The 135,600-nt window shown below is 53.6% G+C and overlaps 2 protein-coding genes and 1 pseudogene across 4 annotated transcripts; 1 reads left to right on the top strand and 2 right to left on the bottom strand.

Annotated features, from left to right (window-relative positions):
• Positions 1–32,217: 32,217 nt before the first annotated feature.
• Positions 32,218–34,007, bottom strand: LOC142831427 (voltage-dependent T-type calcium channel subunit alpha-1H pseudogene; annotated as a pseudogene).
• On the top strand, positions 33,914–79,978 carry Tekt4 (tektin 4). Of its 3 annotated transcripts, none has more exons than XM_075941489.1 (6): positions 33,937–34,186; positions 77,035–77,105; positions 77,419–77,562; positions 77,932–78,154; positions 78,848–79,002; positions 79,711–79,978. In XM_075941489.1, the coding sequence occupies exons 1-6, from the start codon at positions 34,076–34,078 to the stop codon at positions 79,925–79,927; spliced, it is 921 nt and encodes a 306-aa protein (XP_075797604.1). In that variant the 5' UTR covers positions 33,937–34,075; the 3' UTR covers positions 79,928–79,978. The 3 variants fall into 3 exon arrangements, with proteins under 3 accessions (XP_075797605.1, XP_075797604.1, XP_075797603.1); XM_075941488.1 differs by lacking the exon at positions 33,937–34,186 and adding an exon at positions 75,112–75,720; XM_075941490.1 differs by lacking the exon at positions 77,035–77,105 and having other exon boundaries at positions 33,914–34,186.
• A 15,300-nt stretch (positions 79,979–95,278) lies between these two features.
• Positions 95,279–102,621, bottom strand: Sstr5 (somatostatin receptor 5). The gene is made up of 3 exons (XM_075989679.1): positions 102,280–102,621; positions 98,970–99,062; positions 95,279–97,451 (listed from the first exon to the last, which is right to left on the bottom strand). The coding sequence occupies exon 3, from the start codon at positions 97,410–97,412 to the stop codon at positions 96,324–96,326; it is 1,089 nt and encodes a 362-aa protein (XP_075845794.1). The 5' UTR covers positions 97,413–97,451; positions 98,970–99,062; positions 102,280–102,621; the 3' UTR covers positions 95,279–96,323.
• Positions 102,622–135,600: the final 32,979 nt, after the last annotated feature.

The following is a 135,600-nucleotide window of genomic DNA, read 5'->3' as shown; positions in this document are numbered from 1 at the left end:
GCCTCCTGCTAGCGCAGCACCGGCCAACCTCCGGCAGGCGATACGGTGCTCTGGGGCCACAATCTGTGGAGTTCTCATCCCCCGTGCTTGTCCACATCTGGCTCCACGTGGCTTCTGCACACCCCTCACCCAGCAATTTCCAGCTCGGCCAAGCTCACTCACAACACCGCTCAATGCTACTCTCCACCCAGACAGACAAGGGGGGTGAGGGGCTGGTCTCCCAGGCTGGCCTCGCTGTGGTCCCAGTGGGCACGCTCACGTGGCTCAGTGGTAGACTAGCTTCCAAGGTGAGAGGGCACTGCTCTGGGTTAAGGAGAACAGGCACCCTGTTACACTGGCCACCAAAGGTCCCCGTTAGCATATATGGTCAGACCAGATTAACACAAATGGCTCCTAGGCCTGACTAGACTCTGAGTCTACCAGGTGCCATGCCTTTCCAGGCCTGCTGGACGCCAGTGGAGGAAGTGACTGCACCTCCCTCAGCAAGACTAAGCCCTGCTTCTCTGACTGCTCCCTGAGCTCTGGCCGCCCCACTCCCAGAAGAGGCTGGGAGATTGGCTGTCAGTGGAGATAGGCTCATCCTAGCTATCCCTACCCACTCAACTCCAGAAGCCAGGACAAAAAGCCTGTCCTGGACTGAAGGCTGTTTCTTGACTTCTTTGCCCATTGTTTGGTTTCTCCTGGGCTCAGCACACATTCACTCTCTCACTCAGGTAGACTATATTCCCTGAAGCTGGCTTGCCTGGACAGTCTATAGTCCACCTACTGTGTAACCCCAGGCCCTCAGCTGTTACCTTCACATACAGCTACTGCCAAGACCAAGGTTGGAGAATGGCCTCCCCGAGTGACTGTTGCCTCTGGACAAGAGGCAGACCTGGGCACATCTATGGAGCAGGGGACACTTGCAGGGGGTCTGCCAAGACCCCTAACCTGGTGGAGAAGTGGATCAGGTCCTGGACCTGGGACCTGCCTAAGCAGAGAATATTCCAGCTTCCTACAACAGCAAGGACACACCTCACGTGTCACACTGCCCCCTGGTCATGTTTTGTGGGCAGCTAAGGACAGGCAGCACCAACTGGTCATATCACGTGGAGCCGGGTGACTTCCAGAGGCTTAATTACAACAGATAGATTTTCTGGGTTTAATTAAAATTTCTGCAGGCTTTGAACTGACGTCTACAAATTAAAATCAATTTCCATGGGGGTTAGAGGAAACCAAACGGATATGTGAACAGGAGATGGTGTCAGTGGAGTCCAGGGCCTGAATCCAGTCAAGTGGATGAATCTGGTTCCTCCTTGCCCCTCCCCCAAGGTCTCACTCAAAAGGCAAGGACCCACCCAAGCTCTGAGATTTAGCAAGCAGCAAACTTCTGAAAAGCAGGCCAAGAGAGAAGCTGAACAAGAGGACCCAGGAGATGCCCCTTCATGGTAGGATCCTGTGGTTGGAGAGCACAAAGAAGTCTCTATGGACCCTGTCGGCCAACACTCCAAACTCCAAGGACACCCACTGATGCCTGGCTACCACTCTGAGTTTGTGCACGTAGGAGGGGCTCAAATGACTTCCCATTCTGCACCACACCATTTTCCAGGATCCCCAGTCAGCAGTCAGGAAAGAGAAGGTCCTTCCATGGGGACTGCAGAACATTAGCTAAAGAAACCGTCTCTAGGGTCCCCAGGCTGTCTGCTATGGACACAGCCTCTCTGAGGGACGTGGGATACAAGGATACCCCTATAGCAAGATCCCCCTCTCATTACCTGTACAGTAAGCCCACACTGGGATCATGATAGAGTCTACAGAAGGGTCCTCAATCCAAAGCTGGGGGGCCTCCAGTGCCCCCCCAAGCAGCCTTATGTGGACCTGAGTGAAGAGGACAGTGGATGCAAGGCACTAATGGCGGTTGCTGTCCGTGGTGCTGAAACTGCTGTCCCACCTGGGGCCCATCCAGGGTGAGCAACAGGCTGGGCTGGCTGGGCTGGGGAAGGGGTGCAAATTCAGTGGCCCTCACTGGAGCAGGTGGCCCTTCCTCATTCAAAGGGAAGCAGGAGGAGAACACACAGCACACACAGCACACAACTGTGCTGAGAAAGGCGGTAGCTTGCCACGCTCCCTCATCCTAGCAGAGGAGAGGAAGCTACAGGGTCCTTGCCTGCATGTGCAAGACAAGGCCACACCTAACCTGCTGACTGGGGTGGAATCACTGAGGCCCGGCAGGTAAACTTCTCTTGTTTGGTTAACTTAACAAGCTGCTGACTCCCCATGGGAGATAGCCCCAGCTGGATCTCCAGATGGAATACAGTCCCTCATCGTGGAATACATCCTCCTATAACACAGGATGGTATGACCCAATGTGATCCTGTACCCCCAGACCCCAATCTTTATTAACACCCAGCCTGGCACAGCTCCCATGTCTGATGGCGTCAGAGTCCCTGGGATTCCCCTTGCCCCGCCCTAGTGACTCACGTTTAGAGTCGGAGGATGGGAAATCTGCCGCGATTCTATTGCAACCGCCCCTTTTCGGGGTTCAGTTTCTCCATCAGTCACATCACTTTGATTCATGCAGACCTTTTCGGTACAGCAACAGCAGGGCCTTAAGTCCTCCTGACATGTGCTTAGCCCCTGGGCTGGGTTTCTGAGCACTGCCCACCACAGTGCCACTCTGCATAAGGGGGACAAAAGGGTATTACCACAGAAGACCAGGGCAGTGGCAGCAGAGTCCCACATCCTCATACCACTGGGTAGTATGGCCATGCTAGCTGGGGCAAGGGTCAGGAATCTCCAGGTGTGGCTGCTGCCTGGCCTCCACCACCTCAGAAGCCCTCAAGCAAGACAAGGACTCAGGATTCCAACCAGGGCTCCCTGCTAGGTGGTGCATGAGATCAGAGGATTAGCTCTGAGCTGCTCCAGCCCCGCCTGCCAGCCCCCAGAGCAATCTGTACAGCCAGCTAAGCTCCATTAGGCCAGATCCAGAACAGCTTGGCTTTTGCGTGTGAGAGGCTGGGCAGGAGGGGTAGGAGGATGGAGGACCCACTATAGGAAAAAAGATGGAGCAGTCGGCACCACGCTCACAGCCCTATGCTTCCTACCTCGGGGCTTTTCCAGAGCCCTCCTTGTCTTAGGGGTCTTGAGCCTTCCCTCTCTTACTCTGCAGCATGAAGCCCCACACTGTGCACTTACTGCTCCCCCTCCTGCCACTGTGTTCTCAGGAGCCCGCAACCTCACTTTTCCAATTTGTTCGAGAAGAAAGGAGTATGTTTGTTCATAGCGAAGGACTGTCTTCCAAAGGGACAGCCCAGCCAGTGATGAGGCCTCATACACTCCATGGGAGCTGTCTCGGCTGGCAGAATAACAGCTTCAGGTCCTGCATCAACTAACCCTCCTGGCAGGTAGCTGCAGTGCCTGGCATTCAGTGGGCAGTAAGTACCTATCAAGACAATCCAACTCCTCCAGCACGGTCTTTCTGAGGACCCTCTATTCCTGGCCCTTCTCTCTATGATAATGGGATCAGGATGGACTAGTCGCCATGAGATCTATACTACTTGATGGTCAGGGAGGCCCAAGGGCTTCTGGCCCAAGTATCAGGGCTCCCTGCGATGAAAAGAAATCAAAATGGCAGAACTTCCAGGCAAGTGCACAGGACTCAGCACACACGTGGCATGGAGCTTGTGGCACTGCTTTCACAGGAATGCTGCTGACGTATGAACTGGGACACAATGACATGAGGGGGGCAGAGGAGGAAGTGATAACAAGTTACGGAAGGCACATGGCCCCGCACACAGCCCCATCTATGGAAAAATGTCACAATGCAAAACTGTCCCTGAAGGGTGAGAATTCCGTACACGCACGTAAAGGAAGGACAAGTGGGGCCATTACCCATCCACAGGCACATGTGTAAGGTACAAGTGGGAGGCAGAGGGACAGGGAAGTAGTCACTCCATTTTAGCCTCCTCCACCCAACCACTGCTACATCTTTTGACTTTGTGTGCTGAGGATCTAGGTGCTTGCTGCCTTTACTTGTGGGAGTTCTGGACTCCTGACATGGGAGGCCACACCACAGCAACCTTCAGTTGGCAGATGGCAAGGAGGTCTCATCTGGGCCTCTCTAGGGGCCAGGTTGTGAAGCATCAGGACAAAGAGATGACCAGGAAGAGGATGTGGGGCACACCTTCACTGGGCTGCCGGCCCAGTCAATCTGACTCTTCCCACACCTTAGGGGGAGTACATGAGGTACTCCAGGCTCCATGCTCAGTGACCCCCATGGCCCTTCACGTGCCTCAGGAACATCTTCTGGTCCTGGAGTTCTGGGAGCCTGGAAAGGTCTGGGACAAGTCTCCTGGGCAGAGACCATGCATCAGGGGAGGGAGGAGATGTGGGAGGCCTGTGAACATGACTATACTTTGTGGAAGTTGGTTTTCCACCTGTACCTGCCAGCATCCTCTTTGGGGTCAGCAGAGCCCAAGACAGGGTACAGCCCAGATGGCTGGCTCTGACTCACATGGGATGGATGTGATCCTATAGGTTCCTTGACCAGCTGATGGAATAGGTTAACTAACCAGTGATCACTCTGTGGCCAGGGGCAAGATGTCTGAAGATCTTAGGAGTCTCAAAAGGGAGACACGAACCACACACTAGAGGGTGTACCTTCGCCCTGGTGAGAGCTCCAATTTTGGGGACCCTAACATCTTCTGTTCTTATCATTCTTGGGCTGCCCCTCAACTCTGGGACTTAGCATCTAGCCTTGCTCACACCTCAAAGTCTTAGGTCCCACACTTAGTCCCAAATAACTGAGCACCCACAGTGCCATCTCTCGCAGTCCACTGTGAGCCAGAAAAATCCCTCTGAGAGGTCCCAGATCTGTTCTTGTTTCTGCTGTGCCACCTCCCCTCAGTCCATCTGAGCTGCCTCTAAAACAAAGCACTGGTGGGGGCATCCGTTCAGAACCTTGCTATGGCTTCCTAGTGCCCTGGCCACATAATCCAAACCAGAGCCCTGTGTGGCCTAGCCCTAGGAATGCGTTGCTGGATTCCACCTTGTCCTGGCTGCTCCAGGACAGATGGGCAGGTGGACTGCTGTGGCTGAGGGTGAGGCAACACTGTCAACCCCAGAGGGAACCGCAAAGCTGGCCCAGATAGTCTAGCTACCTCACAAGTTGGGGGGGGGGCTGTTACTCTTTTCCCTGGGGGAGTTGGATACGCACAGGGTCCTCTAGCCTACACTGCTAGCCATGACCTCTGTGTATAAGGACTGCAAACAAAGCCAGCTCCCAGACCACTGGGTCTGCTGCCTTCCTTCTTCCCGAGGAAAAAGTGGCGGAAATCCCGAACAGGCTGATGCCTGATGCCAGGGGAGTTCCCTGTGGGCGTTCATTCTGGTCTCCAGTGAGGTCTTAGGGGCGGAGCATTCTGCAGGCTGTGCTGATGATTTGAGGGAGGTTTCTCTTTCTTCCCTGAGGCTGTTGCCACGCCAACAGCTGATAACAAGGTGAAGAGGAACCTGGAGACCCAATTAGGGCAAAGATAGTGGGGATTCCCCAGCCCAGCTCCAGCTCCAGCTCCAAAGGCTTCCATCAGCTCAGACACACCTTCCTGCTTCCACACTGCTGGTCTTAAGGCGGGGAGAATGTGTGTTGAGAATCCTATCTGGGTTTGGGAATTGAGAGGAAAGACAGGATGGCAGGAGGGGCCGGGGCCAAGGTGGCCTTGCCAGGGTCATCAGAGTGATCACACAGGCATGGGTGGCAGCTTCCTTTCCCAGCTGCCCCACACCCACACCAGACCCTATACCTGGGCCAGTGGGTTTCACCCAGAGCTTTCCAGAAGTGGACTGTTTAATGTCGCGTGCCCCAGCTACCACAGGAGCTCCACCTAGGCCCCTCTTCCTGTGGAGGGCAGTGTGCAGGAGTTATTCTAAGGTCACCTGGGTCTCCATCAGGCCTCCAGAGCTGGGACAAGCGGGCTCGGATACCAGGGCTGAGCACCATCACCTGCTCAGGGCTCAGTAATGCTGGCCATCACCTGAAGGTGACCCTGGCTCCATGAGGCTCAGAGTTTGCCTTAGAGACAGGTGGGACAGTTGGTCTAGTGCATCACCTCTGTCCAGGGCTCAGGGTCTTGGGGTGTGGCCCCGCTCTCCCCTCAGCAGCCTTTCTAAGCACCCCCACCCCCAGGCCTAGCGAAGCTGCTTCCTGCTCTCATCCCCCACTCTAAGAGACCCCTTTTCCTCTACCCCCCCCCCCCCAGCCTGGCCCAGGGAACATGGCCTGGGAGCCTGGGCCTAGGCCTGCGTGACTCACAGCAGGCTGGGCTGAGCTGGGGCTGGGGGTGGGGGTGGGGAGTGAGGGCAGCGGACCAAACATGGAGCTGTTTGTTCTCCAGCTGCCTGCTCTGCTCGGGGTCACCCAGGGGAAGGGGGGGGCAGGCTGTCTGTGGAAGAATACTTCCTCCTGGAGCTAGGGTGTGGGAGCCACTCCCCACTATATCCCCTTAAACAGTGGGGGTGACGTGGGGGGAAGTATTCTATGAATACTCAGTTTCTAGCTTCCAGAACATTCTAGCTTATCCTCACTCTCCCCTATAAAGCACTCTGCTTTCCCAGTCCTTGGACTATTAACAACCAGGGTGAGCTGACACTCCCCACAGCCTGGGCAATGCACACCAGCCCCACTCCCCAGCTCACTGTTCTGTCCCTAGGTATAGTGTATGCTGGGTTGCCAGCCACAGGGGGGCAGGCTGGGACAGTGGGGCACCCAGAGCCAGACTTGGATACCAGACATTACCCATAAACCCGTTTATACCACTATCTGTTTTAATGTGCTATACACGCCTCAAACACACACAACATGGGCATTTGTACTGCACACGTAAACACACTCTATGAGGTCTTCAAAGGAGGGCAGGACCCCAGGCATTCCCAGGCCAAGTTCCCCATCCTCCGGGACTGACACTGTGCAGCCTGGTTGAGCACATGCCAATGGCTCTAATTGTGCAGTTTTTAAAGCCATGCTAATTAGAAAGTGCGCTAATGTCTCTGCTTAGCTCTTAATAAAGAGCTTGATTCGGGATCTTTTCAAGGGATAATTGAGTGGAAAAGTGCCTGATCCCACCCCTCTAGTCCCTGTGCCTGCAGGAAGGCAGGCTGTGTAGGCGAGAAACCTCACCCAGACTCTGCCAGCCACTTGGCGGCAGCCTCCAACCCCGACAAACACCATGGGGGTGCTGCTGCTTGGAAGGGCAGCCAGGCCCAGCCTGTTTCCCATATTTTCAGACTCTTCTGGTTGATCCTCATGAATACCAGTCAGAGTGACAACCCCCCCCCCCCCAGTCTCCTCAGGACTACCAGTTTTATCCTGGGAGAAAGTGAGAGGGCCTGGTTTGACCTCTGCCCAGCAGGGTCCACAAAAACATTCTTCACACCCCACTCTAATGGTCCTGGAAGGGAAGGAAGGACAGGAAACAAAAGAAGCAGAGCCAGGTGATTCCTGGGAAAGATGACTGCTGGCCCACAGGGGTGGGTTTTCAGGGACCGCTTTGCTGGAATTCTCTGGGCCAGAAATAACTGCCTGGGCCTTGCTGCACAGCTGCCTGCAGCTCAAATTAGTGACCCCAGGGGATTGGACACTCCTTCCATGGGAACATGCCCTGGTCCTCTTCCCCTTCCCCGCCCCCAGGGTCTGCTCCTTCCTGCAGGAGAACTGTGGCGAGCCCATCTAGATGGGGCCCCCCAGGTGGTTTCTCTTCTCCATGGCTGGGCAGTAAGGACAGGGGCTGGCCTGGGGAAGTACAGAACAGGGTCCATCTGTGTCACCCTATGGTGTCTGGGCCTGGAGGCTGAGAAGAGGCTCAAGGGAAGGGTCACAGGGTGTCTCTTCAGTCTGCAGCACTGTCCCTTTCTGCCCAGGGTGCCCTGTCAGGGCAGGACTCTGCCTGAGTCCGGTGTCTCCGCTGCCTTATCCAGTTCCACAGAGTGCCCACCGAGGATAAAGTTATTCTGGGAGGAGCCACTACCAGGCACCACATTCTTGTCGGCAAGGCCGCCAAAGCCACACCTCTCTCAAGTCCCCACCATATGCTCAGCCCACGGGCTGTCGTCTGTCCTGAGGGTCAAAAGACTTTATCTGTCCCTCAGTGGATGGAGGGGCTGGGCGGTCCATGAGGGCAGGTGCTCATTTCCCCCTCTACTGACTAGGGGTAGGAGCCTCTCTGGGTGGACCTTAGTTCCCCAATCCACGTGGCTGAGTCCCTTCTCTTCACTACACAGTGCTAGTGACGCTACCATCTCCACCTTCATGTGAAAACCCAGTTCATACTTGGGACCCAAGGTATGTGTGTAGGCTGCTGCAAACACAAATTTGTGTCTGCTTGAAAGCTGGGGTCCCAGGCACACAGGGAAAGAGAAAAGGTAGGGTACTTTATGGCACAATGGCTGGCATCTATGGGAAACTAGGAGCCCTGCAGGAGGCTATGTTCCCACTGGGTCCTTGCTCCCCCCCCCCCATCCATCCATCCATCCAAAGTCTGGATATCCCCACCAGTGTTGCCTGGCAACCGGGTATTTATTTAAAAGGGAGACCTCACAGTAATGCCTACCACCAGCCTGCTCTCCCAGCCTGGCGCAAACCCCTCTCCAGTTTTTGGCTCCCACACCCTAGAGACATATTGCTCTGCCTGTCCCTGGGCCTCAAGTCTACCCTCCCCTACCATCCACTTCCCTGCATCCCTAAAAGCAGTGGGGGACAGTGGACCACACTTTAATAATTGTACTTTTCCAGAAGGGCTCAAGAGCCTGCTGCGCCTAGGACTTCCTAGCTACTCACACTTCGTGGGCACCTATGTGTAAGACCCCAGATCTTAGGGTGCAGTGAATCAGGGCCTCCTGGGCTGCAAGGCTGCTGGGAGCTCTGTAATAAGGCCAGCCTAGGGCGTGGAGTCCAAGGCCCAGCTGGAGTCCTGCATCCCAGGGGACAACATCTAGAACCTTCAAGTTCCGGGTACTGGTAGTGAGGCTAAGCCTAGCTGGTTGCTGAAAGTCACTAACATAGGCTGCTCAGTGCTGCCCAGGCCCTACCTGCCAGGCCTCCCGCCCATGCAGAGCTCTGGAAGCCCCGTATCCCTTGGAGCCCCTTACCCTCTCCATCTACCAGACTTGGTTCAGACCTGTCTGTGAAAAGTGACTTGTTTTCCTGCCCGATACTGCCCAGATCTGACAGGCTACCAGACAGTCCCACCTCTCAGTGGACACACGGTGCCCGCCATCAAAGGCAGATAAAAACCCCCATTTCTGGGATCTCTCCGTGCCTCCTCTCTGGCCCTTCAGGGAACCTGCCTTGAGCAGGCTTCATCTATGTTGACCCTCACTGCAGACCCCAAGCCCCATGCAGCTTTCTTAGGTCTATACAGGGACTGGCCCTGTCTTCACAGTACCGGCCTATATCTCCCAAAGGCCACTCAGGCTGTGCATGAGCTAACTGGCTTTGGCCTTGTCCCTGTCCTCCCTCCACCAGCAGCCATGTTATTAATAGTGGTGACATTTTAAAAAGATGGCCAAGACCCCTGCAAAGTCTAATTTCAAAGAGACACTTGCTGGACCTTGGTTTCCCAAGGCCATTGCTTCATCCCTGAGGCCAGGCTCTCAGCCCCAGCACAACATCTATACACTATGTTCTCAGCGGCTCTGCCCCGAAGTTCAGAATCATAAGCCCTGTTTTTCCCACTTTGGGAAGCCACTGCCCAGGTGCCGAGTTAGGGGGGCCAGCCTGGCCCAGAGGTAGTTCAGGGCCCCATGCACCCACTTCAGGTGTGAGCCAGTGCTGGGTGGAGAACATGAGTCGCAGCCTCCAGGCATACCCAGTCCCAGTCTGGAGCAAAGGGCGATGGGAGGGGTGGAGTCGTCTCTTAGTCTGGAGGCTGGAAACCAGGAAAAGGGTGTGGCAGGAAAGGTTTCTGGATGCAGGCAGCTGACTTCTGGGTTCATCAATGGTAGAGATCGTGTACACAGGGGACTCTGGGGACCCCCACTCTCATAGCCTTATGCAATCACTTGCAACGGCCTCCACTTCTGGTTCTAACATACTTCTGGGATGTTTCGATTGCTGAACTGGAGGGCAAATAAGAATTCAGTCCAGGACAGGTGGTCACCTCCTGCTAAGCCTCAGGCAGGACAGTCCCTCTCTCAGGTAAATTATTATGGGATAGCTCCAGGACCAAGAAACAGGGTCTTGGAATAAAGTAAAATATGGTTCAAAGTAGGGTCTTTGTTTTATGCCGCAGGTCCTCATGGAAAGAAGTTGGGGCACAGGTCATGTGAGGAAGCAGACACCATCCACAGAACCCAGCATCTCTGGCCTTACAGCTTCAAGGGTCTTGAGACGATAACTTCTGTTGCAGCATTTACAGATGCTCAGGGTCACTGATTATTGGGCCTGGCTCACCCCAAACCCCACTGCCCCCAGAGAACTAGGTCATACACAGCCCTGAGCTCATGGGCCCGCCACACCCTGTTAGGGACAGGTCCTTCTAGGCTCAGTCCAACTTGCCTGATCTAAGGAACAGCCAAACTCATGGGCAGGGTGGGACAACGCAGAAACACCACAGCCGCGCCATGTGCACGCACCCAGGTCAGTGGAGGCTACCCGCCAGGCTCTAATTAGAGCTCCACGTGGCTTGCTTGAAGGAACAGTCAGGGCGGCTCCAGCACAAATATTTCAAACCGCATGGTATTCGTATTTAATGGGATGAAATTCTATAAGCCTAGAGCCCAGCTGAGCCATTATGCCAGCCAATTTGCAGAGAAGTGGGAAGCACAGAGCACAGAGCCTCATATGGTCCATCCGCATAACTGGAGAGGAAGTCGAGTAGGGTAAGCACAGCCCAGCTCCTGGCCCCACAGGCTGATCCCACCTTGGCCTGGAAACGTTTCAGCCTTGGATCACAGGGGGTGGCCATAGTGGAGGGTCTGGGTGGGGGGAACGGGGACTCATGACTGACCTAAGACTGGTGACAGTCACTGCCCCCAGTGACACCCACTCCTCCCTCTACTCGGCCTCAACGGCCCATCCCGGAAGTCTGCCAGGGGAAAGAGTCAGACTCCTCTGCTGCTCTGCCTGACGCTAAGCAGCAAAATCCATCACAAAGTACCTGCTGCAGGACCACAGACCCGAGAGTGGACGGACAGAGGCTGGCCTTCATCAAGCGAGGTGCGGGGACAGTGAAGGACAAACTCATGATAAGCAAGCGGATGTGGGACAAGGCTCCAAGAGTAAGTGGTGAAGGGAGGGAGCCTTGGGGCCGCTCGGTCCTCTGATGAGATCAGTGGGGCGCTCTGTGGGCGCACGTTATCACCCCACATTGGGGCTTCACAGTATAAACCTGCAAGCATAACTACTAGGGTCCCCAGAGACCCCTGCTTCCTCCAGTAGTGGGGTGGGGGAGTCCTTACACAGAGTAGGGTCTTACATCCTGTGGGACCACACACAAAAACGTAGTAAGGCCTCGTCTAAATGGATCACACTTTAGGGCACCACCCACAAGAAGCATATTTGGGAATCTATACACGCATGTGTATATACACACGCTCTTTCCTCTCCCCTCACCCCACCTCCACAGCACAGGCCCCCAGTGCAGGTACTGGCCACCCTGGCAGAACTGTGATTCCCCTGTGGCCACCAGGAGCTAGGTGCTTCTCACTGGCTGGCTGCCTGCCTGCCCACCAGCCTGCTAACCTCAGACCTGGACCCCAGGGAGTCTCCTAGTCAGTGCCACACCAATTTGCTGGGTCTGGCTCCCCTCCAGCTACCCATGTCTCAATCGATCCCCTAATAACTCGATCCATTATGTCGGAGCAGGATTCTTGGAAACCGGCAGAAAAAGGAAGCACTCAGAACCGTCTGAGTCATTTTTTTTAAACTAACAATGGGGCATCTCTCCCCTCCCCAGCGTGGCAAGCTGTACTGCCTCCGCGTGTTCTAGAAGGTGCTGTGCGATGTTCTGGAAGGTGCTAGATACCCTTGCCAGGAGAGGTGGGTCAGGATCGTCTTGTGCAGAGCAGGGTCTTCCTAACGGAGCAAGTGAGCGCTGAGCCCACACCAGCTCTCAACCATCAAGGCTGGCTGGCCCTGTGGCTCTGGCTACCCACAGCTGGGGAATCCTGGTGCTATCCCCCTCCCTGGGAGCCAGGGAGACACCCACACACACACCCGCAAATTGGAGGATGAGCTCAATTTACACTTGGCTGTGGGAGTGTGTTACTCATGGCTCCTCGGCTCCTCACAGTCAGTACGTACACCCCAGGGTCCAGCACCTAACAAAGAGGGAGGGAAGCTGTGTCCAGCCCTCTCTATGGCCTCAGAAACCTAAGGTGACACAGCCAGGCCTAAAAACCCAACATGCAGAAGCAGAGACATGGCCCATGTCCTGAGTGATGGGGGTGCGGCACTCAGTCTACAAAAATATCAGAGAATTCTCTGCGGCACGGCAGCATGAATCCTTCCTCCCATGCCTTGTTCCTCCACCAGACCAGATGGCGGAGACCCCATAGATTGACAAGCAATGCCCTTGCTCCCACTGAATCTGTGTTTAGAAAAAAAACAGTCATTTTTTTGTGAAAGAATGTATTAACACACAAGGTGTTATTTTTAAGTGGGTTTTAAAGTGAACTGGTCAGTCAGGAGTTTTCCATTTCCCAGTTTTAAGATTTATTTTTAAATTGTGCAAGTGTGTATCTGTACCTATGTGTAGGTATGCATCTGTGCCCATGTGTAGGTATGTGTGTATGTGTCTGTGCCATGTGTAGGTATGTGTGTCTGTGCCCATGTGTAGGTATATGTGTATGCATCTGTGCCCATGTGTAGGTATGTGTGTATGTGTCTGTGCCCATGTGTAGGTATGTGTGTCTGTGCCCATGTGTAGGTATATGTGTCTGTGCCCATGTGTAGGTATGTGTGTCTGTGCCCATGTGTAGGTATATGTGTCTGTGCCCATGTGTAGGTATGTGTGTCTGTGCCCATGTGTAGGTATGTGTGTATGTGTCTGTGCCCATGTGTAGGTATGTGTGTATGTGTCTGTGCCCATGTGTAGGTATATGTGTCTGTGCCCATGTGTAGGTATATGTGTATGCATCTGTGCCCATGTGTAGGTATGTGTGTCTGTGCCCATGTGTAGGTATATGTGTATGCATCTGTGCCCATGTGTAGGTATGTGTGTCTGTGCCCATGTGTAGGTATATGTGTATGCATCTGTGCCCATGTGTAGGTATGTGTGTCTGTGCCCATGTGTAGGTATGTGTGTCTGTGCCCATGTGTAGGTATGTGTGTATGTGTCTGTGCCCATGTGTAGGTATGTGTGTATGTGTCTGTGCCCATGTGTAGGTATGTGTGTATGTGTCTGTGCCCATGTGTAGGTATGTGCGTCTGTACCCATGTGTAGGTATATGTGTATGTGTCTGTGCCCATGTGTAGGTATGTGTGTCTGTGCCCATGTGTAGGTATATGCGTCTGTGCCCATGTGTAGGTATATGTGTATGTGTCTGTGCCATGTGTAGGTATATGTGTATGTGTCTGTGCCCATGTGTAGGTATGTGTGTCTGTGCCCATGTGTAGGTATATGCGTCTGTGCCCATGTGTAGGTATGTGTGTCTGTGCCCATGTGTAGGTATATGTGTCTGTGCCCATGTGTAGGTATATGTGTCTGTGCCTATGTTTAGGTATGTGTGTCTGTGCCTATGTGTAGGTATATGTGTCTGTGCCTATGTGTAGGTATATGTGTCTGTGCCCATGTGTAGGTATATGCACAAGTGCATTTGCCCTTGGAGCGCAGAGGGGTCGAATACCATGGAGCTGGAATTACAAGTTGTTGATTGTGAGCACCCGATATGGATGCTGGGAACCAAACTTGGGTCCTCTGCAAGGGTAATCACGCTCAGTAACTAATACTGAGTCATCTCTCTAGCCTCTAAATTTCAAAGTTTTTAAACATCATTAGGATAAACCACCAGGACCTCATGGGCCCTCATTCACCTGCGTTTCCTGACAGGGTCCTGAGACCCCTTGTGTATGACAGCCACTGTCTCGAGGGCTGGAGAGCAGGTGCAACCTTGCCAGAGAACACAGACTCAGACATGAGGGCCCCATTTACTGTAGCCAACTTCCAAACACTGCCCCTCTTGGTACCAGCAGAGACCCCCCCTCCACTTCCCACTATGAGCCACTATACTCATTCATCTACAGCCTTAGAACATAAACTCAGTAATTCTAGCAGCTCAATACAACATCCCCCAGAGGTCTCCATACTGCTCTAGGCAGCTGGATCCCCTCCTTCAGATAGCAGTCACTCAGCAGGATGTCCCTAGGCGATCCCTGAGGTCTGGCCTGTGGTTGGCCAGGCTGACGACCTGGGTTCTGCTTTACCCCAGGAGTTGGTGAGTCTCACATGTAACATCCTTTGGGCTCCAAGATGACCCCAAGGGGACAAGGAGCACCAGTCTGGGATACTGGTGAGCTACACAAGCTAAGAATTCTAAATGGGGTGTCAGGCTGCATGCTGTCCACCAGTGCAGCCCCTATGGGATGGCTGTCTGTCTGTCCCCACGGCAGAAGTAGAAAGCAGGCTACAAGGATGACGGCTGCTTTAATAATAAGTTGCTTAATTAGGGAACCTCCAGGCTCCCATGAGGAGCCAGCGCAGTGTGGAGCACCAGCTTGAGAGATGTTACCTGCTGTTCCCACATCTTGGGGATCCCCCCTCATGCCAAGGAGCTAATGCTGCAAGACTCAGCATTCACTCTAGGTACAACCCTGCCAACATCCCACAGAGAGGCAGGTCAAGCCACAGTGCAAGAGCTACCCTGGTAGGAAGAGAGCTGGGAGGATGGCCTAGAATGGGCATCTCCTAAGATGAGATAGTTACCCTAGGCCTACATGTGGCTCCAGGCTCTACCTGGTAAGATGGATGAGGGAAGACCCAGGGCTCCTCCAAACACCGAGACACCCCTGTCCACTCCAGCATGGTTTCAGCCACACCTGCTGCAACTGAACCCAGAGACAGGGGATCTGCCAAGTGGCAAATGTGAGGGGATGCAGGACCTGGGCCAGCCGGGCCAAGGGGACTGACTAGAAACCACTGTCCTCTCCTCCCCCGCCACCTCGAGGCTTCTCCTGGTATCATTTCCCTGACCACAGCCTGAGAACCATCCCTTACCACCTTTTCTGATGTGAAGTTCACTGTGAATGATAGAAACGAGGTGGAGGAGTTCAGGGACCCCACTTCACACCTTGCTCTGCCTGTCCCTCCGCAAGAATGGCTTGAAATGGATGGTGTGGACCAAGACGTCCAGTAGCTACCGCACTGACATCAGAAGTTTAGGATGGAAGACAGTGAAAAGGAGCACTAAGTGTGGCGGGTCACAGGCTACCTGAGCCTGGATCCCTGCAGGCTGGGAGGCGTCAGCCTTACAGAGAAGGAAACCCCAGCACACCCAATTCCCGGCTTCAAGGTGCAGATTTTACTTCAGAAGCTTCCATTAGTCTCTGCAGGGTAGTTAAAGGGCTGTGACGAGGCCGCTGGTCCTACGGGCAGGAATCTACAACACACAGGCAGGTTGTAAGGCTCATGAGCACCCTGTCCTTGAACCCCAGTCACAGAGGCCTCCAAGGGAAAAGAATCTGGGCTATGCAAAGAAAAGTAGGCATGAAGGATACCCCACGGAGTAGGGGACTCCAGGAGACCACCAAGAGAGGGAATACCAGGTTGGCTTATAGGGGAAGAGCTAGGTTAAATTAAAGACCTAGAGAGGGGTGATGGGACCGGAGAGCCTCTGCTCTGGATGGATCTGTGGGTATTCTAGGGGTGGAACTAAGATGGACACAGGGACTATGCAGCCCTTAACAGCATCTATCATCAGGGCCAGGGACACCTGAGTCTTGGCTCCTGGATCACTGGGCGGTGTCATGATTCCCTGGCAAGGTTCCTCTGGATTCTCCTGTATGGTCTCTGAACAAGTTGTGGCCACAAACACACATGTACACACAGGAGAAGAGGGAGGCAAGCGGCCAAGACCTAGTCCCTGCTGTCTTGGAGGATCAAGTTGTGGGTCCTACTTACAAGGGCCCCTACTCTCTCCCTGTAGCCTCCTATAAGCCCGGGTGGCTGGGCAGGGGTGGAAGTAGCACCCTCCCCCCTTGGCTGACATGGCAACCAGGAAGACAGCCCAGGGCCCCATCAGAGCACTTCTTGCAGAATGTATTTCCTAATTAAAGTCAAGCCGTCAGCATCAATCCTCAAGCGGTCCTTGTAGCTCATAAAGGAGCCAAGTGTGGTGGTCAGTGAGGGGTTCCCTGCTGCCCATTTCCGTTCCTGTCTCCCCAGGAGGGAGCTGAATGCATCCAGTGCTGCTGCCAGATTCTGCTCCCTGCCCTGTGGCTCCACCCAGGCAGCCGGGCTGGCAGGCCAGTCTGGCCACAGCATGACCTCAGATCCCCATCCCAAAGAGGCCTAGACCACGTGGGGAAGGGGCTGCCCCTCACAGAAAGGGCTCTGTGGTCCGACATGGAAGAAAGTGGTGCTCCCTAACCAGGGGAGCCCTGCAGAGCTGGTAAAAATACTTGCAGCTGCCAGGGGTGGGGGCTAAGGGCCAGGCTCTGCCTTGGTAGTTCCCCCCACCCCGACACACACCCCGGGGGACCCTGAAACCCCCAGACAGCTGGAAGCAGAGTGTGGTGAAGAGGGGGGGACTGAGGAGCAGGCAGAGACTCCAGCCCAGCACATAAACAGTCTAAATTAGGAATGAAAACATCCCGAAGCCAATCCCAGCTACCATCACCGGGCAGGGTGTATTTCAAAGGAACAGGAAAAACATCTCTGCCTCAAGTCCTAAACTCCCCAGGATGATTCTAGCATGGTGACCAGGGGCATCTATGCCCACGCACACGTGCATGGACACAGTCCTATGTGCACATGGACAGCTCACCCACCCAAGGGACAAGGACAGGCTTGCCAGGGAGACACAAAAAGTCTCCCCTGGACAGACTGGGCAGGGCTGTCCCAAGTCCCTCATACCCACAGCAGTCAAGACTATTCTGTGGCTTCCTGCCAAGCCCAACCCCCACACCGCGGCTTTAGCCCAACTCCTGGTTTCCAGGGAAAGAAGACCCAGGCTTGGGATGCTCCCACCCTGTCCTGTGACCGGGGCTACCAGACCTGGCTGTGCTTCTCCAGGAGAGAAGCCAGGGTGAACACCAGGCAAGAGGAACCCTAAGCAGATGGAGGGGGAGGGGCAGCACTGGGAACACGACACTCTTCTGACTGGGCTGTGGCTTTTGCAGCCCAAGTTCCAGAGCAGATGGCAGCGGATGGAGCTTCTGCATCCCTCGGCCACATCCTGTCTTGCCTTCCTGAACTGAACACCTGCAACACTGCTCCCATGGGATCAGGGAGAAGCCCCTAGGAGGGAGAGAGCTCTTTGGTAGAGCTCAGACAGAGGGGCAGCCAGTACCTCTGGGATCCAGGCTGAGGACCTGAGCTTCACCAGGGGTTACCTATGGGTCAGGGAGGATAAGCAGGCTTAACCAGGCAAATCTTATGATGTCACAGGGGTTGAGGGTCACCCAGCCTGGTCCCTCTCCCTAGGTTGACTCCAGGTCAGGAGTGAAGGCAAGTTGCTTCCTGGGTTGGGGGCCAAGCAGGGCCCTACTCAAACCCCTGACATCCAAAGGGGCTCCATGCTCTAATCTTCTGGACTATATGTCATGTCTGACACTGCCTTATAGGCCTGTCTCATAGCCATCTGGCTGGCTGCAGTTTTTTTCCTAACACAAAGCCAGAAACCCAAGCCCATGACAACCAGCACGCGTCAGAAGACACGAGTCTTGGGCCACATAGTCTAGCAATGGAGACTCAGCCTCCAAACCAGGCCAACCCTCAGAACCCAGGTGGCCAAGGGACATGAGACTTGGTCCCAACACCATCAGCTGCCACCATGGCCATCAGCTCAGCTCTGAATCTACCAAGATACCGAAATGCTGAAAGATTGCTCGAGTGGGCACCCCAGCCATGGGGGTCATGCTGCTGCAGTGCCTAAAAACGAGGGATTCTGCTGGTGTCTTCAAATTGTAGTAGGTATTGGGCTCCTGCTCACCCACCAGTTCAAGTCTGGTCTAGCCTCCTGCCACATCTATCCACCCAATTCTCCAAGGCACACACACAGGCCCAAAACCCACCAAGGCAGGCACTAGCTATTCAGGCTCTGCACCACGGAGCAGAAGCAACTCCACTGAGAAGAGCCTAGGAGATTATAAGCACACCTCTGAGTGTGTCTGAGCGTGTTTCCAGAGATGACTAAGTCAGGGTATGCTTGGTGTGTGGGCAGCCCCATCCCAGTCAGGGGACCTGAAAGGAAGAGAAGCCGGGCCGAGATGCTGATGCACAAGCTCTTTCTGCTTCCTGGCCTTCTTTTCCACACACTCCCTGGATCTCCCGCTGGAAGTAATGGCGTCAGCTGACCATGGACCGAACTTTTGAAACCATGGACCAAAATCAGTCTTTCTGCTCAATTTGTTTCCTCTCAGCTATTTGCCACAGAGACAAGAAACTAATTCATGAAGGGGCCACAGAGATCCTGGATATAAAGAGGTGACATGCTTGCTTACTCCTGGAGACTGAAGCAGAGCCTAGCATTGCGTGGAGGTGTGGTACGCTCTGGCCCCTCCCCCACACCATCGTCCTCTTCTACCATGTCTTAGACCAACAAGCCGAAGCTGGGAGAGGTCTGCCTGCAGCCGCTCACACCCTCCTATCGGTTTCCTCGTATGTGACCATCCCTTGCCTGGATGCCCCTACAGGATGCCCTGAGAACACAGGCTGGCAGGAAGGAGGGTTAGCCACTGGTACACAGCTAGATCAGTGGCCAGTAGTCAGCTCAAGAAGAGATCACTGGAACAGAAGCTGAGTAGCTCAGGCCCATGCTTGGGGTTATGTTTCTGAGTAGCACAGAACCTTCCTTTGTCCTCTCACGGATGCTACTCAACTATTTACTGAATACCCAAGCCCTTGAACTCAAGGTTCTTCAGCTGCCCCCATGAACTAGCTGCAGGCAGGTTGAACCCTCATGACAGCTCTCCAGACCCTGAGACTCTAGCCCTGGCCTAATCTATGATCACCTGGTGGGCAGAACACTAGGATTCAGGATGGCCTATGGTCTCTCCAAAGCCAGCAGGGCTCCATCAAGCTGCTAACCGGGGGCGAGTAAGGCTGTGCCCTTGGTGGGCAGCATCTATGCCCAAGTGTCATCTCATGAGTCCTGTTTTAGGCCTAGGCACACCCTTACTGCTGGGGTACTTCAGTGTGGGCATGCTAACCTACCCAATCCGCATAGAATCCTTGCTCTAGCAAAGCCTGAGACACCATATCTGTTCTCCGTATCTTGGGTATCCCATGTGTGGCCCTAGAGAAAGAATGATGCTCCAGGGAGCCTGGTGGTGCTGGGAACAGCAAGGATCACACAGTAAGAGATAGCTTTATGTAAGCATAAGCGGGCAGCTGGCTCCTGGGGCCAGGCCGGTAAACCAGGAGCTGGCTGGGGATTAGTGACAGGCGTTGCCACAGCAACCTAAGGAGAAGGAAGCATGCCTGGTCTGAGCATAGCTCAGCCTTGCTCTAGCTCCGCAAAGGTAAGAGGAAACCCCAGAGATTCATTAGCAACAGGTTACCATGGCAACTGCACCAAGCTCATTAATAATTTTTTTTTTTTATTCCAAGTGTGGGTGTTGAAATCCTCCCGAGAATGAAGGGAGGGACGGATGCAGAGCAAACACACGCGCCAGCTACTCCTACCCGTGGCCCAGACACCACCTGACAGTAACACCTGTCCCCACCCCAACTGCAAGCCAGGACCTAACCTTCCTAGCAGGGGGCAGTCAAGCTCAAGGACCACAGCCAAGACCCCTATTTCGGACCCACTAGATAGGCTACTGCACCCAGGAGATGCCACACGTCCTGTCTTGGCACCTGGGGCCCAGACTCATAGGTGGGATAAGTAGGGGTTGTTTTGGAAAAGCCTTGGTAGTTTTTCCTATGACCAAACAAATGTTCCTACGTGACCCACCAGTTCTGCTATTATCTACCCAGGAAGACCAAACCCAGGGATTCACATCCGATCCCAAACCTGTCCATTCTCTGCAGCACTTTCAGCCACAGGTAGAATCACCTGGACACCTGGTGGCCCGTGAGCACAAAAAGCTCCACCTGAACCTTGGACTAGTGCCCGTAAGAGAAAACCTTTAGGCACTGGGGCCTGCTACAGTGAAACTAAACCTGAAAACCAGATGGTTCACGGTACTCCATCACCAACACATGCAAACATGTGATCCCACTACATGGCACCTCCAGAAAGGGGACAGTGGATGCAGAAGGTGGTCAGCAGAGACGGCATGGGCATGGTAAGAACCGCTCTGAAGCACACCGCGGCCGTGGCTGCTCAAGCCGAAGACCAGGGTGACAAACACACGCTGTACACTCACAATAGTGCAAGCAGCGTTGGGGTCAGCCTACTGGTTCCAGGCCCTGCGTGGTAGCTGCTGCTGTCTTCGCTGAGCCTCTGGACCCCTGGGTAGAACACACAGGGGCTTGGTGAGGTGAACAGGATGCAGACCCTTGGACATCACATGTGCCACGCAGGCTCCTGCCTTCTGCTCTGGACCGCTGACTAAAGACCACTGATTTCTGGGACAAACTGGGCCAGCAAAAACTTGGCAACATTGAGGGGCACACAGCAAACTCCACAAGTTTATTGCATCCACACTGGTTCCCAGACCACCTCATGGGCTAAAATGTGCTTTCTTGTCCCCAGTGCCACTCAGATCACTAAAAGCTTGATGTCCCCTTTCTCAGTCCTTTCCAGGCCATGAGAAAGCAGCAAATAACAAGAGATCCCCGCCGATACTCCTAAGAGCCTCTTGGTAGATACTCACAATCAGGAACATGTCCTTTCCATCACTACGAAGACAGGGGAGCGGCCACAGAGATATGGCGATGCATGAATTAAAAGGCAAAGATCAGGAGCCGTTTGCAGCCTGTGCCACAGCCACTCACACCCCACGCTGTAACAACAGCCCAGTGGGCCAGGCCCAGACAGCCAATTTCCTAATTAGAAGCCACAAGCCCGCCCATGCACAGGGCACAGTGCAGCCCATTCTTTCCCAGCAAATGAGAAGAAATCCGCCTTCATCCTAATGCTTGAAGGAAAAGGGTTTGGGGGGGGGGGGGGCGGGCACTGGCCTGGTGTCAGGGTGAAACAGTCAGGGCTGTAGTCAGTGTGCACCTTGAGAAGGGTGGTACATACTGCCACCTGGGGATGGAGTTGGGGGACACAGAGAGAATGACAAGGACTTGGGCATGAGAAGGGATGGGGTGAGCTAAAGGCTTATCCCCCTGGCTCTGTCAATTCCCAAGACCGATGCTCCAGTGCCGGGGTACCAAGCACTCCCCCCAAGATACCCTACTAAACCAGGCTTCGGAAGGTAAGACACTCTACCCCTTCCCGGGGCACACCCAGGCTCCTCTTGTGGTTTCAGGCTGGGTGGACCTTGCTCCATTTGCTTGGTGACCCAGAGGCCAGTGCTGAGAAACAGGCAAGGTTCTGGGATCTCATGGAAGAATAAGGCAGCAGACCCAGCTTTGGAGACAAACACCACGGCCTGGTATCTGCTACCAGTTTGGTGAGCCTTTGTTCCCAGGTCCCTCTGACACACTTGTTTCCATGGCACTGTCTGACTTAGGGAACATTCCTCTCGATGATGGCACTGGGGATGCAGTGGCATGAGGGAGTCATTCTTGAGCAGTGGCCTCCCCGCATAGAGAGCTGCCTTCGCTACAGCAAACAATCTGCCCCACGGAAAGTCTTCAGGGGTCCCCTCCTCACCAACCCATCAGTACAACCCACCCTGGTATCACTGGAGAGCGTTTCACATCTTAGACCCCCATGGAACAAACCTCCTGGGGTTCGCTGCCTTGGAGGGCACTTCTGGTAGACACATAGGGACAGGGCCGTGACCCTGCAAGGAGAGGAAGCCATCAACTTCCACAAGATGGGCAAACACCAGGGAACTGGAGTGACTCATACTTAGAAACTCAACTGGGGCCATGAGCCCCCAAGCCTCCAGGCCTTCTAGCCCTGGGCTACAAGTGGCCCACACCAGTTACAGACAACACAAACAAACCCCAAACCAACCAACCATGCTGCATAAGGTCCTGTCTACAGGGCTCAGGACTATCTCACAGAAGGGGGGCTGGGAGGTCTCTTACACAGGAACAAGGAAGAATCAGTACCAACATGGGTGTGTCACCCACCACCTGGTCCCACCATGGCTCCCTCAGAGGATAAGGTGGGGAGGCAGCAGCCAGTCCACACCTCTAGCCAGGACTCGTGCCAGGGTGGGTGAGGGGAACGAGTTACCAGCAGTCCCAGGACTGGGAGAGGGGCAGAGCTTGGCAGGGACTATCCACATGAGCCATACTGCAGACAAGTAAACTCATGAGGCTCCATGGGTTGGGGAGGCCACATCACACTCAGGTAGATCACGATGACCAATACAGTCTGCTGTTCACCTCACAGGATAGGAACCATCTTACCAGGCTAGGCACCAGAGGCTACCCTGGACCAGGCAGGGTCTGAAGAGCTAACCGGAGATCAGAGGATCCCATACCCTGGAGGATGAAGGCCAGCAATGTCCACACTACGTAACTAAAGTCCCCTAAACTAAAGTACTTGGGGTGAGGTCTCCGATTCCAAAGACTCCAGATAGAGCTCAGCTGTTGGAGGCACGCCAAGCATGCCCACAGCCCACAGTCTGAGCCCCACTAACTCATAAACTAGGCACGGTGAGCCCAGACCTATGATCCCAGCACTAGCAGATGGAGGCAGAAAATCAAAAGTTCAAGGTCATCTTCAGTTGTGTGTAGTCAAGGCCAGCCTGGGCCACAAGAGATTCTGTCTCAAAACAAAAACCCTGAGTGGTCCTGCAGGTAACAGTATGCCCCTAAGCCTGACGATGGAGTTTGACCTCCGAGACCTACATGACCCAAGAAGAGAACTGGCTCCTAAAAGTTGTCCTCTGACCTCATACACAAAATATAAAAATCCCGAAACCTGGATTTCAAATAAAAACCACCTTTATTTTATGTTTCAGTTACTTTCTGGATGGTTTCATTTTCATCTTTTGGTGGAATACTAGTTTCACAGGGCACCCCAGAGTTTCCTCCAGCAGCAAGACCCAGCCCCAGGGCTGACCTGTATCACCCACAAACAGCACCGGAGAAGCTAGGCACTTCTTCCACTATCATCCACTCCAGCACCCCTCCTATGAAACTGGCCTGGAAAATGGCCACACGGCCTCTGCGCCATGGGACAAGGAACCGACTTGGCCCCTCACGTCCACATTAATACGGAAGCTGCTGAGTGACAGAGACGGCGTAGGAGGATCTGAAGACCTGGCACGGCTGGTGACAGTTTCAGGATACCTGCAGGTCCATCTAGTCACTACAGTGATACAGCAGAGACCGAGGCTGCCACCACTCCAGAAGGACTGGAGGAAAATGTCTTATGGGAAGTGTCCTATGGGCGGGCACCCTGCACCTTGCTGAGTCCATGGTGTGGGATGTGGGTGGGATGCAGCACACGCTAACAGTCACAGCAGAGGCTCAGCCAGCCTTAGGCACATCCAGGGCAAGGGCAGGAGACACTGGGCTTCCCTCAGCAGCCCGGGAAGAGCCTGTCCATTTTAATGAGGCACTAATGCAGGCTGACTCACCGGCCGTCGGCCAGAGGTTGGACTGGTGTCTGCTACCAAAGACAAAGAGACATGATAGGGACACTGCCGTGTGGTCCCCACGGCCCTCATGCCTCTGTGCCTTCCTGAGATCAGTGGTAGGGCATCTGGGCAGGGTCACTGTTTCTACATCAGATCAGACTGCTCTGCACAGGACACTCATCAGGCATCCCAGGACTAAAATTCTTAGCCTGGGAAGACAGCAGGAAGGTCCTGCTGAAAAGCAGACACCCTTATACTACTCCAATCCCAGGCGCTCCATCCCCTTCAGATGAACACCTGGGCCGTTCCACATTGAAGATGGGGCCTTGATTTTTCTAAACGGGGGTGTAGGCCCTTAACTTACAGACTACCTCTCCTGCTTGAAACACAGAACAGAGAGGTTGGACATGAACCCCAAGGACACAGAAGTCTTGAGGGTCAGTTATCTTCAAGGATATGGCCACTAGCCAGGAGGTGCCCAGAGGACCACACTCCCACAGAATAATCACAAGTATCCAAGGGTCTCACTTGCAGGCCACAGCTGCTCCCTGCAGTCATCCCTGCTCATACCCACCCCATGCCGCCCTAGCTTGATCAATGACCTATCCAGGGGTCATCCTTAACAGAGCAGGGCCTGAGTGTCTCCTGGAGGCACCGAGAGAAACATAATGGTCCATAATGTACTTCCCAGTACTCTTGGAGCAGGGTGAAGCTTCAGATGAGAGTGGTCTCCTCCCTGGCCATCTGTGGGCACTACTCCTCTCCATAGACACCAAGAGGGAAACGGCCCTGTTTCTCTGGGGACAGATGCAAAAGCTAGAGGCGGCTAACATCCAAGACCTTAGGGGCCACATTTCTGGGAACCTGAACACCAGCTTTCACAGACAAATGGGTTCATCTGTTTCCACGGCTCTGCTCAGAAGCAGCAGAAAGGCTCCTGACAGAGACCACCAAGATGGAGAGAGGGTTGAGGAATCCAGGGGGGCCTCAGCAGGCTCCCGTTGTGGGCAGAGTGGTTGCTCTGTTTCTACACTCAAGACTCCCATTGTGGGCTGACCTGCAAGGGCAGCTTCAACAAAGCCCTTGGGCTGGATGGGAGTGGCTCAGAGCTGCCTGGGGATCTCCCCACAAACACACCAGACACCTGCTGTAGCCTCTGGGAGGGGCCTCTGACCAGAACAGAGAGCCTCATGCATGGTCCACCTGGCAGACCAGGCAGTCAGAATGACCGATTTCATGGCTGATTTTCTCCTCTCCCTAGGTGGCCCACCCCTTGTCTTGAGAGCCTGACCCCGAGCATTTGATTTATCCCAAGCGGCCACCTCCAGTTAGCACATCATAGCCTGCTGCCCTAGCCAGGCAGAACTGCTCATCTCCCTCCAGGGGCGGGCCATGCTATGTGGGAAAGGTTCATTCAGGCGTGCATGCATAGAAGGGCACACTCACAGCCACGTGGGCAAGCGTGCCACCAGCTGGGCTAGAGTTCTATGGCCCTGTAAAAAGCACCACAGGCCAGTGGCCTCAAACAACAGAAACTTACTCCTGCTCAATATGGGCCAAAAGTCCCCAGTCCAGGCCTCAACAGGGACTGCCTGTCTCCAAGGCTCTGGGGAGGCTGTGCTTGGCCTTCTAGACCTCCTGGCGTCAGTGACGGTCCTTGTATTGTATGCCTATGGCCACACTGCTCCAGTCCCTCTCACAGTTGTCACACAGCCTGTCCACAGACTCCCAACCTACCTTCAGCTCAGCTAATTACATCTGGAAATACCCTAGCGCCAGAGAGGGGTGGCTGCACATTCCACTGGCCACAGACTATGAAGGGGACAATGCTCAGCCCAGCACAGCAACTGAAACATTATGTATATAGCCTCCCTTGCTACTCAGCTGGGCGCCATAGGACCACAGGGAATAAAACCAGGGCCCGAGCAGTTATCTGTCCACAGAAACAATGCAATTTTGGTGCCCCCTCAAAGGTTTCACTACTTTCCTGAAAACCCACTGACCCATCCATCCCTTCTCTCACCAAGTCTGATGCTGCACACCCCAGTACTGGCCAACACATCAGGGCCCAGGGAGCCCGGGTGCTGCTTAGCACTGGGGCTGGGAGTGGTCCCAGAGGATGGAGCCTGTGCCCACCAGCCAGAGCTACTACTAAATACCTGCTGCACTAGCCCTGTGTCCAACAAACCTGGCGATCAGCCTCCCGCCCTGCACCACATCCAGCCACTGCACCTTCCCAGCTACTCTGTCCACATAGGCATCAGAGGCAACTGGGTTGCTAACCTTCCTGCAGCTACAGGGACCCAAGAAATTCCAGCTCCCCCAACTGTAAAGGCTACTGTCCCCTCAGAGTCAGGGAACCTCCTTTAGTTGCGTGCCTGTGAAAGGCCCAGAGGTAACCCCCACCCAATACTAGGGGCTCTACCAGGAGAGAATGGTAAAGAGAAGGATCAGAACAAAGTGGGGTGGCTAGGGCAATCAGCTCTTATGCCCTTACAGCCCCTTCCTCAGGTCCCTGCTGCACCAACTTGGAACCTGGCCTGGGGAGGGGACGGCACTAACACAGTCCAGAGGGAAGAGGACAGGGCAACCGAGCCAATCACTGTGCCTGCCAGGAACATCCTGTGTGCTGCCAGGGTCAGGCCATAGCAGGCTGCAGCATTCATCCATTTAAACACAGCCGAGCAGAGACTGTGGTCCCAGGATTGGCCTGTTACTCCTCTCTAAGCCGGTCCTCTCCCTACTGTCTGCTGCAGGTCTGGCCAGCTAAGAGGCTGAGGCTTCATGCTGGATTCATGCTAATAAAACATTGACTCTTCACCTAATGCTCACATACAAGGAACCTATTTTTGTGCCATGGTTACTTCCCTCATGGAAAAAACACAGAAGAACTAAGGGACGCAAACAGCAAAGGGTGAAGGAATCTGGCTGGGCCAGGCAGGGCTGCGGCATTGCACACGGGTCTCTTATCAGGAGGCGGTGGGTATGGGTGCAGGCATCAAGTCTGATGGATCCCTTCAGAGCCTGGGCAGTAGGAGGCCCTCCCCTTATAATTGCAGTCGGAGGAACTGCTCTAATCTTAAGTCAGCCCCTAACTTTTGGAGCATTAAGGGAGGCTTCCAAGTCTACTTTCCAACTTTGCCAAAGGCTTGGGTAGCCTATGTGTGAAAAACAAGTCCTCTGGGACCCCTAAAGTCCCCCTGTAGCCAAGACCAGCCTGTGCTGGGCCAGGAGGGGCTGACTGTCCAGGGCTTCTCTATCCAAGGCTCACACGTCCTAGTGCCAGAATCAGTTAAGAGTATTTATAGAGACTGCATTCCCCAGTCCAGCACCTAATTCGGCGTATTCCTAGGTAACAGTGATATCTGCCCCTGCCACCAGGACCCCAATCTCCCTATCAACCTGTGGCTCATGTCTTCCTCCTGCCAGCCACAGTGCCTAGAGGGATTTGAGAAGCCAGAGATGCCAGCCCTGGCAACCATGTGGCAGCAGAGGCTCAAGTCTCTTCCTGAGAAAACGGTGAGTGGCTTGAGCAGCAAGTCTAGATCATTCCAGGCAGGCGCAGCGCTCTGGGTATGATGCCCAGACCTTGTGCCAACTCTCCTGAGCAGGGGATGGGGCTTTATTCCTCGTTCCTGGCCCCCTGGACTTCATCCTATCTGGGTCTTTGTTTCCCTAACTCTGATCAAGGATCCTGCCCTACACCACAACACAAGGTATATGACCCATATCACACCTTGTTTCTGCCCAGAGCTGGGGCCACCCTTTAATCTCAGGTTTGGAAATGTAACCTGGGCCCGCATTTGTTAAGGGAGCTCCGAGTTAGGCCAGGACTGACTCCTCTATAAGAAGAGAGAAGGTTAACAGCCTAGCAAGTGGGGAAGGAACATTCTGAGTCAGGTTCTGAGCGCTGCTGCCCCTTCCCCAGCAGGCTCAGCTCAGCACCAGGGCCGACATCTGCATAAACAAAGGTAACAGATTTGCGCGCCTGACCTTGACTGCTCAAGACCGAGGATTGGACTTGGCCACAGGCCACTGCTCTGGATTCATCTGTTTGACAGGCCACCCCATCCCCCGCATTCTTCCACATCCTGACCCTGAATGGGGCGTCTGCCAGCAGTTCTGGGAGCCAGGCCCACTGCATATGAGGAAGCAAAGAGAGCTCCTGGACCACCCTGCATGCTCCTGCAGGCCACAGAGACACCCACAGCCTGCCTTAGTGGCTTACTCTACCAGCCTAGAGCTGGGGTGGCTAAGCATGCTATCCAGGCCAAGTCTCCAAAGTATGAGGGCACCAGCGCCCACATCTCACCCTCTGTCCTACATTCTCTGCCCTGCAGTGCCCTTATATTCCAGGCTTACCTCTATTTCCCACCAAGCTGGGTTCCAACACTGCCCTCTTACCGAGGAACACACTAGATTCCCAAGTCAAAGCTGGCCTAGCCACCCCTTTGATATCCCAAGTCTCCACCTCACCTCACACCTCACCCTTCTGACATCAGGCTCTGGGGATCCAGAACCCTTTCCACCATATTCCCCTTCACTTACTCCAGGAGAAGAACCATGGCACTTGTTGGCCAGTCTGGTCCTGCTATTGGCCTCCTCTCACAAAGACTCAGTGGTCACCAAGTAGCTACCATATTCCTAGTCCTCCAGCAGCCTTTAGTCTGGACTCCGTACCCTCCAAAGGGCCCCACCTGCCACAGGCATGAGGAAAGCTGGATTCTGGATTGGTTCTGGGGAGACCTTTGCCACAGGTATTAGGAGGCCCTCCCCTTATAATTGCTTACGACACAGAGGTTCCAAGGATTCATCAGGGAAAGTGCTCACGGACAAGGGTGGCAGAGCCTGCCATGGTCCCCATGTGACCAGTGGCCCAGCTCTTGTGTCCACTTGAGGTGCTGGGACTATCAGAAAGAAGTGCTAGGTTTGGTCAAGCCCAGAGGTGGTCAGGATTAGGAACATGCAGGGTAAGGCCTGGTAAAAGGAGCCACCAACCAGTCTGCGGACGGAAAATGCATTGGTTATGAAGGTAATGCCTCCATTAGTAGAGCAGGAATGTCAGTCCACTGGGACACTGTATGGTGGCCTTGACAGCGCCAACTAAGGTAACACAGCCATTCCTGAGCCACACAAGCAGGTCTGGGAGGCACAGTCCCTGCCAGAGCGGAGCCTATCTAGAGTAAGACACCTACCTCTACTCCTTCCTTGTGGGCACTGAAGCCTTATGTGTACTCTACAGGCCTTCAGCAGGACATGCTCGGCCTCACTGGCATCATGCCCATTTCGTGGTGGGATGAGACGAGAAAGGTGACATCACACGGGTGTGTGAACCTGCCACCTCCTTGATGAGGCTATGAATGACTCCGCAACAGAAGTTTGGGAGACATCCATTTGATGGCACTTTCCAAGATCTCCCTTCCATCTACAGCTCTCAGTAATGATGCCTCCCGGGTCCCAAATGAGCCCCAGAGCCATGGGATGCCTTCACCCAGACCCGGCCATGAATCAGCACACGCTCCAGATTCCCACCTGGTGGATGCTAGCTAGCAGCTTCAAAGGTGTGGAGTGTATGGCCTGCAACTCTTCTCCCAACAACGACCTGCACACACCGCATGTTCCTCTCTAGGGCCTTAGGGAAGGCTGACTCCTGGAAGGCTGGGCCAGCTTCTCTAGGTAGACATAGGAAATCAATTTTCCTCTGGTCCACATCCCACAATCCTAACTGGGTGAGAGTGGTGGACATTAAAGGAAATAGCAGGCCAGTTCAACCAGGCCAGTCAGAGTCTCCAGAGTCCATAGAGGCAGACACGGACAGTTAACAGTAGGAGAAAGACCCAGCAAGGTACCAGGTTATGGACAGACTGGCTAGGGAGGGAGCAATGACTCCTACCTAAGATTCAAGAACCCTAAAAGGACCCCCACGAAACCACAATGTTCCTCAGGCAGGTCAGGCCAGCCAAGGTCACAGAAGCCTATGCTACTTAATTTAATATCCGGGCTCAGAATTCAGGCCCAGGAGTCCCTAGAGGCCCACTGACCACCATGCACCTTCCCCCCAGCAATCAAGACAGTTCAGTTTTCCTGAGAGCAAGCTCGTGGATGGCCTGAAACAGCAGAGATGGGCCGATCATTCTCAAACACAGGATCCAGGGCAAGGACAAAGGACTGGCCCTTCAAAACCAGTACCCTGTGAGTTCCCACTGGGGACATGCATGCTAGGGTGAGCCAGGTACTGGCAGCCACCCTGAAGCACTGTGCCCTTGGATACATCTCAAAGTATCCCTTTAAAAAAAATGTCATAAGGACTTAGGCTTGTCTAGCCAGGGACACAACAAATGTATGAGCTTCCAGGCTGGGCCCAAGCAGCCCCTCTTCACCTGCATGACCTTGCTATGTCCTTCATCCTTCGTTGGTGACTTGAGGGTTTGGTGCCTGTTGTGAGGAAGGAGAGGTTAAGGGGGGTGGGGCTCCTAGTGACTCTCACTTCTGAACACCCAGGTTCCTCTTAGATTCTAAACATCCATAGCTCACTTCCCTTGATGACACAGACAGCCGGGTGCCCACTCCAGAGCTTCCTACCCCCTGGGAGGCCCCACCCTCCCTTGCTGGGACAGGCAGCTGCATTGCAGGCAGTTCTGGGTCAGGAGCCTGGGGTGGGGTGGGGGAGCCAGGGCAGAACATAACCCAGCGGAGCAGGCTACAACACACGGGTCCCACCCACCTTCCTCTATAAATAAGCCTGTGTAGGAGAAACAGCACTCTCCCCAAAAGTTCCAGCCCGATTGTATTTTTAAAGAGCAAACTAAATCAATAAAGACAAAGGCTGTCCTTGGAGGCTCCTTTGCCACAGGGATGGGAGATACCATCCACACAGAACCAGGACCATATGTACATCGGTACCACGGCTAGCCGTGTGAGAGTTCCAGAAAGGTCCGGGACTGGGAGAAAGTACTTCCCTATGTTCCAGGAGCCAATAGAAGTCCAGCTATGGTAGGCAGGCATCAGCAGGGAGGCAGCGCTGCTTCTCACCTGAGCAGAGCTGATCCTCCCCCCCCCTTTGGAGTTTACCCTCTGAGAAAGACACACTATGTCTACCTGCAGGGGAGAACTAAGGCCCAGAAAACACCCTCAAGCCACAGGGCACCACACAGTCGCTTGTAAAACCCTGGCCATGCCAATCACCCATGGTTCCCCTGTCTCATACAAAGCCACCCCCTCCCAATTCCCAGGAATGTAAAGAGCCTCAAAGAGCTTAGAAAGCCTCGGCCCACATGGGCTTCCCCAGTAAGCTGATCCCCCGCCTGTCCAGGCGGGCAGCTTATTTTAGGATCTCCTTGAGGCCCAGGTTCACTCCCCTACTCCAGAGCCTGGCATCTGCTGGGGGGTCAGACCCATCCCCATGAGGCCAGAGCACTAATGAACCCACTCCAGTGACAGATGCAGAGTGCTGACCGGGCTCAAGAAGCTCAGAAACCAGCTCTTTGTAGGGTGTTTCCCTAGCTTGGGGATACTCAGAATTCACCCCTAGTTTTCTGGAGCAGGAGAACCGAGCTGTGTCTGGAGATAAACATAGCAAGAAGACGGTGGGTGTGTCGGGGTTGCTGGAAACAGCCAGCAGCTCCACAACAGGGATGAACTTGAGGGTAGGAGGAATAAGACCCACCTCTCTCCCCTTGGTGGCATCACCTGCAGGGACAGCCTGGCATTCTCTTCCCCAGCTGAGAGCTCTCCTCATCTTCCTGCCCTCTCCTCCAGGGCTGGTAACACCTGAGTCTCTCCTAAGACAACAAGGGCATCTTCCACTTCAGGTTCACAAAGTCGGCTTGGGCCAGGTGGCATTGCCAGCTCCACAGTCCTTGAGAGCTCACTCTACCTCCATGAGCCATCCCATCCCCACCTTCCGTGCACACAGCAACACAAACAACCTTGTTAGAAGTCCTCGGGGATATACAGCAGCCCGGAGAACCAGGGTCTGCCTCACACTACTATGTAGCCAGGTCCTGGTGGATAGAATAAGTTTAAGTCCACGCCAGTCTCCCCCTAGTTTGTACAGCCTTGCAAAGAAAACTGAGGCATAAACACAGAGCTGCCCTTTATCCCCTTTCCCCAGGGTCCACAATAGCACTCTCCAATGGCCTACCACCTCCCCCAGCCACACCACCTCCCCACCTAAGTCAAGTTTAGATCCTGCCGAGGGGACAAACGGACAGCTGATACACAAGGTCACCCTTTTTCTGCAGAGAGGGCCAGTCAACCCAGAGAATGCCCACCACCGGCACCACAGTCAACTGCACTGGACAAAGGCAGCAGGCACTGGAGCCCAAGATGGCTCAGAGGAGGCCACAGCCATAGCCCCGGGACCACCATCCTCTTTTATAAGCAGAGAAAAATCTGACTCACCCAGTGTTTGGATTGGAGTTAAAAGAAACACGGGCTTTATTACTTTTTTTGGTACAGATTTCTCTTTTGTATTTAATATTTATACAGTTAAACACACAAGGTAGAGAAACATATACACACATTGCTCATTTTGCCTCTGTCTCCGACTCTGCTGAAGAGTGTTTATGGGCCTGTGTCAACTCCCCTTGGCCCTCCACCCGACCAGCCCAGGAAGGAAGCAGGAGCACCTACCGCCCAGCCAGCCTACCCTAGTGACCAGCTCCGAGGAGTTGCTGGGGGTGGGGGTGGGGGTGGGGTAGGCAATATGAGTTATGATTTCAGCTCCTCTTCAGAGACCTCCAGGGCAGTCTCCAAAGGCCACCTTCTGGGGGCCAGAAGCCTCTTTTTGCACCCCAGAAATGCCTCCAGTACCGACCCAACCCTGTTCTGGAAGCTTCTCTGAAAGTCCGTGTGTGCCCTTGGGGCCAAGAGGGGGAAAAAGGCACAATCCTGTCCTCTCTAGCCAGGCAACTGTGAAAAGGGGGGTCGGGTTCAAAGCTAGCTGCCTCCCTGTGCCCCCACCCCCAGCCGCGCAAGACTTAAATCAGCCCCTGAACGGACTTCAGCCTGGAAGAGTGAGTTCTCAACCAACATCACTGTCTCTTCGTAGAAAAGAACTAGGGACCAACCCTGCCCGGTATGCAGCGCCCACAGAGCAGGTGGAAAACTTTCTCCCCTCCCAGCCTCCAGCGAGGGTCTTCACACAGGCTCAAGTGTTCGTTTGGAAAGCTGAACAGGCGGGTATCCCCTCCTCCCCGCACCACGTAAGACGCCAGGAGTTAATAACTACCTTTCTTTCCCTCCCGAGCAGACGGCATCCCCGCTGCTTCAGCCCATACTCTCCCGTTCCAAGATGCCTCTGAACCCAGATCCCTCTGGCGAGTTCCCAGGCGTACCCCAACCACCTCTGAGAAGAACACTGCCCTCGCAACCCTACCCAGCCCGCGCCGGATACCAGAAGCCGGGATTCACAGAGCGTACGCAGGGGAAGTCCCACACCCCAGTCCCCAGCGCCCCGCCAACCCTGTAAGGATATGGGTTACAAACCAGTCGGAGGCACCAGCTGCGCGGCCGCGTGGTTTGCCCAAGGCAGAAGAAGACCGTGGCCGCCAGTGCCGGGTATGGGACGGGCTGTTCCTCGTCGGCGCCCAGGTCCGCACCACACTCGGTCGCTGGGCTCTCAGGAGCCAACACGCCGGACCCGGATCCTCGCTGCTCCTCGCGCCCCGGCGCCCCAGGGCTCGCTGGGGAAGCCCTCGCCGGCGCTGCAGGGGCCGGAGGCGAAGCGCCCAGGGGAACCCGGACCTCGTCCGCGGCCAGCGTGCCCTCGGTCATGGTGGCAGAGAGCAGCACCTGCGGAGAGAGGGCAGGCGGTGACCCTGGCCCAGGAACGACGCCCCCGCCCCGCCTCGGGCGGAGCGGAGCTGCGGGAACAGCCGCGGCCGCCGGGATGTCTTTGTCTCTCCTTATTAGAGACAAATGCGCCCCCCGCCCCCTCCCGCCCCCTCCCGCCGGCAAAGGCTGGCAGCCCCACCCCCAAGGCCCAGGCGAAGGGCTGCGGGAACCTGAGGGGCTCTGCACCTACAGAGCTCAAGTTCAAAGGGTCCCAGGCGCGCAGTAAGCGCGCGTACCCGCCGCGTCTCACCTCGCTCCGGTGGCCAGCGGCGTCCCCGCGGGCATCGCCCGGGTGGCGCTGTCACTGGGGACCCAGCCCAGAGCCCGGAGCTGGGCCAGTACCGCCGCCTTGGCCCGCGCCCCCGGCCCACCAGGCACCAGCTCTCGCGGAGACTCTGGCTCCGGCTCGCCCAGCAGCAGCAACGGTGTCCCGATGCGGAAAACCGCTAAATGCACGGCGGGGCGGGCGCGGACCACGGCACGGGCCGGGGGCGCGGCCGAGCCGGAGAGGGAGCGAGCGAGCCCTGGAGCCTGTCCGCGCACAGCGCAGGAAACTTCGGAGTAAGCACTGGCGGGGGGGCGGGGCGGCGGGGGCGGCCCATGGGGCGGGGCCAGCGCGGCCGGGGCGGGCCGGGGGCGACCCGCAGGGACCAGGATAGGGACCGAGGGTGGGCGGGGGGTCATCAGCTCGGCCCGCCCCCACCCAAGACGCATGCTATCCCACGATACCCCCTGTTCCGTTCTTCTCCGATGCCCGTATCCCGCCTGCCCCAAGTCCAGGACTGGGCGAACCTGGTCCGCGCCCCTCTTCCCGACCTCTCCTCCCGCCCCATACCGTCTCGCGGGAGAGCACGGCAGCAGGGGGCGCTCGTAGAGATGCTCGGGCGAGGGGCGGGGGAAGCGGCGCCAACGTCCTTCCCCGCCCCCACTGCGGGGGCGCGGAGCCGGCGGGGACCCCCTCCTTTCCTCGCGCGCCGCCCCTTCCCTTTGCTGCTAGGGTCGGCTAGGGGGCGGGGCTCAGCAGGCGTGGGAGGCACGCCGTGACCATGTCAGCCAGGCGCGTGCCCTTCCCCCACCGCGTGTGTCTTGGGTGTGCCGGGGCGCCAGTGTCCTGGAGCGCGTGGGCGACTTGGGGCGCGATGCACGACGTAACACCGATAGTCCTGGGGCAGTCCAGGTGCTCCGGTATGCAGCTCCCCGACACTCCATCCAGTTTCCTCAAACTTGCGGTTGCCCATCCCCCTCCCCCTCTCTCGTGGGGACTGGGGCGCACGGAAGGATCTGGTGAAGGAGTGCAAACCGAATGGCGCCTCCCAGCACCCGAGGGCGCCCAGAGGGTATACCCTGGTCATATCGCTGAATCCCTCCATACTCTGGGATTGTAAGACCCTTATCCCAAGAAGGCATGAGCAGGGGGGCCGCACCCCCTCTTCCACTGAAGGTATGCAGGGATTTTTGCTTTCTCACAATTACTACTCCAGGGTCATAAAATTCCAGCTCCTAGGTGTATAACCACTCAAATTTCAACCGACAAGGGGCTCTTTCACCTCTACTTCAGGCTGTTATTGGGTATGATCACTCCTGTCCAAGACAAAGAGCAAGCCTCCTTCTCTCTGCCCTGGGGCAGCTAGCCTCTTTGGAGGGCCAGAGCTACATAGCAACCCCAGAACTGGATGGGCCCCTGGCAGGGTGGGCTGCAGAGAAGTTGAGTTTTCCTTGTGTGGTTCTGGAACTTTGGGAGGGTCTCACACCTGGGCCTGGGAAGGGCACAAGCTGGAGGAAGGTGATGGCAGGCAAGAGCTGTGTCCTCTGTATGCAGGTCCAGGCGGGCAGTCCCCTGGGCCCAGCAGCACCTCATCTTGTATATGTGAACTTTTCAAGAAAAGGAAAACATTTATTCTATTTTAATGCCTCTACTTACCAGTGGGTGACTGTGGCTCATAATTAAGGTCCTCAAAGAGCAATTAAGGACCTAGCCACCCAGGAGAGGGACCAGGAGAGCCTAGAGCCTTGAATGCAGCCTAGAAAATTGCAGACGAGAGGGGGCAGACCGTGCCAAAGCAGGGTACTGAACAAGGTTCCCGGGAAGCCTGCCACTTTCCTTAAGCCCCTTGTTAAAGGTTAAGATGAAGTGCAAGATTCAGTGGTGGTTTGCTTGAAAAGTGGCTGGAGGCCGATTGGGTGTCAGGCCCTGACCGGAGGTGAAAGAAAGCACAATTGAGGAGATCACTATAAATCTTACCCTTGTCTCCGGGAACTTCCTTCCAGTGGGAGACCGGCTCTGAACAAGTGGATGGATGGAAGAGACAAGTATCTGCTGGCCAGAGCAAGTGCCTCGGAGGTCGAGATGGATTTCTGGAGGATAAGGAACAGAGAATCTGAGATCTCTCCAGTATCACGGCCCCTATGCAAGGGCTCTCTGGAAACAGGATGGCTGGGGAGTGGTGGCAAATGACCCAAGCGGGAAGCATGCTTGCGGAGGAAGGGCAGCTGTCAGATGGAAGGAAAGGCCCAGAGCTGATTTTCTCCATGGCCCCGTAGAGCGTGGAGGTAGCTTCGTATACCCTAGATTTGAAGGCTGTCACACCCATCTCTGTTAGACTCCGCTGTCCAAATTCCTATAGAAGGGAAAGGGCCCCAGACTTCTTATGTTCCTATATGTATGACTGAGCTATTTCCCTCACCCTGGCTGTGGACTTTTGAACCATTAAAAGTGAGCCAGGTGGTGGTGGCGCACGCCTTTAATCCCATCACTGGGGAGGCGGAGGCAGGTGGATCTCTGTGAGTTCGAGGTCAGCCTGGTCTACAAAGCGAGTTCCAGGACAGCTAGGACTGTTATACAGAGAAACCCTGAGTCGGAAAACCAAACAAACAAAAAATGCCCACAGCCAGCAGGACCCAGAGCCCATTTTCGGACCAGATGCAGGGGCACCTACAGTGTGACTTAACACCTTGGGGAACTTCTCCCCATGTCTCCTCCCCCCTCCGCTCTGTCACACCTTCTGAAGACCTACTGTTCCTGGGATGGTACTCCACCTGCTCAGTATCATTTACTGTGGCCTTCCACACCTGAGCAACCATTAGCCCAAGATAATGTCCGCTTTGCTGCAGGGGGTGAGCACGTCCACGTGACACAGACTTGCCTCCAGGAGAGGAAATGAAAAGCAGACACTGCTCAGATATGAGATGAGAAAATCGGGTTCAGAACAATGAACACATAATACTTTCACGTGGCGAGCAAGGAATGAGAGAGACAAGCATAGGACAACTTGGAAGTTGGCGTTAAAATTGTTTAATTAAACCGTTCAGAGTGTTCGAATGCATTTTAAAAATCCTCCAGGCCTCTGGAAGATTTGTTTCTGCTTTTTGCTATTTCCTGTGTGTGTGTGTGTGTGTGTGTGTGTGTGTGTGTGTGTGCGCGCGCGCGCGCGCAGAGCTGCTGCTCCACAAAGAGCTGGGTGCTGGAAGGGGAACAAATAACCAGGGAATACAGCCAGCAGTAACCTTGGGGCCATGATCCTTGGGATCGTTGGCCCTCCACCTAGCAGCTCATGGTCAGCTGAAGGTAGGCTGGCCCACAGGGCACTGGGGGTGCCTTCACCACAGCCTGTAGGCACTTGTCTAGCTCAGAAGATGTTCTTGGCACCCACCTTCACCCACCTATAGGCCCTCGAGCTTGGATTGTATCCTCCATGAATGAGTGGGTACCTGAAGGGACACTAGCCCACTCGAGCATGTGGCTCTGGCAGACTCGACCTTTTCCCCCATTTTCTCTGCCTTGCTAAAAACTATTAGATTACATCCCTAAAGCTAGCCACCAAGATCTATTCCCTTATTTGGCCACTTCCTCCTTCTGAGGCTGACTCCCAAGGGCCAGTTATCAAAGCATTGAAGTCCAGCAATCAAAAGCCCCCTTTGGCTCAGCTAATTAACATGCCTGATTATCACTTTATCCTAACACGGAATTTCCCTTTTCACCTCTATAAAACTGCCATTTCCAATGGGCCACATCTGTCTCCTCTCTCTCCCACAGGTAGTCCTTTGTCCCTCTGGGACGAATATCACTCACCCCTTTCCCTTGTTCCCTTCCACTCTCTCCTCTATCTCCTGCCTTTGTCCCTTATTCCCTGCCTCTGTCTCTCTGTGCTGAGAACTTGGTCTCCAGAGTCCTGAGCCGATGCCCTTATCTACAGTACCCTCTCTTAGGCACCAAGTATCCTGTCTTTGCTGTCTCCATCAGACCACAGGCACTGTCCCCTGACCAGTTGGCCCTTCCAGGCTCCCAGCCCTGATTTCACCTACAACTCAGAAGACCTTGGGGTCCTCTTGGATTCTACCAGCAAAGCTTCTGTCACCCAGTGTCTCAGCCCTTGTACCCTCACCTACATATCTAGTAGGCCAGGCATGTCTGCAGGTCCTATATGGTGTTCCTGTGGTTGCTCCTTTTTTATGTGTGAAGCTGTGCCTTACCCCCAGACACACTTCTATCCCCAAATGGGTGGACAGGAAGTATTTATTGTGTGAGCAGGTAATAGCACAGCAACCTTTGGGCTCAGAGGAGCTAATGGAATCACTAAGCAGGTGAGTAGCCTCGGATAGGTGTCCACTGAGCTATGAACCTGAAGGGCTCCATTCCACACCCTGCCTTTCCTAGCAACTCTGAAGCCCCATCCACCTCCGGGAGTGCGGAACTCAAAGGTGAGGGGGCACCTTAAGATTGCCATCGATTCCAGCCTTCTTACCTCTAGAAACAAGGGTGTCTGGGACAGGGGTTTCAAGCAAGGCACTGGGGCTAGTGTATTCCCTGAGTGGTCCTGAGATGGCCCTGTGTACTGGCTAGCTTTGTGTCAACTTGACATAAGCCAGAGTTATCAGACGAGGGATTTTCAGTTGAGAAAATGTCTCCATAAGTCTGGGTTATAGGCAAGCCTGCAGGTTTTTTTTTTTTAAGTAGTGATTGATTTGGGAGGGCCACATCAAATCTGTGGGGTTATGGATGGGACCACATCTGAGCTGGTGGTCCCGAGTGCTATAAGAAAGCAGGCTGAGGAAGTCATGGGGAGCAAACCAATAAGCAGCAACCCTCCGCGGCTCTTGCATCAGCTCCTGCTGCCTTCGTGATTTCCTGCTTTTGGTGCTTTTGGTGACGAACTGTTATATGGAACTGTGTTATATGGAACCCTTTCCTCCCCAAGTTGCTTTTGGTCATGGTGTTTCATCACAGCAATAGTGTAGCACGAATAAGATAAACCCAGAGATATTGGGGTTCAACCTGAAGATCAGAAAAGCAAAGCAGCCAGCCACTAGCTCATACCTCTACCTCAGACTGAAAATGTGTGGTCCTGCCTCCACAAATCCTCAGATTGAGACTGAGTGTGAGACCTGCCTCCTCCTATTTTTTATTCCCCTCTAGTGCTGGGATTAAAGGTGTGTGCCACCACTGCCTGGCCCGTATGGCTGCCTAATGTGACTTCTTTGTACTCATCTTCAGCCAAGCTTTATTTATTAAGACACAAATAATATCCCACTATGCAATAGTAACCCTAGCTAAGACAAGTTAGTACCAGCATGGTGGGGTCTTGCTGTGGCAGACCTGACCGTGTTGTTTTGGGCAGGACTGTGGAAGGACTTCGGAACTTTGGGCTAGAAGAGCCATTGAGTGTGGAGAGCTCAGTGGGCTGCTCTGTAGGAGCCTGGAAGACTGAGAATGTAGAGAAGAGTGCAGATGCCGGAGGCCTGGCTTGTGAGGCTTCAGAGGGAAACAAGGCCTTGTGTGTGAAGAATCTGCGGCATCTGGTCAGCTGGAGCCGAGGAGTCAGCTGTGACTAAGAGACCAGAACCAACAAAGTGAAACCTTGATTTACCAGGACAGTGGACGCCGCTCAGCTGGGGATGAAGAATCAGCTGGGACTGAGAAGAGACCAGAATCACTGAGGTAAAGTCCTCTGGAAAGTGTTTCCTCAGGGTCGGCACACAGAAGCTGTGTTCCAGAGGAGGCCAAGGTCGTACCTCCTACTGGCAGCTAAACTTGGTAATGTAAGTGTCACCCAGGTGGTACTGGCTTTTGAAGGGTCATGGAGAGCAGTTGTGGCTTGGCGCTATGTGGTGGGGTTTTTCAGTCCCTAAAAAAGAGCCCAGGAGAGGCTGTCGGTGAAAATGCAACACAGTTGCAGCAAGGGGCTCCAGCATTTTGGTGATGCCAGTACCGTGGGCTGACCCCCGAGAACAGCAGTGGCAGTGGAGTGGAGCCAGCAGGAGCCTAGAAGACAGGCCGTGTGTGCTGCAGAGGACAGAGCCAGAGAAGTGACCCAAGCCATTCAGAGGAGCCCAGATCATGAGTGAACCCCAGATAATGGGGCATTGAATTATTTATACTGCTGCCCTTAAACTCAGAGATCTGCCTGGTTCTACCTCCTGAGTGCTGGAATTGAAGAACCTGGCGTGGTTCTTCCCTCTTGAAGAAGGTATTTGATTTTATTTTGATATTTACAGTAGCCCACAGCCAAAAGACTTTGAACTTTTAGAAGAGATTTTGGATTTTTAAAGTGATTGAGTGTTTTAAAGAGACTTAACATTTAATGCATTTGAATTTGTAAAGGGTATGGGACTTGGTGTTTTATGTTGTGATATTAATATTAAAATGCTGTCTTGGGGATAAATGAGAAAGGAAAGGTTCTGATTGAAATGTTTTGTGTCTGTGTGTCAAGTTGTACTGGTAGTTTTATGTCAACTTGACACAAGCTAGAGTCATCAGAGGAGGGGCCTCAATTGAGAAAATGTCTCCATAAGATTGGGCTGTAGGCAAGCCTGTAGGGCATTTTCTTAATTAGTGTTTGATGTAAGAGATCCCAGCCCATTGTAGGTGGTGCTGGCCCTGGGCTGGTGGTCCTGGGTTCTATAAGAAAGTAGGCTGAACAAGCCAAAGAAGCAAGCCAGTAAGCAGCACCCCTCCATGGCCTCTGCATCAGCTCCTGCCTCCAGGTTCCTGCCCTGTGAGTCCCTGTCCTCACTGCTTTTGATGATGAGCTGTGATATGGAGCTGTGAGCGAAATAAACCCTTTCCTCCCCAAGTTGCTTTTGGTCATGGTGTTTCATCATAGCAATAGTAACCCTAACTCAGACATGCTCTTTCCCCACCAGCTGGTCTGTGTGAGCTGGACACTGAGCAAATGAACCAAGAGCTTTGTTCCTATAGTCTAAGGACTTAGCCATGATGTCCATCCCAGAGACCAGTAAGGCCCTTTCTTCTTTCTGACCCCCATGACATCCTTTTTGCCCCCTGTAAGCAGGTAAATGCTTCATTCAGATCACTGTCACCAAAGGTCTGTCCTAGCCTAGAGCTGGAAACCAGGCCCAACATTGCTCTGCTTGGTGTCCAGGTGTGGGGGGCCAGCCTGGGCCCCTGTGCAGGAATGGGCCTTCGGAGCAAGCCATGCTCATCTCTGGCTTGTTCTGAATCTCACCTCTATCATTTCTTGGCTGTGTGGCAAATGTTTTGACCTAAGAATTAAATTTCCTGCACTGGGAAACATTTCTCATCAAATGACAAGTGAAGGCAAAACGGCAGGACTGAGGACAGCTAAGCATGGGGCTGTGACAGAGAGTCCACACAGAAATGTGTTCATGAACAGCTACGGCGGTGCAATTCACAGCAGCCTCGAGGTGAAAACTGCCAAGTGTTCAGTAGACACAGAGATAAGTGGAATGTGGCCTCTCCATCCCATCGCAGTTGTTCAGAAGGTGGGCTGCAACCTGTGCGCAACAGTCCTTGAAGATGCCCCTGCTTCAAGAAAATAGCCAATCACAGAAGACAACATCCATGGCTTTGTTTGTACGACATTATCAGAACCTGTAAAGACACAGGACACAGAGGAGAAGGGGTGACCGCAGTGTGTGGGGCTCTTTGCGGGTGGTGAAGGGTCTGAGGGGATAGCGGTGGCCCATGTGCCAAAGCCCACAGCTTGTCTTTCTGAATGAACCTTGGTTCTGTGAGGCTTTGGAGGCAGCAGGAAAGGGGCAGGCTGTACTTGCCTACTCGTGGGGGTGGGGGGCGGGGAGTTGGAGCCTCTGACGTGCAGCCTCTATGGGAGCTGGTTGGAGTAGCTGCTGTTGTGGGCAAGGGATCCAGGCTTACAGCCTATCCTGTGGGTCCTTGGGGGGTCTCAGGAGTTCTGGAAGTTGGGAGCTGGGCTGCAGAAACATCTGGCCAGCCAAATGGAGTAGACCCTTGAGAATTCGGCTCAGGCTGTGAGCTTGCAGACATTGGACGATCTGTGGGAAGCACAGGCAGATGCCAGGCCCTGCTGATGACTGGCCTTGCCCAGGCTGGGGCCTTCCCAGCCCCTCTTTAGCAGAAAGGGAAGACTGAGCCCTTACAGATCCACTCACAGAGCCTTCATCCTGGGCGTGACCTTTTTCACAGAAGGATGCCCGGAGGTACACATGGCAGATCACTTAGTCACCAGTTAGACATCAGTGCTTTGGGAAGCGGTCCATATCCTCCAAACACTGGTCTAGGACCAGAGAAGGCACTACACACACTGGTGACCTCCCTGAAATGTATGTCTACATTAGTCCTAGATCCTTAGTTTGTCCAACCCCAGACATTCAGTCTGATTGAAACCCTGAGGGTAATGATGGTCACTTGAGCCCAGAGTTGGGGAGAGAGCTTGCTAGAGAGGGGCCGCCCCTGCCTGTGACACTGGAAGGATGGCTGGGGCAGTCAAATGGTGACAGCATCTCAGGGACTCCTGGAAGGGCAACAGGGAGTAAGGAAGCAGCCAAGTGCATGTGGTACGGGTAACACTTTATAGCCTGGCTTTTGTTGTAGAGACTAAACAGGAGGCACAGCCAATTTAAAGTCCACATAGGCAGGCAAAGAGGGTAGGTGTGCAGTCGGAGGTCAGCAGGAGCCTGGGCTGCAAAGACGATCTGTGCCCAGCCGGGAGTCTAGGCAAACTCTCTCTGACTCATGTCTCTTTCATACAGTCACCCCCAGGGATGTTTTCTATCTTTACAGTTAACTGAGTTAAGTCATCAACTGCCAAATATTTGAACAGTCTCTCTAGGGGGTGCCCTCATCCAGTGTGACAAAGGTCAGCACCTGGGGCACCCACCCAGCTGCAGCATCTGTGGATGGCGGGAGCAGATGCATGTGTCTGCACAGCTACTGCTGAGGCGTGCTCCTTGGCCTTGTTTGATGGCTCCGACACCATTTACATAATTTATTGTAAATCATTTGGTCTTTGTTTAATGTTCTGTTGATTCTACTTAATACTGGTTTCCTCAGCTGGCCTGCTTGGGTAAGACGCAGACAGTAGGTTCAGGGGAAGAAAGCTGCACCCAGCTCAGCGGCTGTGGGCAATCAAGGCAGACACAATGGGCATCCCGGGAACAATGGTGTACTGGGCTTGTGGAACAAGCATCGTGTGTTGACTACCCATCTCCAGCTGTGTCAGGAGTCTGTGGTGACCCTGCTGTGGCCAACGCCCCTATTAGATCCTTCCTCCTTAGTAGATTGAGTGGGATTGATGGGAAATCCAGGGTCTAGAAGCCCTGACAGAGGCAGCGGCAGTCTGCCAAGATGCTCAGTTTGGGCAAAAAATACCTCATTCATGTTAAAACTTGAAAATGGCCAAAGAGTTGGAAGGCTAGTTACCAGGGACGATAGTGGCAAATAAGCAGATGGGGATGGAGGTTGAGGCTGGGGTCTTAGGGGAAGCTGAAACACAAAAGGCAATGTCTAAAGGTGGGAGACGCTGGGTTGGGGAGGCTAGGGAGAAAGTCCTTACTCTGAGAGGGGTTGTGAGTTGGATCTGAGTGTCCCTCCAAAGACCAGATAATGAAGGCTTGGTCTCTAGAGTAGGAGAGTAAATCCCGAGGGCTCAGATATCATCTATAGATTGATCTCTTGATTGATTCTTAGTCTGCTGGCATTATTGGGAGGTGGCCAAAAGTAGAAGAGGCTTGGTTGGAGGAAGTGTGTGTTTGTGGGTGTGCCTCCTTGCTGTGTGCCCCTTCCATCCCTCCTTTTCTCTTTCCCTCTCATTCCCACACCTTTTCCTGGCCATCATAGGAATAAGGGCGCTGCTCTGCCACACCCTCCTCCACATGCAGGGCTTTCCCTCCATCCTAGAGACAGAGCCAGCCAGTGGTGAGACTGAAACCTCTGAAACCATGAGCCATATAAATAATCTTTCCTCCTTAAATCTGTCTCTCTTAGGCATTCATTACAAGGACAAACAAAAACAACAACAAAACCTGGTTAATCCAGTAGGGTTTGCAACACATTGCAGCCTCTTTGGAAACCATGTGGCAGTTTCTTAGGGTGGGAAACACATCCTCACCCCTTGAGCCTAGACAGGCGCTATCCCATGAAGACGTGTCTAAGTGTCCAAAGCATCCTCTTAGACAGACGATGCTCGATGCCTGGTCCATTCCCAATGAGTCACAGCTCCGTGGCATAGGACCGGATGCAGCCCACCGGGAATGAGGGAACTGTTGGCATAAAACACAGGTGACCGCCAAAGCAACCGTGCTGAATGAAAACGGCCAAAGAGAAAGAGCACAGTGTGCTGGTTTCTGTGTATTCACAGAACATGCGAACCGGCCTGCTGTGACAGGAAACAGGTGGGCAGCCACCTCGGGGTCAGAGGAGTGAGGCGGCAGAGCTTGAGAGTGACAGATGTTTCAGCCATCTCAATAGAAGTGGTGGTTTATAGATGAACACGTGTCGAACTTCAGATGCATACAGTACACTTGATTACACCCTAGCAGAACTCTTTACAATACATGTGCTTAAAAAAAAAATCTCCCTCGCCAGGCCTGGTGGTGTAGGCCTGTCTATCTACTCGGGAGGGAGGCCGAGGCAGGATGATCTACAGTTCCAGGTCAGCCTGGACTACAGAGGGGGTTCTAGGCCAGCCTGGGCAATTTAGTGAGATCCTGTCTCAAAATTAAAAATAGGGCTGGGATGCAACTCAGTGGTAGAAAGCTTGCCCAGCATGGGCAGGACCCTGGGTGTAGGGTGCTGGGTACACACACCCAAAATAAAATAGCTTCTGAAATTCAGAGAATTTGAATGCCTTATAGCTGTGCGTTTCTGGGTGTGGAACGTTTTCTTCAAGGCTAAGGAGAGTCCATAAAAAGAGATTTGTTCAGGCTTATAACACGGGAGAAAAGACTTTCACACAGGTGCAGGGGGCAAGCTGACCTGCTTGGCTGTCAGCCCTGTGTCCAGTAAGCCCCATCCTGCCTGCCTTGCTGGGGCCCCTGGTGGCCTGAGCCCTGGCTGTGGATTCCTGATCAGCACAGTGAGTTCTGGGCGATGTTTCGGTCATAGACCACACGTATCCTTTCATTGCACGGTGTCATCTGTCTTCCTTCTGCGGATGGCAGGTTCAGAGATGCAGCCTGTGCTGGGCCACAACAGGCCTGAGCTGTGCCGTACAGAATTCCAGAACTCTGGATCATCACCGTTAGGGTAGAGGCTCCGAGCCCTCTGGCCCAAGTGGGCCTTTCAGTCCCTAGTGTATGGTCCTGGGCATATGTAGATCTTAGAGAGTCCCAGTATGAGCCTCCAGAGTATGTCCCCATAGACTGCACCCCTGTGAGGCCGCTGCAGACAGAGCCAGCAGCTCCACTGAAGTCCCCAAAGCCCCATCTCTTCCTGCCACCCACTGGCCCACTCCACCCTCCTGTGACAAGCCAACCCCTCATTCCTCTAAAGGGACACTAAGGTCCAGTGAGAAGGCCATACAGCTAGCTGATGATGGGAGGACCACTGTTCTGGACAGGAAGGACTGCAGTCTGCCCAAGGCCTCTAACCCTAGTGAGAATGTGTGCAGTAGGAAAGTGAGTGTACCTGAGACACCCAGGGAATGCTTGTTCTGTATTGGAACTCTTCCTTCACAGTCAAGGAAGAACCCAGAGCAGTATCATCTAAGGGCAGATGTGGTGATCCCTAACCCTTCCCTGAGTAGCGGGGCTGCGGGGAGTCCTCTGGGGCTCTCTCCTGCCACGGGCCATCAGCACTCCTATGCTCACCTCAGCAGGCTGACTCTGCCTTTTGAATCGAGACATGTCTCCAGCCTGAAATTAGGTGACCCCCGCCACACCTGACTGGCATCTCACTTCCCTGTGGGGTAAAGGATGCAGGAGGCCCAAATTCAAGCCCCACTTGGCCCCAGTGGCCAGGAGCACTGAGCTTTGATTTTTCCCTTCCATGAAATACAAACAATACTCAGCCCTCTGACCCCATCTGAAGGCACTGAAACCAGGCTTCCCGTTACCTGCAATCACAGTGCCTTTTAGGAACCCTGGGTTTGTGTCCTGTGTCTGCCCTATCCTCACTCTGGAGGAGGGATCTTCTCGGTCCCCTGTGGCAACCAGCCTCAGTATTCCTCACCCTGAAGCTTCGTGGCTCAGCCTCTACCTTCCCTTCTTGGCTTTTGGCCTTCTCTCTGAAAGGTCTCGCTGAAGACCTGCCCAGATGTTCCCAAGTGACCCTACTTCAAGATGTTTAGCTTAATCATACCTGCCAAGATCCTCTTGTCCAACACCGCGATCTCCACAGGCTAACAGGGCTAGGATGCGGGTGTATCTCTCAGGCACCACCCTTCATGCTAAGGCAGCCTTAGACTGAGAGTTCTTGGGACTCTTGCCAGGCCAGTGTGGCGGCTCAGCTCCCCAGCTGTCAGGAAGTTGCTCTGAGTTGCCTAAGGCCTCCTAGTTACCCAATTCCTGATTTGCTCACGCCTGCGGAGACCTGGCCCCATTCAGACTTGTTCACCAACCTGGTGCACAAAGCCTGGCTTGTGGCCTTGGATGGGGCCTCAAGCTGCAGAGGCTTCCCTGGGGAAAGGCTCTTGCTTGATGTCTATAGATCGCCTCTGTTGCCACTTCCTTATAGCTGTATTGAGCGGCTGCAGCAGCCACCTGGCAGATGACCTCCTTGTGTTGCCAGGACTGGCGTCGTCTCCCTCTTTTTATTTTGCCTTAGCTGGAACGCGGACAGCAGCCTCATCAATGTTTAATGTCGGTGCCAAGACAAGCCTCGAGCTTGCTCTATGTCCCCAGGGCATGTGCTTGGCCCCGGGGTTGGGGGACTGGCCATGTGGGTAGCTGTGAGTTCGTGGAACTTTTAAGTCTATGGTGGAGACTCCAGTCAAGTCTGGGGCCTTTGGGGATGCCCGAAGGCTAGGAGTCCCAAGGACCATGGAACCACCATGGAACCGAGGTTGATATGAAACCTACTCCAGTAACACCCAAAATGTCAGGCATGTTGGATAAACAGATAAACATTACCTCAGGAGCAGGATTTGTTAGAAAGGGAAGAAAATCTCCACAGAACCAGGCAGATAGCCTGGATGAAGACGACATGTGTCAAGGGCTGAGATCGGGATCCTCAGTGAGTGGTGGCCTGGAGAGGCTCACACTCAGACATGGTTTGTTTCCCTCAGACTCAGTGGGGGAGAATGCAGTCTCTGGGAAATTGTCAGCCCGTGCCGGACCAAGGTTTATGAACTCACACCTCTAGGGTTGGGACCCCTCCAGCTCTATATTGAGAAATCCACAGAGAATTTGATTCCAGGCCAGTGATTCCCCAAAGCCATGGCACGTGTGATGTCATAGCTTCTCAGGGGGACAGCCCTCGAGCCAGGCTTGACCTCATAGCACCTGGCAGATGACTTCCTTGTGTTGCCAGGGCTGGTGTCTTCTCCTTCATAGCCACCAGAAATAAGAGCCAGCTGGGCTGAAAACCCTGGCAACAAGCTGAAAATTAGGGGAAAAAAAACCCCAAATCCTAAGTACGGAAGTGAAATACCAAAGGAGAAGAGGGCTGAACCTTACAGATGATTGAACTACAATCTTTGAAGTAAAAAAGTGAACAGATGGGTTAGTCAGCTAATTGAGTGCGGCTGGCAAGAGGGTTAGTGAATTGGAAGATAAAAGTGGGAAATCACTGGATGCCCTACAGGGCAGGGGAGAGCTAGCACACATGGAAAAGAGCAGAGAGACCTGGGCATGAGGACCAGGTCCTGCGTGCTTCCAGAACGGGCCGTAAGGGACAACTGGGGGTCATCATGTGCTTTCGTAATAGTGGTTTGCTGGGACAGCTTCGTCCAGCTGCTCGCACACTGTCCCGATTGTATGATAAACAGTTTTCGTACTGAACCAAAGGGGCTGAAAAGTTGCAACAGGCCATCTAGACCATGAAGTCTGCAATGTTTTCTATCTGGGTCCTTCCAGAAAAAGTAAGTAAGCCGCTGTAGAAGAAGCTCTTCTAGGAAGAAGATAAAACGTGAGTGGAGACGGCCGCTGAAGTGAAGGCTGAGAATTTTCCAAAGTCAGTGACTTCAGAGTCCTCAGATTGGAGAAACATAATGAGCCCCAAACATCATAAACGTGCAGGCTCCCCAAAGGGAAGCCAAGTACTGAGGCAAGCCTGTGGCTTTGAACAGCAGGTGGACCTGACTTGGTGTCGCAATTCTGTAATTCCAGCTACTCAGGAGGCTGAAGATGGAGGATGATGAGTTTAAGGCCTGCCTGAGAACCTTAGTGAGTCCCCATTTAAAAATAAAAGTCAAACAGTAGAGGGAAAGGGATATAGCTCATTGGCAGAGCACTTGCCGGGCATGTGTGAAGCCCGCTTCAGTCTCCAGCACTGGATAAAATGGCAAATGAACACACGGCATACAGAGAGAACCTATGGTTGGCACCAATCTCACACAACTGCAAGGAGGGACCCAGAGCCTTTACACAAACCAGGAACTCCTTTTTCAAGAATGAGGCTGCACTGGACACTGGCAGAGGAAACAGCAAAACACGTTCTTCAAAGTCGTAAAGGAAGACCAAGAGCCCGAGGAGCTGAGACACTTGGAAGCAGAGATTCAATCACAGTTGTGCCCAAGTTAACTTACACATTCAATGCCCTTTCCATCAACTCCCCAGCAGGTGTTTCTTTGGCGCTGAGAAGATGGCCCTACATTTCAGCTGCGTGAATAAAAAGCGGCTAAGCCTTCGAGAAAGAATAGTAAAGGAAGAGACCATCCGTCAGATTTCAGAGCTCATGGTCTAGGCTAGATAGCTGATTCCAGGGCGCAGAGAGCAGGAGCATGGCAGAGCAGTCTACACCAGCCAGGCACATGGCCCGAGTATAGAGAAGTCACACCGTGATCAGGGGAGTAGAGGTGCCACCAACTCAGCAGGTGCTTAAGCAGGTGACACAGCCCTGTGTGGGAGCAGGTTCCTCTGAGCCAGTGGGTAAACCTTCAGGAAATTAGGAAGCTGCTTGTTAAACACAGCCACCAGTAAGAACTGCGTTACGCAAACTTGCAATTAGTGCTGAGGTTGGAAGAAGCTTCTGTTTGATGAGCATCACCTGGCAGGGCGAGAAGCCGCCAAACCGTGGATCACGTCTCGAGTTAGCGAGCACACACCTGGAAGGGAAAGAGCTCACCTGTTCTTGGATGGTCACACTGTGGTCCTCTGGTGCAGGAGGTGGGCGGGAGTCAAGGGAGGTGCTCTGAGAGAGTCGACAGCTATGTGGGACTTACAGCCAAGAGCATCCCGAACTGTCTATCCGTCAAATGTTGGCTACATTTGATGTGGTTCATCCCAGTACCCATTTTAAGCTACAGAACTCGTGCAGATGCTTGCCTGCATTGCGGGATGGTGTTCACACCTAGACTGAAGTGGCAACTCACAAAGACTATGCCAAGTGTGCCTCATTTCCAGAAGTTTGCAAACACCCCAAGCCTTGGGATGCTGTGTTACCGCAAAGGGTGGTGAAGGCAAGGTTCTCTTTCCCTGCCTTTTAGGATATATAAAATATATCATAGTTTGGAAACTACTCTTAAACAGAAATAGGCCCAGCTCTCAAGGTCTCCTCTACAGGCACCCCCTCTGGCCCTCTGCTCATAGGATGGAAACTCCCAGGCTCAGCCCATCCTGTGGGGCAGGCTAGGTCCCCGGAGCAGCGACAGATCTTCCACCTCTCTCTTTCTCATAGGCTCCCACCAGACAGGTCCTTGGGGACTAGAGCGAACATTCCCTGCCTGCCCACTCTGAGCAGGGAAGCAGTGCTGGGAGGGGACTCACAGGTAGAGGAGTCCCTAAGAGCCAGGTCAGCATCAAGAATCAAGAACAACCCTGCCTCCAGAGCTCTCCCTCTCCCAGGCTCCTCCCCAACCCCAACTCTATGCCAGCCCCCTCCTCCGCATACAGGTCCCTTACTCACTTCGCCCCTCTCTGACTCTTCCCCTTCTCCATCCCATCTCCCAATCCCCACTCAAGATGATGGACTTGGGGGGGGGGGGACACAGCACCAGCCCTGGTCCCCACAGCCGCAGAAAATCGATCCAATTGTAATTGGGACTCGGAAGAGGTTTAATATTTAACCGGATTAAATATTTAAACAGGAGGAAGCTGGCAGCCAATGTGACAGCCCGGAAGATGTGGGGGTCAGGTCCTGAGATTGGAGCACCCCTCTGGAAAGGATACTTGGGTCCTGCCTCATAAATTGCAGGCTCTCGAACGCTCCTTTGTGGGGTGATTTGGCCTCAGCTCAGGCAATCACTGGAGCTTAATCTGGGCTGCTGACTGAGCGTAGCTGAACGGGACCCTCTTCACCTCAGTCTACCCCACCTACCAATTCTCAACTCAGGGCTGGCAGATGGCATAGGATGGGGAAGCACCCAAGTCTGGAGCCAAGAACACTGGGAGGTTTGAGTGTTATTCTGGGTGAAGTCAAGACCTTCATCATATCAATGAAGCTGTGGTCTGTGTCCCTCTTAGGACAAAGGTGACTACTAGGCCTCATTGCTATTCCCTCCACCCCTTTTTACAGACTGGGAAATGCTTTGTCTTTAGCCTCTGGTGTGGGAAGGACAGCCTGTCCCTAACGGTGTTCACCAAGGGATGGCATAGCCAGACAGAGCCCTACAGCATCCTGGCCATGTGTCCCACTCTGCAACGTCCAATCCCTGCTCATAGAGAAAGCTGTCCATCACATGTCCAGGGTTCCCCTGGGCCTCACCACCTCGGCTGGGTCAGCTCCCTTTGAACTAGAGAGCCTCTGTAGCCTCTGGAGCACCTACTGCTGGACACTTCCCCTTGCTTGCCTAGGAGACTGGCATCACGACTACGGGACCCCACGGTGTTCGTTCAGGTCACCCTGGCAGCTGCTTCTGCACCTCACACCCCATGTGACCTGTCAACTCTGTGAGGAGGAAGTGAGCAGGTGGTTAACCATCTTGATGCATTGGGAAGACAAAGCCTGTACACTAGGCCTGTGCTTGAGGGTCCTGGGTTAGACCCAGAGTGTGACCAGGGCTGAAGAAGAGCAAGGGAGGGGAGTGAGAAGTAGAGAGAGCCCCGTGGCTGTCAGGTCCCTGGAAGGCAGACCTAGGCCAGCTGGACCTCCTGGCTGTGTGACCTCAGCGGGTACCTTTCATACACAGCCTCGACCGAGACTCTCACTTCCCTCCCTTGCTCTTCTTCAGCCCTCATCCCTGCACAGAGGGTGGCTTCTGGCCAAGAGCTCTGATGGGGCCTCCATGCGTAGTCATCTTTACAGGGCTTTCTGATAAGGGAAAATCAGACAAAGGAAAGCTAGGCAAAGTCAGGGGTGGCAGGAGGAGGCCAGGCAGTTGGGAGAGGTGTCTGTGACCTGTGCCCCCTCCCCAACCCCGGCTTCCCTTAAGGCACTGGACATGTGGGAGGGCCTGACCCACATTCCTCGATGCTGCAGGCCCCAGCAGCTCACTCCCGGCAGCTGGCTCCCTTGTACTTGGAGGTCTGTGCCTTTTATGGAATATCTGTCCTCGTTCTGGGCTCTGACCTTTTAGTAAAAGCCCAGCCCCAAGGTCTTGCCTTGGGGCTTTTCAGAGGCTACAGGCGAGGAAAGGAGAAGACCGGAGTCACACACAGGCAGATGGGAGGAAGGCCGAGGACAGGCTCCAGGCCTAATGGGGGTTGCTCTATAGATCCTGACCTGCTCTTTCCTATCAGCTGCTGGGCAGCCATCTGGCCGGGCTTAAGATTGGGCTCTGTCCCCAAGGCACCTTGTCCAGTCAGTGACCACAATGGGGCAAATGCACGGGGCAGCTGAAGGCTCACATAAAGTCATGCAGCTGGGGGTGTGGTGGGGGAGACTGAAGCAAAGCCCCTCAGGGAGGGCCAACGTGATGGGCAGGACTGTGACTCATATGGCAAGTAGGTGCCCTGGAATTTGACTTCAGCTTGCTTAGGGACAAGGCTAGGATGCCTTTACTCTGTCTTGCCTGGTCTGCAGGTACAAGATACCAACTAAGATAAGTGGATGAAAATACAGTGTGTGAACGGGTAGGAGGATAGGAGGGTGGATGGGCAGGTGTATGGATGGTGGTGGGTGGGTGTGCAGTGGGTAGGTTTTACCGCCCTGGTACGGCTAATCCAGGCCATACCCAGCTGTCACTCCATTTAGATAACAGAGTATAACCATCGAGCCTGTTTACTGGGAAAGTGGGGCCAAATGGCAGCCTGGTCTGCGAGCTGGGATGCGCGGTCCTGCGGAGCTGACGCAACCTCATTCCACCTAGTGATAGGTAAACACACAGAGCCTCTTCAGACTTTCTGGGGTTCTCAAAGCAGGACTAAAATGCCAGACAAGATAGACATGAAAGGTTAGCCCAAGCCACTGGCTGGGCCACTGAACCCTATAGCAAGCCCTGGCTTGGCCATGAGCGGCACATCTTGAATAGCTTAGCTGACTCCAGCAGCCTGCTCTGCACCACGATACTAAAGAGTATCATGGGTCTTCTGGGCATGATAGACGCCTGTCAGCTGCAGTCTGAACATTTCTGGGTAGACCCTTGTCACAACCAAAGCTGATAAGCAGAGACTGTGGTATGTAACTGGCCCCCAGAGGGCCAAGGAGGAAACCGTGAGGTCTTCGCAGCATGTCCGCATTGGCAAACCGCTGGAGTGTGCTTAGAATATGCTCGTCTTGTATGGCCCATGCTCAGTGAGCATGTGGGTGCTGAGACCCTGCATGTGTGTGCGTGTACACACAGAGCCCTCTCTCTGCTCCTTTTCTCTGCCTCGAGGCCTGGCTGCTGTTGCTGGTCTGCAGTTGTCTCCCCTCCAGCTTTCTAGTGAGTTGTAACTCACGGTGTTGGGTCCAACGAGGAGAATGCTTTCAGAATAAAGCATCAAGCTAAAGCACAGCTCATATCTCCTGCTCAGCCTCCATTGCCAGGGGAGGTGGTGGAGGACGAGGTAGGCCAGGCATGGCTGAGGGGTTCTCTGTGGGAGTGCAGGTCCTGGTAGGGCTCAGGTTTTATTATCATATAATGGGATGACGCCTCTAGAGTTTTGAGATTAGACACTGCTGCCTGCCCCCACAAGGGTTTGAAGTTGACGGTGTTCATGCACATATGGAGGTCTGCAGGCTGTGAGTCCCTCAAGACTGGCAATGCTAGCGTCGGGTCTGTAAGGGAGGAACCTCGCCCGTGTTCTCCAGGGCTGGATTTGAATCCTGGAATGTCACACAGTTGTAGAATTTTCCCCAAGCTACAAGTGTCCCTACGTAGGAGGCTGCAATTGGGCCTCAAGTAGCTCAAGGAATGGGGTGGCTCTGGTGACCCTTCCTTTACCCTTGCCTCATCAGCCTCTGGCCCTCCCCAGGGATGTCAACACTCTCTGTGGGCAGGAGACTGTGATCCTGGAACTCCAGGCCTGCATCTGGAGTCTCTGACCCTGGGTTAGACCAAGGCCAGTGTGCAGGACCTCTGAGGCTTCTGTGACAAGTGGCCAGGAACAGCAGACACCTGCTGCCCCATCCCGGAACCCGGAGGTCCAGCAGAGGTGTGGAGGCCTTCATCGCGCCAATAATGCTGAAGTAGAGTCCTCCAGCCTCACGTTTGGCCATGTGACTATGTATTTTCTCTGTTGTCATACCTCGCTCTCCTTGTACCAGTGTCCTCCTGCCTCTTAGGGGGACAATGTCACCGGACTTGGGGCCACTCAGATAATCCATGCGATGATCCAGGATGATCCTGGCTTAGGAGCTTCAAGCATAATGACATCTGCTGAGATCCCTTTTCCGTAAGACCACATTGCCCAGCCCCAGGGGTCAAGCAAGCCTCACACATGTCTTTTGGAGGCGACCGTCCCACCTTCCTGCCCTCTTGTTCTCCCAGTACCGTTCACGGGCTCATTGGAAGTAAAAGTGTAAGATGTGATTCTCTAGCATGGCCAGAGGTAGCCTCTGGCCTCCAACCTGCGTCATGTCCAGTGGACAGTGACCGAATATGGTCATCCCCGTGTGCCGTGACCGCCACTACCTGGCATAGGCAGAACAGGGTCAGTGACTAAGTAGATTCTGGGAAACTGGAGTCCTTTCGTTTTATGTTCCGGCACATGGGATGAACTGTCTCTGAAGCATCCACGTTTAACCCTGGGATGCGCCTGTTTTCAGACCCCCTGCCCAGAACCATGAGATGGCGACTATGTGAGAATTGTACTCGGCATGACCTCTCTGCAGGTGGTGTTTTCTGGCAAGCATGGCTCTCTTCCTTCTGCCACCAAACACATTCCTGCTCAACCTTCAAACTTCCATGAGGACTGTCCCTTTAAAATGTAGTTGCTCTTGAAGTCGCCAGGAAAGATATCAGGGCAGAAAGTGGCCCCTGGTCCTGAGTGGAGGCTGAGTGGGGAGTGGACAGTGTAGGGTCTAATGGAGGAACTCGCGGGGTGACACTGAGGATTGATTTGAACTGCTGATGTCGCTACAGGCACGTGGGTCAAGGTGGGGTTCTCCTTCACCATTCCCTCCACTTCTCACAGGGGTCCAGGACTGGGATGTGGGTGGGCACTTAGGATGGCCAGTCCCCACCTCTGAATAGAGAGGGCTCCTTGACTGTGAATGTCTGAGGAGCTGGGGGAGGGAGGCTGCCTAGGTGACTCTGGCTCTGTCCCTCACCCACAAGGCCTCCTGCCCACATCATCATCTTGTCATCATCTCCACAGGTTCATCCCAGTTCTTTGTAGACATGTGGAACCTGAGTGGCCTGGCAGGGAAGGTCTCCACGGAAACAGCCGTGGTGACCAGCTTGTGGGCGGCTATACTGAGGGCCTCGCGACACCATCCAAAGGCAGTAGGCTGAGTGGAGCAAGGCTACCCAGGACTTGCTACCCGGAGGCTAGGCACCAGTGTAGACAGAAGCTGGAGATAGCAAACAGACCCCTTCCACATGCAGCCTTTGGCTCCGGGCCCTGAGGTCTTGCCAAGCAGGTGAGTGTCCCCATGTCAATCTGTGCTCTGATGCTGAGGTATTCCAGCCTAGAAGGCTTCTGAGAGCAGTGCCGTGGAGCAAGGTTTCTAGAACCTTCCACTCATTTTATAAATATGTGGCCTGTACCCATGTGTGCCAAGGGCTGTGCTGGCTGCTGGGGGAGGCACGGATAAGACGGCCCCATCTGGGCCCCTGGGGCTCAGGCTGAAATGCTCCTCAGAGACAGAGACTCCCAGACCTCTAGGACGAGCTGGGCCGTCCTCTATATCCTGGCTATTGATTCTACATCACCATAGGAAGCAGAATGGCTGGGACAGAGAAGCAGGGCTGAAGTTCTATTGCCCCCAGCTGACCCTCCACCCCTGGGGTAGAGGCCATGTCTCCTTAAACTGCAGTATCCTGAGAACTACACAGACAACCCAGGCTGGGATGGGGGTAAATGCCAGCAGGTCTCCTGCTCCCGCCTAGACAGGCAGAGGCGTTGCTTGGCCTGGCGCAGCCTGAGCTCAGAACACAGTGTTTGGTTTCCAGGGCTGCGGGCCTGGTAATGCAAATGTCGGTTCTGTTTCCAACAAACAGTCACAGTCCTCAATCTGCCTGGAGGAGCCCAGAAGCCCTGGTGAGACAGTCACCTCCACTGCTTCCCGTGAGTCAGCTGCAGGGCAGGCCCCCCCGCCCCCACTCTCGCTCATGGGTCCTATGGTCGGTCCCTGCCCGATGGGAACAGGCAGCAGAGAAAAGAACAGCACTCATTGCTGTACATAGTAGGTGCTCACTAATTGCTTCCTGTATCCTGAGTCTGTGGGCACAGCCCGTAAGGAGACCCTAGTTCCTCAGCCCCTCACCCAGGAAGCTTTCCTAGGACCTTCTGATGCCACGGTGCTCTGGGCCAGCTTCAGAAAGTGGCATTTGGAGGAGACAAGGTAGGGATTGATCTTGGATGCTCAGACCTGCTACTGAGGGTACTTGGGGGGCATCCCAGGGGTTCAACAAACAACTTCAGCCCCTTTAGGGGATTCTCTTACCCTCATCGGCTTTATTAGTTCGCGGCGTAACTAAGCAAGCTTTTTCCTGGGCCCAGTTTGAACCTGCTGAAGCTGTTGCCCAGGACAATGGCCCAGCTGAGACCGTCACTGTGCCTCGCATGCCCCATGTAACTCAGAGGTGTTCAAGAGGATGGCCAGGCCTCTCCTTGACGGTGGTCCCTCTCATGCACCTGCATAGGAAGTTCAGACTGTCCCTGGGCCTCTGCATCGGCTGCCTTTCCCCATAGTGTAGCCTCCACCTCCTGTCCCCTGTGACCTTTCCTGTCACTACTCTCAGGAGCCCACTGGTTCCTTATGATCAGGGACAGGAGCCTTATCACAGCTATCCTGTCGCCTGAGGTATTAACAACTCTCCAGTGCCATTCCTGGGGTCAAAGGGCGAGGGAGTAGCTGGAACTGTTTTAGCCCAGGAGGACAGGAGAGTGGAGTTCGCAGGTCACAGAGGGCTGCAGAGGGAGTTCCAGCCAGTGCGTCCTGCAGAGGGAGGGTGTCCTCTGTCACAGTGGTTTAGAGATATCACGCTGGGTCCTAGCTCTGGCTTGGGCCCGATAGCATAACCTTAAGTGACAATGGGGTCACCTCCTGGAGCACAGGCAATTGCATCCTGCACCCCCACTGGCCGATGTCATATCTTTAATTGGAGCCTCACACCCATCCAGAGATCCTCAGATTGTCACACGGGTAGAGGGCATGCCATCCCTGCTCTAAAATTGGGTTCTCACTCCTCAGAGTTGTGCCATCCCTGACTGGAGCCTATAGCTGCAGATTGGACTGACACACCCTCTGGGCATCAGTTTCCTCACCTAGAATGGCAAAGACTGCCCATCCCCAGGGCTCCTTTGGAGACTTAAGTGAGACCAGGGAGCTCTGGGTGGAGCAGAGCAGACATTGGGAGAAATGGATGCTGTGTGCAGGAGGCTGGAACCAGAGATGCTCCTTCCTACCCAGGCAGACTTGACTGAGTCCCTGCCTCTCTTCCCCTGAGACCCGCAGCCCACAATCCACCTTGAGGGGCAGAGACACAGATTTGACCAGGGCAGACACTGGGGCAACTTCCCTCCACTGTCCCCTCTTGGCCTGGCCATCTGGGCCCACGGGCAGGAGTGCTGAGTGGAGACAGAGATGGCTGCGTGGGCGCAGGGGCTCAGGCGCGCAGGCAGGAGGTTGCCAGGCAACAGCCACGCGCATCCGGCCCATCTCCTGCACTGAGTGGCTGGATGAGCACAGGTTCCAACCAAATGTAGGAGCTCTGCTCCTGGCTGAGCCTTGCTTTTGCTCAGGGCAGCAGGGGCAGGAGGGATTCCAGACAACTAACTCCCTTTGTTGCTCCGAGAGACCACCCTGGAGGTCGATGACTATAGTCTGGATCCTGAAATGCCCACTGCTCCCCTCGACTTCAGCTCTCGGTAGAGGGGACCGCGTTCCCAGAGCAGATGCAGTAGCTCAGAGTTGGGAGCGGAGACAGGATGGCCTGACTCCATGTATCCCACCCTCGACCTTGGTGGGGCACAGAGGCTTCTGTTGGACCCAGAATGACACCAGATGCTGATGTCTCTCTGCCTGGACCAGAGTGAAGAGAAACCCAAGTGGGGTCCATCTTATCCTGGCCTACCAAGAGTAGAGATTAGCCCTCAGCAGGCAGCCTCCTTGAAACATGTTTTGAGCTAAACTACACTATGAAGAGACTAGCGTGGAAGTGTACAGCCCCTGATCTCTGTAGGCATAAGTCTCCCCAAAGTGCACAGTGCGGATAGGGTAGCTTTGTAGATCTCCAGTCTAGGACACCTAAAGCCCAGAGCTGCTGCAGGCAGTCAGACTTGAAACCCCTGGGCTACATGAGAAATGTGGGGCTCCAAAGAGATCTGAGCATTACCTGAAATCTACGGGAAGGCAGTTGGGAATCCAGCTGGCTGGTGTAGAAGTCAAGAAGTGTGGATATCGCACGTTGAACTCATGAACCAGACTTCCAACCCTTTAAACTGAACTGTTTAGCAGGGACCCCTAGGGACTAGGCAGATGGAATGTCTGTGTACTGTCTATGATCTGTCCTCTCCAAGACAGTGGTCATTGGCCCCCTGAGATGTGTCCTGAACTAGACACCGAGCCCTTTGTGTGTGGAGCTCAGGGCCGTGGCTGTAGCCTTCACTGGGATGACCTCCACCTTTAACATACCTCACACTCTACAGGCAATGCTGGGCCTCCTTCCCCCACCCCACCCATCTGGAAGCCTAATATACTCTATGTCTTCCCCCAGTGACTCTGGCCCTCATACCATAGCAATTTAGTCTACTCCCAAACTCTCACGCCTGGCAGGCTGCTCTGCCCCCAGCTGTGGCTACCATATGCCATTGACTGAAGCCAATCACAGCTCTGTCCCCTCTGCAGTGTGCCCAGAGTAGCTCAACCAGGTCTGCGTCCCGGCTCTGCCAGCTTCAGACTCAGCACTTTGCCGAGGGACAGAAGCAGAGGGAGACGGCAGGGCTAGGGTGCGGGTAGGAGGAGCTTCCTGATGAAGCTGGCCTTGAAGGAGGTCGGTGCACCAGAACCTCCCTGTCCCTGGTACCTAGGTCTAAACCACGTTGGGTATATCTCCAGACCCCCGGCACTGGTTTTGGTCAACAAGTGCTGTTTGCCACTAGCAGTGAACATCGTGACCAGCGATTCTTCATGGCCTGCGGTCATTTCTTTCCACCTGATTGTTCAAGCTTCTTCTTTCTCATTTCTTCATCCCCATCTGTGACATTTAAATCCAATGACCCCAGGAACTACTGTGTCTTTGGGCAATGTCTAGAGTCAAGCCCCACTCCCATCCCTACATTTTTCTGCCCCAGAATTTTTTTTTATATTTATTATGTATACAATATTCTGTCTGTGTGTATGCCTGTAGGCCAGAAGAGGGCACCAGACCCCATTACAGATGGTTGTGAGCCACGATGTGGTTGCTGGGGATTGAACTTGGGACCTTTGGAAGAGCAGGCAATGTTCTTAACCTCTGAGCCGTCTCTCCAGCCCCCTCTGCCCCAGAAATTTGAACATAGTGCCTGCCTAGTAGGATTTGTAGAACTTCCAGAAGCTTTGTCTAGATACACAGACTGGGCCCTGCTTAGAAACCAGGGTTCTAGAGGGGCAAGATCCTCCTGGAGAACCAGTTCACAGCAAGGAGGGGTCTCAGAAAGACTTGGCTGTCCCTGGAGGAAGCCACCACTCTGTTGAAGTCTGAGCCATGGGCCTGGTGTGGAGGGACACTCTTTATCATCACTAAACCTCAGGATCAGGGTAACTTTTGGGGATATCGTGTTTTATTAGCCGCCCCTTCTGTTGGAAGAGTCTCAGATGTGGCTACAGTTGATGGTGGTCCCTTAGTGAGGCTCGGGGATGTCGTCTCTCCTGCCAAGGATCCTGGCTGAGAACCCCCAGATCAACTAGCCAATCCGAGTTAATAGGAGACAAAGAGGCATGGATGCACAGATTCACACCCAAGGAGCTAGGTTGTCCTCTTTACTATACATACAGTGAAGGTAAAAATCGGATAAAATGTCTGTGCTGACCTATGACCCTGCAGAACTCCTAGACTGGATCGGTATCTATCCATAGAGTGGTGGTCCCTGTTTGCCTCTGAGCCCAAGGCCTATGTCTAGGACTCTACCTATTCTGCAACCAGAGTCAGTGCTTCCAAATGCCTGGCGCCCTTTAGCTATGCCTCGAGCCCTGTGGTCGCATAAACTATTCTTCTTGAGCATGCCCCTCCCTGCTATGGCTTGTCACCTCCCGCTCCTGTGCCAGGTCCCACAGCCTCAACCCTGGGCCTGTGTGTTCCCAATCCCAGCGACTGTTGCCTTTCAGAACCTCTTTTGCTGACCACCAAGCCTGGAGTATTCTGTGCCTGGCTGTGGGTTCAGACCGTGGTGACTGTGGAGGGAGCTGGCCTGGCAGCTGCCTCACTGAACTTTGACCTTCCCTATGCAATTATCCCACAGCAAACCCCATTAGGTCTTTCACGCACCGTAGAGGAGTTTAAAAATAATCCATCACAGATCCTGTTGGCTGGAGTTCAAGGCAGGTGCTATGTACTCAGTGGAGAATCAGCCTTCTGTCATGTGAATGGCTCACCTTTAGTGAAGACTGGGGAGTTGTCCAAGGTGGAGGCAGTGACCTTCCCCGAGAGAGTGGGAGATAGATTCTTCCCTTCAAGGGTCCCCTGGGAAACTCCTGTGCATTCTAGGGCCCAGGAGACTACAGAAAGAGCCTTCTGTGTGCTCCTGACCTGTGGAAGGGTCTCGCTGTTCACAGTTTTACCATCACATCCATTCTTTCTCTGTATGTATGTGTGAGTTTATGTGTTTGTGCATGCAATCATGTGTGCACATGTATACACATATGTGGAAGCCAGAGATCAATATCTGGTGTCTTTTCTGGTCACTCTCCATCTCATCCTGGGACAGAGTTTCTCATTGGATATAGGATTCATCAAGTAAGCTAGTCTGGGGAAGCCCCAGGGATCCTCCTGGCTCTGTTTCTCTGGAACTGGGATTATAGGTACATGCCACTATGCCCGGGTTTGTAAGTTGGAAGTCTATTCTTTCAGATACCAGGACGGCAACTCCTGCTTGCTTCTGGATCCTATTTGCTTGGGTACTTTTCTCCACCCATTCACAAACAGGTCGTGCCTGTCTGTAAATCTAAGACAGCGCTCCAGAAATATGGATTTTGGGTTTTTTTTAATATTTTTAATATTCATTTATTTATTATAGACACACTATTCTGTTTGCATATATGTCTGTAGGCCAGAAGAGGACACCAGACCTTATTACAGATGGTTGTGAGCCACCATGTGGTTGCTGGGAATCGAACTCGGGTCCTTTGGAAGAGCACGCAATGCTCTTAACCACTGATTTTGTTTCTTAATCCATTTAGTTAGCCAGTCTTTGGATTGGAGAGTTGAGAGCAAGTTGAAGTTACTATGAAGTGATATGTGTTAACTATAGTCATTTTGTTATTATTGTTGTTGTTTGCTGTTTGTGCTCTTAGCTGTGCTTTGTATTTCATTAATTATAGTTTCTTCTTGGAGGGGGGGGGTCTCTAGAGTCTCCTGGATGTACTTATTCTTCTCTTTGGTTCAAAGTGTTGTTTAGCTTAGTATTCTTTTTAGCATTTTGCTGTTGGTGGATATGATTTTGTTGTTGTTTTGTTTTGTTTTTCAAGATGGGGTTTCTTTGTAGCTTTGGAACCTATCCTGGAACTAGTGCTTATAGACCTGACTGGCCTTGAACTCACAGAGATCCGCCTGCCTCTGCCTCTACTTCCCGAGTGCTGGGATTAAAGGTGTGTGCCACACCACCTGGTGGTGAATATGACAGTTTTGGTGGGTACAGCAGTCTAGGCTGGCAGCCATGTCTTTTAGAACTTGGAAAGCATCATTCAGGGCTCTTCTGGATTTCAGAATTTCCATCGACAAACCAGCTGTTACCCTGATGGGCTTTCCTTTATTATCTGTCTTATATTTTTTTCTTTTGCAACTTTCAGTGTTTTTCTTTGCTCTGTACATTTAGCGTTTTAAATATAAGACTCGTCTAGGTTAGGCGGTTCAGTGTGCTTTTTTTCTTTTCTTTTTTATTTAGTTTTTCAAGTCATAGTTTCTCTGTCAGAGTTTCTATTTAGTGTTTTGAGTCAGGGTAGCCCTGGCTGTCCAAGAACTCACTCTGTAGATCAGGCTGACCTCAGACTCAGAGATCTTCCTGCCTCTGCCTCCCAAGTGCTGCAATTAAAGGCATGAACCACCACCATCTCCTGGCACTCGAGTGCTTCTTGAATCTGTGCGGGTGTGTCTTTTTACATTTGGGGAAGTTATATTGTTAAAGATCTGATATGTGCTGTTGTACTGGGATTCTCTTCCCTCATCTATGCCTATCATAGGTTTGGTCTTTTGAAAGGTGTTCCTTTCCTATGCTTTTTTTTCTTTGTCTTTGCTTACTTGGTTAGAGCCTCTGCTTTTTTATCTGAGGCCTGTTTCTATCTTCTCTTTGACTCCTTCTGCTTGTCAGGCTTCCCCCTGAGTTTCCTAATTGGGATGTCTTCGCTTCCATCTTCATCTCTCCTGTGTTCTCTCCGGTGTTTTCATTTCTTTATTGAATTCAGTTTTCAAATCCTGAATTATCTTTGTCATTTCCTTCAGCTGGGTGTTTGTATTTTCTTAAACAATGCTGACGTGTTTTTATTATCCTCAAAGTTCAATGAAGTGTTTGTGTCGTCTTTAAATTCTTTGAATTCTGATGAAGCCTATGCTTGTTCTTTTAAACTCTGTGTCCTGGGCTCAGCTAGGTAGTTCTCCCTAGAATATGCCCTATAGGAGTCGGGGTTTGATGAGAGATATGCTGTCTCGGCCATTCAGGCTGCTTTCGTTCTTCCACTTTCACCTTGTCACTGACTTCTTTTCTTAGCTGTGTCTGGTATGAGAATCTGTCCCGCCTTTGACTGGGCCAGGAGCTGCATGACCAGAGCTGGTGGACAAGTTGTATAATTGGACCAAACAAAAATGGCTCCCAAACCATGGGTCTGGAGCATGAGCTGTGGGTGTAGAGATGCATGGCCAAGCTTTATATGAATGACTGATCTCAAGTCCTCATGTTTGTGCGGGAAATACTTTATTGACCGAGCCATCTTCCCAGCCCTCACATCCATGCTTTGGTTGACTCAATGCACTTTCCCCCTTTCCTAGGTCATTGGATTCTGCAGTGGGTGGCCAGGATCTCAGCTCCTTGCCACTTACAGCTGTATTGGAGGAGTAGGAAGTTGGGGATAAGGATTTGAGTCCCGGCAGGGTGAGGGGTGGGTGCTGTTAGTCAGATTCCGGTGTTAAAGAAGGTGCTTATATCCTTGACAAACCTCGGGCCTCCAGGGCTGGTGGAGAGGGACACCAAGGCAGGGGAGACCCACAGGTAGATGTGGACCGCATGAGAAGGTACGCCAACACATGGAATCTTGGGTAGTCTGGGCAGACGGGGTAGCTCTCATTGGTAGTTTCAGTCTTTGGCAATGGGGGACCTGGATTGACCCTCCCAGCGACCCCCCAGGCCTGGTAAACAGTTTCTCACTGAGATACAGAGGTGAATAGTCTTTTGTCTTAGAACCAGGCCACATTCCCAGAATGCATTATGGCCTTCTATGTCCCCTTTCTGGCCAGTATTTGGGCCGAGAGAGAGAGGAAGCCTCTTTTACTTTATTGAAAGAACATCGCAAGCCATTTCCAGTTAGCACTCTTGTCTTACCTGTGCAGCAGGTAAGCATCCAGGCCTCCTGATTCTATCCCCCATACCCCTTCCCCTGCCATGCCATACCCCTAGCCCACCAGCTGCCCAATGGACTCACTAAGCCCCAGCCCATCCGAGGTAGGACATGTGTCAGTTGGGAGCCAGCAGGGAGCCCCCAGGACCACAGTGGCAGGGAAGATCTTCCCCGGTTAGCACAGGAGAGTGCATCCTGAAGGGCCCTGCCACACTCCAGTGTCACGCTTTAGTTTCCAGAGCCATGGAGAATATGGAGAATCAACGGCTGTTTTTTGTAAGCCACCACATCTGTGGGGCTGGCCTAGAATGTCTCTAGGAACTGGTGTGCCACCTCATGATGAACTAGAATATAGGGTGGGAGTTGGAAGTGAGGGGAGACCCAGGGACAGGCAGGATGACATAGGAGGGCCAGAGGTGGAGGAGTGGGCAGGACCCATCTCCCAGAGGAATCCTGGGCAGGTCTCTGCAGGTGGAGAGTAGAGGGTTATGGCTTCCAAGATGGGTGCAGCGAAGGGATCAGAATGGCCAAGGAAGGGACCAGTAGATACAAGGTAGACTGGAGCATGGGGCACGGGAGACTAGGGAAGAGCAGATTTGGGGTGACCTTGAGGCAGTAGTACCCCAAGGGAGCAGCCCCTGTGCATCTGGCCAAGGCACAGTGTATTCCCGGCCAAGGCTGACTCCCGGAGCACCCTTGCTGCTGCTCACAAAAGCTCCACTTACAATAATGCACAGTGCATTAGCGCCAGGGAGGGGTTTGCTGCCAGCCCGCCCTGGCGTCTTTACAGCCCTTTGTGTCGGCTGCCGCTGGGCTATTTCAGGCCTGATCAGGGGCCTCCAGGGGCAGGCCTTGTTAATGGGGAGCAACCAAGGCCACACCTCCGTGACTCTGTGGTAGCTCCACCCTAGCCCTGCCCTGGTGGTGAGAGGCCCTCCCTGCCCTGACTTGCTGTTTGTGAGGCCATATCTGCATTTCACCACTGTGTACAGCAGCCTCCCTGCCCTTGTGAGGGTAGATGTTAGCCTGGTCCGTAGTCAATGGCTGGAGGATGTGTCAGGTAGAAAGTGAGCTTCTGCATGGATCTGGGGTTTGGACAGTTCACTGCTGCCATTCATTTTGATGCCCCGTGAATATCTAGTACTTGCTGAGACACCACACAGTCTGAGAGTTGGCTATAACCAGTCATTGGTGCAAGCGACAGGTAGACTTTACAGAGCTTTGTGGGACTGCTGTCTCTGTCCTATGCTATCACCTACTAAGGGCTCATGGGCTGAAGGCTCTGTTCTTCCCCACTACTTAGGAAGGTCTACCCCCTTCCTTGCTTTAAGTTTAGACCTTAGGGACAACACAGTCTCCTAGTGGCTCTTCAACCTCTGCAGGTGGATGTAGCCACGGGCACCTAGAGACACCAACTGCATGAGCTGGCCTTGTTGGGCATAGAAGAGCCAACAGCTGCACGGCCCTGGCCTTGGCTCTGTCACCCTCCTTTCCAGCCTTCAAAGAACTCAAGGTACAGGCTGGGGCCTCCCTTATGTCTCTCACCAACTCATGTGGCCTTTTGCATGTTCTTGGACATCTGGACGCCCATCTCTTCCTCGTCTTCTTCCAGGGCTATTCCCGCTTTACCAGGACCTTGCTGTCTGAAAGGAACATCAATGCATTGGAGCTAAGTTGACATTTGAGACCCATCAGTATAGACATGAAGTCTGAAAGATTGCAGAGGGAAGATGTGAATGAGCTCAGAGGCAGTAGGGAAGAAGGAAGCCCCTCTCCCCCAGCTCAGGAAGATGGGATGGCCACCTGACATTCCCTGGGCATTTCCTAGGGTCCTGCTTGGGACTAGGTGGTTGACTGGTAGGAGCACGTGGCCAGGACCTAGCTCTTGGTCCGGTCCCTGTCCCCTCCCCCCCCAGCCGTGCTGACTCCTGCAGCCTGTGTCTCCTTCAGCTGCAGCCCCCGCAGATCCTGAAACTCCCAGTGGACTCCTGCCACTGGGCGGCCAGAACGCTACTACCCTCGTTTATTGTGTAACATACACAGCTGTGAACAGGGCCGTGTGCACAGCCATGTTTAAATCTGTGTGAGCACGTTCAAGGTTGCATTCAGGGCAGTGTATGGATTCAGGGCTATCTGCACGGCTATGTGGTTGTGTACTGTGGTGTGAAAAGCTTTCTGGTTCTCTTCTTGGCCTTGCTAATCCCCTGACCGGCTCCTAAATGATAATGTTGTGCTCTACGCACCTCTTTAAAGCAGCCAAGGAATGTGTGGAAGGAAAATAGTTAGTTCTGCCCTGTGACTAACACCCCGCTTCAGTCCCCCTCAACCCAGACTTTAGGGTGCATCTTGTGCCGCTCTGTGACAGCTCTGGCTTGGGATCTAGTGAGCAAAAGTGGAGTTGCTTGTGAGATGCCCCCCCTCCCCATCATTGGGCATGGAGTTCCTTCCTGTGCTCTGTTCCTTCACTTCAGGCCTATGCTAAAGAGGTGATGGGGTAGGCTCTGCAGCCAGCCCTCAGGAGAGCCCCAGGACAGCATCTTCAAGCCGTGGCTTCATCCAGAGAGTACAAAGTGACAAGAGCCACCTGAGCAGGGAGGAGGTTGTGAGACCAGGGACTCAGGCTGGCTCCATGGGAAGGAAGGGGCACAGGAGAAACGGCTCCTGCGCGGAGGTCAAGGCCGGAAGATGTCTGAAGGCAGGCATGGAAACGAGGTGGTGGGGATGTAAATGGGGACTGGGTGGTCTAGAGAGCTTGGCCAGGAGAACAGAGTTTGGTCTAGGGGCCTGCTATCTCCTTCTGCCCTTAATGTTGGTTTGCTCCCTTCTGGTGGGGATTTGAACTTTTGAGTGCTCCTGGTCCCATCAGCTAAGTGGCTCTAGGCCGTAGCCACAGCTCCCAAGAGGATCTTTGGGGGCACAGCATGTGAATCTAGTAGACTCTCTTCATGTCTATTTTCAGCGGCTCTTTGAACTAAGTGATGGGTGGAGCCCAGACCCTCTTGTCTATTTCTGTCCCTGGGCGGTGGGCACAAAAGTGCTGGGCTAGGCTCCTGGATCAACATTATCCATGGGCCCGACCACTCCCAAATGCATTTGGCAAGGATCCTTGGGTGTCCTGACTTCAAGGCAGCACTGTGCCCTTCCCCTGCCATCTTCTCATAGGGCAGAACGGGGGGGGGGAGGAAGAGGGGGAGGGAAGGCCAGGGCAATGGGAAGAGGCCAGAACAGTAGAGAGAGCCCCACCATCCCAGCCCGTGCTCAGTGCCTGCCCTCCAAACGACCCTCAGGCCCTTATCTCTCACCAGCACAGCCCTAATCTACTCTGCTGTGGCAGCATCTTTTGGAAGATGTGGGGCCTCTTAACATCACTGGGACTGAGAGCTCCCAGTGCTGCCCCATCCCCCTCAGCTGAGATGATCAAGGTCACAGGGCCGCTGTCACTGCTGGAACCGGAGGCATGCCCAGCTAGTGTAGTGGCCACTGAAGCCTGCTGGGTAGAAGCATTGGGCTGGCTGACCAGAGGCCTGGATTGGGGTGTCCCTAAAAACTAATACCATGATAATGGAGGGGGCCAGAGAGAATGTGTTCCCCTCTTGTTCTCTCTACTAGGTCCAGGGATAGAAGCGTGCCCCACTTTTTCACCGTTTTCCAAGGACCCCAATCACTATCTTGTCTAGCTCTGGGAGGTAGGGAATAGTGGGAGACTCTGGGATCAGACAAGCCCCTAGGGTCATCTGGTGAGGAGATAGCGTAGAAGTGTGGGTGATTGATCCAATGCCCTCCGACCCAAGCAGATAGGGGTTTTGCAGGCTCCTTCCTGGAGACCATATGGCTGGGCTAACCACCCGGTATCAGCCTTAGGCTGTCTTCCCTTTGGTGGTCACATTCCACCAACAGTGTCTGTCTTGGAAAGGTGCCATGAGCCCCCCAAAGCCTTCCTGACTGGGCCAGCCCCTCAGCACTGGTAACACTGGCCAGCTATGCTGACAAGCTCTGTGTCTCAAAGCCCTAGGATGGCCCAGGTTCCTGAGGACCTGTGAACTAAGCAAGGTCCAGATGATCTTGCATGGTCTCCAGATAGGAGTATGACCACTCTGGCCCCCCGGTCAATGCAGAGATTCTTTACTTTGTGTATCGCTGATCCGTCATGGCTGGTAGGTCTGCTGGGAGGTTTTCAAAGGCTCTGCCAACTTGTTCTGGATCAGAGCCATTGCGTGTGTGTGTGTGTGTGTGTGTGTGTGTGTGCACATATGTGATCATGCACTCTCATGTGTGAGGGGGATGATGGTCCTTGAGCAAAGGTTTTACCCAGCTGCTGAAGGCAATGCTTTTTTCCTGCCCAAACCAGACCCCTCAACCCACATGGGTCTACTGTGCTGAGTGGACTCAGATGTGGTGCTGGTGCCCTTGTGGGACTTTTTAGCATCCTGAGATGTCTCTCTACCTGAAAGTCTGCCCTCTATACCCAGCTTCACAGTGCATATGGCCTAGAACCTCTGTCTAAGGTACTACAGGGATGTCCAGGCCCCCTCACCTCAGAGCCCTGAAGAGGAAATGGGCCCTGAAGAAACCAACAAGAATCCGTAGGACAGCAGCCGGCTGTCCTCCCTCTGCAAAGGGACTTTCCTTGGGGACCACAGATGGGCAGACACCAGAAGAAAGTCCCTTCCAGCTGTCCCTATGCTCCCTGCCTACCTGTCACCCCACCAGCAGGAGTGACCAAGTGACGGGGTTCCTATTCTGAGACTCGGGGATGTGAGAGTGGGGTGTGGGCTTTTGACTTACAGCCCTGGGGAGGGATGGTGGGGCCAGAGGTGGACACTTCCATGGTAATTAGGCCCAACATCTGGCTGACCTCTGGCTACATCTCTCCCCTCATCTATTGCTCAGCTGAAGAACTCAGGTTCAGGAGGTCACAGAGGTTGGACCGCTCTGCATGAAGAACATAACAGAGTGAGTCAGAGTTTACCGACATCTCAGGAAGCCACAGTTCCCAGGATGCGTCTTCCCTTGCTAGATCCCAGCTGCTCTGTGCTTTAGCCTTCCACCCCGTGATAAAGGGTAAGGAGACTGCGCTGTTGGGAGCTTGTCGAGCACCCCACTATCTAGCTGTGGAGTTTCTTTTTGGGGTGTGGGGACTATGATGCCTATCTCTCTCCCTGGGGCAAGCACTTGAACACCATAGCTACACTTTGGGGTGCCTGGGAGTATGACCACAGAGCTCCTATGTAAGCTAACGGTGCTACCTCCCTGAGCCTCGCTTCCCACGTTCAGGTGGGGGAGGGAAGGGAAGCAGAAAGTCTAGTGGCCTCTGTGTGGTTCCTGCTGAAGCTGCCCTTTCCACTGACCTCTGAGCCTGCAAGGTCAGGGAGGGTCAGCTGGGGTGATTGCCCACCCGCCAGGACTCAGCTCAGCAGCCTCCAGCGAGTTAGTCCACCCCAGCTCTGCCCAGACAGTCTCAGAATCTCTGCTAAATCCTCTATTTAATTTTCTTCTCAGGGAATTGTAGGAGGTTTTGCAGATAAAGCTGAGCTGATAAAGTAGGGATTTGGCTGTTCTCAAAGGCAGTAGGCCCTGGGCACTGTCTCATGGGCCCATCGGGTATGAGGCCGCTACACCTGTAGGGATATGTTTCCCCTGCCTCCCCAGCACAGGAAGTTCCTGGTGAGGGTGCGTGAGGGGGACCCCTGGTCATTAGATCTAGGCTTCTGTATATCCTATAGGCTCCTCAGACTGAATGAGCAGTTGGGGCCAGTCAGGATAATGCTCTGTCCCCAGGAATCCCCGCTGGCCTACAGGGAACCCCAAAACCCCTTTTTGATGGAGACCAGGACCGTTCCTCTCTGGAACCCCTTCTTCCTTTCAATATGGGAGCATTTTCCTGGCCGTCCACCCTCTGCCCCGCTCCCACAGCTGACTCCAGTCCAGGCCTCCTGTTGGCTTTGAAACCTCAGTCTCTCCTAGGTGTCAGCTTTGACCGTATCCCTTCTGTCCCTAGCTGGTTTCTCTACCACACCCTGGCAAGTAGTTGCCTGGGTCCCCGCAGGCTCAGTCCCTGCAGGAAGCTCAGCGGGAAACCCTACTCCCTGCGTGCCTTTCACCATACATGTGTCTCTGTGTATTTCAGATGTGTGTCTGATTCTCAGATACCCTGTGTCCTTGGAGAGGAATCCTCACTGTGGCTCTATTTGCCCTTCTGTTAAGTGCAGGTTCCTATCTGCTTTTTCTGATGTGTCTCTGGGGCAAAGCTTGCTGCAAATGGTTGTTCCCTGTCCTTTTGAACCTCCTTCCTTGATTTAGAGTCATTTCCTATGGCTGGATTTCAAAGCCTAGCATGGCTCAGCGGCCCAGCGGTACCTGTGAATCTTCCGTATAGAGCTGGATGCCCCGCTGAGATACTCATGAGAGACCGTGTGGGCTCTCCCCAGCCATGTCCATACTGGGTTTCCACGATTTGATGTTTTCTTTTCTTTGGAAAGTGTGTTGGCACTTGTTCAGGTTGGTGTTTCATTTTGTTTCCTGAGACAAAAGATTTCTCTGTAGCCCTGACTGTCATGGGACTCACTCTGTAGACCAGGTTGGCCTCGAACTCAGAGATCCACCTGCCTCTGCTACCCGAGTGCTGAAATTAAAGGCGTGCGCCACCACTGCCTGCCCTAGGTTATTTTTAAGGTGTGGAAAGGTGTAACTCAAAGCGCCTCGCTGAAGTGCCATGTTTTGTTTTGTTGGGACTGGGGACAGAACTCAGGTCTTTGTCCATGCTGGACAACAGCTCTGCCAGCTACACTTTGTCTCTTTTGTTTCTTTTCACTTTGAGACAAGGTTTTCCTGAATTGCCCAGGTTAGACTTGAACTTGTGATCTTCATGCCTTATCCTTCCCAGTAGCTGGAATTCTAGGCAAGTGCCATCAGACCTGGCAAGAGTTTCTTTTCTATGTTTTCAAGGATATGCATGATCCTGGAGATTTATGTAAATATGGTGTATGCATGTGGGTGTGCATGCTTGTGTGTGCATACACGTGTGGGTGTGCATGCTTGTGTGTGCATACGTGTGGGTGTGCATGCTTGTGTGTGCATACACATGTGGGTGTGTATACACGTGTGGGTGTGCATACACGTGTGGGTGTGCATACACGTGTGGGTGTGCATGCTTGTGTGTGCATACACATTTGGGTGTGCATGCTTGTGTGTACATACACATTTGGGTGTGCATGCTTGTGTATGCATACACGTGTGGGTGTGTATACACGTGTGGGTGTGCATACACGTGTGGGTGTGCATACACGTGTGGGTGTGCATGCTTGTGTATGCATACACATTTGGGTGTATATGCTTGTGTGTGCATACACGTGTGGGTGTGTATGATTGTGTGTGCATACACTTGTGGGTGTGTATGATTGTGTGTGCATACACGTGTGGGTGTGCATACACGGGTGGGTGTGCATGCTTGTGTGTGCATACACATGTATGTGGAGGCTAGTATTGACTTGATAACTTTTTAAATCACTTTTTCACTTGTTTTTTGAAACAGGGTCTCTAAAGCTCACTGATTGACTGAACTAGCCATCCAGCAAGGTCCAGGAATCTTCCTGTCTCCTGTCTTCCCAGCTCTGGGTTTAGGGGTGTGTGCTACTATACCCAGCTCCTTATAAGAATGCTGGGGACCCGACTCAGGTTCTTAGGCTTTACTGACTGAGCCATCTCCCCAGGCCAACTTTTGGTCCTAAAGCAATGGTTCTCAACACGTGGGTTGTGACCCCTTTGTGTGTACGGGTCACATATCAGAATATCAGACATTTACATTATGATTCATAACTGTAGCAAAATTACAGTTATGAAGTAACAACGAGAATAATTTTCTGTTTTCTGCTTGGGAAAACAGGCGAGAGTCTCTCCTGACCTCCTGGTCCTGCCTTGCCAATGGAGAGGCTCAATCCCAGTGCCAGGCTGCTGGCCTCAGCCCTTAGCGTCTTGTCCATTCCACATCCTTTTGCTCTGTCTCTAGGGCAGTGTTTCTCAACCTTCTTTTTTTCTTTTTGTTTTGGTATTTTTTTTTTCAAGACAGGGTTTTTCTGTGTATGTAACATCTCTGGCTGTCCTGGAACTTACTATGTAGACCAGGCTGGCCTCAAATTCACAGAAATCTACCCGCCTCTGCCTCTGGGATTAAAGGTGTGAGACACAACCGCCTGGCCAGTTTTTCACCTTCTTAGTGCTGTGACCCTTTAATACAGTTCCTCATGTTGTGACCGCCCCAGCTATAAAACTTTTTCTTCACTACTTCATAACTCTAACTTTGCTACTGTTATGAATCATAATGGAAATATCTGATGTGCAGGATATCTGATTCCCCAAAGGGTTTGCGACCCTCAGATTGAGAACCACTGCCTTGATGTTTCTGAAGGGAAACAGGTCTTTCACCGTGGCCCAGGGGGTCAACAGGGGAAGGGTCCACCCCCAATATCCTGCACATCTCTTTCATACCGTTGTTTAAACTTGGACGTGAGGACTCTTCTTCCCGGAAGTCCTTGGCCACCTCCTCCTGCTTGTTTGTTGCCTGCATAGGGCAGACATCTGCTGACTGCAGCCCTGGCTCGGGAATGCCAGGGAGCTTTGGATCCTCCTGTAATTAAAATGTCCCACTGGCCTGGGAGATGGTACTGTGCTACCCACTGCTCCTGCAGCTGGGGCTGTCCAGTCAGGATGGCTCCTTGGGCTGTCAGCCCAGGCAGAAACAAGTGGGGATGCTGGCCAGGGTACATAGGGTGGCGGTGTAGCAGTCTCTCCTTTGCTGGCCCTAACATGTCAGTGTGATCTTGGGTCCATCTCAGCCTGGGACATGCAGGCTGTGCTTGTCATGGGTAGAGGCTGTGAGACTATAGGGGTTCCCTCCATTAGAACCTTGCAGGCTGGGGGTAAATCTGAGGGAATGCCCTCTGGCCAGCCTTAAAAAAGGGGGTCCCCTGCTGACCCAGTTCAGTCCACTTTTGGCGTCTAGAGCTTGTAAAGCAATCTGTACAAAGGACATCTGCACTCTTGGTCAGTTCCGTGTCACAGAACTGTCCTCTGTTTCCCAGGCATCCCTGTGTGGAGGGGCCTGGACCCTGGGGGCACGGGCAGAGTGTCCATGAAATTGGCACTTCCGGGAAAGAGAATCCTGCAGCTGGGATGAGGGAACTTTCCCAAGTGTTCCCATTACCAGTGCAATTTGGAAAGAGGTCCAACATCAGAGAGGACCCCTGCACCGACTCAGTACAATTCTGTACCCCCCACCATTGTGTCCGCACATCCCATTCCATGTGCCCACTGTGCCTGCGTGCTCCCCATGTAGCCCTAGCTTTGAGTGTAGTTGTGACTGCCTTGTAAGTCCCATGGAGGTTTGTGGAATAACTGGTATTCCTCCCCGCACAGGGGGGAGTCTGGGAGAGGCTACTCACTGACACCTCCATGGCATAAATACCTCTTACCCTGGATTGACAAAGCTCAACCAAGATCTGCTTTGGAGACTCTCCTGACCTGGGGGAGACTACACTGAGACCTGGCCTTCATTTTCTTGGGGGTCCAATGGGTGTACCCCACCTGCTGTGCCCCAGCGCTTGACTCCTGAAGCTGAAGATCATGTGATTCCTGAGCGGAGGCTATGTTTCGTCCTTAGCGGTCCCTGGGTTCACACATCAGGGATGAGCCTAAGGAGAAGCCATGGCCGTGCTCTGGGTGTCCCCGAGTCACGGAGGAGATAGATGGAGGGTCACCTTGGCTTCCGAAGGCTCTTGGTCTCCAGCTCTTGAGGGACAACTCCTTGTGCTTGGTCTGGTTCTGAATTCTCAGGGCTTCTGACCCACACATGTATGGAATGCCTACGGTCCATTCTGGATAGATGCCAGGATCCACCATCAGAAGATGGTCAGGCCAGCGTGGAGTGAGGGCCAGATACTAGGGGGTGAGCACCAGGGAAGGTGCCAGAAATGCATGGCCTGGGCAGAAGCCTGGGGTGGAGCCAAGCTTGTGTGTTAAGCAGAGACCCTGAGGTTCTTTAGACTGGAAATGGGGGACAAGACAATGGCGAGGGAAGAGGCTGTTGGCTGTAGATCCTATGTTGGCTAAGGGTGTGGATTTCTTTCAGAGAGAACCCATTACGTGGGTGCCTCTGGGGAAGTCCCGGTGGGGGAGAACTCAGGCCAGAACAGTCGGGAAAACAGGTGGCTTGCAATTCTGCAGTCAATGTCGCCCTCTATTGGTCACATTGGATATTGACTTAGACTAGGGTTTCTTATGCCGGAGCTGGATAGCCGTTTCCTATCCATCCAACTAGCGCCCTGGGGACGACTGCCCAGAAAGAACCCTTCTGCAGATCAGGACATTGGACTCCAGATACATCCAGTGGGTGAAACCCCTTCAAGGACACTGGCTCCCATCCACAGGAGGCCCTGGGTGTGAGTTTAGCTATGGGATGCAGGAGGAAGAGGAGGGCCTGGCCCTGCCTTGGGAGCAGATGGGGTCAGGCTCCCTATGGATACATCCATGGATTCAGCTCCCAAAGTGAGCCCTGGAGGCTAAGATAGAGTGGGCATTTGGTTCCCTGGACCTGCATGAGTAGTTAGGACCACATGAAAAATGGGGCCAACTTGTGGGATCGTGGGGTAACTTGGGTACCAGGAGTGTTGGAGTTAAGAGCAGGAAGAGGAGCCACTTCTAGGGCTGAGGAGTCTGTCCATGTTCTCATTGCCCCTCATACCTTCCCCTCCCCCAGCTCAGCTCATTCACCCTAAAGGGGACTTTAAGTAGGCAGAGCCTCCTCCACCCTGATGCAGCAGAGAAAACCCACCTCAGGACCAGGCTGTGGAGGCAGCCCCAGGAAAGAACTGAGAAGCCAGGAGGAGGACAGGATGTCAGGGGTTTGGGACCCTTCACTACTCCACTCTGGGGTCCAGGGATGGCCCCAGGGTCCTCTGGTAAATATGAATCCTGAGTTTCTGCTGCTTGGGTCACAGCAGGGTGAACAGGGGTGAGTTGGGGGCCTGCCTGGCTCCTTCGTAAGTGCACGTATGTAAGTGCACACGCGTGTGAGTACTCGTATGCATGTGGAGTCCAGAGGACAGCCTTAGGTGATATTTTTCAGGCATCATCCACCTTGGTTTGTTGTTTATTTTTGTTCTGTTATTGTTGTTGTTTTGGATATTTTTTTTGCTTTGTTTGAGACAGGATCTCACTATGTAGCCCTGGCCTGGCTAGAACTCACTATGTACATTGGTCTCAAACTCACAGAGATCCACCTGCCTATGCCTCCTGAGTGCTGGGATGAAAAGTATTTGTCATGGGCTGAAGGGATAATTCAGAGGTTAAGAGCCCTGGCAGCTCTTCCAGAGGTCCTGAGTTAATTCTCAGCAATCTCATGGTGGCTCACAACCATCTACTGTGAGATCTTGCGCCCTCTTCTGGCCTGCAGGCATACATGCAGGCAAAACACTGTATATATAATAAATAAATCCTTTTTTAAAAAGTGTTTGCCATGATGACTGGTCAGTCTTATTTTCTGAGACAAGGTCTTTCACTGGCCCAGAACTCATCAAATATAGTTGAGCCAGCTGTCCAGTGAACTCCGTAGATTAACCTGTCTCTGCCTTCCCCATGCTGGGCTTACAAACACGTGCCACAACACCCAATCCCTTCTGTGTTCTGGGAATCAAATTCAAGTTCCTGTAAGGCAAATACTTTTATCTATTTAAGCTATCTCTTCAGCCCTTGGCCCTTTAAGAAGACAGTTCTGCTCCGCCCCTTGAGTGACCCTGTTGCCCAGCAACAGGAGGCAGTTGGTGTATACAATGTTCTTGAGGCAACCAGAAGCTTTGTTCGGGACAGAGTGACCAGTACTGCCCCACTGATCGTGCCTGGACGACCGCCCAGTGACCCTCCCTTCATTCTGCCCCCCTTCCTGCTCAGCCAGGCAGTGGGCACCATGGCACAAACGGACGTGCTCCTGACTAAGGAGCCAGCCCCACAGTCAATCCAGGCCTGTGAGCTGCCGCACAAAGAGTATGAAGTGGCCTGCAATACTGGTGCCTACACATCCTCGGGTCTGGCCACCGCTGGCTTTCGCACAGCCAAATACTTAATGGACGAGTGGTTTCAGAACTCTTACGCCCGCTACCACCAGGCCTTTGCAGACCGGGACAACTCTGAGCGGCAGCGGCATGAGAGCCGGCAGCTGGCAGCCGAGACTGAGGCGCTGGCTCAGCGCACACAGCAGGACTCCACGCGAAAGGTGGGAGAGCGCCTGGAGGACATGCATTGCTGGAAGTCAGAGCTGCAGCGGGAGATAGACGAGCTGTCTGCCGAGACTGAGCTGATGCGGGCCCAGAAACGGCGGCTAGAGCGCGCCTTGGACGCCACTGCCGTACCCTTCTCCATTGCCACCGACAACCTACAGTGCCGAGAACGCCGCCAGCATCCAGACCTTGTGCGGGACTACGTGGAAGTGGAGCTGCTGAAGGTGCAGCTTAGGCCTAGAGTGGGAGGCAGGCTCTGGCACTCATACAGGATGGATAATCGCAGGGCCTCAGGGTTCAGTGCTATGCCCCTCTGCCCATGCGGGACCCCCTGGTCCTTCAGACAGGAGGATTTTTACCACATGGAGTCCCTGACTTCCAAATAACTATCTCTCTTGTGGGATCCCCTCCGGCCCCCAAGATTTCAAAGACAGTAACTCTGACCCTGAGTGGTTTTTGTGTGTTTGTTTTGTTTTGTTTTTTTTTTTAGCCATAGGCTCCCCCTGTACCAGCATGCTCCTTAGTGCGGTATTTGCTCTCTAGGCAGAAAGCCACAGCAGTCAGTGCTGCAAGTCTAGAGGGGGTGGAGGGGATGTGGAGGGCCACGGCATCTGCTCTTTCTGTCCAGAGTCTCCGAGCCTCAGCTTCACAGATCCCATATACACTTAGAATGCCAGCATCTGGGAGACTGAGGAAGGAGGTCACAAGTTCCAGTCTGGACTACATGGAAAGACTCTGCAACAAAATGAAACAAAACAAAACATTCCATTCCTCCTTCCATTAGACACCCTTCCCCCCAAACCAAGCATAGCTTGCTTTGGGAAACCTTGTACTAAGATTTAGGGGGCCACTCAGTCTGGATGCTGCACAACCCTGAACCCCTCAGAGCTGGAGCCTCCTGTGGTGGTCTTAAGCCTGTGGGTGATGGTGAGAGACGGGGAAATAAGCAGCCATGCTGGGACCCCAGGGAACCCCGGTTACATCCCAAGCCTTGACCACCGCTGCGTATCTGAAGTATTGTCAGTGTGCAGAGATGGGCGGCTCACTGAGGACACAGGGCAGTGGAGAGCATGGCCTCTGTGGACTTGCACTTGAAGTTCCTGAGACCCAGAAAATGTTGGGGTTAAAGGAAACCTAGAGCTCCCTTCCTGTCCTTGGGCAGTGGGCAGCAGACAGAGGGCATCTGCTTTCCTATGTGCTTGGGGTCCTCAGGGGTAGGTGGTCTGGGTCCTGGGATAAGGCTGATGCCCCTCAGTATACTGTTGGAGTGTTGAAGATGACCCCAGAGCCTGGACAACTGTCACGGGTTATCCAACAGCCAAAAGACACCCGCTAGAGCAAACACTCACTTACTTGCCCAACCTCCTCCCCTCAATAATCCTAGCATGGAAGGGCTGGGATCAGACCTCCTTTTCTGGTGGGGGGGAGAACTAAGGCAAAAGTCAATGGAGGCGAGGTCCATGCCTTGGCTCCTGCTGGGTCCCTCCCCACGAGGAAGGGCAGGGCTCTGCTACTCTGAAGGACTGTCTCCTATCCAGGAAACTGAGCTGATCAGGAACATCCAGGAGCTCCTGAAGAGGACTATCTCACAAGCCGTGGGCCAGATACGGTGGGTCACAGCAGCCCCAAAGCGACAACCCTGACCCCCACCCCAAGGTTGGTCAGAGGTGGGGGGGAGGCAGGACAGCTAGGACAGTGACTGTCTCAAAGGGGTCAGAAGGCTTTTGGATCATAGCCAGGGATGCAGGCACTGCTCAGCAGGGCATAGACAACTATCTCCACTTCTGTTCTGGAACCTGGGCCCTGCTGGCCATAGAAGGAAGCCTGAGCTGGAACTGGAGCCCCCGGAAGCTGGAATGGGGCCTGCTTCCCCGGGGTTCCCTGGCACATAATGGGGTCCTGCATCCCCTCCTTCCCACTAGGCTGAACTGGGAATACAAGGAGACCTGTGAGATGGACTGGTCGAACAAAGTAGAGGCCTACAACATTGACGAGACCTGCTCTCGCTACAACAATGAGAGCACCCAGGTGCAGTTCTACCCGCATTCCAGCAAGTTCGAGGAGAGGTAGGTTCCTAGGCATCCCCGTTTGCCCCGTCACCTTCTTGACTCTACTTCCAAAATCTGAGAAAGGACTCTTGCCCCCGCGGACCTGGACCAGTTCCCTGGGGAATCTCTGTCTGCAGCTGGTGTGAGAAAAAAGAGAAACCCCTTACCCAGGTGCCTGGCTCCCACAGTTCACACTGGGTTGATGCCTGCTCCAACCCCTGGATCCCCGTGGGTGGCTGGACTGCGTTTCTGCTCGCGGCCAGCAGAGGGCAAGCAACCGCCACTAGAGGCCCGGGAGAACCTAGGGTTGTCTGTGTGATAAAGGGGATCGCAGTGCTGGAGTCTCTGCGTGGCTACAACCCGACCAGGTCGCACCTCCACTTTCAGTGCCTCCACTCCCGAGACATGGGCCAAGTTTACTCAGGATAATCTGCTTCGAGCCGAACGCGAGCGGCTAGCTTCGGTTAACCTGCGGAAGTTAATTGACTGCATCCTGCGGGATACGGCCGAGGACCTGCGGCTGCAGTGCGATGCAGTGAACGTGGCTTTCTCACGCCGCTGCGAAGAGCTGGACGACGCCCGCCACAAACTGCAGCACCATCTGCAAAAGGTGGGACGGCAGGGCACGCCCACCTCTGGACACGCCCACCTGTCTGACCGCACCCAGGACACGCCTACCAACAAGCCCATCCCATGCTTAGGGCATACCCACTCACATTTTCACATTTGAGCTAATCCCACTCCCCCCCACACACACACACACGTAACGCACACCTGCCCCGCTCGAGCTACGCCCTTTCCTTATCAATTCCCTTAACCACGTGGTTGCTGAGACGAGGGTTGATATCTCAGTCATGACCTGGCTTCTAGGTCCCCTCTGCTTCCCACCCAAAAGCAGAGATCCACATACCTCTGTAGGCTCCTTGAGCTGAGGTAAAAGCAGATTTATATTTGGGAGTGGCCTGATGGTACAGCCACTCCGGGAGGCTGACCCGTAGGAGCTGCCAGCTATGGGGTTTGGGAGGGGCATGGTATGCCCGTGGGGTCCTGCTCTGGGCTCTCATTGTGGCCTATCCTAACTCAAAGCCCCAACTTTCTTGACCCGGGTTGGAGGACAAACAGACTGGCCTGACTCATAGGACCCTCTGAAGGTTTTCTCCAGGGTTGCTCTCAGTGCCTCCAGTCAGAGCTGGAGATGAAGGAGCCAGTAGTCTGGCCCTCCTCACGTGCTGGGCTGGGTAGGCAGGTGCCCTGATTGCTCCAGACTTGAGCTGGCCCCAGGCTCACACACTGCCCTGTGCAGACGCTGAGGGAGATCACCGACCAGGAGCACCAGGTGGCAGCCCTGAAGCAGGCCATCAAGGACAAGGAGGCTCCTCTGCGCGTGGCCCAGACCCGCCTGTACCAGCGGTCACACCGGCCCAACGTGGAGCTGTGCCGGGATGCCGCGCAGTTCAGGTACCCTGGAGCGATCCCGGGCAGCGAGGGTCATCCTTGAACCCCTTTAGGCCTCTCCCACAGGACCACTCCACATATGAGCAGACATGAGACTGGGGGTGGGGAGTGGACCCTGGAGAGGGTTGCATGTCAGGAACAACGCAAGGTCCCGTGCCACTCTGGGATGCCTAACCCTCCTGGAAGGACCCTAGAGTCTGGCAACCCAGATTCCTGGGGCCAAAGGGCAGAGAGGCGAGGCAGGGCCACCAACCACCCTTGTACCTCTGATGGAGTTCTGTGTTTCATGTATCTCCCACAGGCATGGTGGGTTACTTTCCTCATCTAGCCAGTGCCAGGATGCCCTCTTAAGCATAAGTGTCTGTCTTCTTCCTTCATTGACTGTAATTTTATTTTAGAAATCAAGGTTTCGAGGGTGGTTCCTGCCTGCAAACATCATTAGCACCTGTTCAGGCTGTTGTTGCTTATTTCCACAATCCTTGCTTATTTTCGCCACAAGGGGGCAGTATTTCAAGACTCCCTCTAACTGCTGCGCAGCTAGGGAGGCCCCTTGGCGCTGGAAATAAGGGCCAGTCTTGATTTCATGCCAGGTTTACAGTGATCTCGCAACACTGTAGCCACTTTGGTGGGGTTTCTGTAAGTCTTTTGGGGTCCTCTGTAGTAGCATCATTGCCCCTTCTCTCCAGTAACTCACCATTCCCTTCCCTGAAGGTTGATGAGTGAGGTGGAGGAGCTAACCATGTCCCTCAACTCGCTGAAGGAGAAGCTTCAGGACGCAGAGCAGGCACTGCGGAACCTGGAGGACACACGCATGAGCCTGGAGAAGGACATTGCCGTCAAGACCAACAGCCTCTTCATCGACCGCCAAAAGTGTATGGCCCACCGCAGCCGCTACCCGAGTGTCCTACAGCTGGCCGGCTACCAGTGACTGGGGCTGGCACCTGGTCACATGATCTCATCCAAATAAAGAGCACCTTAGTTTCCCACCCACAGTGTGGCGTAGCATGAAGAGACAGGCGACCGTCCACTTGGACAGGCATTTCAGAACTTATGTGCAGACAGGCTTTGTCCATGAGCCCATCGTCCTCCATACCTCAGGGGAAACCATCTATCCAGATGAAGCCAGGTACTCCCCCTCATTCCCATTTAGAGCCCCACCAAACCTGGTTTCTCCTATCTTCACCAGTTTGAGGGTCTTGGGTATCTGTTGGGGACATTGCATAGCTTCCTTTCCCTTTAACCCCAGGCCTGAGGCTAGGTTTATATCCCTTTGATTATATCCCATTTGCTCCTCATGCTGTCCCTCCTGATGTTAGCCCTACTCAGAGAAATTCTTCAGGCAGAACCACACCCCACTCACACCCGATTGCTCCCCCACAGCTCAGCAGCTCTTACTCCCCAATACAGTGGAGTCAGGAGGGGAGGTATGCCCTGTGGTTGTTGGGGTAGGGGGTACCTGTTTCTTGTCCTGGACTGTAGGGGGGAATGGGATAACATGCCTTTGCCACAAACTGCCCACACATGGACACCTGACCCCATTCTGGCCTCTGCTCTCCACATCTGTTCCAGGAGAAATCGCCACATGTCCCCATGCCTACTGCAGGTAAAGATCTGGAGAGGAAATTTTGGAGACATAAGAGCATTCCTGGAAATCAAAGCCTGGAACGGGACATGGGACAGCTGTGTGGGGGCAGCTGAGGACAGGCAGGGCTTTCTGGAGATGGTGGCCTGTACTTCACAGTGCAGACCTCGGGACTAGCCCTGGACCAGGGCAGGAGCCATACTGAGCTGATGGGGCCAGGTGCTTTCTCATCTCTGGAGCTTACCTGGAGCAGGCTCCTCAATTTCCTGAACATATTGTCCTTGGTGCCCTCTGGGAGGATGAAGTGTGCCTTGGGGTCTTTCTGAGGAGGCGTATGACCCCTGAGAGGGGGGCACTTATCCTCCAGTTCAGACAGAAAGCTCAGCTTGTAACCTGCCTGCCAGACAACTCCAGCCCTGGGGTTCTCCATGGCAGCCTTTGCCACCATCGCATTTGTCCTTTCTCATCAGCCCCTGCAGCTGGGCATGGGAGAGGCATCGGGTGCTCCCGCCAGCAGACTGTTCAGAGGACACGTCACCTCCTGTCCCCACGGAAACCATGCCGCTTGTCACCACAGCGACAGCGGGACACAGCTCGTGCTCTTTGGGGTGCCATCCAGAACGTGCCCTGGGTGCTGCCCCCCAGAGGGCCCAGAGCAGACTAGTCCATGGGATTGGGGCACATGGCACCCGTGAAGCCCGCACCCGGAAACATAATAGGTGGGAGGACAGGAGCAGAAGCTGCAGAGTGCTCAGCCTCCCAGGGGCTTCCGAGCTGGAGTGGGGGTGGAGGCCACAGAACCCCCACTCCTTGCCTTGGAATGGTATGGTGGGTTCTGTCTGGGTCCTGTTTCCATGGTCTGGGTAGAAGTGCTACCCCTGCTAGCCTGGGAAGCAGTAGCCAGACGATTCCCTGTGCAGGGGGGTGGTGGCAAGACCTCCTTGCTGTGCCCACTCAAACCCTCTCTCAGTAACATCTTTCCCTTCCCCTATCCTCAGAGGCACTCACCCCCAGGCCTCTCCCTGGGAATGGGAGTAATCTGGGAAAAGGATCAAGCTGGCAGCTCCCTGGGTGAACCTACCTCTCAGACCCCATCATCACCTCCCACTGAGGTCATTCCCCATGCTCCAGCAGGGTGGGCCTCCTCTGACTCCCCAAGGGTGGGGGCAGCTGGGCACTATTTTAAGCAATGTTGCCCTGTTGTGATGGGTCCTTTCATTTTACAACTAGAGAAAGCAAGGCCAGGAAGGCCCCCCGGCCCCTTAGGTTCACACCCAAAATAGATAGGAGATAATCTTTCCCTCTCTGTGACCTCAGAAACCTGGGCCATGGCAGGTAAATCTTGTCCCCAAGGTCTGATTTCTTCAGGTGGAGGTGGAAACCACAAGGTAATGAGGGTGGTGTTGCTGTTGCCTTGAGACCATCCAGAAACAAGCGGCAGTTTCTCCCTGGAGGTCCCTGCAGCTTGCTTCAGGAAGACCCCTCTGACTCCATGTCCCAGGCAGAGTGAGATGAGATGGCAAGGATTCAAGTTACCATAACACGCAGGAGAGGTGGTGTCCGCCCTGGGATGTCCTCTCCACAGCACACAGGAGGGGTGGTGTCCACCCTGGGATGTCTTCTCCACAGCACGCAGAAGGAGTGCTGTCCACCCTGGGATGTCCTCTCCACAGCTCGCAGAAGGAGTGCTGTCCACCCTGGGATGTCCTCTCCACAGCTCGCAGAAGGAGTGCTGTCCACCCTGGGATGTCCTCTGCCACAGCACACAGGAGGGGTGGTGTCCACCCTGGGATGTCCTCTCCACAGCACAGAGAAGGGGTAGTGTCCACCCTGGGATGTCCTCTGGACCTTCTGCTGCATGACCTTTCATGGGGAGACATAAAGAACTCTCCAGTCACTCCAGATAGGTGCAGGCATTGGCAGATCAAAGAAAGGGATCTGCCCAAGTGCAGCTTGGTGAGCCAGTGAGCTGACTGGGTTACATTCACAGGTGCTTGTGGACAGCCTAAGGCAGCTGCGCCATCTGGAGATCCCTCAGGAAGCTTATGGCTGATCACTGAAGGGTTCCACTGGAGCATGGATGACTCACAACAAACCTAAAGATCCCCCACTCCCACCCCGGCCAGTCTCTACCGCCTCACAAGGAGAGAAGTGCCCTATGAGGCTCTCTGAGACTTCCTGCCCCAGGAGGATGAGGCCATAGGCTGGAATCTCCAGAGTCTCAGGCTGAGTCATCAGAGCTGCCCAGATTCAAGATGGCGGTGGTCACGTCTATCTAAGGAGACAGATAACATAATACCCTCTGCCTACTCTGGGCCCATGGATTAAGTTGAAAGAGGAAACACAGTTGCTCTCTGATGCTGTGCTGTCCAGGGGCACCTATGGGACCCCAGTAATGGTGTTGCTTGAACTTTTCTTGGGGCTATGAGGACAAACACCTTCTTCCCCCCAGATAGGGCACCACCTACAACAGATCAAAGTACAGTTTCACCTGATTCTTGCTTGGTGAACCAATGAGTCTATTGGCTTACTTACAGAGCATGGGTAAGGGGTTGCATACCCCCACCTAGCAGCTGTATCATTGACCCCCAACATAGATGACAATTCTCTCCCCCCCGCCCCACCCCCGAGGTAATCACCTCTGTCACCCTCAGAGCCACCAAGACTGCATGCAGCTGGGGTAGGCCACATACATCTGGCTTGGAGGGATAGGAAGGACTGAGATCTCTGGTGAGGAGTGGGGAACCCTCTCACTCTCCCCTTCAGTGAAGGTCAATGGTCAACAAATCCAATCTTGATGGTCACTTGCAAGCGACCACAGCTTCTCTGATGAAGATGGTAAGGCTGTTATGCCTGGAGGAGAGAATTCCAACACAAGTGGGCAATGACCTCAGTAGAGCAAAGGTAGAAAGAGCTGCCCATGCACAGCTTCCCTGGTACTGTTACCACCAAGGAACGCAAGTGTCTCCGACTTAACCCCGTGCTGCATAGTGCTATATAGACAGCACTAACCTGCTGAGCCTGGATACAGTCTGTTTGGGTTTGCCTGGGATGCTCTTCAGCTTCCCTCCCAGCATCCACCGCCCCTTGCAAATTTGAGCCTCCTGCCTGGACCAAACGGTTAGTTTCTTGGAGACCAAGAATTGACACTACAGCCACAACTACAGATCTGTTGCTCATTCTTCCTTGGAATGGCTGGCCTTGACTGGCTGCTGTGGGATCTATTTCCATATACCTGGCCTCAGACCTGCTCCCCCGACTCTACCTCCAACCCCCGTCACCCATCCTACGCTTCGTCCATGTCCTGGAATGGGGGCCTGAACAACAGAGCCCCAAACTCACTGTCTGCTGTCCAGGTTACTCAAGCACCTTTATGGACTACTGACCACCTCTATGAGGAGGGGGGATGACTCATAGGGTGTTGGGGTGCTGAGTCCCCCATGCCTAGTACCCCAGCTGCCCTCTCTGGTGCAAGCTTCCCACTTCCCAGCTCTGTGTCACATGGAACATGGCTTTGCAGGCTTCTAGGGCTGGGCATAGCTTCTCCACGCCACAGCAGGTTATCTATGCTGGGAGCCATGACACCCTGTCGTCACGGTGATGCTGGTGGCTGCTCTCAGCCAGAGCTATTTCTGGCCTGAGACGCGCTGTCCTGCCCACTGAGTCACCCTGAATGCTGACCACTCTGTCCAGAGTTCAAGACGCATACACCTGTCTGGCTAGTCCCCTAGTCAGAAAGACACCCCAGCCCCCCATAGCAGGTCTAGAGTTGAAAACCCCAGGCTCTTCCCTATCCTTCACTCCTGAAAAGGCCCTTCCCCCAACACCTTAGGGATAAGGACTCTGGGGCTAGATCTGGCTGGGGCCAGTAGCATCCCTCAGTGACTTCACTGTCTGCCCTGCTACAGAGGACACATTTAATCCTGCCATGACAGCCCATTTATTTCAAAGAACAATGCTCAGACCCATGGTGCCATCTTTCTCTAGGAGACTATAAAGAGACTCCAACCCTGGCGCTAGTCACCTAATTCTTTCAGAGAAAGGTCCCCAATCAACCAGGCCAGACAGAGATGTTTGGGAGAGGGGGGAGGGCTGCATGGCCTGAGGGAGGGTGATTCAGTCACTAGGCCTCTGTCTTCACACCTCCCCCATCCGAGTCATCACAGCCGACAATGGGTGACAAACTGCTATCTCTGTGTCTGCCGGGTGCTGAGCTGGTGTGAACTGTCACCTGTGGCTAGCAGTCATGGCTGCCCTTAACTCATTCTGGGCTTTTCCTTACCTCTTCCCCTCTTTCCTGGTCATCAGAGTGGATGGTCTAAAAGGAAGCTGGGAATGTAACTGGACTCCAGCTATACCAAGCTACAGGATGAGGCTAGTTTACCCCCAAACACTAGCTATAAGCCTCCCTGAATAGGCAGTTTGGCTCAGGGGTACTCAGCCTCTGGGAGTAGTGTATGCTTGGAGACTAAACAGGAATGAGGGAGTCCCGTGTGGGTTTGGTCTTGGACCCACCAGGGATTGTGGGGAGATCCCCCAAAACCATTCCTACTAGGGTAGCTCAGGGGCACAAACCTCTCTACCTTGAGGCTGATTGGGATACAGCGTGTGGGGGAGGGGGCGTCACAGAGCATGACCGGATGCAACTCCGCAGAGCTCCATTTGTCCACAGACACTGTGACCGGGTGAGTCAGTGGCCTAGCTTGTTGGGTGCAGCGTGATGGCCCCAGCCTGGGTTTCCTATACCAGTTTCCTCACCAAGCCCCGCACTATGGAACTCATTACCCTAGACAAGAGGCAAGTTCAGCTTCCTGGAGCAGGGTGACACCAGCCTGAAGCCCTATACTGCATAAGGTGCAGAGGAACCCTAGTGAGGCTGAGAGAGCCCGAGGCAGGTACCCTAGGGCAGGCGGAGTGGTGAGTGAAACATCTCTTCCCGCCTTCTACTCAGCTCTACGGAGCCAGCCCTTAGCCTACTGGTCTTGGATGGACCAGGGTAAGCCACAGGCGCCAGGCAGTATGAAAGGGTTCTTTGACTGAGTACTGGGGAAAAGAGCCATGCCCACAGCTGACCAGGCCGGCAACACTACTATGGGATAATAACAGGAAGTGGAAGGAAATGTGGGGAGAGGGACGTGCCTTCATTCCACCCTGGGCAAGTTGGTCAGGTCTCCCTCTGCCTGGCAGCGAGATGACTGCTTGGAATGTCTGCTGTGTGGGACCAGGTACGGGGACATCGGGGACGCAGAGCTCCAAGAGTGCTCACCTCATCATCCACACTGTGCAGAGACATCTCCCAAGCACCAGCAGCAGTACCCTCCCTGGACTGTGGCTCTCAGTAGCTCCCATTTCATACCTGACACTCTGGAGTCAGCTCTCAGTAGTGGGTGAGTCTGGCCTGTTCTAGTGGGGACGCAGTACAGAGAGCCATGGCCCTGGGCGTGTGGCTGCTGGCTGAAAGGCCTCTCAGCACTGCTGTGGGTGGCTGATCTTTGGGACTGGCACTGCTGCTGTACTCTCGAGCACGCAGGGGCTGCACAAGTCCTGCCCCAAACTGGTCTATTCATGGTTCTTCACGGCAGGGAGAGGGGCTCGCAAGGCTCTGACATCTCCCTGTGGATGTATAGAGAGTTAACGGTTGCTGGGAGGAGGGGCTAATGAAGTCCTGCCCCTCCTCAAGATTGCAGATATGTGCTGGGGGTCAGGACTTCACAAGCCCCACCCTTCCTCCTGGATTGCAGGGGCAACAGTTGTTAGCGGTGCTACCCACAGGCCTCGCCTCTCCCTGAGGATAGACAGTCAACAATAGCAGAGAGAGAGGCGTTTTCTTGGCTGGTGGAGTTGCCCATGTGTTGCCCATGCTTCGGTGAGTAACCTCAGTTAAACCTACTGGGTTTACCAAGCTAGACTTGAGTAGGGTCGTTTGTTAGTCTGTGGTTGATGCCGTATGTGGGTCACAAACAGTTTTTTTAATCTCCCCCCCCATATAATAGGGATGTGGGGAGGCCATGTGCTACCTAGGAGAGGGCCTTTGTCTCTGCCCATAAAGGGCTGTGCCAAGCCCGACTGTGCAGCCCACATCCTCTTTCAAAGCACCCACTGGGCTGGGTAGGTGAGGGGGAGGTCAATGGAGGCTGACACTGGAGACTGACTCTGGAAGGCTGAGGAGATGGAAGGAGGCAAGAGCAGTGGGGGGATCTGGCACGGGGCAGCTGTAGCCTCGCCTCACTCTTGGGGTGAGCAGCAATTGAGCACTGAGGGCTTGAATGGGACTCATGAAGTCTCCCACCTGGAAAGGGCTGGGTGTGGGGGAAGGTTCGGATACAGGCCCCAGAGTATTAGACCACAGGGGGTCGTCTTATTCTTAGACATGGGAAAGATTAGGATCACCTTTCCTGGCTGTACCCCTCTTCCTCTGTGTAAAAGGTGTGGCAAGACACATCCCAACCTCCACCTGCCCTCAGGTTAGTGACTAAGGTCGCTGACCCCCCCCCACCTGTCCCTAAGGTCGTCGACCCCCACTATACCTGTCCCTAAGGTCGTCGACCCCCCCTACACCTGTCTCTAAGGTTGTCGACCCCCCTACACCTGTCCCTAAGGTCGTCAACCCCCCCCCACACCTGTCCCTAAGGTCGTCGACCCCCCCACACCTGTCCCTAAGGTCGTCGACCCCCCCACACCTGTCCCTAAGGTCATCGACCCCCACACACCTGTCCCTCGTCAACCCCAGCTGGTTCCCATGAGCCTCCCCTGCTCCTCCTGGCTCTTCTCTCACTAGCCTCCTCTTTAGGGTAACCCCGAGAGTTTCATTTGGCACCTCAAGGCTGGCCAAGTTGGCCAGGATCCAGCCTACATAGCTGCAGGCAGAAACACGGGAGCATGGCCGAAGATGTCAATTGGTGGTCTGAGGGCCCCTCTCTCTCTGTGCGGTGCCAGGGCTATTGGTGCTGTGTGGTCAGGGCTCCAGATACCCAGAGACCCTCAGGTTTTGTCCTGGGAGACCCTTGGCCCGTGAGCCCTGTGTTTTCTAGGGTCAGGGCCTTTCTACGTTCCCAAAGACAGGAAGCCTTCACAACTGGAAGGGTGAGTTGAGTCCAGGGACTTCTCAAGGCTGTGATCAGGGAAGCATGAACAGGTGACACAGCTCCTATATCCTTCCTCGAGAACATGGTGACCCTCTGGGTCACTGTGGTGACCAATAGGCACGAACTCCCTCATGATCCCTTAGGACTACCACCATGAGCCAAGGTTGAAAGCTTTGCCAAGCAATATTTCCATCTGTCCACCTTAAGTGACAGTGCCAGGATGAGCAGCAGGAAGGACATAATGGGCGCTGTATCAGTAAGTTGTCACCTCTTGTTTGTGCTCATCAAGAAGCTGGCTGTGGGGCAAGGTTGTCCTGCCTTTCACGTCAGACCCATCTTTGCCTCAGAGTGTCGCCCCCAGACCCCTTGTCTGAGGAGAGGTTGTGGCCGGGAGGAAAGCCGAGCCAATAGCCCAAGAGTGAAAACACGGCCTTGAGGAGAGAAACCGTCTCTCAGGACTGACTTTTGCTCTTCCTATGACTCAACAGTGAGATGACAGGGACAGGAAGTCAGAAGTTCAGCCAGGGAAAGATCATCCACAGAGATGAACCTTGATTCAAGACCTCAACTGACTGCCTCAACTTACCCACTTGGTTTCTGCTACATGCAGATTTGCATGCCCCTGATTTGATGGTGTCATCTCTATTTTTTATTTGTTATTTTCTTTGGAAGCCTCTTCTAAGGGGGACAGACACTCTGCTCAGGACAGTCTCTATTGGGAACCCCAGGTGGTCGCCTTAAAGAGACTTCACAAATCAACTAAGGTTGGCTGTTTTGAGCACCCAGGTTGCTATTGGTTCGCCATCATCTATGTCTGTCTTTTGCTAGTTATTTTTTTTAACTTGGATTGCTATGTACGTAATAAACTCACTAATTCAAAATGGAAAGTATGACTATCATACAATAGTCTCTGAACCCTACAGAACTCAGGGATGGTCAGCTGAGGGGGCAGAGGAAGCGGGGAACAAGGCATTGGAGACATGACTCCATTTCATGGCCCCATACAGTATCAACTCTCTTGACAGTCTCCCTAGACAGGACTTTCCCAGCCTAACTCTAGGGAATCTCCCACTTTCTTACCAAGAGATGTCCACTCCAAGTGGACATGGGGTGCCCTGGCCATCTTCTGAAAACAAAGGGTACCCTGCCTCAGGATGGCCTGCAGAAACCTAAGCATAATGGTCCAGAAAGGTCCCAGGCACAGTGAATGGGACAGCTGCCCAGGCCTGTTCTTGTCTCAGGGATCCAGCCCTACTCAGGATACTGAGGTCGGTAGAGCTCAGGTTGAACTTTGACCCTCAGTTTGTGTCCACTTACAGTTAGAATAGCTGGACACACCCAGGATGCTGGGCAAGCAGGAGCTATGTCAGGAACTGCCTTCAGGTGCTAGTAGGAGCTGTAGAACAGAGAGGGTCCCATGCAGACTCCCACACTGTACCCAAACAGGAAGGGGGAGGCCCAAGGGAGACTCTTCTCAGGTCCTAGTCCCCAGATGCTGAGGTCCAGCTTGGGTAGCAGAGAAGCCAAGCCTGGCCAAGCCTATGCATCCTTAGGCCTGCTGCCTGACCACTAAAGTACCAGGGTGAATGGCTGGGCTTGATAGGAGCCTGTTGAGCCCCAGGCTAGACATAGTGGTTGCTCTGCCTTGTTCTGGGGTGAGAGGACCAGCCTAGATGCCCCCATTTAAAGCCTGCATTCTGTTCAGCTCGCATGTCCAGTTGGGGCCTCCACAGCCAAGCCTCTTATGCAGACCCAGGGAGTCCCGTTGCCTCCTGACAGCTGTACAGTGTGAACACAGCTGGTGCTTCAAGACTACTAGGGAGCCCGGGCTGGAGTCTCCCATGGGAACTTGGAAGGGTGGAGCAGTTGGCACCTGGCCATGGTGCAGGCACCTGGCCATGGTGCAGGCACCTGGCCTCTTGCTGTTGAGATGAAGGGTCATGTGGGAAGAACAGCTGGGATTTGTGGGGTGGTGACTTGGGGGTCAAAGGGTGCCTGTTCTCCCAGGATGCTGTCTTCGAAGGCTTTGGACAGGAACTGCCAGAGAACAGCACCTTCAATCAGCCCAACCCGGTCCCACAGTTCCCTAGTGCACATGACGCCATGTACAGATGGGTACAGGAAAGTCTCCTCCACACATGCAGCCCAGAAGATGCCTACCACCAGGCCGGAGAGACAGGAGAGCCATGGCCAGGCCTGCTTCCAGGTGGCCCATTCGGAGGAGCAGAACTGGGCTCATTGGGAGGCAATGTCACCATGGGCTGATAAAATCACTGCCATAGTGTGGGCAGGACAGATCAAGGGAGTTCCCAGCTCTCCGAAGGCAACAAAGGGTATTTGGCAAACTCTAGATTGGTGGGGGACCCAACACAAGACTAAGAGTCTTCCTGCACTCTTGGGGAGGTGCCTGCACCCCACAGTCACCCCTACACAGCATCTTAAGATGACCAGAGCTGGGAGGGGATGTGATTGTCAGGATTCGATTTTCTGCACAGCGATAAAAGCGTGTGGGCCATAGCCGATCCTGACAGAGTGATAAGCACACCCTGTGAAAAGGCCCGAGATGGAAAATCAATGGCACTCTGGCCACTATCCCGAGCAATTAGAGATTAGAGTTAGGGGGAATTTATGGCAGCAGCCTGAACCGCCAGCTGTGCAGAACCGGAGTTAATCAGGAACACGCTGGCTCCACTCCATGTGATAAAACTAAGAAAAATATACAGAGACTGGAGGGACAGCTCGGCGGTTAAAGGTGCTTGTGCTCTTTCTGACTTTGGCTCTCAGAAATCCATGTTTGGTAGTTCACAACCACCTGCAACTCCAGTTCCAGAGGATCTGGCATCTCTGGTCTCCATAACACCTGCACTCACATGCAGCTACCCACATGCATGTGCGTATACCAATACATAATTAAAAATCATAAATCAATCTTCTAAAAGGAAAATGTCAGATATGGTAGAGTACATCTTTAAACCCAGCACTTGGAAGGCAGAGGCAGGGGGATCTCTGTGAGTTTGAGGCCAGTCAGGGCTACATAGTGAGACCCTGGCTTTAAAAGAGAAAGAGCTGGGCCGTGGTGGTGCATGCCTTTAATCCCAGCACTAGGGAGGTAGAGGCAGGTGGATCTCTGTGAGTTCGAGGCCATCCTGGTCTACAGAGGGAGTTCCAGGACAGGGTCGGTCCAAAGCTATAGAAAAACCCTATCTCAAAAAAGAAAGAAAGAAAAAAATGAGGGAAGGAAGGAGGGAAGGAAGGGTGAGTCAGCCAGTGGTGGTGCATGACTTTAATCCCAGCACTTGGGAGGCAGTGACGACTTTAATCCCAGCACTTGGGAGGCAGTGACGACTTTAATCCCAGCACTTGGGAGGCAGTGACAGGCAGATCTCTATGAATTTGAGTTCTAGTCTAGTTTACAGATTGAATTCTAGGACAACCAAGGATACACAGAGAAACCTTTTCTTGAAGAAAAAAAAAACCAAACAACACCCCCCCATAAAAGAGCAAAGATGGAAGGAAAAATATTCAGGTGCACAGACATTCCAGCGATGCTCCCTGCCAAGGGAGGTTTGTCTTGTATTTGATTTCCAGCTGAGTGGATTCCCATCAAAACAAAATCCTGAATCATTAGCTGAACTCACACAACATGAAACTTACTAGTTGGTGGCAAACAGTCAAGTAACATTTAACACAGCTTGGGGAGCCTCCACCTCCATTCAGCTCCTCAAGGAATCTGTGCTTATGGGTGGCCACCTAGTCTCCTCCTGTGCCCTAATGATGACATTCTACTCTTGTCCTTGTGGTTCTGCCCCTCCTGGGCATCTTGAGCAAGTGGAATCACAGGTGTACTTGATGTGACTCTCACAGAGCATCCTCTCCATTTCCACATCCTCCCCCTTCCTTCTTTCCTTTTTGAGACACAGTCTCTTTCTGTATCTGAGATTGGTCTCAAAATTGTGGTTCTCGAGTTTGGAGAGGTGACTTGGGGTTGTTAAGAGGGCTTGTTGTTCTCGCATAGGACCTGAGTTCTGTTCCCAAAGCCTGTATCAGGGGCCGCCAATCACCTGCAGTTCTAGATGCAGTCCTGATGGCTCATTCTCCCATTTGCCGGAGTTACAGGCTGAGTCACCACGCCTGGCTTGGCCATCACATTTCTGGGTTTCTGTCTCGTTGTCACAGGCATCAGAACTTCTTTTGTGTTTATGGCTCAGTAATATTCCAGCACATGGCGAGAACTCACCTGCTCCTATGAGGGTGTTTCTAGCTGCTGTCTATTATGGGCAATGCTATAACAAATACTGCGTAAAAGATCCACTTTTTAACTCTGCAAAAATAGTATTGATGAGAAGGAATAAACAGACTAGAAGGCTTGGAGTTTAATTTTCTGAAATATAGATAGATAGATAGATAGATAGATAGATAGATAGATAGATAGTCAGACAGACAGACAGAGACAAGGCCTTGTGTAACCCAGACTGGCCTCAAGCACACTACAGCTGAGGCTGGCTGGCCTTGAGCTCCTGGCTCCCGAGCCTCCTGCTGCCATCACCCAAGTGCTGGGATTATAGGTTTATGCAACCACATGTGGTTTCTACATTACCAAGCCCAAATGGTGGCACAACCCACATGTCTGCCAAGCATGAAGCATGCCCCAGATGCAATAAAGTACTATCCAGGATGTGCTGACACCTGTCAGGACCCAGAGATGAGCTTTGGGGACATCATGCTCTGTGATAAACCCATGATGGGACAAATGCTGCATGACGGCATGTACACAAGGCTCTTGGCAAAATGTGGTCCACTCACACCAAGCACATGATGTCACTGGGGGCCGTGGGAGGGAGCACAGCTGGGTGGGCAGGAGGAGCACCCCGACTTGTTCCAAGAGACCTAGTGTAAACTACTCAGGACTGAGTTAGAAGTGAGGACACAGACTTCTGAGGTAATAGGCCTTGCCATTAGCTCCTTCAGTCCTCATGGGAGGGAGGAGAAATGGGCGAGATGGACAGGTGTCCTCTCCTGTGACCAGAGCGAAGGGACAGGTATCTCCAGCTAGCCTGCCCATTCTCAACCTTCCCACTGGCCGGCACTCACTCTAGATAGCGATGGACCCATAGTCAGCGGTGCCTGACTATGGAGAGAGCCAGAAAGGAGGAAGGGTAGAGGCCCCTGTCCCTGGCTGTTTCTGCATGGGGCCTCTCTCTTGTATTCTCTTCTGATCTGATGATGCTGCCCCTCCCTCCGTCACGGCTTATACGAGCTCCCATTGTTTCCAGGTAAGCACTAAGTGTCCTTCCACCAAACCCCCCCTTGCCATTCGCATGGAGAGGCCCTGTTCCCCATGACAGAGGACGGGATCCCAGGAAACACAGAAAGCGGGCCCTAAAGGGTGAGGAGCGCGAGAAACCGAATGAACATCCCCACCCAAGCTCTCTCTTGCTATCTTCAGTCTCTCCTACTTAGTAGGAAGCAATGGTGTCCCTAAGTATCTGGGCCAGTGGCAGCCTGCCATCTTTACTTATCCATCTGTCCTTCCCTAGGACACCTGAAAGTGGTGGCTGATGGGAACAATATTCTTTACTCTCAGAATCTGCCACGGGATCCCTGACATTACTCCTGCTGCTGGGGGTGAGGGGGCCGAAAGGAGTGGCTCCACTATGGCTCTACTGAGGGGACTGCCTCTCTGCCCCCGCCATGTCCAGGCTGCACCCCACCCTGCCAGGCAAACAGACATCTCCTGTCCCCTCCCCATCCTCAGCCCTGCCCCACAGGCCAGATTTCCTGAGCAAGGTCACTCAGTCGCTGGAACCCAGTGTCCCATAAAACCCACTGATGCAGACAGAGCCATAAAGTAGATCAGCAGACCGCCACGGCGGCCCCAGGATGTTTGCTTTGGGTTACCCCTGCAATTCTCTGGGACTGCAGTGGAGGACATCCCAGTGCTTATGTTGTCCAGGACTCATGGCTCTCCTGGACACCCATCAGGCCTTTAATATAGGTGCGTTTGGGGTGTCCAGGGCTTTGTCTCCCCTGCCCCTCCATGTCGGCTAAGTTTGGACCTCCCAGAACAGTCCACACCGCTCTCAATCCCAGGTCTCGCCCTCAGAGTTCCCTAATCAGGAACCAGTCTGGGGTTCCCTGGCTCTTGCCAGGGAGGTTGTGTTAGCCTCTCAGCACCTTGGGAGTCTCATCTCAGTCCCCCATCTTGCTCAGCCCACCTCCTACCCCATTCCTGGTAGCCCAGCACCTGCACACTATCCACACCCTAGCTCTCCCCTCTCTGGTTGACATCTCTCATCCTACTTGCTAGTGACCCATGATGAGACCTTTGAGGCAGAGTTGGGGACTGCACCTATCCTCTTTCCTGCCCCAACGTGTCCCTGACGAGCTGCCCATTCTGACAGGAGGGTGCATTTGCCTGTGCTCCTCTGAGGCTTCACACACTTGGTTCTCTCTGTCAGAACACTCTTCCAGCCTAGCTTAGGGAAGCAGAGGAACTGACTGATGCCTGCCGTGGGGTCAGTACGGCCAGATCCACCATCTGGACTGGAAAGCGGCATTGTATACCAGTAGTTTGGATCTGGGGGCAGGGACGGTATGCACTTGACCATCAGGTGGCTGGTGGAATGGCTAAAGGTCACAAGAGTGCAGTACAGCCAGACTGCAGCCCTGTTGGGGTGTAAGCCTGGATGGATTGGGGTTAAAGGGAATAGGCTCCCTGATGCTGGGCCTGGATACTGCTACTGCTATATGGGGCTTCAGGCTGGCGAGAAAAGGAATAGGGTGCCCAGAGGTGTAGGGGAAGCTTCTAGAACCAAGGATAGTCTAAGAAGCACCCTTCATTCATTTCTATGTCCAAGTCCATGGGGCATGTTTGTGCCTCACTCCCTGCAAGAGGGTGATGGCTACCTGCCATGTCTGTACCTTTAAGAGCACTTTTGTCCGGTCAGGAACCCCCTTTATCAAAACTGTCGGCAGAGACCTGAGCCCTCTGCTCACTCTCCTGGGCCATTTGGTATGGTTGCCCTTTGCAACCCAATCCTAAGAGAAGGCCCAATGGTGGGCAGAAGCTAGGGGGTAAAGTGGCCTCAGTTTCCTCTGGAAACACCCCTCTTTGGGATGCTGACATTGGTGGGTGGGGTGGGTTTTGCCACCAGTTCCTGAGAACTGGGTCCAGAACCAGCAAATGGAAATGTCCCTGCCCTTCCTCGCCGGAGGTCAGGTCTCTGGGAGCAGATGACATTACAGCTGTGGAGTTCTCTGCTTTGAACTGACTTCACTTGGCTCCATGGACAATATTTGCTTTGGGAAGGAATTAAACACTTTATTTTCTCATTTATTCGGGGCAGGCTGTAAGACGCAAGAGCCCTCATTATGAGGGATGAGCTTCCAGGCTCGGCATCTGTCTAGGGAGGGGTCACGTTCTCAGATGTGACCTAGCACCCCCACAATCTTTCTCTGGCTAGTCTTGCTGGCCTGGACTCTGCACCCTCCTAGGGAGCCAAGCACTGCCAGGCAGGGCTGCCCAGAGCAGGGAAATAATACGATTACTTCTTTCTCCAGCTTCAGAAAGGCCCAAGGGTGCCCTGGGGACCCCGGGGGTTCTTTGAGCACATTCTGGGTCTGAGTGGAGAAGCTGCTGGAGGGGGCTGAGGGGGATCACAGGTTCCCCAGGGGCTTGGCCCTCTTTGGCTCTGGCATTTGCACTATCTCACACGGTAGGGCTTTCCAGACTGTGCTGTTTGCACTGGGAACAGTTCCTGCCTGCTACCTGCTCACCCTACCCCCTCTCCAAAAACAGAGAGAGCCCCAGCATTTTGCCTTAAGGAGAAAGAGGATTGTGAAGTCCCTGTGTGTCCTCAGTCTCTGAGCCTCAAGGAAGCCTCTGCAGAGTCTTTTCCTGGGGCCACCCTTTCTGGGCCACTCTGAATAGACCGAGTCCTGGTGAGTCTATTCCTCTTCGTGGTCTTCACCATGTGTCTGCCCTGCACAGGCCTCACTTTCCTCATGCTGGAGAAATGGCAGAAAGGCCAGAGTAGTGCCCTAGGGTTTTACTTCCTCTGTCCCCGGATCAGTGCAGCTTTGCTTCAACTGTCCTCAAAGTGCATGCAGCTGCAAGATCGCAGAGGCCTAGAAGCTCTGTAAGCGGAGGCTGGGGGCCCAGCACACATGGGTACCTTTCAATTAGCTTCCATGCTGGCCAGAAGGTGGATGGAGCAGAGGCTGAGGGCCAGCTGGCCAGCATGGCTTCAGGGAGGGCAGTCTCTGGCATGAACCAACAGTTTGCACGAGCGTCTCCGGGCTTCCTCCCGGAAAGCTGCTTCTTGGCCTGAGAGGCTGACAATCGTGCCACATTGGAGGTGAAGGTGCCTGAATATTTCCAGAGGGCAAATCCAGCCCTTTCTCCCTGCCAAGCCCATCTCAGGACCTCCAAACTCTCAGACCCTGGCCTGGCAGAACATTTTGGTGAAAGCGAGGGTCAGTCACCACAGGACACCAGCTGTGCTGACCACCCATGGCTTAGCCCCAGGCAGCTGTCTTCACACTGCTACCAAGAAGAATCCAACTTGCAGACCTGGGGATAAGAGCATCTCAGCCCCCTCACATCCCAGAAGACAACTTCAGAGAGGCCTGGCCGGACCTGGGTGCTGCTGGGGCACTCAAAGCCTGCTGGTTTGCATGAGCCCATTGGCCTCGCCGCTGCGTGTGGGCAGTGTGGCCTGCGGCCGCCCACTCTTCTCTGGCCGCGGCTCTATGGCATCTGCATCCTCCATACCATATCCTCTACGTAAACACAGAACCTTCCGGAAGCTCTGGCGGAAGTTATCGGAGAGAAAACCATAGAGCAGGGGGTTGGCACAGCTGTTGGCATAAGACAGGACCACCACAAAGAAGTAGAGGCCGGCAGAGGTGGGTTCCTCTGGCAGCGTGAAGGCCAGGTTGACGATGTTGACGATGAAGAAAGGAAGCCAGCAGCCCACGAACACCAGCACCACCACCACCACCATGCGAGTCACCTTACGCTCTGAGCGCCGTCGCCGGGAGGAGCCCACGCGCACACCTGCCGCCTTCACCTTCACCACGATGAGCAGGTAGCACAAACAGATGACCAGCAGGGGCCCAAAGAAGCCCAGCACAGACGTGTAGGTGATGAAGGCTGCACGCCACAGTTGCACAGGCTCCGGCCAGCTCAGGTTGCAGGTGCCCCAGCCCTCCTGGACGTCGGCGAAGACCAAGAGTGGCAGAGACATGAGCAGTGAGAAGACCCAGACAGCAGCGCTAGCCAGCTTGGCTACCCGTGGGCGACGCCACCGAGCTGAGCGGAGAGGGTGGACCACGGCCAGGTAGCGATCGACACTCATGACCATCAGGCAGAAGATACTGGTGAACTGGTTGATGCCATCCAGCGTCATGACCAGGCGGCACAGGAAGGGGCCGAAAGGCCAGTAGGAGACGGCATTCTGCGTAGCCAGGAAGGGAAGCCCCAACATAAACAAGACATCAGCTACAGCCAGGTTCAGTATGTACACATTAGTAACCGTCTTCATCTTGGCATGCCGCAGCACCACATAGATGACCAGTGTGTTTCCACCCAGCCCCACCGTGCACACCAGCAGGTAGAGAACGGGCACCAGTACTGCCTGGGCTCCTATCGATGACACTGGGCTCACCAGTGACCAGTTGTGGTTACCACTGGAAGCAGCTGAGGCATTCCAGCTGGGTGTAGAAGCTTGAAAGAGGGGCTCCATGCTGCCGGCTTCAGACTAGGTACCAGCCCACGTGTGTCTCTGCAAGAGAAGAGAGTGTCATGAGTGGACACATTCGGGCATTCCTTCTTCCAGCCACCCCCAGTCCGCCTGCCCGACCGTAGTGGGTAAACACCATTAATCATGCTCGACTTGGCCGGGAATCGCATTAAGCAAATTGTTTGGAAAACAAGCTGGAGAGAAAGAAGAAGCCACGAGAGGATGGGTGGCTCCACGAGCCAAGGTGGGCGTTACCTGTCAATACTTATACTACAGTGACTGGCCTAGGATGTGCACGCAACCCATGACTCCCCTGCCTTGGTCTGATGTCCAGCACCCTCTCTCCAAAACCTCTCAGAGCCCTGGAGGGCAGTATTTCAGGAAGGTGACATAAACTCAGTGGGTATCACCTCCCAGGGGTCCCCAAACTATGAGGAGAAGTGGCCGATAGAAAAGGATGGGGAGGCTGAGATGCCATGGCTGCCGTAAGCCAGACGTACTCAACACATATGGCATCCTAGGCCTGCTCTGCCAGTAAGTACAAGGTTGGATTCTCTCTGGGGTGGGACTCTCCCCCGACAGGGGAATCTTAGGAATGCTGTCCCCAGTAGGCCGGTTTAAAGCCCCAGCAGGGCCTGAGACTCTCTGCAGCAGCGGTGACTCCAGAAGTCCCTATACTATACAGTGGCTGGCCCGCTTCTCGCCCCCGAGGACACCAGGCTGAAGGTACTGCCTGCCCAGGGCAAAGGTCTGTCTCTTGCTTAGCAATGGCAGAACAGATATCCTTAAGTCCAGGCTTAGTGCTCACTATGGGATGGAAAGGTGCCTAGTGCAGAGAGGACAAACACACAGAACAGACATAACAGCTCAGCCAACAGGAACACACCAGGCTGCGGGCACAGCACAGGAGGGGGTCAACAGCCCAGCACATGGCAGAGCCAGGCGAACTAAGGCCCGGGAAGCAGAGGGAAGACACAGAGGCAGTGCATGGGCTTTGTGGAGAAAGCGGAGAGGCAGGTGTGGGCGGACAGAGCCTGACAGATGAGTGGCAGGTGCATTTGTGTTTGTGTTTGAAGTTTTTCATAAAAGCAAGATGCCCAAGAAGAAATAAACATCTCCATTGCTGGGCAAGAAGGAGATGGGCAGGACTGGTGCCCATGGTTGAAGTACTAGGAGGACACAGGCCAGGGACAGGCCATAGCAAGGCAGGAGCCCCCGGCCTGAGCCAGGCTGTCCGCTAGCTATGCTGTCCTCAGAGACCTGGGTCTGCTCAGCTGATCTGTAGTGGCCTAGGCCAGAGCAGACATGGGACACTTTCACAACTGTCAGGGAAGAACCTGGTCCAGAGGTGCAGGACCTAGTCCAGGGATGCAGGACCTAGCAGATGACCTAGTCCAGGGGTGCAGGACCTAGCAGAGGACCTAGTCCAGGGGTGCAGGACCTAGCAGAGGCAACTGCAATCTGAAGAATAAGAAAAGGCAGGTCGGGGTGTGGGGATCCAAGAGAGAACCGCAGCAGCAACAAGGAAATAAAAATGTTCCTCCCCACAGGCCAACTCACCAAAGTCCCAAGTTCTCAAGGCTCAAAGATGCTAAGGAATATGACCTGGAAGACCAAGACAGAGGGGACCAGCAGTGGATTCACCTGGAAAAGCTAAAATAAAATAAGATGATTTAATGATTTAACTAGTATGCCCGGAACATGTTTCAGTTAAGTGTAAGATCTTTGAGTACAGTATGGATAAAACATTATAAGGAATAATGAGTAAATGGAGCAGGTCCCCTACTTGGAAGCCACAGAACTTGGACATGAAAAACACAGCCATTTCGTGCCAGGAAAGGCGGCCCATCTGTTAAGAGCCGAGGCTGTTCTTGCAGAGGACCCAGATTTGATTCCTGCATTTATGCTGGGCAGCTCACAACTGCTTGTAACTCCAGCTCCAGGGGGATCTGATACCTTTGGCCTCTGGTAATCTGCACTGACATGCACACAACCCCCACACAGATACACATAATTTAAAATAAAACAAATCTTTAAAATACGAAAAATACAGTCATTTAAATAAACAGCAACTTCAAAAAATGACTAATTTTAATGTAGATAGTGTTGAGGAGAGAATTGGTGAAATAGAAGACACTGAGGGATACTGAGAAGACGCATACATGAAAGCAACAGGAAGGTCAAGCAGGGGCCACAGGACAAGAGGGAAGGATGAGACTTCACGGTTAATCATGTCTCCAGTAGGATTAAGTCACAATACAGCAGTGTCATCACAGAGCCGCAGAAAATCCCAAAGAATATCAGTAGGGACACCACATGGAAACACCACAGACAGTGACTACGACGATACTATTCCATCAGAAACGCTAAGGCAAGAGGTACACAACAAACTTTATTTAATAACAAAGGCCAAGGGTAGGGCTGGGAATGGAGAGTGATTGCCTAGCATGCACGATCACCTGGGTTCAGTTCCTAGCAATGCATAAACCAGATGTGCTAGCACAGGTTTGTGAGTCCAGCACTTGAAAGGGATCAAGGCAGAGGATTAGAAGCTCAAGGCCATTCCTGTCCTGATTAGATACTAAGTTTGAGGCCAGTCCGTGATATATGAGACCTGGTATTAAGAAAGGAGAAAGACTGGAGAGATGGCTTAGTGTTTGAGAGTACTGGCTGCTCTTTCAGAGGAGCCCAGGTTCAATTCCCAGCACCCACATGACAGTTTACAGCCATTTATAACCCCAGTCCCGGAGATCTGAGGTCCTCTTCTGGTCTCTGCACACACAGCACTGCATGCATATGGTACATAAACATATATGAAGGCAAAATACCCATATACATATAAATAAATAGCTTTAAAAGACAATGTTAGGTGCGAGATGGCTGTAGCTAAGTAAATGATGGAGTTCTTCTGTTGGCATTGAACTCCTGGTCTAGAAGAGTGTCCCTGGATTGGGGACAAGAATGGTTTTAGCTGGGCCCCATATCACCCATAGCTTTGGCGGGAAACCAAGACATTCGGAGAGGAGCTTCCTTGGAGTCCCTAGTTGGAACTGCTGATTGGCTCACAGGGGCTGGTCTCAGGAAGTATCTATATGATATGTCTAAAGTGATGCTCACCGATGGGTCCCATGGACTCCTGTAGAGAACTGTCCTGTAAAGGACCATGGTTCAGCCAGGAGTCACGAAATGTTATTTCACATGGCCAACACACATAGACCTGCTGCAGAGGCCCGTGGGTCACCTCTCCCCAAAAGACTAAGCAAAGGACCTGAAAAGGGCTGGATGTGGGTGATAGACCAACCCCTGAAGATGAGCTCTCCGCTACTGGGGAAAGGGCTGAGAGGTTCTGGGGATCTCTAACAGGCTCTGACTTGGGGTAGCGGCTCTTGAACGCATTCTAACCTTAAGTCTAGCTCTCATTTTCTCTGGACTTCTGAGGTTTCTCTCTGGCCCATCCCTCCTCACTGCTGACCAGAGCCCAGGAGTGGCTTAGCAGGCCACCAGTCCCTGCCATCTATGCAAACGCTGCAACTCCCGACCAGCCTAGGAGCTACAAAGAACAAAATGGGCCCTAGAGCTGTGCCAGCCTCATAGAATATGATTCTGCAAGAACCGTTTTTAAAAGAGCAATTTTCTTATTCACTAGAATTACATGTTCACGGGAAAATTGCCCCTCAGGCCATCTCGACTGTGGGAGGGAGGAGCAAAGGAGGGGGTTATGCATCCAGAGTCCAGCTAAAGACCTGCTTAGACAAGCCCACCCTCCAGTGCCATCTTCCCCAGCAGGTCCTAACCCCTACCCCAATACCTGCCTTGTGATCTTGAGGACCTTGGTGCTTCCCTGAGCCCAGGCTTCAGGTGTAAGCAAGCCCATACACATGCGGAGTTGCCCAAAGGATGAAATGGCCAGACCCTGACTCATCTGGAGATGGAAGTGTCAAGTCACCCGTGCTGTATGCTTCTGCCCCCCACCCGCTTTGCTGGGGGGGGCTGGAGTCCGACATCCACACCCCACCCCTACCCACAGTCATTAGCGACACCTCTTCTCCTGTCTTTCCCCAGATACATATACACCACCTCTGAACGCTTCTGGAGACTGCTTGGGTCAGGGCAGGGGGAAAGTGAGGCAGGTTTAGGACCAGTCAGGAGGCAAGGAGAGAACCGCACGATCTGGCAAAGTAGCTCAGGTGGGTCTCCCTGCCCTGAAGGCGGTTATTTCTGTCTACAATCCATTTCTTCAGAAATCTGGGCCTTTCCTTTACTTTATGGGGAGCCAATGCCAGCTTACGATCGGTTATTAGTGCTGCCAGAGACTCCAGTGCATCCCACCTGACCCTGAGACGCGTTGTGTTGCCGAGCAACAGTTCCCATGTCTGACTTTGGGCACCTGGGTTCTGGCCCTCATCACCCTAAGTCACACAGGGGTGGTATGGAGGGAAGGGCCCTACACATGAAGGAAAGTTCCAGGACGTTCTCGGTCCTACAGAGGGGCGGGATGGCTGGAGGACCGGTAACCAGACTCCCTCCTCCGCGCAAACAATCGCAGGGACCCCAGATCCCATAGGGCGTCCATGCGTGTCAGGCCACAGCCCCATGGCTGGCCCCACCATGCCCGCCAACTAGCAGATCCAAATGCGCAAGCCACTGCTTCTCCCGATCGTTCTCCACCCCCGGAGTCCAGCTGCAGACCTCCTAGCCTAGCCTGCCCCCTCTGCGTCTTCCCACCTTCCCTTCTAGCCCGCGGCTCCTGAGACCTCAAATTTTGTTCAGTCCGCAACCCTCCCTGGCACTGGGTGCGCGCGCCATGGAGTGGTCGGACCCGAGGGTGCATGAGCAGAGAGAGACATCTGGGTCCCTTGCGGTTTCTGACCTGACCCAGGCACACGGGGCGGCCGCCGGGTCTCCGAGGCCGGCGGAGAGAAAAGGCAGAGGGATGCAGTTCCGAGGTTGGGGAGAGGACGCCAGAGGGACTGGGGCAGAGGCGGGTCAGCCCCGCAGATGTCCAGGAAAGCTTGAGGATCCTGTGCGTCGCAGGCAGGGTCCGAATGGCGGGACCCCAGGCCCGGGCTGTTTGCAGACAGCGAGAGGAAGCGACAGACCTGTGCGGGACTGGGTGCCCACACCGGAGACAGCGGGCACTTCGCGACAAGGCAGCGCCCTCGGGCTCCTAAGCCGAGTGCTCACTCGAGGTAGGAGGTCGGCGCCCGCCCTCAGGCTAGCGAGAGGGAGAGGTGGAGGAGGTGAAAGGGGCGGGGCGAGGCAGGGCGGGGCTAGCGCCTCGGGTGGGGTGGGGAGGCTGGGTAAGGAGGGGCGAGCTCCCGTGGGCATGGCGAGAAAGGGGGTTTTCCAGAGGAGTCGGGGGTCTGGGCAGTACAGTCAGGTTGTCTGGGTAAGACTCTTGTCTATGCAACTTCATCTTCCTAGCTCCCTGTATGCCCCAAGTCTATTCGTCTCGGTCTCCGAACCCTTTTCCCAGCCCTAGTATGGTTGTCAGTGACTCAGACCACGCCCCTCTTTCCAACAACTTCTTTGGGCTGTGACTGAAAGCAGTCCCTCTAGTGCCTGGAGAGTCTGAGAAAAATCCTGCTGAGAGAAGTCTGGTGGCCTACGGAGATGTCCCAGATGAATTTCAGAGTGGAGTGGAGGCAGTGGGAATCCCCAAGGCAGAGTGCAAGAGAGCACCTGGGGTTCTCTGACCTTGCAGGACTGATGAGTGTGTGTGTGTTCTACCAGGCACTTCCTGGGTCTTGGGACGCTGCTCACTGAGGAGTTGCTGACTCTAAGAGCTGAGGGCCTCATCTAGACACAGAGGTTGCCCCAGCAGCTCCCTGCCCTTGGAGCCTGCTTGCAGCTCTTTAACCTGAGCTGACATCCTGCAGTCCCACCAGGAACAGCTAAGATGACATACATCCATATGACATCAGGACCTGGCCAAAGGAAGTGGGGGTCAGCCACACACTGCTTGTCCCCAAGAGGAGGTTCTTCAGCCGATCTGGTAGACGGTGCCTGGTCTTTCTCAATTTTTCTGTACTTCTACATTTTCTTCAAGAAACTTGAATTAGGTTTGCAATGGAGAGAACCCAACCGCATTGCGATTGCCCATGCTCCAGCTCCTCACAGTGCTCCTCCCCAGCCAGACTTGGACGCCATGTTTAGGATGATTTCAACCTTTCCCCTAATCCCGGGCTCCATTTCACCAGTGACTGTCCGCTTTCCAAGAAGGCTGCACAGATCCTGCCGTAAAGACACCTCCACTGTTCTGCAACCTGAGGGGTCTCCTCTCTGACCAGGGATGGCGGCTGCTAGTTCACTGCCTCCAGCAGCTGACAGGATGCTTGGCGTTCTACAGGGCACATCAAGACAGATTGAACTATCCTGGATACTCGGGTGGGGGTTTTGCCAGAAACGGGCACAACGTGAGTGGGGCACCAGATGTTCTGATGCTGTATGGGAGGCTTTCTGGTGATTGTGTGGGATGAGGAGACTGGCTGGGGTCCGGTGGAATGTCCAGAGCCCTCTGGCTGGAGAAGAAATCTAGGAACTGCAGGCCTTCAGAACCCTCTCTGCGTTTAGGAAGGAGACCATTTCTGAGTGTTCCCTGTGAGGCAGACACTCCTGGGACAAAAACAGAACCTGCCTCGCCAGTTCACTGTGTAGCAGAGAGGTCATAAGCAATGACAACAACAACAAGAAACTTCATATAGAAAGTTCTCGGGACTGGAGAGGTGGCTTGGCAGTTAAGAGCACTGGCTACAGGACCGGGATTCAATTCCCAGCACCCACACGGTAGCTCAAAATGGTCTGTAACTCCAGTTTCAGGCAATTTGTTGTCCTCTTCTGACCTCTGTAGGCAGCAGGCACAGACACACACTCAGGCACAACACCCATATACACATACATAAAATCATAAAACATAAGACATTTTCAGATTGTGCTAAAGACAAGCAGGGGGTCAGCGCCCACCTCTCCGCAGTGCAATGTGGGCACAGTGAGGAAGAGCTTTCGGTAGGACCCAGCAGGTGAGAAGGCCCCCCAGGGCAGAGAGAAGCTCTGTGGCTGAGTGAGCCACACACAGACGCTGGTCCCAGTGTGGCTCCTTGTCCAGAGTCACAATTCTGGCTCTCCTGCATTCCAGCCATTGTCCCCACTCTCTTGCTCCTGTCACCAGCCCTCTCACTCATCCACATGTGACCATGTCAAAGATTGGGAGATGTACAACAAGCCAGTAGGGCCTGGCCAGAGACCAGCAGAGACCTCAAGAGGCCGTTTCAAGGTAGCACATCTGATCGCTGCTCACCTGGCCTGGGCTCCTCCAACTGGGACACCAGAGACAGGCAGTGAGCCCTGCTCCATAGCCCATTCTTCCCCCAACCAGGATCTTTAACAGGATTCCACTTAGGCTGATCTCCACCTGACCACACCTCCTACTCTATCCTCAGTAGAGTGTGTCCAGCAGGCAGGCAGGATCCAGGCAGCTTGCTGGTTTCTGAGCTCGCAAAGACTGAGGCTACCCTCAATCGAAACTCCAGCTAACACTCCCTCATGACCTTGCTTGGCCACAATAGGGTTGGTTCCCACTAAGAGCATTTTCCTGTTATGGGACATAGGGTGATGGGTGAAAGGAGCTGGCTTCTGGCTGCCATTTGAACCAGAGGTGCTGTTGACTAAGCACAGGGTGGCCTTTAGCCTTAGAATCACCTTTGGGCTGGCACCAGTGGAGCACAGGCCGGGCCAGAGCTGAGCTCCCTCTCAGAGTCTCATCTGAGGACTAGCTTTGTAGGTTGGCCACTGAGGGGTGGCCTCACTCCTCACGTTATGGAATTTGGGTCAGCCCCTCTCTCAGGTCCTGTGGTGGCAGGCTGGAGGAAACCACTGTTCTTTCTCCAGGACAGGCCACTTCCCACAGGTATCTGTTTGTCATATTGACCCAGGGGCAAGCTCTGCCCTGTCTTGATGGCCTAAGACTCACAAGAGACAAGTAGGCCCCTCCACTTGTCCAGATTGCTGGACACGTATGGCTGGCTGTCCCTATGGGGACTTAATATAAAGGCACAAGCCAGGAGGCAAGGGGTGTCCAGAGAGACGGGCGAAAGGATGGCCCTGGAGCCCCAGTGTGTCTCCTTATAGGATGTGGTATCAAGACATCGTCAGCAAAGGGATCTGGCTTGAGAGTTGAGGTTTTTTCAGTTCTGCTGTGTCTGCCATACACAAAGAGCTTTTGTGCCTCTTGGTCCCCACTAATCCCAGGGGCCGGTTCCCAGATCTGTCCGCTGGCTCTTCTCTGAGTGATGTTTTTGTCCCTTGGCTGTCTGGCCTTGGCCAGCACTCTAGGGAGCTTCCTGTGCAGGTGCTAGTGACCCTCACCTTCCATTCCACGGGCCAGGCCAGGCATGGGAAGCAGGCAGGCAGGAGGGACCCCATGAGTAAGATCGGAGAACCAATCAGCCTTCCTCTGCAATGGTGCGGACTCGAGCACACACTGCTTGGTTCTCTGCCATCGGTACCCAGAAAAGAGAGGGGAGATTTGGGGTCTTTAGGCACCATGAGAACTCCGCGTGCCTAGTAATGCCCTTGCCCTGCCTCTTTACTATGCTGCTGGAGAAACTGAGACCTTGTTGTAGGGACAAGTCAGTCAAGGGAGCACTTTGGATTGACTATCCTAAGGTTCTCAGTCACTGGGCAGCCCCAGGACTCCTGAGCCTCCAAGCTGCAGGCACAAAACTGTTTGGATACCATCACAAGTCTCAAAGACCCCTGCCTCTCACTCCTCACGTCTTGTGGAGAAACTCTGTCCACCTTCCCAGACTGGGGTTCTGAGTGCTGGAGGCTGGGCCAGAGCTCCTGCGTCTGCTTCCTCATCCTAGTCCCTCCTCTCGAGACGCTGGGTCTCCCCTGTGCTGCACACTACAGCTCTCAGAAAAGTGGTGCTCCAGCTACTGCCATCTGCTTCCTCCGCCCCCAGTCTCCCCGCCTCAGCCCTGATGCCACCCCCACCACTGCAAGTCAGATCAGAGCACTGTCTCTTCCCACTTCCCCAGCAAGGCTCTGGGATTCCACTATCAGGAGTTGCTGATGGCACTGAAAATGACACAGCCCTTGTTCAGGAAGGATGCTGGCTCTGTCTAGGCCCTCCAGGAGTCCGTGATAACAGATAGGTGGTCTGGTTGCTGGAGGGCTGCTTCTGCCTTCTTGATGACCTCTGCTCTGGCCACTCTGCAAAGGAGGATCAAACAAGGTGAGGCCCGCTTGGGAACACAGTAGGGAGGTCCAGCCCAGGGGGAGGATTAGCAGCTGCCTGGAGCCATGGCAACAGGACAGTGGCCTCATGGTCTCCCCAGAGATGGTCTCAAGACCTCTACCCCATCTGAGACCCACACCTATGACACTTTCTCGGAGGTTCTCAGTGGTTGCCAAGTACAGAGCCCTTTGTCTCAGTCCCTGACCAGAAAAGACCTGGCATCTACGAAGCTATGTGGTTATTTAAGAGCAATGGAGGCCGACTCAGCCAGCCACTCTGTGTTTCTTTTGCTCTGATTGCCAAACCTCAACTCAGCTGTACCCCGTGCCCAATGCACCAACTTCCTTCTCAAGTGAATCCCTTGCTAGCATCAGTGGACCTTCTTTTGGGAAGACCCCAGCAGCCCCACCCTGTCCTGGCTTCTCTGCTTATGTTTAGGGGTCTGGTACGCAGCAGTAGTCCACTGGCCAGCCCACTTCCTGGCCTCTGCAACTGGAGCGGGCACTGGGGCCCCTGTAGGGGGGAGAAGATCAGCTTCCTGTGGGGCCAGCACAGTGGGTTGCCGCCCACTCAGCCTCTGGGACATCGCCTGCCAGGCTCCCAGCAGGAGCTCATGATCACATGGGTGCCACAGTGAACTGTCTCAGCAGGGCTGTGAGAACGTCTCCGGAAGAGAATGTGGGTGAGTCACCAAGTGTGGAGGGCATCATAGTCTGCAGATTCTAGCGGGGGACTGGTCATGGATGGTGTCTGCGAAGGCACATGAGTGAGGTCTAGACAGACAAAGCAGGGCGTGATGCCCACCCAGGGACTAGATAGACAAAGTCCTGAACTGGAGCCCTGTACCTGGAAACCTATAGCCAGGAAGGGACAGCTAATCCCTGCCTGGCTGGGGCCTCAGGCTCCAGTGCATGCCCCTTCACTCTGTTAAAATCCAGCTTCCCAGGCCACTGGCCTTTAAACAGGAGATAGGGGTAAGTCGCCAGGATGAAATGATTCTGTCCTGTCCACACCTTTTGAAGAGGTACCACTCAGACTCCTCCCCATCCTTGCCTGCCTGTCCGTCTTCTCTCTCCAGGTCCCAGTTGCCGAGTCTTGGACTTAAGGACCAGAAAGGGGCCACTAGGGGGGAAGAAGTCCTCACCAGATGACATTGGGGGGACCCCTGTGCAGGCTATGAAGCAATAGTATGCCACTCCAGCCTCTCTGACAACTGCTGCCCAGGGAAGGGCCTGGGTTGACCCTGGTGGCCTGGCAGACATCCAGACCTGTTTCAGCTCATCTGTCCACCTGCAGTCGGGAAATTGTCCATCAGGGCCTGGCTGTGGCAGCCCATTTCCGACCCAGACCACAAACCGCATCTCTGCACATCACACAGAGATCAGCCGTACAGGGGGACTAGGGAACACCTGAGATTGTTCTGTTACAAGGGTCGTGGTGCAGACAGCATGCCACAGAAGGTCGCCCCTCTCTTTATTCTGTTACCCAGGCAAGTGGGATCTACCTTCCCAAACATATGGCATCAGGGCACTGGACCCCACCCCTGACAAGCATATGGCCAGGTTCCTAGTTGAGCTAGTTCATATGGTCAGTTCCCTCTCTAGTGAGGAGGAGTCAAGACCCACTGGCGTAGGTCTACGGCCAAAGGAGTTGGCAGTAGCTGTTGTTGATTTTTCTTTTTTTAAAAAAGTGGCATGAGAGATAAAAACGCCATGCAATGGAGATTACGTGGAGGGGTTTGTTAAAGGAAAGGGAACATAAAAAGAGGGAAGGAGAGGGGGAAACTGGCCTCTGAGGACAGGAGCAGCAGAAGAGAAGAGAGGAGCAGAGATAGGGACGGAGAGAGGGAGGGGAGAAGAGAGGAACAGGCAGACAGAGAGACAGAGAAAGAGAGAGACGGGAGGTGGGCAGGGCCCTTTTATAAGGGAAAGTAGTGATTGTGCACAGGAGGTGCTCTTAGTGGCTGCAGCTGAAGACATAGCCTGTCAGAGCCCCAAGGGCAGGCCAGTACAGATGCCTGAATACGGACGGTAGCTGCCCAGAGTGAGTAGGAGGGGCTGGTCCACATCTGCAAGCCATGCTTTCTGGGACTCTGGTCTTTCTTTGGAGATCTTTGGGGATGTGGCCAGATGTTCTTATGGCTGGGCCAGGTCCTCTATGGCTCTCAGCTTCTCAGGTAGAAGGAAGGGCTGTATCCTCCAGGACAGAGATGTTCTTCACTTCCTTTCTCTCTCTGACAGCAGAGCCCTTCGCAACCTTGCATCTCCTGTTTAAGGCTCATTTAGAGGTCGACTCATTCAAAGCTTGTTTAACTCACTAATTTACGAGTCCCAGACAGATCAGACAAGCATGTTTCCCTTGATTCGGTCACATCGATCAACTATAAAATCAATTTTTAAAGGTCTGTTTCACTTACCGGATGCAAGCAGAACGCCGTCTTTCCTAATACATTACAATTCAGCAATCTATCAGCGTATTTAATTTCATTTCAGTCTGAAAGTCTAATAGCATCGGGGACAGAATTCCTCATCAGAGAACAAATCATTAACCAAGTCGTGGATGTGCAGAACACAGTGCTGGCTTTTGGGCTTCACGACCTACAGGGACGGCAGCCCATAGGAAGCAAAAGTGTGGCCTTCAGTCTGGATGCCCTGCCTGACTCATGCCAGGACCAGCTGCCCCCAAGTCTACACCCACCTAACCCCTTCTCTTTGATGTAAGTTTTTTCCATTAATTTTACTTATTTATTTTTTTAACATTTATTTATTATGTATTCAGTGTTCTGCCTGTATGTATGCCTGCAGGCCAGAGGAGGGTGTCAGATCTCATTACAGATGGTTGTGAGTCACCATGTGGTTGCTGGGAATTGAACTCAGGACCTCTGGAAGAGCAGCCAGGGCTCTTAACCACTGAGCCATTGTTCCAGCCCTAATTGCACATTTTTTCTCATATATCATTGTACTTTGCTCCTAATCGCCCCACCACTGGCCTTCCTGACCCTTTTCCCAACTCTTATTCTCTTTCTTCCCCAAAATAGTCCTCTCTCTACTTTCTCTTTTAAAGATTTGTTTTATTTTTTAAATTGCATGTATGGAGGTGGGTGGGGCAGAGGCTGTACACATGGGTGCAGGTGCTGGAGGAAGCTAGAAGAGGGCACTGGATCCCTTGGAGCTGGAGCTACAGGAAGCTAGGAGCCAGCTAACATGGGTGCTAGGAACTGAGCTTGGGTCCTCTGCAAGAGCAGAACAGCTCTTAATGGCTGACTCATTTCTCTAGCCCCTCCCTTCTACTTTATTCTCTCTCTCTCTCTCTCTCTCTCTCTCTCTCTCTCTCTCTCTCTCTCTCACACACACACACACACACACACACACACACACACACACTGAACCCTTGGCTTGTTTTATGCAACATAATAATCTTTAATTCCATCTACTTCGCTACAAATGTTGCAACCTCATTTTTTTATGGCCAAATAGATTCCACTGTGTCCGTGAACTGCATGTTCTTCATCTGTTGAAGGACATCTAGGTTGGCTCTATCTCCCGTATGTTGTGAACACACAGTTCACAGAGCAGTAGTGGACATGGATGTGCAGGGATCCCTGTGTTTTATATGCAGGACATATAAATACCTAGCATGGTTGTTTGAGAAACTTTGTTCCCTAACATGGCCGTGCTGGCAGGTACTAGGAGTTCAGACTTCAGCTTATCTCCACAAGTGGGATACAATTCAATCTGCATATAGGCCTCCAAGTCCTGGGGGGTTCCATCTACCTCTGGTCTTGGTGGCCTTTGGTCTACTCTGTTCACCAGGGGTCTTCCCTAGGCTTCTGTCTAAGTCCCATATGTCCAGTCCATGCCATGGCCCTCAGATGAGGTGGGACCAGTTAGCTGCTTCCAGTAGAGACAGATTCTGGGGAGGTACAATGTTCACCCTACCTGTGGGATTTCTGGGTTCCATGGTCTGGGGGTGCCCCAGAGGAGTACTCCCTTGAGACTTTCTCTTGTTCATTTGGTTCAAACCAAACGTTGGGTTTGAACATGCCTGACGGCTGTTCCTGCTTCCAGCCTACCCTGAACTGTGTCCCATGGGCAGCTGGGCAGTGTTCTCAGCTCAGGGAGCAATTCATTTGCACTTTAGCATAGCAGATGTCAACGTGGTGTCTAGAGGTGTTTAGAGCTGCCATCTTGTTTAATTCTGTCTGTGTATTAGAATAGTAGCAGTAGGCTCTTCCCTGGGGCCTAAGACTATTTAACCACAGATTCTTGGCCCCAGTAATGGTACCAGGTGTGGGTTTCATCTTGTGGCGTGGGACTTAAAACCAGTCAGGAAGTGTTTAGTTATCCCTAACACCGATGCCACTGTTGAACTAGCAGGTGTACTGTACATGCCAGTAGTTGGTATAGCTCACAGGGTTCGTAGCTGGGTAAGAGGGACAGTTACTCTTCTCCTCTGCAGAATGCAGACCCTTCCAGTGCTGTGAAAACTGGCTCTTAGGGGTGGGACTTCAGGACAGAAAGCAGCATGATTTCTCCATGTTCTTTCACTCAAGTGTGTAGTATCTTCAGCAATAGGATCTCACCACTAAGTTCCAGAGAGTAAACAAGAGTAATGGCAGTGGCCTATAATGTTTGGGGGTGTTCTATGGGACCCCACTGGCCAACAGCTCCAAGGGAGGTAACCAGTTTGTCATACTAAACTTTTTATTGGCTCCTGACATGTGTAGGAGGGACATTGCCCCCTTCTATAGAATAACTCCATTTAAACTCTTTCTTTGTGTGTATATGTTTCAGGAAGCTTCTACAGTAGCAGGTTTCTGTATAATGTTTTTAAAAGGCTTTTAGTGTTAGTTGTTCCTCTCTGCACTCCATCCTCTATCCTGCCCTCCTATCCCTCACCCCATTTAATCCTGTTCTACTATATCCTTTCCTCCCTTTATATCACACATTCTACTGATGTGGGAAGTCTTTCTGTATACGTGTTGCTTTTATTGGTTAGTGAATAAAGAAGCTACTTTGGTCTGTGATAGGGCAGAATAGAGCTAGTCAGGAAAACTAAATTGAATGCTGGGAGAAAGTAGGCGGAGTCAGTGAGAAACCATGTAGCCACTGGAGGAGACAGATGTTGGCACTTTGCCTGATAAGCCACAGCCATGTGGCAATACACAGATTAATAGAAATGGGTTAATTAAAGATATAAGAGCTAACTAGCGATATGCTTAAGCTATTGGACAAGCAGTGTTTTAAATAATATAGTTTCTGTGTAATTATTTTGGGTCTGAGTGGCCAGGAACAAACAAGCAGCTTCCGACTACAGATTGGCAGCCAACATGACTGGCACCCAACGTGTGCCAGCTAAATCCACATAAAATCTAAAAAAGCTTGGAAAGGAATTCTAGACACACAAGAAAACAAAGTTTAGTCACTTTTTTTTCCAGATGGGCTCTGTTTGCTGGCAGTGAAATGGGTGCCATGGCTCCTTTAAGAGAGGTCTTCCTGATTCAGCCATAGCAGAAAAAAAAGTGCAGTTTTGAAACTGCAACTTCCTGGTGGATGCTGCCAGCATGAACTCTGGCTCTTTCAGGAAGCCAAGCACTTAAATGGGGTCTGTGAGCAGTGTGTAACAAATTGCTTAATGGTGACACAGACCCACTGTGATACTGGATCTGGGGCTGAGAGAATGCCTCTCAGAGGCAATGAACATGCCTCAGCCATGTTGGACTGGGCAGAGCCAACAGGTAGGATTGTGGAGTTGGTCCTAGTAATGCCCTCTTAGCATTTTAGAGAAAAAAGGCACTTCTGGTCAGAAAATAATTACAGATACACAATAAAGACAGATTCAGATGAAAAAAAGACCTCTAAATGGGTCACAGCGTTGGATAAATATATGTAGGGTTGGGGGAGAGAAGAAAAAGAGTATAGACAGTTATAAAAGGAAGCAAATAGTTTTAAAAAAAAATTAAACAAAGTCTTTAAAGAGACAGAGTACATATATTAGATGAGTAAAGAAAAATAAACCAGTCAGGCAGTGGTGGTGCACGGCTTTAATCCCAGTACTTGGGAGGCAGAAGCAGGTGGATCTCTGTGAGTTTGAGGCCAGGTGCTAATGAGAGCCTTCATCTCCTGTTTCCACGCAACATCAGTGGCATTTGCTTGTCAGAAGGCCTGGATCCCAGCCAGCCTAGCCTGGGCAATGAGCCCCAGCCGTCAGCCAAAAAGAGATCCAGGTGTGATCCTTGAAGTCAGAAGCCAGAACTTATCTTTGAGATCTGACCTCAATGTCTCAGGTCCATCCAGGACTTCAGGGTCAAGTAAAAAGAACAAGCTGTACATTGAACCCTTGGCAAATCATCCCACTTCATCACCTGCACGGGAGGGGTGATGTCTCAGGCTGAGAGCATTGGGGTTGAAGTTCCGTCGGGGATGCTGGGCCTGCACCTGGGTGCCCACTGTCTTTTGAGTCTGGGGCGCTGATACTCTGCTGTAAACTGTGTGAGGACAGGTAGGGCCTGGTTTCGGGACACAGAGGCTAACAGGATCCAGCACCTGTTATGAAATGTGAAGCCCTGTAGAAGTGCCCCCAGAACAGAGCTCCACGGAAGTGACCCCAATGAGCTCTCAGAGAGTGGGGTCAGCTGGAGCGATAATAGCAGAAGACTCACAGTGGAGTAAGATGATTACAGAGATAATAGCAGACACGGAACGCAGCACGGTCACACACAAAAGTCCAGCAGATGGGAAAAACCAGCAACAAACAGCAAGTGGGACCTTCATGACAAGAAGCAGCATCGCACGGTCTAAATAGCCGCAGACGTGGCCAGGAAATAGGGTGTTGGGCAATAGGTCATTTGGCAGATGGCACAGGGTACATCTGGCCAGAGACCGAGACTGAGCTACCCGAGTGTTTCTGCTGGTGACATTTGCCAGGGCCTGGGGCGACAATGACGAGTAAAGAATTAGACACAGAGAGGATTGTGATATCTGATGTCCTGGCTCCTGCTGCCAGACTCTTCTGACCTGTGAAATTCAGAAAGGGGCTCCTGAGGTCCCTCAGGGGGACACAGGCATGAAGGGACCCCTGAGACAATGGAAGGGTGGGGCCAACTGTCCCTTTCAGAAGTAGGAGTAAGAAAGTGGGACTCTAAAGGACTTCAGGCAGGAAGGGTGAGGGGAGGGCACCCTTTCCCTTCTTAGGGCTGCGCCTTGATTTCTGTCCCTTCTAAACCAAGCGGTAAAGGGGAACGTGTGAGTGAGGCCTGCGCTCTCTGGTGCCTGTGCACAGACTCTCACTGCAGCCCATGTCAGGCTGACATTGTGATAATCAGCTGAGAAGACAATTATAACATCAGACAGGGACAAATTACAGGCTTGGGAGAGGGAGGATACGGGCTTCTCATCAGCCCCTGTCTCCAGGGACACTTACTCTGCTCACCTTTCCCAGACCCCACCCCACCTCCTGTTTGTTTTTTTTTTTAGATGGAGTCTCAGTAGTCAGGCTGGCCTTGAACTCACTGTGTAGCTAGTGATGGCCTTGACTTCTGATCCTCCTGCTTCTACCTTGTGAGGGTGAACCTACACACCCAGTTTGTTCAAGCCCTCCCTCCCTCCAGGTCCTTTTTCTGGGACTCCCATCTGCCCTGGACCGGGGACTGAGTGAGTAATGTCCCAGTTCCTGTCTTCCCAGCACTGAGCTCTCTTTTTACACCTAGCCTGGGCAGCAAAGCCAGGGGTGTGGGAGGAGGAAGCGTAGAAGAGAAGACCTCAACAAGGACCACAGGACTCTCCTCAGCAAGAACTCTAGTCTCCTTCACTTTCATTTAGAGAAATGGGCTCATATTGGATGGTACACGAGCGACACACACACACACACACACACACACACACACACACACACACACACACACACACACACACACTAGGCAGAGCTGCCCACTGTCTCCCTCAGCTGTATCAGTCCTCTGAAGGCCAAAAGGGAGGAGCCTGGCCAGCAATGAAAAATTAAAGTCCAGCCCCTAACTGGCCCCCAGGAGTCTAGTCCTGACGCCTCCACCACCCGGCCTTTGGTGCCATCTTGTGGCCATAGTGGTCACTACATGCAACTGCACGTAGTTGCTGGTTGAGGTAAGACTAAGGGTCTGGGCTGGTTGAGCCTAATTGCTTCTGTTCCGGGTCCTTTCTGAACTAGTTGAAGAGCACCGGCTTCCAGGCCAGTGGCCCATACCCATATTCTAGGGAGTGGCTTTCCAGCAGCTCGTCCTGTGCAACCTTGTCTGGTTATCCAGCCCCTCCCTACACCCCACACCTGTCCTGAATCTTGATAGCCTCAGTAACACACCGTCACTCTCCTTCAGAAGTTCCCGGGAGCAATCGCCATAGGGCCTAGTCAGACCTCTTCAGTGTGCCCTGAGAACCCCACAGCCCTCGCAAGCAAGCCTGCACCTGAGACCAGCGTCTTCATCCTTCGCTCCTCTGTACTCATGGCAGGAGGGGTGAGGCCAGTGGCTGTCTCCTTGGGGACCCACCCTAGTGGTATCTCCTCAGATTGGCCTTGGGGGAAAGGCTTGTCCTTGTAGCCTTTCCGAGATTAGCTTCACAGGCTGCCTGGGTTTCTGAGCCTGTCTGGGTTTCTCTACTTTTCCTTCAGTATCCGCTCGTCCCAGCAGCCTTCTTCCTCAGTGCCCCTCTGCTCCAACATCACTTTGCAAAGCCATAGCCCCAGCTCAGCCCTAGCTCTCTCTAGCCTTGCTATTTCTGACATGGTAGGGCAACCCGGAAGGAGGAGAGAGGACCTGTGTGAACCAGGGTGTAATGGTCAGCTCTCAGAGAAAGACTGGCCAAAGCCCAGGTTTGTGACGCCACACCCTTGGCCCCTGTGAGGGCGCCCTTGGGCTGCTCTGCTTGCTCCCACAGAGCTGAGCCTGGCGTCTCAGACCTGCTCACCATGCCTGCCTGCCTAGGCTCCCCCAGGGACTTTCAAAGCCTTCCCAGACCTGTCTCTGGGGGTCTTAGCTCAGGCAGCCTTCTTCTTTCCCCTACCCTGCCTAAGCACCCCTAAACCTCAAGGGGATGTTCAGGATCACCTTAGCACCTCTGCGCATCCCTCGCCCCCTGGCTGCTGCTTCCCAGTGCCTGGGGTCCATCTGCTCGGGTGTGCTCTTCCAGAACAGGCCAGCATTGGCCAGTGGGGGGCACTCACACAGTTCATAAAAGCTCAGTTCACAACAGTGTACAGTTACCCCGCGAATCACCAAGACGAGGGCCATGGTCCTCATCACATTGCCTACTGCCTTAGATCGACAGATTTCCATGTCGTGGTTGAAATCCCCACCTGCAGGCCTAGTCCCAGGACCCCGAGGAGGCCTCGGCCTTGCTGACCAGCTGCCACAGTGTCCATTTGGGAGTCTGAACCATGCCAGGCAGGGGACAGGGATCTGCCTCTCTGCTCCATCCTCTCTCTTCTGGCTCTGCTGCCCCCGGCAAGCCGCCAGACGGGCAAACCCAGCCCCCTAGCAGCTGGCTGGCCACCCTCCAGGCAGCCCATGGACGCTGCTAGTCAGGCTGACCACACCTGCCACAGCAGATGGTTCAAAATCCCCCCAAATCCTGGCAAACCAGCCACTTGGTCCTTCAGTAGCCAGGCCAATGTGTCCTTGGCTCAAGAGTTGGGCCTGTCCCTTGCTGAACCGGCTGTCAGGGACCACGGCCAGGTGGGCAAGCAGATAGCACCCAAGATCCTGGGATGCGAGAGGCTGTCTGCTCCAGCCCCATGTGGGGCTATAGATTGGATCTGGTGGGGAGGGAGGGGACCCTGCAATGGAATCTGGAAAAGCCTGGGTCATCTACTCTCAGGTTGTCCATTGCAGGCCCGTGGGGCCCTATATGAAGTGTGACCTGGAACATTCTTTCAGTGACTGGAAAGGCGGGCTGTATTAGTGGGAAGTACTTGGCCAGAAGCCACCACCGGACTGCTGAGTTTACCCTTACATGCCTCTGCTGCTTCTGGCCTGGGTCTGGCCCTCCTTCTTGCTTTGCTAGATGCCAGGCTGTCAGAGCCAGGAGACAAGGAGGTGCTACCCACTCCCCTCCTAGGGCCCAAGCAGGGTGAGACTCCAGCTTCCTTTCCATCCTGCAGAATGCAGGAGGCAAGACTGCACGGCAATCCCTTTGCCATGGTGTTACTCTTCTATTCCTAAGGCATCCCGAGTGCCTACTGTACGGATGCTCGTGCATCTGGGTTTCTGGGGTGGACCCTCCAAGGTCCGTGTTGTTCATGGATAACGGCACGGTGCACACAAGGGTATCCCTGAATTTTCACCCACCGTGACGTCCCTCCCTCCTCAGTCCCTCACACACCTGCTGAGCAATAGGCATTGCCCAACTGGGACAACAGCAGCTGCCATTGCGCTCTGCCCAGGGGCTAGAGGAGGGCTGCCCAAACAGGCTGGTGTGCCATGGCCCTGACAGAGAGCTTCAGGGAATAGCTGGGATGTCACCACATAGGAAGCAGCCCCAAACCGGCTGTGAATGGGGTCTCTGGGCCACATGGGGTATGGGAGGTAAGGAACCTGGTGTGAGGAAGGTGGTCCCTCTGTTCCTCCTCACCCCCTGCCCCCCAGCATCTGCAGCCGCTGTAACCGATCCCCTGTGGGGGCTGCCTGGGCTCTGGGCTCTCCTGGCTCCCAAGCCTCCGGCCCAGCTGTTGCAGCGGAGGCCTTGTCTATCCTCGGGGCCAACAGCTGCAGGCCCGGAAGAGCTCCCCCCATCCCACCCCAGAGCAGGTGTGGCCCCCTACCCCAGCCCAGCCAGCCAAAGATGGATCCCAGGGGTGCAGAAGTCTGAACCTCATCCACTCAGCTCTGGGGGTCCTGGGGCAGCATGGGCTCAGGGCCTCAGGCCTGAGGGGAGCATCGTGTCTGGAGCAGCATCTGCTGGGGCCACCAGGATGAGCAGCAGCAAATAGTGAAGACTTGCATGGCTGCAGGGTGTGGCTGGGCGCAAGAGGATGCTCCTGTTAACGGCTCCCCTCATGTCCAGGTCCGGCTCTCCCCACCACGGCTCTGATATTCTGAGGCCACTGTCTTCACTGGCCCCCCAGTCTGTGGCCATGTCCACCCCACACAGCCAGCCATGGCCAGGTGAAGGACCATTCACACCACCTGTAAACATTTGTCATCTGAAAACTGCTGTCTCTGCTCTCCTCCCCATGCTGTTCCCAACAACCCACCCTGCCCTTGGAATGGCTAAACTAAACCCTGTGTCCAGCTCAGGTAGGCCTTACCCACCAAATATGGTTCCTCACTTTTCTGGTATGCAGCTCCAAACTGGGACCTGTTCTGGGTCTCCCTCCAACCTCCATGCCCAGTTCTGGGCAATGATACCCTCCCCTGGCTTCTTCACCCCTGACCTTTCCCTACTCCTTAGCCTGGTCTTCCCCTCCCCTTCTCTCCAGCATCCCGGCCTCTTCATCCTTCCCCTGCCCCTCTGAGCCTCTCCTACCTGCCTGCTGAACTCAGCACCATTGTCGTCCCTGACCTCTGAGTCCCTCCGTCTCCATGCCAGGCTTCACTACCATTGCCCAGCACAACCCCTCTAAAGATGGAGACTGCTCCCTTGCTGGGCCCAGGAGAGCTCCAGTGGGAGTGGGTGGACCTGAAAGGGTTATGAATGGAGACCCCTGTACAGAGAAGTTGGGGATCCATGCTGCTCTCCTACTGCTGGTGCCTGCAGCAGGGTAAAGTATCCCCCCAAATTCAGCCCTGCTTGGAAATGGGATTTTTGCAGCTGTCATATGGTTCCAGATGCAGTATTGAACTTCCCTGAGGACAACAGAGGCAGAGACTGGAGCTGAACGTGGCCACAGGTCATACACCAAGAGGCCGGGTCACCCCTCTGCAGTGTGGCCGAGAGCAGCCTGGTGAAGCTTGGACTTGGGTGAGTGCCCTGCAGACCTGGAAGAGGCATGCTCTTGTTGTGCTGCCGGGGCAAGGCAACTCCAGGACCCTTGCACAGGCTTTGTTGCTGGTACAGGGGAAGGCAAAGAAGTAGGATAGCTGTGTCCTCACTGGGCTCCCAGGGCCTATTTCAGATGCTCTGTCAACCACCTCTCCAGAGTGGCTTATGGCCTCAGCCCCTTCCCTATTCTCCTTTCTGGGACCCCTTCCCTATGACCTTTCCTCTGGGAGTGTCTTCTGGTGGCCATCTTAGTCACCTAGGCTCTGTCCAATGAGGAGCCTCCACTATCCTTAGCCAGGGAAGTCAGGGTCTAGAGGGGATGGGCCATGAGTGTGTCAGGCTTCCTTGCCCTGTGGGCAAAGGTCTGGCAGACTTGGCCTAAGCACTGCCAACATCCAAGCCCCACACTGAGGACCAAGGGGCTGAACTGTGGCACCTTGGGGGACTTGGGGACAGAGCAGAGTTGGGTTAGGGTACCAGCTCCCAGAAGCAGATGTAGGATGGGAGTCAGGGGTTCCCAGACAAGGTGTGTGAGTGTGTGTCTCTGCATGTGAGTGTGTGGATGCAGGTGTGTGTGTGTGTGAGTGAGTGTGTGTGTATGCATGTGAGTGTGTGAATGCAGGTGTGTGTGTATGCATGTGAGTGTGTGAATGCAGGTGTGTGTGTGTGAGTGAGTGTGTGTGTATGCATGTGAGTGTGTGAATGCAGGTGTGTGTGTGAGTGAGTGTGTGTGTATGCATGTGAGTGTGTGAATGCAGGTGTGCGTGTGAGTGAGTGTGTATGCATGTGAGTGTGTGAATGCAGGTGTGTGTGAGAGTGTGTGTGTGTATGCATGTGAGTGTGTGAATGCAGGTGTGTGTGAGTGTGTGTGTATGCATGTGAGTGTGTGAATGCAGGTGTGTGTGAGTGTGTGTGTATGCATGTGAGTGTGTGAATGCAGGTGTGTGTGAGTGTGTGTGTATGCATGTGAGTGTGTGAATGCAGGTGTGTGTGAGTGTGTGTGTATGCATGTGAGTGTGTGAATGCAGGTGTGTGTGAGTGTGTGTGTATGCATGTGAGTGTGTGAATGCAGGTGTGTGTGTGAGTGAGTGTGTGTGTATGCATGTGAGTGTGTGAATGCAGGTGTGTGTGTGTGTGAGTGAGTGTGTGTGTATGCATGTGAGTGTGTGAATGCAGGTGTGTGTGTGTGAGTGAGTGTGTGTGTATGCATGTGAGTGTGTGAATGCAGGTGTGTGTGAGAGTGTGTGTGTGTATGCATGTGAGTGTGTGAATTCAGGTGTGTGTGTGAGTATGTGTGTATGCATGTGAGTATGTGAATGCAGGTGTGTGTGTGAGTGTGTGTATGCATGTGAGTGTGTGAATGCAGGTGTGTGTGTGTGTGTGTGAGTGTGTGTGTATGTATGTGAGTGTGTGAATGCAGGTGTGTGTGTGAGTGTGTGTATGCATGTGAGTGTGTGAATGCAGGTGTGTGTGTGTGTGTATGCATGTGAGTGTGTGTATGCATGTGAGTGTGTGTGTGAGTATGTGTGTATGCATGTGAGTGTGTGTATGCATGCACATGTATCTCATTTCTCAAGCCAGAGCCGCGAAGGTCAAGCTGTCCCGAGAGCTATGCTATAGGTTGTGAGTCGTCAGGGCTTGATGAGCGATGTCTGCCTCAAATCTGTTCAAGAGTGTATGACTTGGCTGACTAAGAGGGAGAAAAAATCCAGGCAACCTAAGATTCTTCTACCCAACCCCAGCTGCAGAGATCAGGGCCAGAGAACAGAGCCCTTGGGACACCTGGAGGTGTCCAGGTGGGTTGCCCAGTGGCTTAGTCCCTGAGACCTTGGGACTCCTTGAGAAGAGAGCCAGGTGGGTAACCCACACTTGTCACTGTAGCACCTGGGGGACTGAGGCAGGAGGGTCAAGAGTTTCAGGCCAGTCTGAATTACATAGTCTACACAGAAGAGGGGGAGGGGAAGAGAGAGGGAAGCCGGAAGGGTAAAGAGGGCAAGAAGTCACTCAGCTCCCCCAACCAGTCCTGCCCTGAGCCACATGATGGAGGCCTGGGCCAGACACGGTCCCCACCCAGGACACCATGGCTCTGCTCCCCCAAGGCAGAGTCTCATATCTGTCACTGCCCCCTCCTAGGCAGCTTCAGCCCCAGATCCATCCATCCAGACACAGACATGCCTTGCTGAACTTCTCCTGGCTGTGAGTAGGTCAGGGCTGCAGACAGGTCCATCTGGGTTGTTTCTTCCTCAGCATCTTCCAACATCTGAGGGTGCGACTGGGACCTTGGCTGTCTCTGGATTTCTCATCACAGGAGCCTCTGCTTCTGAGAGACACGCCGGGTGGATGTTTATTTTATCACTTCCCCGGGGCAGAAGTTTAATATCTCAGCAGCAGGTTCGCAGCAGCTCCTGGGGTCTTTGGTCCTTGGGGCTTCTCTTTTCCAGACCCTCATGTGTCTGTTCTGGGCTAGCCATGGATCATGTTTTCTCTTGAAATAAGTGGTTTTGCCATTAAAACCTCTGTTTCAGTTCAATTGTTCTACCATCCCATTCCATTGGCCCCAGCTGCCTGTGGCAGCAGCTCCATGGGGCTCCATCGGCTCATTGGGACTCTGCTCCAAAACGCCTTCTGGGGGCTTAGCAGAGGGTCTTTCCAGAAGCCAGAGCCATCCCAGAGAAAAGCCTGAGCCTTGCATGGTCCACGGACCCCCACAAATGCCCAGAGGAAGACCCCACCTCTCAGGATGCCAGCTAACACTCCCAGGAGGAATAAGCTCGTACTTGGCACAGACAGAACACAGTCATCCCTGAACTTGACATAGCCCTTATCACATGGGATGGATGAGATGCTGGGAGGCAATTTCTAGAACATCTCAGCCCCCAGCTGGCCTCTTCACCATACCTTAATCTGACATCCTTGCCTTACCCCGTTAGAAGGAACCGAGGCTACGAAGCCAAGACCTGGTCTCAGGCTCACAGATGGCCCTTAGGACTTGCTGGCCCTGAGTAGGGCCTGCTGTTCACCGTCCTCACCAGCTCCTGCTTGCCCTCCAACCCTGGCCACCTCCACAAATGGAATCTGAGACCTCTGGTGTGGACCTCTGTTGTAGAGCATGGCCCTCTGAGCAAAACCAGCACCATCGTCATCAGGTCAGCTCTGCCTGCGTGAAGGAGGCCATCAGTAGTGGGCCTGTTAACTGTTAATTTCCCCCAGCGCAAGAGGAAGTGAGAAAGGTCATTGGGCCCTCACCTGAGATCCCTGCCACTTCTCCAAGCCATCTGTGTGCAGTTCTGTCCTAACTGGACACGGGGTCTTGGGAGGTGCTAGAGTATATAGATTGGAGGAGGTCAATTGGCGGTGCTTTACCTACGCAACCGTGGAGAAGCAATCACCTGTACTGGGTGAAAACGTCCTACTGCAGGAGCTTTGGGCTCCTCCCACACTTTTGTGGGCAAGCCTCTGTTAGCAATCCCAGGACTCATTGGTTCCTCGGCGTTTTAGTGGGAAGGTGGCAAAGGATTTGTCATTAGGACCTTATGAGAAGGGGGTTGACATTTTTTATGTCTCCCCAGGGAAGGAATTCTCACAACTCAGGCACCCCAACCCTCTGATCTGGGCAGGATAGGGACACAGCTCAGTGCAGTGGACCCCAACACACACGGGCTGTGGTGTGAGGCTTAGGACCATAAAGGAGCCCCCCCCCCGGAGTTGGTGTGATATGCTGTGCAGAGTCACAAGGTCCTCAATCCACAACACAACACTCTGGAGTAGGAGGCAGGTGCTGGTTCATTGGCTCACCCACCTTCCTGTCATCTTAGCCCCTGCCCCACCCTCTCCCCATCCTCTCAGGATCTGTCTGATCCTGAGGCTAGCTCAGGCTTAGTCCCTTCAAGTCCACTGGACTCGCCCACTGGGCTGGGCATACAGGGCAGGCAAGGCTGGCTGTCCCGATAGTCAGGGACAGGTTAGAGCATCCCCTTTTCTTGGGCTAACCATCTCCCAGCCTAGCTCCCCCTCCACTTGTTCATGGAAGCCTGGGCAGCATGATTTCCCCCACCCCACCCTCCTCATGACGACTCTCTAAATTAATGAACATGAAGTGACCCTATGGCCAAGTCTCAGTCGTCCCAGACATGGTGGTGATCCATTAAGACACATGACATCTCACCCCAGTCCTACCCCGTTCCCAAGATAGCCCAGTCTCCCCCCACACTGGGATACCCAGAGCTGACAGAGGCTCTGAGAGGCTGGGCATAACAGCTGGTAGGGTAGGCACGAGCCAGATGTCCGGAGCACCACCCATCCCATCAAGGTCTTGTGGCCCTTGTCTCTGTATCTTGCCCTTTTCTCCGAAGGTGTGGGTTTTGATGCTGGTGCAGACGGCTGCCTGGCTCCTCCAGCCAACTGACCACAGCTGCCGCAGTCTGTCTCAGACACTCTTGACAATGCCAAGCACTCCAGTACTCTGACCAAGGGCTACTGCCCAGGAGGAAGACTGGGGCTGCTGGCTCCTGCCAGGGATGGGCTCCCACCTCTTCAGGTCCTGTGCTGCTAGTGATATCAGCTCTAACTCCTGGCCCTGGGTGCCGCTTGGTTTTGTCAACTTAGCACAAACCTAGCCCTATCTAAGGAACAGGAATTCTTATTGAGAAAGTGAAAGCACACGTTTAGCCTGCAGACAAATCTGTAGGGCATTTTCGTGATTGATAATTGATGTGGGAAGGCCCAGCCCACTGGGGGCAGTACCACCCCTGGGGCAGGTAGCCCTGGATGGTTTGAAGGAGGTAGGTTGAACAAGCCAGTAAGCAGCCCTTCTCCGGTCGTTCCTTCAGCTCCTGCCTTGAATTTATGTTCTGACTTCCCTCGGTGGTGGAGTGTGACCTGAGACTCGTAAGCTGAAAGAATTGCTCCCCCCCCCCAAGTTGCTTTTAGTCATGGTGTTTTATCACAGCAACAGAACCCGGCTAAGACTCCCTGGGTTCAGGATGCAGTGTGGAGTACCCTTTCTCCTCCAGCCAGGGAGCATCTCCTTACTCTGGGGACACACGACCTTCCTGTCCGACCCCTGCCCCTGGGGGAAGTGTCACAGCCTAGCCTGGCTCCTGGTTACAGCCCATGCCTTGAACCTACCAGTGCAACCACCCCGTGTGGCTTGGCAGCTGCCGCCTGTAACCCTTACTGGTTCCTGCCACCTAGTACCTCCCCCTCCCCCATGCACGTGAGCACAGCTGTGGCCCCAGGATCCAGAGGAAATCCTCAGCTTTGCACAAGCCCTGGGGACCCCTGAGCTTGCAGCCAGCAACAGTCGGGTTGGAGCATGCCTGTGGGGAAATGGTTCTTCCCCCTAGGGCAGGACTGAGCTGAGGCAGTTTCTGAGGTGGCGGGGGTAGAGGAGGGACCCTCTGCTAGGAGTCCAGCCTTTCTGATTCAGGGATCTGCCCTATACAGCTGAGGAGATACGAGGCCAGGCTCCCTACCCTGGTAGGGGCTGCTATCCTCCACAGAGCAGGTGAGGGTCTGGGTTATGCCTCTTGCCAGGGTTCACCACGAGGCTAGCACATCCCTCTTTACTAGTTGTGAAGATCTTTACTGCAGGTCCCGGCCTTTCCCTTGCTAGGAAACAACTCAAGATTAACTCCAGGAATTCTCACTAGAGTAGACAGAGAGGCAGGGCTTGGACCCTGGAACCCCTTTCGGTGAATTCAAAGCCCTAGTCAGGGCTGACCAAAAGATCTGTGGGCCCCAGAGTTAGCAGCCATGTGCAGCCTGAGGCTGACAGGCATAGAGCTCTGCTCAGAGACCCCTACAGGCTGGCAGAGCCAAGACTCTTCCAAAGTCTTGACAGCTTCCGGTCTGTCCCCTGACACTTTCTGTAGGGCCTGTGGGCAAAGGGCTGCTTGTGTGATCTCACGATGTGGTTGGGGAATCCTGCAGGGCTGCTGGGTTAGGGTGAGTGGGTATGCCCTCAAGTCCTACCCACCCAGCTTCAGTTACTGAGGCTGGGTTTCCCAAGAGAAGGAAGGTGGGGAGGTTACTAAGCTACCCCAGAACACTCCCTGACCCACGTAGGTTGGACATCAAACCCTAAAGTCCTCCAAGGCAAACGACAGAAACAGTAGCCTCCCTCAGTAAAAGGCATGGGTTATGAAATGAGGAATGGCTTTAGGTGTGGCTGGCTCCAGGCTCTGAGCTGTCCTCCATCCCTCTGATCAGCTCAGCTTCTCTGGGCCAGTTCTCCCTAGAGTTCAGCATCCTAAGTGCACTGACTTGCTCCTCTTTTGTCCAGCTCAGGGATAACTCTGGTTGACCTGTGGAGTCGTATGTCTCATCCCAGCGGTGGGAAGAGAGAGTCACTGTGATAACATTTCCTCACACACCACAGAACCCAATTCTTTCCCTCTTGCAACGTGATTGGCTTAAGCGTCCAAGAGGCAGCACCTGGCTGTCGACTGCTTACCCAACAACAGCCTTGTGGCATCTACCCAGTGGGGCGACTGGGTTTTTGTTTGTTTGTTTTTGTTTCTGAGGTTTTTGCCCGGGGCCTGTATAGCCCCTGGCATAGGATGGCTGAACCCTGCTGAGGCCTAAAGACTTCCAGACTTCCTCATGGCCGCAAATGGACATTGCTGGCCCTCCTATGTCTGATGGCTTCCTCTGGAGCAGTACCTTTCAGGACTCCTAACAGCATGGGTCGCCAACATTGCTTGGGATGGTTTCATTGTCTGTTGCTTGTTTCCTGCCAGGGTCTGAGGAGGCAGAATTTTAGGGTCAAGGTGAAGCTAGAGCGGGCAACCCAGCCCTCAGTTCCTGGTTGTCAGCCCATGGTGTGGTCCTCTCGTCCTCAGGCAGGCAGACCACCAGGAGACAGGAGGAGCGGCTATTAGACTACTAGGGAGAGGAAGGAACACTGTGGTCCAGGATGGGTGGGGCCAGCCCTGCTGGATCCATGCTGCCCATCCAGGGCAGCCGCCCCACACAACGGGGCTCTGAGCCTGGGGTGGGCTGGGAGGCACTGCCCGCTGCCCGCTGCCCGTTACTCACAAGGGCTTCATTGTGTGGCTGCGGCTGTGGGCAGCAGGTGGCTGCCCGGTCCCACACGGGGAGGCTCTGCCGCCAGCCGCGCGAGCGGAGGAGGGCACGATGGGCCCAGCAGGGTGGGGGCACGGGTAAGCTAAGCTAGGTCAGGGCACAGCACACATCCAGGCCTGCAGAGTAAAGATGTCTGTTTTTCTGCTCTGTCTCCTACTGTGTTGAATTGGGACAGCATGTGTGAAGTAGCCCAAGGCCACATCCTAGCTCTGGCTAGGATGTGGCCACCAGGGGAGGGGGTCTGAGGAATGCTGGAGGGGGTCGGTTATGGTGGAGGGGCTTAGACCGCTTCTTGGAGGTGGTAAGCCATTACAGGTCACTGTATGCTGGTTAGGACAGGAGACAAGATACCCTAAGTTAACACCCCTCATCACTGGGCCACTTACTTCTTCTCTGCCTTTGTAGTCTTATCTGGAACAAGAGGACAGAACAGAATGTCTTTGTGGCTGGGAGATGCCAGGAGCCAGCCCACGGGCAAGTAAGGCTTCTCCCTCCGTTCTTATGAGCCAGTGCCAACTTGGCTGAAAAGTCTGCCCCCCCCCCCCCCCCCGTCTACTGCCTGCCCTCACCGGCCACTCAGTCCTCTCTAAGGTGCCGATAGCTCTGCCCCCACGCCCATCTTGTAGCAGCTGACAGAGATGAACTTGTAGCAGGGCTGCTCTCCATGGAGCAGGTAACCTGTGGTCCAGCCTACCATGTCAGCAAAGGTGGAGCCCCGGTCTGGCTCCTCTGGGATGCCCCACCCTGGGCAGGAACATATGTGTGATGCCAATTCTCCTCATCCTGAGTACTGGAGGGGCAACTGAAGGCAGACTACCAGGGCTGGACTGCTAAGTAGCTAGGTCATCTCACAACTGCCTTCAGGTACTGGGGCCACCTACCCTAGCAGGGGGTGAACACCTCTCAAGCAGGTCAAAGACTGGGCATTTTGGTAGCCTTGGGGCCTAGCTTCATTGTCCTTCAGACAAGCAGTCTAGGCCACTGACTGTTTACACATGGGATGCACCAGGATCATCACAAACCTCTGGCTCCACAGCAAGACTAGAGTTTAAATGCAATTTGTCCTGACTTGATGCTCCCTGGGACTGGAGATGGGCATGGATGTTAATGCTAGCTGGCAGCCCAGAACTGTCCAAAACACAAAGTAACAGGCTAGGAGGGCGAGTCCTGGGTGTCCACAGGCAGCGTCCCCCAGCCCCGGGGAGGCCCACACAATGGTCTTGCAGGCTGAGCAGACTGCCGGTTTAGCAGCCAACAAAACTGGAGCTCAGAACCCATTGATGCCTGGGGGTCTGTGTGTGTCCAGTCCTGGACCAGGCTCTCTGCTGCCGAGGCCCAGACTATCGCTCCTGAGATTCCTGCTTTGATGCCATCGGAGCGGGGTCTCTTCTCAGTGTCCCTGCCCACAGGGCTTGAGACACTGTGAACCCAGCGACTTTGGAAGCCAAACCCACTGGGTACTTTCCCGCCCTGGCACCGTGAATGGGCCTTCCCACAAATTCTGCCTGACTCCGCCTGTCCTTGGAACTGAGCCCAACCAGGGAGGCCACTCTGGGCCTGGTAGCTCTGGAAGGGGGTTCCATCTAAAATTCCAGCCTGCTGGAGTGTCAGGAAGAACATTCTGGGTGATGAAGAACCTGAGCCCAGGGCAGTACCCCTCCTTCATACCCAGTTCGGAGGATACCCCACTCTGCAGGAATGGTGGTCCATGCCCTGGCACAAGGCCCCAACCTCTGCAGCTTTATCGTCTGCCACCTCTGTCCGGCAGTTTACCTGTTCTTTCAGCTCTCCCTGTCCCCTGCCATAGTAAGAGCAAAAGAAAAGACTGAAGCCTGGAGCTCCCCCAGCCCAGTGCTGCTGACCTCGGTTCTTCAGGGTGGGAGAAAGGTTCCTCACCCCACCCTGGGCCTCTGATACTGTCCTGTGTGAGCATCTCTATTTGGGGGACGTTTAGGACCAGGGTGTCTGCAGTTCTGGGTCTTGGCAGTCAGCAGATAGGATAAACCCCAACCCACACACAATGAGTATCACCCAGGAGACTCCAGGCCCTGCCTCTGACAAGTGAGTGTGGCTCAATGGGGCATCCCATCTCCCCTTCTAGGCGCCTGGCAGGCAGGCCAGGGGTACATGGGGTGGAGGAGTAAAGGGGGGTTCTGAGCCTTGGAGCCAGAGGATCCCAGGGGAGGAATGGGGCTGGGCCAGGGCTCCATACCGCAGTCGCCTGGCGTCTGTCATGAGGGACGTGCTTGTATAACATGGCACCAATCAATTCTCCCCCAATTTCTTCCTGGGCCAATCTGGAGCCGGATCAGAGGAGGAATTCCACAGCCGGCTGAGCGGAGCCAGGCTTAATGCTGAGCGAGCCACCTCCCCCACAGCACTCCCCCTGCAGCCCCCACGGCTGTGCCCAAATCACAGCCAGAGCCCAATTACCAGCCTCCCTAAAGGCCCTGGGGGTCCTTGGAAGGGCAGCTGCTGGTCCCAAACACCTCTACTCTGCCTGGACCCAGCCAAGTGACTGGAGTTTCACTGTCCTAGCCTGGCTAGGTGGGATCTGCACCCAGGCACACCCCGCCATCCCTGGAGAGTGAGTTCAGCCCATCTCCTTGCCTGGCCACCAAAACTGAACCACGGTTGTTTCTGTCTTGCGTCTGGCCATAAGGATTATCCTACCTGTGATCCTTCCTCTGTGATTTGGTAAATTGAGTCTTGAGACATCTGGCTTTAAAAACTAAGAATGTCCCTGAGAACTTGATGGTCTCACAGTGACCCACCCATAGCTCACCCCCAGGTTTATTCTGACTTTCCAGGCAGGAGGTCAGATGGGGTATGCCAGGTGGGAGGGCACCACAGAAAACCATAGTCACAAGGATGAAAACTCAGTAGGGGACCTGGAGCTGGCCAGCAAGGCTGAGATGGCTGGCTAGAGAGTGGGATGGCAGCTGCAGAGGCTGCTGAGAGTCTCATGGGGAGGCAGAGGCTGCAGCAAGGCTGACCTGCCTGTAGTAGACAGAACCTTGGCCTTTGGCTCAGCCCCATTCCTACTGGGGACTGGATGAATGTCCACCACACTGAGGTGTATGGAAGGCTCACGTTGCCTTCAATGTTTCTGCTCTAGGACCCAAGCACCTCCCTCACCTCCATGCTGCCACCGCTCTCCTTTCTACAGCTGACAATGCCCGCGGGTCTTTCACTTGAGTTTCTCCACCTTCGAATGCTCCGAGATGTTCTCTGACCCAGACAAAAATACTGTCTCTTTCAATAAGCTTGACCAGCCATGTGAGTCCACACCCTGTCATTTCTTTCATGACGTGAATTCCTTCCTGAAATGAGCTGGCGTGTGCACTTGCCTCCATTGGCACCTGACTTCCAGGTAGAAAGAGTAAGTGCCACTCACTGCTGGCATAGCCCAGTCCGGTGCCTGACACCCAGAAAGCATTGTATACGTAATTGCTGGGTGAGTCAGTGGACAAACGGTCATCAAAATCCTCAGCTAAAACTGAAAATAGAGAAACAACCCTCGGGTTACATGATCCCCCCAACATCTGGTACACGATTCTTTTCAGTGAATTAACCAGCTGTTTTGGAGTCATGCATAACCAGGCTGATTATATTCCTTTCTGTAGGTTGACTGGGGTTGGTGGAAGAGAACAGAGTCTGGTAGGAGACCATGCATGCAGCAGGAGCTGGAGGAGGAGCTCACTGGTGAGCAGTGTGCCGAGGACGGACAGTAGGACTAACATAGAATGGAGAGGTGGTTAGATCCCTACCTCACACTGCCGAGAGAGAGAGAGAGAGAGAGAGAGAGAGGTAAAAAGATTCCAGGTAGATGGAAGTGTTGTTGTTGTTGTTTTGTTTTTCCCCCCAGACCATGAAAACCTAACTGCAAAGAAAATGAAACATGATATTTTAATAAATTTGTGCTGGGAAAATTTTTCCAAACATGATGCCCATACCAGAAATCATAAGGGGGAAAGACTACATAATTCACAAATATATTAAATTTCTCAGAGTGCTAGGCTGCAACATGACCAAGAATGGTGAGCCCAAGTTAGGAAGGAGGGGCCTTCCCTTGGAAGAAGTTTGAGGGTAGTAGTCCTCGGAGGTGGCCACCTGTTGAAATGACAAGGGACTGGATATCTTTTGAGGGGTGTTGGGGGATGGAACCCAGTATCTTGCACACGTAGCCAAATACTCTACCAATGGCCTGTTTCTACAGGTCTTAGAAAATGAACAAACAGCTTTTACTTTGAGACAGAGTCTGAAGTTGTCCAGGCTGGCCTTGAACTTTCCATCCTCCTGCCTCATCCTCCTAGACAGACCTATGCCTCCAGACCCAGATGGGATGTCTTAATTATCTCTTTCTTTCCCCCAGGGGTGTGGGGAGTCCAGCACTGTGGGTCCCATGTTTTTGTTTGAGATGAGAGACTGTTATTCAGGCATCTTAGAGGCTGTCACCTGCCTCATGATAGGGAGAGGCAGGGGTCCTGAGTATTCTCTGTGGCAGCAGTAACCCCACAAAACCCCACAAACCTTCTGCTGACAGTAGAACACAGGCTTTAGAGTCCTGGGTTTGGGGCTGCTTAAGAGCTTGTACACAAAGTACAGAGAATATACAAGGATAAAAAAATTCATCTTGAAGCAGGAAGCTGACCCTGTGGTGCCCATTCAGTGATCTCTGTCCCCTTCAATATGCCTTGCTAGGTTTCTCAAGTGCTCCACAGTATGAGGCACTTGTGGCAATATATAGATATGGGCACCTTCTTTAAGAGCCCTTGAGACCTCCCACAGCCCTTGGGAGCTTTGCAGGCCTTAGCAACTGGACCTTAGCAACGGCAACCCCTATTTCCATTGCTGCTGAAGGTAGACCAAACATGCTGGCTTCTGGAATAACTGTATTATTCAGTGGCCTCAGGTCCCTCACGTTCTTTTGGACTTCTTGGCGATGCTTATCTCTCAGAGAGATTGCCCCAAGTTTTGTCTCTTTCTGTGCCCAAAGACTTGAGAAAAGATGTCTGCATGGAGTCAGATATGCCGTGGGAAGGGTGGCTTACAAAAACTAAACAGAGAAGTATGGAACTGACAGGTGTTATGAATCAAATGGACCCAAAGATATTTACGGAACATTTCACCCAAGCACAAAAGAATATACCTTCTTCTTAGAACTTCTAGGAACATTCTCCCAAATTGCCTCTGAGACAGTGGCCCTGGGCAGAGATGCTCTGTGGCTGGATGTGCTGGGCCATCTCTGGCTGTCATGGTAACTATGTGGGTGTCTCCAGCGGTTTCTAGCTCTTGTGAAATCTCTGGAGTGGAAGTTTTGATAGGGCACCAGCACTTGTTTGACTCAAGATCAACAAAGAATCTAGATACAGCTGCCCCAAAGTTGGAGGTTGCCAGGAGACAGGAGCCTAGAAGGATGTGCCCAGGTAGGTTTCTCTCAGCCACTCAGTCCTGATTGCTCCCCATCCTGGGCATGTGAGCCCAGGCCAACCCCTCCTGTGACCCTCCAGTGCAGCAACCCAGGTGCCGGTCCCTCCTCTGGCTGAGGCTCTTTGCAGTCACAGGCCGGTAACTGGCAATTACCAAAGAAAACCCACAAACCACTGTACATAATTGTCCCAAATCCCCAAAGCAGAGACCACATCAGCCACTCTAAGGGAGGAGGGCCACACTGGGTCTGGCTCCAGGCAGATCCCATCTCTCAGCTACAAGATCTTAGTGGGCCCCGCGGCCCCCCACGAGGATTCCTGGGGTGGGGAATCGCCCCTCCCACCAATGCCTGTGTTTCTGTTTGTTGTTCCTGGCTTCCTCCGCATTTGGGGCAACTCTGGGATTCCATCTTCAGGAAGCCGGCTCTGGGCTCTGTTCCCCAGCCTGGGAGGTGGCGAGCACGTCTCTCGGAAGTCGCGGCTGGAGCCTGAGGTTGGCTCAGTGAGGGAAGAGAAAGCCTTTCTAATTATAAGGCTGGGCCTAGGAAATGGGGGGATTACACGCTTGCGGAGCTGGCAAATGCGGTACACCAAGCAATCTGAAGTGAGTTAGGCCACAGGAAAGACTTCCCTTTGAGGTGCTCACCGCTGTGGTCGCCGTGGTCGTTCTGGGGGTCTGACTTCCCCTGGGAGAGCTGTCAGGCTCTGAAGAAATGATGTAACCCATTAGCTTCAGGGGTGGGGAGAGAGACACAGACAGATCTTGGAGATGTCTTTTTGACAGGTTGTTTCTGGCTACCAGGTTACCAAGGCCAGCATGACCATATCAAGATAGTGAGGGCAGAGCTTCCCGAGGGTACCTTGAGCCTTGCAAGAGGACTGGCCCAAGGACAAGGGACAGGCTATGAAGGGAATGGGGTCCCCTGCAAGGGATCTGTGACTCTGACATCCCCTCAAGGCCCCACACAGAGAGAAACCACTATAGAATCATGGAAGAGCAAACCCAGGGCCATGTTCCCAGGAAACTTCCTCTCTTCTTCTCCCTTCAAGGGTCTGTTTGCTCCGAGGGAGGAAGGCAGGGTCCTTCAGCGCCTTCCAATCCTGAGGTCCTGGGACTAAAAGACACGGATGTGTTCCACAGTGAATGCAACCACACCTCACTCGCCCTAGGTGTAGGTCTTGGGTAGCAGCACCCAGAGAGACTCCAAGCAAGGGCCCCGTTGAGAGAGTGAGGAGGGGTCTTATAGCCTACAAGGTGATAGGTTCACACACAAGTCTATGTGTCCATTCCCACAGTCCTGCAGTGACAAACGCTAGTGGCAGGGGCAAAGTAGAAATGGCACTGGGGGACTGCATGGTGCCCATGGGAACCCTGCACCTCTGCAAACCTGGGCGGGCTCTGCATGCTGCCAGGAGTCCTTCACTGTGATTAGACAGCTGGGAAAGGGCTTAAGGAAAGGATCGCCTATTTACTTATGGGACCGGGGCGTTTAGAAGTCAGCCTTGGGTGCCATTCCTCAGGCACCCACCTTGTTTACTGAGATGGTCTCTTGTTAGTCCAGAACTCTCTGAGTAGGTTAGGCTGACTGACTGATGAGCCCCAGGGAATGACAGTGGAGACTGTCTTCTTCTCCTTCACACATGTGCTTGCACACACATGAACACATGTACCTGAACACATACAAACACATGTACCTATGCACACATGAACACACATGTACACACACGAAAATCAAGGCCCTCATACCTCCCTGTAAGCCTCATCACTGCTTCGCTGAGAAGCCAAGGCTTTCACCGCAGGCCTCTGGGGTATTGCAGATTCACTCAGGCAGTGAATACGGTTCTTCTTACAGGACTACAGAGGTGATCCCCTATGTAAGGGCTCAGCTGAGCAGCAGCATGCAGGAGGCTCTCAGTAAATACATCTATTGTGACTCCCAGGCTCCCACAGTGTCACATAGGTGCCGACTGAGACCTAGCCTCAGCTCACAGTGCAGGGCCCTGCTTCCTGCTTCTGGGTTCCTAGCCTTAAGGGGTTAATGATGAGTAGGTGGGTGGGCTGGGGAAGTCCCTCTTGACCTCTTAGGCTTCCCTCTGCCCCCTAGCGCCCACTCAGGCAGCACCACAGAGGGTTTCTGTTATCCTCTGAAGCCCATGCTAGGGGAAAAGGAGAAAAGGGCACTGGTCAGACACATATGGCTGATGGCAGGGCCGGGAGAGTCCATGACCTGGCTCACTCACATCCAGAGCTTGGCAGCTGACAGAGGTACCTCCATGATGGGAAGGAAGGTGATCGATCCCACTGGCTCCTGTTGATGGTGGTAAAATAACTTGACCAAGACCCACTTTCCCCCAACATGGATCTACAAGGGAACAAGAAGCCTGAAGGACAGTGTGGCTGGAGCTGACGCAGGACTGGGGTCAATCATGTGTCCCAAATCTCTCTAGGACCCAGGATCACCAGAACGGCCCCTCCAGACACACTGAAAATTACTTCTATGGAAGGTGGCCTTCACGCATCTAGCCCAGCTGGCCTCAAGTTTACAGGAGCAATGTTAAAATGGGGTGGGTGTGTCAGCCACTGCCGCATCCCCTAGCATCCACTGGGGCCTGGCCTATGCAAGACTCTGTGTGTCCCTTCCCTAGAAAACCCACCCCTCCTTTTGGCTGTTCAGAGTTGTGGGGCCAGCCCCACCCTGAGCCCAGCACCCCCTGGCTGGGCTCCCAGGGCTCTGGCAGCCTGGCCCTACTGGCCAGCACCTCTGCCAAGGCCAGTCCCCTTCCAGGCTCAGGCGCCTGACCCTCTCAGCTCCTGCCTGTCTGCTTGGGATGGCTCTGTGCCCTCAGACCTTCTCTAAGTCCTGACTCATGGATGCAGTGGCATAGGGAAGCCACTCCTATGCCCCCACCCCCGCCCCAGGCATAGCCATAGCCAACTTTCCTGTCCTCTGTAGTAGGAATCGACTTGGACCAGTGACATCTGCCTCCCTGTACACTCCCATCTAACAGAGGGTGAGTAATTATTATATTGCTGTAAGCTAGAAATGCTTTTCAGCTGCAGAAACAGGAGCCAGAGGGCCCAGGATCCCACCCGGAGCTCCAGCTGCAGGCTGGGCTTCCTGCCTGGTGACCAGCAGGAAAAACAACCAGAAAGGGGGCTTGGGACCTGGCTGAACTTCCCTCCCACTCACCACACCCCCAAGGTCAGATGGTCAAATGGATAGGTGGATGGACAGATAGATGGATGAATGTACGGACTGGACTAGTGAGTATCAGATATGCAGATAGGTTAGTGGCTGACTAGCTGGTTTGATGAGTGGATGGATGGACAGAGAGATGGATGAGTGGGAAGAAGAATGGATAGACTAACAGATGATAGAGGATGATGGGTAGAGAGATGGGTATATGGGTAAGTGGATAGATGGATAAATGGACAGACAGACATGAGGGTGGACACGTCGGCGACAGGTTAAGTAGAGCTAACAGCCAATAACATATTTAGGATATAGCCAATAATATGTCTATATATGTAAGCAAATGTACATGTACATACATTATAACATGAAGAAAATGAACAAGAGGGACTAATATAAGAGGATGAAGACCTGCATGCAGGTGTTGAACACAAATTATCTCTAAGAGGGCAGAAAGCTAAGTGTTTTCCTAGTTCTAAAGATTTTGTTTTGTTTGATTTGCTTTGGTAGTGAATAAGTACCTAAAATATATTTAAGACTGTATAATTTTTGTTTGTTTTCTGAGGCAGGGACTCTCTGTGTAGCCCTAGCTGTCCTGGAACTCACTCTATAGACCAGGCTGGCCTTGAACTCACAGAGATAGGCCTGCCTTTGTCTCCTGAGCACTGGGATTAAAGGTGTGCTCCACCACCACCTAGCTGAAAGTACCAGTTTTAATGTGAAATTACACTACACAAATTTCATTCCAAATGTCTATTCTAGTCGTATAGAAATTCATTGAGTTGTATAAGCTTTGGATCTAGTTAATTTTGGTATGTGATTTTTTTAAATTTATTTGCAAGTTTTTATAATGAAGTTTATAAAATTTAAAGAGCTGGATAAATACATAGACAGATGGGTGAGTGGGTAAATGAACAGATTTTAAAAGACCTGGGGGGATGGTCTGAAGGGTACGTAGAATCTTCTACTCACTTCTCTTGGATGCCAGAGGCTTTGGGGATCAGAGCCAATAGCCTGCAAGTGTCCAGTCCTTCACCCAAGAGGCTCACAAAAGTTGTGACTCTCCCTGACCATGGCCTGTGAATTTTTTTGAGAATTCGATGCTGTGCATGTCACCAGAAGCTTGCTCTGAGACTTTCTTGCAAGGGTTCGGAGGTTGTGGCAGCTCTCTGTCCCATGATGCTGAGCACAATGGGAATAGGAGTCAGCGGGGAAAAAGGAGGGTAGATCCCATCCCTCACATGCCTGCGACAGGGGGTGGCATGGGGGTTGACGGGCACAGGATCAGGA

Source organism: Microtus pennsylvanicus, chromosome 11 (assembly GCF_037038515.1).
Source record: "Microtus pennsylvanicus isolate mMicPen1 chromosome 11, mMicPen1.hap1, whole genome shotgun sequence".
NCBI classification, from domain to species: Eukaryota; Metazoa; Chordata; class Mammalia; order Rodentia; family Cricetidae; genus Microtus; species Microtus pennsylvanicus.
This window is presented reverse-complemented; position numbering and strand designations above follow the sequence as displayed.

Coding starts and splice junctions, on each gene's coding strand:
- Tekt4 (XM_075941488.1), top strand. CDS start 75,187: ATGGCACAAACGGACGTGCTCCTGACTAAGGAGCCAGCCCCACAGTCA. Junction 77,563..77,931: donor TCCAGCAAGTTCGAGGAGAG/GTAGGTTCCTAG, acceptor CTCCACTTTCAG/TGCCTCCACTCCCGAGACAT. Junction 79,003..79,710: donor CGGGATGCCGCGCAGTTCAG/GTACCCTGGAGC, acceptor CCTTCCCTGAAG/GTTGATGAGTGAGGTGGAGG.
- Sstr5 (XM_075989679.1), bottom strand. CDS start 97,412: ATGGAGCCCCTCTTTCAAGCTTCTACACCCAGCTGGAATGCCTCAGCT.